The sequence below is a fragment of the Panthera pardus genome, unplaced genomic scaffold (assembly GCF_024362965.1).
Source record: "Panthera pardus isolate Hobbes unplaced genomic scaffold, ASM2436296v1 HiC_scaffold_24, whole genome shotgun sequence".
NCBI classification, from domain to species: Eukaryota; Metazoa; Chordata; class Mammalia; order Carnivora; family Felidae; genus Panthera; species Panthera pardus.
Genome location: NW_026526810.1, coordinates 92,666,465 through 92,784,489, shown reverse-complemented (window position 1 = coordinate 92,784,489; position 118,025 = coordinate 92,666,465). Strand labels below are relative to the sequence as shown.

General features: G+C 37.6%; 1 protein-coding gene and 1 pseudogene across 6 annotated transcripts; one reads left to right on the top strand and one right to left on the bottom strand.

The window, feature by feature from the left end:
* Nucleotides 1-1,104: 1,104 nt before the first annotated feature.
* On the top strand, nt 1,105-85,462 carry FERMT2 (FERM domain containing kindlin 2). Of its 6 annotated transcripts, XM_053889422.1 has the most exons (18): nt 1,105-1,228; nt 1,648-1,813; nt 34,268-34,501; nt 54,618-54,752; nt 62,826-62,858; nt 63,199-63,424; nt 63,535-63,637; nt 65,111-65,218; nt 69,323-69,457; nt 70,317-70,366; nt 71,492-71,616; nt 77,609-77,715; nt 77,850-78,071; nt 80,212-80,235; nt 80,767-80,787; nt 81,417-81,541; nt 82,189-82,330; nt 84,188-85,462. In XM_053889422.1, exons 2-18 carry the CDS (start codon nt 1,657-1,659, stop codon nt 84,359-84,361), a joined length of 2,121 nt encoding a protein of 706 aa, XP_053745397.1. In that variant the 5' UTR covers nt 1,105-1,228; nt 1,648-1,656; the 3' UTR covers nt 84,362-85,462. The 6 variants fall into 6 exon arrangements, with proteins under 6 accessions (XP_053745397.1, XP_053745398.1, XP_053745399.1 ...); XM_053889423.1 differs by lacking the exon at nt 80,212-80,235 and having other exon boundaries at nt 1,106-1,228; XM_053889424.1 differs by lacking the exon at nt 62,826-62,858 and having other exon boundaries at nt 1,107-1,228.
* Nucleotides 57,839-58,992, bottom strand: LOC109268465 (homeobox expressed in ES cells 1-like; annotated as a pseudogene).
* Nucleotides 85,463-118,025: the final 32,563 nt, after the last annotated feature.

Genomic DNA, 118,025 nt, shown 5'->3' with positions numbered 1-118,025 from the left:
GTCAGTCTCAACAGGTAAAGTTCTCTAGTTCTTCCCTGAACCTGCTGGCACCGTTCCTGAGCCATTAAAATTCTTTCAAGGTGTGGCCGAGGGTGGGGTAGAAGATGTTTAGCCATCTAAAAGACTTAGACTGTTACTTCTAAGCTGCGTATAAAGATTCAGAAATACAAAAAGCTGGAGCAGCTGGGGAAAGTTTCTGAAAGTACTGCATCCCCCCCGCCCCCCAATGACCATCGTAAGGGTATTTGACTCGCTTCTGGCTGGAGCTTGCGAACGGGTTAACAGCGCAAACTCTTGGGAGTCCAGTAGGAGTTGCTGATTGTGCCGGACATTGCTTGCAAAGCAGTTTTTGTGGTTCGCCTCCCTCCGGGTTTTCTCATTCTTTTGTGGGATGTTCATGCAGCTAGCTTGGCCATTTACTTCCTAAAGTTTTCACTTCCCAAACCCCTCTCTCCAGCTCCCGGAGGGTGGCACCTCTTCCCGCCCCGAGACTTCGGGACCGGCTCCAGGCGTGGGGAGGGGGCGGGGGACTTTGTTCCCTCCACACGACCTTGCCCTGGGAATTTCCTGTGGCCGTTTCTCACGGACAAGCCCACTTCTCCCGCTGGACGCGCAGACACCCACCGCCACGGGCCCCGGCCAAGCCCGAGGCCCGAGCGCGGAACGCAGCGCCCTGCCGCCCACCGCGCCCCCGCGGGAGGCCGCCCGCGCTCCCCTCGCTCCCCCTCCTCAGGTCCCGCCGCCGAGAGCCCGGATGTTGGATTCAATCCCTACTCCCGGTCCTTCATTTCCATAAAAGGGCAGCGGCACGGCGGGGCTGAGATTGCTGCGCCGCGGGCGCCCCCCGCCTCCCCCGCTCGGCTCCCCCCACCACCGCGCGCGCCGCCCCGCCCTCACCCCGCCCCAGCCCGGGAGTCCGCGCGGCCCCTAGCCCGCGGCGCGGCCGCGGGGGACAGTGGGGGAGGGGGCGAGGCGGTCCGGCCCGCTCGCGACTGCTCGTCCGGGCGGAGGAGGAGGGAGCAGGCGCGCCCAGCCCGAGCCGTCTGACTGAGGGGGCGGGGAGAGGGGTGGAGCGCTGGGAGGGAGGCTAGGGGCCGCGACGACAGGACTCCATTAGTCGCTCCAGCCGGGAGGCAGCGCTTCGCCGGCTGAGGAGGGGGTCCGGGCGCCGCCGCCCCCCGCGCCTGTTGCCGCGCGAGCCCCGGGCCGGGAGCGCGAGGAGCGCGCGGTGAGAGGGGCCGGGACCCCGGCGGGGACCCGAGGGGGAGAGCGGGCGGGGAGGAGGGACGTGGGGCCGGCGGGCGGCGTCGCCCCGCGCCGTGGCGCGGCCGGCAGTACGGCAGGTGAAGCCCGCCGCGGTCCGCTAGGCGAGGGCCGCTAGGCTGGGGCCGCGCGGGGCGGGCGGGCGGGCGGCGCCGAGTCCGGCCGGGGGCCGCCGCCGGGCGGGAGCGCGGGCGGCCGCCGGGAAGGGCGCGGGGCGCACTATCCCGCCCGCGCTCCCGCCCCGCCGCCGCGCTCCCGAGGCCGTGCGGAAACCCTCGGGGCCTCCGCCTTCTCCCGCTCCGCGGCGGACCCTGCGAATTCGGTGGGACTTGCCTTCCTTTGGGGGAGTGACGCTTACGAGAGCCATTTCCTCCGTGCTCGCAGGAAGGAGCCATGGCTCTGGACGGGATAAGGATGCCAGATGGCTGCTACGCCGATGGGACGTGGGAACTGAGCGTCCATGTGACGGACCTGAACCGCGATGTCACCCTAAGAGTGACCGGGGAAGTGCACATTGGAGGGGTGATGCTCAAGTTGGTGGAAAAACTCGGTGAGTAGCATCCCAGCCGCGTCAGGATAACGACCTCCAGACTGAGGCTGCGGGGAGGGGGAGGCGGCTGGGGGAGGGGTGGATTTTGGAAATCCTGCTTGGAATCCCGCAAATACTTTGCAAAACTCAAAGGTCTTTCAGTGTTTAAGGAAACAGACTTTTTCACCTTTGTATCTTGTTTTACGTCGTTACTGTTTGAAAATTTCATAATGTAGTGATTCCAGCCTTCCAATTAATAAACTTAATTGCGTAAACAGTTAAAATTGCGAAAACACTCTGTTTCTTTGCATTCAGCGACTTCACGTTGAAAGAAATGAGAGAAGTGCGCAAGTTTATGTTGAAAGGGGGACGTTAACAGGGTTATCAAGTTATGGTTATCAATAACTTGCCTTCAGTGTACCTGAATGTTGGCGACATCTGGTATTGAGGATGATGTAGAAATTCTTTGAAGTATAAACTGTACTGGAAAATGTGTAACTTCTGGTGCCAGTATGAAGGTTCTTATAGCTGTGCTGCTACGTGATGGAGTGTATTAAAATGTTCCAGTCATCCACTCTTACGAGGGGTGGGGCAGTGTTTGACTATCTGTAGTCCTGCTTTAAATAAGCTATTTCGAGTGTCCAGTTGTATATTAACAAGCTCATAAAATAATTTTGTGCTTAAAAAACAGGCATAATTAAACTAATTCGGGACTCAGTATTTGCTTGGGTACAAATGTATATACCACATTGATTTACAACTGACAAGGTTGAAATAATAGGGTATCCAACAATATGGACTGTAAGAAAATTCTGCTGTGCATATTTTGCTTCTGATGGAATTTTCAGTTTTAAAAATCAACTGAAATGTTTGTATAGATGATTTTATCACAAGAGAAATGCTCAGAGGTCCGACTTCCTGAGTTTAACATGCCTTTTGTATGTCTTGCAGTTCTGATAAGGTGAGGTGTGGCACTGCCTTTCGGGGGGGGGGGGGGGGTCTTTATTTAAACACAGCATTTATTCTTCAAGCCACTCTGGAAAATTAGAGAAGTGGTTATTTATCAGGAAACATATTTCTTAACTCAGGGATTGTTGTATACCTACCCTGTAAATTTAGGGAAATAGTGCCCCAATGGAATTTGCAAAATAAGGCCAAAATTCATTTAAGTGGACGTTCTTTGTATATCTGCAGGAAGTTTAATTACTGAAGGACCCAAAAGAAGCTCCTTACCAGGTAGACTCTTCCTTAGGACTGTGCATTGTTGGGCTGAGACAGAGCCCAGGAAAGCGAGCCCCCCTGGGTAGTCCTTTGAAAGTGAGATTTTTGCCCTAGTGTTAATCCAATTAACTGTTGGTTAACATTTTCCTATCTGATTGACTGCACCAATCACTGTTTGTAAAATACTTGTGAATCTTTTTTGTCCAGCACTAGTGTGGGATAATTTAAGGAAGAAAATAACAAATATAATTATTAGTGTTTCCTTTGTTTTCAAAGGAAACAAGCATTTGTATCAGATTGCTTATATATGATCAGTGGACCTTATTAATACACTGGTTTCAATAAGAGATGTTTCTTATTATGAAAAAGGAGCTGTTGAAGGTGACTGAGACAGCTTACAGTTCTTGAAAGCCAGTCTTTTTCTGATGAATAAATAATGACTTCTATATTTATATTGCATTGATTAGAACTGTTTATTGCAGAATCACAGACGTAAATAGAAATATAGAGAATAAACTATTTGCAGACAGAACTGATGTTAATATTGACTATAATCTGAATCTTTTCATGTTGATACTTTTTAATTTTTTACCCAGTGAAAGAAGCCCAGCAAAGTAGGAAATGCTGTGTCCGTGGAAACCTTTCATTTTTCTTGAACTGAACCAGTACTGATCTGTTACATTTTGACTTCCAAATAGAAAGTGCTTTTCATCATTATTCTGACTTATCTGTTTGGTAAAAGTAGAGCTAAATGATTTTTTGCTCCTGGTTTTAGGATTAGATTCTTTGAATGGTAAACTATTTTGTTACCTACTGGTACTGAGAAGAGGAGAAATTCAGTAGGGCAGGATCTAAAATTTGCAAACCAGGTTAGTCAAATTAAAAAGGAACTTTCTTCAGAGTTGCTTAAAACTGCTGTGGCTTGCCTTTTGAAACATTGTGTCCCTGAAGGTTTTAAAGGGTGGACTGGGTGGACTTGTCAGCAGCTACAGTAGATGAAAGCAGCTTGCAGAATCTAGATGATAAGAGGTGGATATGGCACAGGGTCATGAGTCTTGGCATTGCTGAGCAGAGATGGACATTTACCAGAATCCGACTTCTATGGCTTTGGAAGTTATGGTACCATAGAACAGAATGTATTGCAGCTTTCACCAACGTCTTCAGATCCCAGATGCCTGTCTGGTGTTCTTCTTACTCTCATCAGAATCTGTATGAATACCAGAAGGATTAAGTTTTAAGGATTTCTTCCTGTGTAACCAGTGATAACAATTATTTCTATGGATTGATACATTGTATGATGACTCCTCCCTTCAAAATTGTATTAAAATTCTGTATGTGGGGCTCCTGTCTGGTTCAGTCTGAAGAGCGTGTGACTCTTGATCTTGGGGTCGTGGGTTCAAGCCCCATGCTGGGTGTAGAGATTATTTAAATAAATAAATATTTTTTAAAAAAATAATAAAAATTTGTATGTATGTGCACATGGAGTATTTTGAGAAGAGGCTTTTTATTTTTTTTATATTTTTTTAATGTTTATTTATTTTTGGAAGAGAGAGAGAGACAAAGCACGAGTAGGTGAGGGGCAGACAGAGAGGGAGACACAGAATTTGAAGCAGGCTCCAGGCTCTGAGCTGTCAGCACAGAGCCCGATGCGGGGCTTGAACTCACGGACCGCAAGATCATGACCTGAGCGGAAGTCAGATGCTTAACGAACTGAGCCACTCAGGCACCCCTAGAAGAGGCTTTTTAACTTTCATTAGATTCTCAAAGAGGTCTGTGATCAGAAACAGATCATGACACAACAAGGTCAGCCTTATTGTGAAGGTATAGTGTTCAGCCCAAACTTAGGTACTTCAATTAAGCAAGCTAAAAAAACTAAATAATGCTTCCTTAGTAGTATCGGCAACATTATTTTATTTACTTATTTATTTAAGTTTATTTATTTTGAGAGAGACTGGGGGAGAGGCAGAGAGAATCCCAAACAGGCCCCACATTGTCACTGTAGAGCCTGACATGGGGCTTGAACACATGAACCCCGAGATCATGACCTGAACTAAAACCAAGAGTCGCTGCTTAACCGACGGAGCCACCCAGGTGCCCCGACATGGTTGGAATTTTATAAAGAACTTTCGCACTTAAGGTCATTAAACTATGATTTTTTGATGTCTGACTTTGATTCAAAGATCTGAAAAGCTTCTTTAAATCTTCGTGTAAAACTTATTCTGCACTGACCTTTTAAAAGAAAATAAAGAGTGTATGCTATGAAGAAGCGGGCTTTAGAGAATTATATCCTGATGTCACAGAAAACTTTTTCTATCTATGACTTAGTTTAGGCTGATTTAGAGACATAATCTCCACAGTGGTCCCCTCAATGTTTATACCTTATTCTGAAAATGAAAAATTGTTATTTTTACCTTATTATTTTTTAAAAATCCAGGTTGAAAGCTTCAAATAGAATTTTAAAAATTTATTGTACTTTTTGTTAAAAATAGTTTTCAAACCTGTAGAGTGTTTTTTATTTTAAAGTCAAGAGTTAATAAGGGGTCCCTGACTGGCTCAGTCAGAAGAGCATGTGATGTTGATCTCAAGGTTGTGAATTTGAGCCCCATGTTGGGTGTAGACATTACTTAAGTAAATACAACTTACAAAACAAAAAAGTAGAGTTAATATAAAGAACATCAGGGATAAGAATTATAAAAATAAGACATCAGAATAAAATGATAAGCTAATTGTATTCAAAACTAAGTTTTGTAAGGAAGAGGCCCAATTTTATGGGATTCCCTTATGTTCCTCTGCAGATCAAGAAATACTAAAACTGTTCTACTCAGTAGTACTCAGAACTTAGTATTGAGGATTCTAAATGCCAAAGAGCTGCTTTGTTTCACTGTGTTTCAGCATCACTTTATAAATGTCTTTTCTGAACTTTTTTTTTTCTTTTCTGAATTTCTGTCTACAAGTTTGTGAGTTCACGGGGCTCGAACTCACGAACTGAAAGAGCATGACCTGAGCTGAGGTCAAGATCAAGAGTCCGATGCTAAACCGACTGAGCCACCCAGACACCCCTAGATTGTGATTTCTGAGTTTCTTTTTGCTGTGAGTCTATGAGTAGGAAGAATGTAGAAGTGCAGTTAGATCAGGTTAAAAATCTAGAGAAAGAAAGTACAAATTGGTGGACTCAGGAATAACTAAAAAGAAATATATGGAGTTGACCTAGAAAGTTTAAGGAATGTTTCTGAATGTAGCCTTTAGAAAGAAGTCCTCCTTGCATTGAAGTGTGTTATGTTCTTGGTGTGAATAATAGTGTACATTTATGTTGGAGTTGCATGTTCAGATGGAGTTAAGTTGTGAAGTTAGTACATGTGACAAAAAAATAGATTTTATTTAAAATAACCTTTGAAAATCTCTTAAAGTGGTTGTGAATTATGTCATACGTTTATTGTCTCCTAGAAGTACAAAGTAGCTAGTTTTTCCTTCAGAAACTTTAAAAATAAATTTCTTTAGTTGAGCACCAGGTGAAGAGTTGGCTTACATTGTGGGATCTGTTGCACAAGAATCCTTTAAATACTAGGAGTGAAGCTTGGCAAGATGCACACAGGGAGAAAGGCATGTGTTAACTGGACAGCTCCATTCTCATACTTGTGCTTAGTGCTCCTTGGGGAAGGCATGTTTATTAGTGAAATGGTGTCTATGCTATTGAAATCCACAGTGTTTTTCCCTGAGGGCTTATGGTTGAATTCATGGAAATAAAATAATGTACATGGTGCAACTTCACTGCATTTATTGTGAAATATATTAAGATTACAAAAAATTGTTAAAAAAATCTTTTGGAATGGGATGGGAGAAACACTCAATGGTAAAATCATATATATTGAAATGGATTGAATTTTGGCTAAGTATGTACTATCTGACAGCATGTCTGCTCTTTTTGGAATACTGTTAATGATCCATAAGAATTGGACATTGGGTTTTATCTGTTTTTAGCAGATGTTAGGCTTCTTAAAATTAAGGACAGTATGTAAATTTTACTAAAAATTGCCATAGCATTAAAAAAGGATGAGCTGTTCCTCAGAAATATTATGTGTTGTTTGCTGCCATGTTTTGTACCCTGTTGTTTTTTAAATGAACCAATACTGTTTGATTCAACTAGAGTTAACTTACAGAGGCACTAAAAATAATGTGTATTTTAAATTCAGTTTCTTAACAAAAGATCTCATTGGAGATGACTAATAGCTATTTAAGAAAACTTAGAGAATATTAATGTTTTACTTTTTATCTTCAACACCTTTTGAAATTTCAATCTTATAAATTCAGTAGAAATAACTGAGTACGGTATAATCTTCACCTAGGCCACCGGTTAGCATCTTGCCATTTGATTTCTCTATACACACATACATTTTTTTGAATCACTTTCAGTAAGTTGCAGATGTCAGAACCCTTCATTCCTGAATATTTAAAATATGTATCACCTAAGAACAAGGACTTTCTCCACGTATTATGTTACAGTTATCGAATTCAGGGAATTAAACATTGATTCAGTCATATTGTCTAATATGCATCTCTATTCAAATTTGCCTCTTGTTGCTGTAATGGCCTTTGGTTTTTTCCATCCAGGATTTCATTCCACGTTTAGTAGTCACTAAACTGTTCTTTACTCACTCTCCTTTAATATACATTGTGGCTATCAAGTGTTGCTAATATTACTAGACATTGTTAGGTATAGCTTTCCCATAATGTTGGCTGTCTTCAGACTGTAGCAGATGCTAATGGATACCAGAGTAATAAAAAACAGCATTCTGGGGGCGCCTGGGTGGCTCAGTCGGTTAGGCGGCCGACTTCGGCTCAGGTCATGATCTTGCGGTCTGTGAGTTCGAGCCCCGCATCGGGCTCTGTGCTGACAGCTCAGAGCCTGGAGCCTGTTTCAGGTTCTGTGTCTCCCTCTCTCTGACCCTCCCCTGTTCATGCTCTGTCTCTCTCTGTCTCAAAAATAAATAAACGTTAAAAAAAAAAAATTAAAAAAAAAACCAAAATAGCATTCTGCCCCTGCCACTTAACCTGGTGTGTGTGATTTTTGAACAACTAATCTGACCTTCCAAGGGGGTTTTGATGTCTACAAAATGGAAATTAAAAAACAAAAAACAAAAAAACAAAACACTTTCTCATAGGCCTTGGTGAGAATTAAAAGAGATAATATGTGCGAAAATGCGTTTATAAACTATTAGTGTTATACAAATGAGAGGGGCTGTTTTCTCTGGCATTGAGAGCCCCTGAATATACAGAATGGGGCGGGGGGGGGGGGCAGTGGGGGGAGGAAGGGAACTGCTTTTAAAAGGAGTTAAATGTAATCTGGACTATTTAATAGGTTACAGCTTTGAAAACAGAGAATTGTACTCCTCAGAGTTTAGTTTGGGGCTGCTTTGTGTTCTCACCCCCTAAACGAGAAAAACAGCTATCATTCCAGACACACACCTACCTCTTTAAAATGTAATAAAAGCTATTTAACTGCTGTTTTCTTAAGATTTCTGAAGTCAAATGGACCAATAAGTGGATGATGGTATTACAGAGATTTGAAAAATCTATAACCATGAGGTCTTCAGTAGTAAATTAATTCTTTTTATAAGAGCAATGTTTTTTTATTCAGTTATAACAAAGGAACGATATAAAATTGTTTCTTGGCACATGAAAGCATTCAGCCCGTTTAGAAACTAATGAAATTGGTTTTGGAAAAAAGTGAATGTATGCAGTATTTTTATTTAAATAATTATTTTACTGAAATAAAAACCAATAATGCTAATGCTATGGTATGTTACAAAATGGTATATATGCCCTGTGTAAGTGAATATTCTAAAGGAATATTTTTAAATGATTTTTTAAAATGGAGATATGATGTTCTACACTGGATTTGTGGTTACAAATTCATATCCATTATAATTCATTTGTAATGAATTATTTGCATAATTGCATTTATATTAGTTTTTTGTTGATGTTTATCTTACTGAGGTACAATTTACATTACCTTAACATTCATCCTTCTTAGTACAATGTGCTGAGCTTTAACAAATCTATGTAGTCATGTAAAACTACTGTAGTCAAGATACAGGATTTATCTGGCACTCCAAGAAGTTTCCTTGTATTCCTTTACAATCAGTCCATCCCCTTAACCCCAACTCCTGAAAACCCCTGATAGTTTGCCTTTACTAGAATGTCCTATAAATGGAGCCACAGAGCATGTAGCTTTGAGTCTGGTTTCTGTCACTTAGCATAATATAAAATTTTTCTAAGTAAAAATTTTTTTTAGCATAGTACATTTAGATTCATCTATGTGTCATGAGTGTAAAAGCAGTTTTTTCTATTTCTGTGTAGTTTATTGTAGGGATGTTTACCAAGTTTATCCATTCACCAGTTGAAGGGCATTTGTGTTATTTCCAGTTTGGAGAGATTATGAATAGGGCTGCTGTAAACATTAGCATGAACATATATTTTCATTTCTCTTGGATACCTACTGAGGAGTGGGATTGCTGGGTAGTATGCTAAGCATATACTTAAATTTATAAGAAACTGCCATCTTTTCGAAAGTGACCACATTATTTTGCATGCCTGTCAGTATTGTATGAGAACTGGAAGAAAACAGTTTGAGAGTTCAGTTGCTCTGAGTCTTTCCCCAGCATTGGTGTTGTCAGGTCTTTTGTTTATATTTTTCTTAATTTTAGTCAGTCTAATAAGTATGTAGGGGTATCTCTTTATGATTTTAAATCACATTTCCTTAATGATGGGGAGCTTTTCACATGCGTTTATGCCATCTGTATATCTTTGTAGTGAAATGTCTTCATACCTTTTGCCTGTTTTAAAACAAAATATTATTTTGAGTTTTGAATAATTCAAATGTTATTGAGTTTTATGAGTTCTTTATGTATTTTAGATACAAGTCCTTTTTCAGATCTGTGTTTTGCAGTATTTCCTCCCAGTCTACCAGTAGTCATTTCCTTTTCTTAACAGTGTCTTTCAAGGAGCAGAAGTTCTTAATTTTGATGAAGTCCATTTTATCAATTTTTTTCTTCTCCGGGTTGAGCCTTTTATTTTATTTTTTTTTATTATTTTTTTTTTTAACGTTTATTTATTTTTGAGACAGAGAGAGACACAGCATGAACGGGGGAGGGGCAGAGAGAGAGACACAGAATCGGAAGCAGGCTCCAGGCTCTGAGCCATCAGCCCAGAGCCTGATGCGGGGCTCGAACTCTCCGACTGCGAGATCGTGACCTGAGCTGAAGTCGGACGCTTAACCGACTGAGCCACCCAGGCGCCCCTGGGTTGAGCCTTTTAAAGTTGTCATATGTAAGAAATCTGCCTAACCTGTGGTATCCAGTGGAAACCAATTTGTTACTAATCTACTAGAAAACTTAGTTTTAGTCACAAATACTATCATGAAGCATCTTTGAATAATCAAAGTTTCAGAATTTAATGTTCTAGGAATGTTACAGAGGAATTCAGTCTGGGTTCTAATCTTTAATCCCACCACTTAATAGCTGTGTGATTTTTTTTTTTTAAATCAGAGATTTCAGAGTCTCAATTTCCTTATCTATACAGTATAGGTAAACACAGAACAAGCCTTCATTTAAATTTGTTTCCTTCTCTTTGTAATTTTATTAGAGTTCTTTGATCATTGTTTTTCAAATGTGGTAACTCCTTCAACTAGATGATACACCATTCTAAAATAATCCTGTTGAGGGGCGCCTGGGTGGCTCAGCCAGTTGGGTGGCCGACTTCGGCTCAGGTCACGATCTTGCGGTCCGTGAGTTCGAGCCCCGCGTCGGGCTCTGTGCTGACAGCTCAGAGCCTGGAGCCTGTTTCAGATTCTGTGTCTCCCTCTCTCTGACCCTCCCCTGTTCATGCTCTGTCTCTCCCTGTCTCAAAAATAAATAAAACGTTAAAAAAAATATTTAAAATAAATAAATAAATAAAATAATCCTGTTGTGGATAAAAGGATCCTTATTCAGGGGCGCCTGGGTGGCTCAGGCATCTGATTTTGGCTCAGGTCATGATCTCAAGGTTTGTGAGTTCGAGCCCCACATCAGGCTCTCTGCTGAAGCTCAGAGCCTAGATACAGCCTGCTTTGGATTCTGTGTCTCCCTCTCTCTCTGCTCCTCCCCAGCTCACGTCTGTGTCTCAGAAATAAATAAACATTAAAAATAAAATATTAAAAAAAAAAAAAAAGGATCCTCATTCAAATCCTGGTCCACTCTCCTTCACTGAGAATATTATACTATTTATTCATAGTGACTTACCTAGAGTTACCTGGAAAAATGTTTTGAAAATTTTATCTTGTATTTTTTCTCAGTTTCAATATTTCTGCTCTTAAGTGAATTATTCTGTATAAGAGAAGAAGATAAGTAGTAAATGATTAAAATGTGACGTTACATTTGGATTTTCTTTCATGATTCATGTTTTTGGACTTGATTATCTACTATCTAATTGTATGAGGACCAGCCACCTTCAGTGTTTCCTTGGGCAACTTTAAATAATTCCAAAATTAGGAAGCTGATCATCTCTAGCTCAGAGGAGATGAAATCTGTTTTATAATCTGTAGTGAATCTTTTCTCAAGTATTTAACTATCTTAGTTTTATATTATGCTGTAACTAAAATCTATATCAAGTATTTCAAAGATGGTAATTTCAAAGCAAGTGTAATGATGATTTAGATATCTTTTTCTTTTTAATTTTTTTTTTTAATGTTTATTTTTGGGAGAGAGAAACACAGAGTGCAAGCAGGGAGGGTCAGAGAGAGGGAGACACAGAACCTGAAGCAGGCTCCAGGCTCTGAGTTGTCAGCCCAGAGCCCAACCGTGGGGCTCAAGGCCCACGAACAGTGAGATCGGATCTGAGCTGAAGTCAGACGCTCAACCGAGTGAGCCACCCAGGCGCCCCTAGATATCTTTTTCTTAATGGAACACTCAGGTTTATGAATAAAACACCAACAAAGTGCCAGCTTTATTGATGATAGATGAAGATGTCTATTGGATAAGTGCTTCCCAGCTTAATATTCTTTAATGTATTGTGAAATTTCCTAATCTTTGAATTTAGAAATAACTTGGAAAAAGAGCAAATGATTGCTGTTATCAATTTACAGTTTTATGCAAGGTGTTGAGTTCTGTTGCTGTGATAGAATGCTCTTGTTGTGGAGCATAGATTGGGGTGTGGGGACAGCCTGCTGCTGTGATGGTCCTGACTTTACTATATTGTAGCTGTACAACTTTGTGCTGTGTGACCTGTCTGTGCCTCTGGCTGCTCAGCTGTAAAATGGAGTGAATAGTAACTTTATCATAGGATTATTAAAGGATTAAGTTAGTTAATGAATATGAAGTGTTTCAGAATAGACTTTGTAAATGCAGTGATGATAATAATGATGATTGTAGTCCAGGCTCTTTTAGTGGTATGTAAATTTTTCCCTTTTACTGAACTAGATAAATAGTGATATTTTATAAATGATTGAGAATGTGTCTTTTATAAAGGTAAGCCAAACAGTACTTGTTCTCTACCATATTAAGAATTTATTTATTTATTTATTTATTTAATGTTTATTTTTGAGAGAGACACAGACAGAGCACAAGCAGGGGAGGGCCAGAGACAGAGGGAGACACAGAATCTGAAGCAGGCTCCAGGCTCTGAGCTGTCAGCACAGTGCCTAACGAGGGGCTTAAACCCACATACCGCAAGATTATGACCTGAGCTGAGGTTGGTCACTCACTGACTGAGCCCACCCAGGCGCCCCAGGAATGTATTTTAACTTTATTTTGCTACCTTGCATCACTGTTGGTAGTATTATAAAGAAAATATGACAAGAATGTTTTAGAAGCAGTAGATTTTATGTACCAGTGTATGTAAAATTATAGATTAATTATGCTGAATTAGAAGGTATTTACAGTAAATTTAAATTCTGGTTTAGGCAAATGCTGTCATTAAAGGTAAACTTTGTTAGTTTAAGAACTTAGTCTAAGACATGGCTACTTATATGTGACCTTGGCATGTTATTTAACTTCTGATTATTTAATCTTACTTAACCTTAGTTTACTTACCTGTTTCTTGGAGTTAGTATAAGAACTAAGGATGGTATTAAAAGGATTCACAGAATCCCTGGTAGTTAGTAAGAGCTCAATAAAATGTTATCACCAGTTATATTTTAAATGCTATGTAAACCTAAAACGTAAACTTGAATTGTAGATTGAATTAGTCTGTCTGCTTTGTTTTCACTGTATTTATGTGGTATTTGACCAGAAACACCTTATTTTCTTGCTCTTGTGAATTTTGTTGAATGATTCCGAACTTTCTGAATACGTTACCTGAAGCCAGATTGCCTAGGTTTGAATACTGGTTTCACTGTCTATCAGCTTTATGACCTTGGGCCAAGTTATTTAACAGTGCTGTGTCTTGATTTCCTTACAAGTAAAATGGGGGTAATTATATACTTCCTTATAGGTTTCTTGTGAGGATTAAATGAATATATATGTGAAAAGTTCATAGAACGGTTCTTGGGAACCTGGTAAGTACTAGTTTGTAATAATTGTTATTTTATTGAGGATCCTGATGGACCTTTGGAATATCTCACTATTAAGTACCTTACCTTATGGGTTTAAGGAATAAATAAATGCTTTAAAGATCTCAGACAGGGAATGAAAGACTTTAGAGTGAGATGGGACATTTGTGTATAAACGTTCCTGCATGAATATACTTCTGTACACTCACACTCTATTTTTGATAGGTTATAACAGTATATAGCAGGAGACTTTGTGGGGATAGAAGAGGTACATAAACTTGACCTCATCAGTAGTAGCAGCAGCAAACATTTATGGAGGGCCAAGCATTATATTCGGTAATGGGGCATAGTCTCTGCTTAAAATGTGAGCAGCTTTCTAGTACCAAAATGAAAACAGAAGATTGCTTTGACAGTCTGGTTGTGAAATGCCAAAAAAGTAGTACAGGAAGATGATGGAGATTTAGAACGATGAGCAATGACTGGTCTTATTTGAAGGGGGCCAGAGTGAAAAGTTAGTTAGGAAGGAAGAAAGGCATTCCAGATTGTGACTGCACTATTTATGGTGTATTGAATAATAGCTTGGAGAAGTAGGAGATAAGATTATAGAGAGGACACCTGAAAGTTCGGTAAGAAGATGATACTCTTTCCTATTATTCCTTCACTCACCCACTTAAATATTTTAAATGAGAACCTACTGAATGCTAGACATTGTACTACAAATGGGAGAGACAGGAAGTGACCAAAATTAACTCATTCTTTATTTTCACTCATTTTGTAGTCGTAGGGGAAAGACAATCTTTAAATAAGTGATTGCTATAATTTGATGAGTGTTGATAATTGAAATAGTTATGGGAGTATCTACTTGGTTACCTGACCTCTGGTATATAGGGAAGGATTTTTGGAGGCAATTACTTTTAAGCTGAGAGTTGAAGGTGGAGTGGGAATTAGCCAGAAGAATGGCAGAGGATGTTAGCATAAGGGCATGGATTGGAGGAAGAACAGGTTGGGAGAAGATGAGAAGTACCAGCATGAGAGGTGGAGTGAGAGAGGGTGGCCATTTGAGGAACTGAAAGAAGTCTATTGATGAGGGAAGAGCAGTCCTGGGGAACTAGTGGCTTGACAGGCATAAGAAATAAGTGCTTAAAGTGCTTCATAAACCAGGCTTAAAAGATTTAGTGTTAGATATACTAAGAGCTGTGAGATACCAGTCAAGACTTTAAACAGGGAGAGACCTCAGATTTTTTCCAATTTGAAGCTCATTCAAGTATGAATGTCAGTAACATAAGATGTAAGCAGTAAAGACCTCTTGGATTCCAAGAAATATTTATTTCAGTAGTCTAGACTCCTGTATGAGGATTTGTTAGTATTTTCTGAGATAAATTTAAAATGTCAAAGCCAATAAAATATTCTCACTAAATTACTTCTTTTTTGAACTGTAGAATGGTTAGCACCTTTGATCACCTTTAAAAGACATACAGTTAGCACATTTGTGAGTCAAATACTAACTGGTAAATTCAACCCTGATGTTACTGTCTTAGAATTTGTCAGATGTTGATAATTCATGAACTCCCCAGTCCAGTCTTCTAGGAATTAAGCCAAGTTGAACCAAATTAGTAGTAAGCCTTTAGGATTGGATAGAAAGTTATCCACCCACTGGAAATGAATAATTGGCATACTTTCCTCTATTTGTGGGCACTGTGTAGTTGCATGCACGGTTTATGTGATCTGATAAAGCTTCTCAACTACTTTGGGTTAGTATATTTTGTAGTATTAAGTAACAAATTGAAATTGATAGACATTATTTTGAGTTGGTGAATAACTTCAGAAGGCAATTTGTAAGCTTAGTTGATTCTGTTTTCTTTTGATGACCCAATTCCTAAATTTTCAGTCAGTGAGCTATATCAAAGAAATACCAATTTGTGACTTTTTAGTTTCTAAGTGTGTTCTGTAATTGATCAATCCATCAGCTTTAGTCAGTCATTGAAGCTTTAATGAAAAATAATCATTTTTTAAATTTAAAGTTGGATAGGGTACTTTATTTTTTAATTCATATTTTAAAAAAGTCTATTTGAGTGCGTACGAGCAGGGGAGGGGCACAGAGAGGAAAGAATCCTACACAGGCTCCACGCTGCCAGCACAGAGCCCTATGTGGGGCTCTATCTTACAGACTGTGAGATCGTGACCTGAGCTGAAGTCAAGAGTCAGACTTTTCACCACCTTAGCTACTCACATGCCCCTTGAATGGGGTACTTTAACTGAAATATGTTAGCAGTTGGGGGTGCTGAGTGACCCAGTCGGTGAAGCATCTGTTGATTTCAGCTCAGGTCTTGATCTCAGGGTTGTGTGCTCAAGCCCTGTGTTGGGCATGAAGCCTACTTAAAAAAAAAAAGGAGTATGTTGGCAATTTGAATGATGTGTAAACTTTGAAGCAGTTTACAGCATCTGCTAACAGATTAAAACCATTTTAAAAAGAAAATGACATATCAGATAGATTTTTGGAAACCATCAGTGCTTTGTATACTTTCAGTATACACATTTCAGTTATCAGGGTTTAGGTCAGTAGCACCAGCCATCCAACAACAGGGTTCCCATTTTAGTTACCACCATACTTTAAGAATGAATAATTGCTTGAAGTAAGAACTCCTTGTTCTTCATTATGTAAATAACAGGTGTGCATTGTGACCCAGTGACTGCTCATGTCACTTATTGCAGAGTCTGCCCATGGTTGGTCACTGTATATTTGTTACACAGTTCATGCATAGGCACAGTGTGTAGCGGTGTTGCCTTTTTGTCTTCCACTAATAAACTCATGACATATTTTACAAAAATGGATCATTGACAGTGGGAATTGTACAGCAAAGAAACAAAGAGTGATAATACTGGGAGTGAAATTGGAATCACACATGGATGGGGAATTGTAGAAGAAATAGCTCACCATGGACTGTGGATGCTGTCACCATTGAGAGACTAGACACGCAGCCAAAGGGATTTAGTGAAGGCAGATAAGTTGACATAAATGAGGAATGTGGTATGACAAGAAGGATGAAAATGTCTCAAAGTGACACAAGCAAAAAAAATTGTTATGAAAGGAACTCTCAGAGATATTTCATGACATTGAAAGTGCAAAGGATAGAATGTTGGAAGTTGACCCAAACTTAGAAGGAGTACAACGATTTGCCAAGGCATAGGTGGGCACTGGTTAAACAACTCTTGATAAATTTTTACAAAGAAATGTAGCAGTTCTCAATGTTTCTAATATTTTAAATTACACTGCACTTAATACCAGTTTTTCTATTTTTTCATTTTCCTATTTTACCTAAAACTGACAGAGTTTTTAATCTTTGACAAAAACTTTTGTCATGGAGTAATAACAATTTTCCATATTAAGGTTTTTTAACATGTTGCCTCTATATTACATTTATTTATTTATTTGTTTGTTTAAAGTGTATTTTGAGAGAGAGACAGAGAGAGCGAGCTGGGAAGGGGCAGAGAGAGAGGGAGAGAATGAGAACCCCAAGCAGGCTCCATGCTGCTAGCACGGAGTCCGATGTAGGCTTGAATTCACAAACCATGAGACCATGACCCAAGCTGCAACCAACAGTCAGATGCCAACTGAACTACTTAGGCACCCCTGTTACACATGTTTATTGGTTTAATTCTGTGTGCCATACCCTGGGTTCTGTCTTTGAGATACAAGATGAATAAGCTCAAAGACCCTCAATTGAAGTTGTTTGTTTAAAATATAATGAAGTGTAATGTCTTATTCAGAGTGCTAATATGTACCTTAACTGTTTTGACAGGAGGGTCAGTGAAGACTCAGATGGTAATATTTGAGCTGATTCTACTGTGGGACTTTATCACCTGAGTGGGCAAAGAAAAAAGTATCCAGGCAAGGAGCTCTGAAACACTTAGTTATGCCACAGACTTGGCCAAAGCAGGAGTTGTAGCTGGGGATAGCTAGAGGGATGTGGGGCACAGATGGTTAAGATTTGTATAACCTATTAAGATCCTATAAAACACTAGCAAGAGAGGAACTTGGAAAGTTAAGTAGAGAAGTAAAATTACCAAATTTGCATTTTTAATTTTTTTTAATTTTGTAATGTTTATTTTATTTTTGAGAGAGAGAGAGACGGAGCATGAGCAGGGGAGGGGCAGAGAGAGTAGGAGACAGAATCTGAAGCAGGCTTCAGGCTCTGAGCTGTCAGCACAGAGCCCGACGCGGGGCTTGAACTCACGAACCACGAGATCATGACCTGAGCTGAAATCGGACATTTAACCGAGTGAGCCACCCAGGCGCCCCCCAAATTTACATTTTATAAGATAACTTAGTTTTGCAAAAAAATGGGATTATAGTAGTCAGGCAAGAAATGTTGAGGACTTCAACTAAGGCAATGTAAAAGGAGAGAAAGGGACAAATTCAACAGCTGTTTAAGAGGTAAGTTCCAAGAAAAACTGAGAGGAAGAAACAGAATAGGATTCAAGGAGATATATCCAATTTCAAAGATTTAAAGGTTAGGTTAATATAATTACTATTTGCATGATCTTGGTGTAGTCTTCCCTTAATTTGTTGGATGGAGTGGAGTGGAATGGGGGACAATTATGGAGTTATGAAATATTTGCATGCTTCATTGCCAGGTTTTTGTGGGTTTTTTTGTACCTTATTGATTAACAAAATATGTCAGCTAAGGTAGTGTTGGGACTTTATGCAGTCTGTTTCTGTTTTTAATAGCTATGGAAAATCAGCAATATACTTCTTTGTAGAATATTAATGATCATATTATAGAAACTTAAGTCTTAGATGATGGTGTTGTGTTGGAGTGTAGAATGCACTACTGAGAATTATGTTGTTAAAGAGTAGTTCTGGAAGAGGGGAGGGTCATCCTCTAAAATAAGATTAATTTAGACTTTTGGAGAGTCAAACCAGGAAGAGAGGAAATGACTTGGAAGATATTCCAATTATTTTTAGATGGTAGAGTATTAATTTTATAATAACATAAATCTCAAATATAAAACCAAAAGTGATTACATAGTTTTTCTAGATTGCTTATTTGCTATTGACACCTGTTTGCGGTTTTCACTTGTTTTAAAGTTCAGCTTAATTTTGCATATTAGTATATGCATTCTTAGAATATTTAAATAGTTGCTAACAGTAACCGTTTTGAGTTTTACAGGCATACCTCAGAGATAATTGCTGGTTTGGTTCCAGACCACTGCAATAAAGTGAATATTGCAATAAAGCAAGTCAGAAGAATTGTTTTGTTTCTCAGTGCATATACAAGTTATGTTTGCATTATGCTGTTGTCTATTAAGTATGCAATAACAACATTATGTCTAAAAAAGCAATGTGCATACCTTAATTAAAAAAAAAAATACTTTTATTACTAAAAATGCTAACCACTGTCTGAGCTTTCGGTAAGTCATGGTCTTTTTGCTGGTAGAGGCTCTTGCCTTGATGTTGATGGCTGCTGACTGATCAGGGTGATAGTTGCTGAAATGGTGGGGTGGGTGTGGCCCCAGTTAATTTCTTAAAGAAATAATTTAAGACAACAATGAAGTTTGCCTCATTGATTGACTCTTCCTTTCATGAACGATTTCTCTGCAGCATGTGATGCTGTTTGATAGCATTTTATTCACAGTAGAACTTCTTTCAAAATTGGGAGTCCATGGTCTCAAACCCTCCTGCTGCTTTATCAACTAAGCTTATGTCCTATTCTAAATACTTTGTTGTCCTTTTGTGTTCATCTTTAGGAGCAGATTGCACCTCAAGAAACCACTTTATTTGCTCATGCATAAGAAACAACTTTATCCATTCAAGTTTTATTACAAGATTGCAGCAATTTAGTCCTTCAGGCTCCTCTTCTAATTCTAGCTCTCTTGCTGTTTCCACGACACTTACAGTTACTTCCTCCACTGAAGTCTTGAACTCCTCAAAGTCCTCCATGTGGGTTGGAATCCACTTCTTCCAAACTCCTGTTCCTGTTAATATTTTGATCTCTTCCCATGAATCAGGAGTGTTCTTAATGGCATCCAGAATGGTGAATCCTCTCTGGAAGATTTTCAACTTACTTAGCCCAGGTCCATCAAAGGACTCACTATCCATGGCAGCATTAGCCTTATGAAATATATTTGTTAAATAATTAGACTTGATAAATGAAATGACACTTTGATCTATGGGCTGCAGAATGGATGGTGTGTTAGGAGGCTTGAAAACAACATTAATCTCATTGTACATCTTCATCAGAGCTCTTGGGGGACCAGGTGCATTTTCAATTAGCAGTAGTATGTTGAAAGGAATCTTTCTTTCTGAGCAGTAGGTCTCAACGTTGGGCTTAAAATATTCAGTAAATCATATTGTAAAAAGGTGTGCTGTCATCCAGGCTTTGTTCCATTTATAGAGCATAGGCAGAGTAGATTCAGCGTAAATCTTAAGGGCCCTAGGGATTTTTGGAATAGTCAATGAGCATTGACTTCAACTTAAAGTCATCAGCTACATAAGCCCCTAACAAGAGAGTAAGCTTGTCCTTTGAAGCTTTGAAGCCAGGCATTGACTTCTCTCTAGCTATAGCTATGAAAGTTGCAGAAGACATCTTCCAATATAAGTCTCTTTTGTTTATATTGAAAATTTGTTTAGCGTAGCCATCTTCATTAATCTTAGCTACTAAATCTTCTTCTGGATAACTTGCATCTTCTAGGTGTTTCACCTTGCATTTTTATATTCTGAAGTTGGCTTCTTAAACCTCACGAGTCACCTCTGCCAGTTTCAAACTTTTGTCAGCTTTCTCACCTCTCTCAGTCTTCATAGAATAGAAGAATTAGGGCCTTGCTCTGGATTAGGCTTTGGCTTAAGGGAATGTTGTGGGTGGTTTGATCTTATATCCAGACCACTAAAATCTTCTTCATACCGGCAATAAGGCTGTTTTGCTTTCTCTGGAATAGCACTTTTCTTTGAAGATTTTTTCCTTTGCATTTGCAAATTGGCTAACTGTGTTGCACAAGAGACCTAGCTTTCAGCCTCTAAGTTTAATCAGTTATAGCTTTTGATTTAAAGTGGGAGATGTGCAACACTTCCTTTTACTTGAACGTTTAGAGGCCATAACCGGGCTGTTAATTGGCCTAATTTCAGTATTGTTATTGTCAGGGAATAGGGAGGCCTGAGGAGGGGGAAAGAGATGGTGGAAAGCTGGCCCATGGAGCAGTCCGAACACATGTAACATTTATCGATTAAGTTTGCCATCATATGAGCATGGTTTGTGGTACCCCAAAATAATTACACAATGGTAGCATCAGAGGTCGCAGATCACCATAACAAATACAGTAAAAATGAGAAAGTTTGAAATATTGTGAAATTTACCAAAATGTGACAGACATGAAGTGAGCAAATGCTGTTGGAAAAATGATTGCAGATAGACTTGCTTGACACCCGGTTGCCACAAATGTACAATCTCTAAGAACCACAGTTATCTGTGAAGTGCAGTAAAGTGAAGCACAATAAAATGAGGTATGCTTATATTTGCTGTTATTAAATCAGTTTGAAACATTCATAATTTAAATATACATTCACATTTGGTGTTTAGAGACTGACCTGATGAGAGACTTGTGTAGTTTTGGCTGATTCTAGGCAGGACCTCCTCTATGACCAGCCCCTCCCTCTCTTGAATTACAATTTTCATGGTCTAGTTCATAATTCTCTGGTGTAATTTCTTATTTTTCTTAGTATATATCTTGAATTGATTAGCTTCTTGGTAATTGTGTGGTGGGTGATGGGGTCCATTATATATCAATAAATTGGTATTCCAATACATATGGATAGTATTAGAACAAGGAAATGGAATGGTTTGAATGACTATTTCCACATACCTCTTGGAGACCCTAATAGAGTGGCAGTCTCTCTGGTGATAAGGTTTCTCTGTGCCAGGGAGGCAGTGTTTACTTTGGGCAGAACTGGATCAACATAAATTTTGTCCCTGAACCCATTTTTTCATGCTGACTATTCGGTTGACATATCAGTTAGATATCTGTGATAACTGAATTCTGATCTCATCTCTGCTACTAAGGAACTGTGGGAGCTCAAGCAAGTCACTAATTCCACTGGAGCTGGTTTCCTTATCTACAGGAAGAATTTAGATTAGGTTGAGTTTTTCTTTCTTTTCTCTCTCTCTCTCTCTCTCTCTCCAGGGGGATGGGGCAGAAGGAGAGAATCTTAGGTATGCTTCATGCTGGGCCTTGACATGGGACTCGATCTCATGACTGAGATCATGACCTCAGCTGAAATCAACAGTTGGACACTTAACCGACTGAGCCACCCAGGGGCCCTGGATTGGATTGATTTCTGAGGACATTTTCAGTTCCCAGTTTACATGAGCCTCATAGCAGCTCTGTGATAACTGCTGGGGGAAAGGCACAAGCTAAACAAGTTGCGGTAAGGTCTGGTGAGGTTAGACTTCGTGGAAAGTTTGTTGAACCTCTCACCAGAATTTTACTGTCTGCTGTAGCCATTTGCCTTCAAGATTTTTTTAAATCTATCCCAAAATAGTATTCTTACCAGTGCAGGTCACTTAGCTCTGGGAGAGGAAAAGCGGGTGCTAAGGAAGGGAAGGGAGGAAATACATTCCCCGTATGAAGCCTGTCTCACTTCTCATTGCTCCCTCTGGGAAGACCTGGTGTTTCCACTGTATTTAATAATTTTTACCTTCCTGCAGATGTCCAGTCTACCTTCTTTCTCACTCCTGAATACATATTTCCTATACAAAATGTGCAGGATAATCATCAGGATTTCACTGTGAAATGTAAATCAATCTTAACATTAGTCCTTTGACCTCAGTTTAACAGGTCCAAATCTGTTTCTCTTCTGAATAATTTTATCTTGGTTAATGGAGTGTTGTTTAAGATTGCCACTCTTTACCCGAAGAATACAAAAACACTAACTCATAGGGATACATGCACCCTTGAGTTTATGGCAACATTATTTACAATAGCCAGGATATGGAAGCAGCCCAGGTATCTACCAATTGATGATTCGATAAAGAAGATGCGTATATATATACAGTGAAATATTATTCAACTATAAAGAAGAGTGAAATCTTGTCACTTGCAATGACATGGATGGAGCTAAAGAGTATAATGCTGAGTGAAATAAGTGAGTTAGAGAAAGACAAATATTATATGATTTCACTCAAGTGAAACAAAGTTTAAGAAACAAATGAGCAGGGGGGGAAAAGAAAAACAAACCAAGAAACAGACTCTTAACTATAGAGAACAAACTGATGGTTACCAGAGGGTGGAGGGATGGGTAAAATGGATGATGGGGATTAAGGAGGCACTTGTGATGGGCACCAGGTGATTAAAATGAAAACTTAAAAAGAAAGAATGCCACTTCTGAAGTCACATTGATCTGGATTCAGAGTCTTGCTTCTGTATATACTAGCTTTATGATCTTTGGCCAAGTTATATAACTCCTATCCTTTGGTTTTCTCATTTCTAAAACAGGGATTTTAGTAGTATTTAATGCTTAGCATTGTGTGAGAATTAAATGAGAATGTGTTAAGTTTTATCCATATATATTAAATGTTCAATGAACAAATCTTAGTGCTTTTGTTACTGTCCACTTAATTCTCAAGCTAGGAGCTTTCTAGATTTCCTCTCCACTTTACAACTGTCCTCTCTGATCTATAGTCATTATCATTAAGACCTGTGATTCTAACTTATATATGTTCATCATATTTGGCTCCTTCTCTTCAGCTTCTGCCTTAAATCAGATCCTGCTTCCAGAACATTGCAGTAAATTTCTTGCTGCCAGGCTCTTCCTTTTTCTGATTCATTCTCCATAATCCCATCATAGTTACTTTCATAAAATAATCTGATTTAGAGCCTCCATGGTCTGTAGTATAGTTCCTCTTAGCACGTGTTGGAACTCCCATGTCTCTTAAGTTCCAGGTAATATGTCACCTCTTCTTCAGAGCCCAATTCATCTGTTTCCTTATAGTTGGTTGCTTCTGTGGCATTTTGTTCTTTTACCTTTTTAGCTCATTTTACTGGTCTGTGTCCCTTACTTGGGATGGTAAGTGCCTTAGGATGGGAGGTCTTACTAATTTTATATTCCTGTGGCCTAGCTTAGTGTGGCAAATGGTAAATACTTGGAAAATGTTTATTAATTCATTTATTGATTGTGCACCTGAAGAATAATATTTTTCATCCATTTTGCTTCCTCTTTGCCTTTTAAAGGTCTGAATACTTAAAGAGACAAGAACAAGAAGGAACATCCTAAAATCAAGGGAGGGGATCCTCAGCATCCTCACCTCTGAAAGGTGAGGAGGAAGGAGAGCTGAGGACAAAAGAATACGTGATTGAATAGTGAAATTAATATCTGATGTCCTTACATTTCAGTAGATATTAGGGATAACATCATAGAGAGAATTTTAAAACTTACTGAAGCATTAATTTTACTTTTAGACCCTGTCTTTATACATTATTGGCATTTCATTAGAAACATTAGAAGAGTTTGTATATTTATTTCAGCAGTTAGAGAGGAAAGCAGAAACTAAAACTCTTCTGTCAGTAGCTTAGTAAATGTAAGAAACCTTGGCTTAAGATAACAAATTACAGCTGGAAAAGAGGAAGGAGGCAGGTTAATTCCTGGAGTTGTGCAAAGAGGACAGGGAGAAGCCAAGGACCCTAGGTTAACAGGAAGCCCTTATCTCCCCCACAGCTTACCAGCAGTCTTGTCTTCCCTCTCTAACCCAGTTTCTGTAGATGCCACTGGTGACAGTTTTCCTTACAACATCTCAAGTTGAACCATTGTCTACATATTTCCCCCAAAAAACTTGTGATACATGTTATTTGTGTAACAGTCTGATTTGGAATGTAGCTATTGTTTGTAATGTTTCTTTGTGGTAAATGAACTTTTGGAACATAATCATTTCATACAGTAGGGTTTGTCTTGGACAAAGTAATTCATTCTTTTTAGAAGATGTGAGAAAGAAGAGGAAGTCAGTTCAGTTTGGTTTCCCCATGTCTAAGGAAATCTCCCTTGTGTTTCTGGTTGGTATAGAAGCATGTTTCCGTTCTAAAGTTGAAGACAAAATGGGTTTTTTCTTGGTGGTGTCCTCGGGGTTAATGTTTTCTTGGGGTAGTAATGAAGGGTCTTTAAAATTTTCAATATGAAGATTTATTCATTTATCAGGGATTGTGTGCCAGGCAGTGTTCTAGGTGCTAGCAATATAATGGCGGTTGAAATAGACATTGTTTTCATTTTAGTGATTATAATCTAGTAGGGAAGAAAACACTTATCCCTCCCATGAACAACAAACAAAACAAATGCAAATTTTGATCATCAGTATCACAGTGTACTGACATAGAGGATAATGGAGGGACATAGGATATTGGAAGGTTTATCTTAGGGTGGTGAAAAAGCCTTCTCTGGGAACATGAAATTTAAACTAAAATTTGAAAGATGAGAGGTATTTAGACATTCAGAGTGGAATAGCATGTGCACAGCAACTGAGGCAGGAAAGAGGTTATTAGTTCTTGGAATAGAAGGAGGAAAGTGTGGTTGAAGCAGAGGAAGGGTAATAGCACAAGGTAAACTCAGAGAAGTAAATAACCCATAGTGTGTGGGGCTTTGTAGACTGTGATAAGGCATTTGGATTTTATTTTGAGTGCATTTGGAAGCTGTTAAAGTCTTTTCAGCAGGGGAATGACATGAGTGTTGAGTAGATCACCTTGGATATTATGTGGGAAGTGCTGAAAGGAATGAGGAGACTGGTTAGGAGGCTGTTCCAGTGGTCAGTGGAAGAGGTGATAGTGACCTGAACAAAATAAGTTCATGCCAGTGGAAACTGGAGAGTTTGGGAAGTTGAACTGAAAGGACTGCTGATAAATGTGGGGGATGGTGGGGAAAGAATCCATTACCTCTAGATTCTGGCTTGAGCAACTGGGTTGGCAGTTAGTGCTATTTAGTGATAGTAGGAATTGGAGAAAATTGGGTTGTTTTGGATATACTAAGTTTGAGATGCTTGCGAGACATCCAGATGCAGATATGGGATAGACAGTAGGTTGTATAAGCTAGTGCTCTATGCAGAAGGTTGGGCTGGAGATAAAAAATTAGAAATGTTAAGTGTATAGATGCCATTTAATGCCATGGGAATGGATGAGATACCTTAGGGGGCCAGTATAAGAAGTGTGGTTCCTAGAAGGTGGGAAGAGCAGCAGAGCATAGTTAATAGGATGGGTTTGAGATAAATAGACATTTAGACACTTCTTTTATCATAACACAAAGGCAGAAGATCTGTACGGATTCAAATGCAAGAGGGTTTTAGATTTGGTTGGCATGTAAGTGAAATAGTTCCAGTCTGATAGTTTCTGTATTTTCTGAAGTAGAATCCATGATTATCTACCTAGAAGGAGGGAGGATAGTCATGAATTTGAGGAAGGTTGTGAAGGTTGAAATATAGCAGTGGATGAAAGAAACCTAGGATTGCCCAGTGGTGTCTTAGACCCTGATGATAATAAAATTTATAATAGAGGCATACTTCGGAGATACTTTGGATTCGGTTCTCAACCACCACAATAAAATGAATATCCCAATAATATAGTCTAATGAAATTTTTGGTTTCCCAGTGCATATAAAGTTATGTTTACACTATAGTCTGTTAAGTGTGCAGTAGCGTTATGTCTAAAAAACAGTATACATACCTTAATTTAAAAAGTTTACTACTAAAAAATGCTATCATCTGAGCCTTCAGCAAGTCATAATCACTGATCACAGATCACTATAACAAAAATTAAAAGTTTGAAATATTGCAAGAATTACCAAACTGTAACAGAAGCACAGAGTGAGCAAATGCTTTTGGAAAAATGGTGCCAGTAGATTCGCTCAAAGCTGGGTTGCCGCAAAGCAAGTACAATAAAACAAGTTGTGCCTGTAATTGTTTCAGTCAGTCTGGTTGTGAAGTAAAGGAGGGAAGATCCTCTAAGTTTGGTAGAGGAGTGGTTAGGCACTATAAGTAAATGGTGCAATGGAAGGGTTTGAAAGTCTTATTTTGGAGGTCAAGAGGACCCTGGCCTGTGATGTGGACTGGCCTGGTCGGTTTGCATGGCTTGCTTGCAGTGGTGTCAGAACCAGTTGTTTATTAGTAGCTTTGTTAATAGCTTACTAGGATCGAAGAGTTTTTTGCCATCAGTAAAGACGGTAAATTCTTGACATGCAGTAGTTATTACCACCTAATTTGGGGTTTTAAGAGGATCCCAAAACAAAAGGAAACAGCAGAAAGTGTATATAATATTTGCGCAGTAGAAAAATATCTGTTTACAAAAAATAAGGCATGTGCCCAGCAAGTGTCTGTGTACTTATAATTTAAAATAAAATGTTGACTTAGCAAAGATAATCTAATGTAAACTTTGCTTCTGGTTTATGGAAGTTATGAGAATGCTAAACAAATTTTGTATTTCCTTCCTGAATGAATATTATTTCTTAAATATGCAACTAGAAATCTAAGCTACTTAAAAGTAACATCTTGTTTCCTGTTTATTTCAAACTTACTAATTAGTTACTTATTTTTAAAATGTGAGTACTTGAATAAGTTAATTCAGTTAACTTTCTATTTGGCTTTTTTTACTTTTAAACAATTAAAATTTTTAATTTTTTATTTCATTTATTATTTTTTTATACATAGTTTATTTTGAGAGAGAGAGAGAGTGCACGAGAGCAGGAGAGGCAGGAGAGGCGCAGGGAGTGAAAGAAAATCCCAAGGAGGCTCCCTGCTGTCAGCGTGGAACCTGATGCAGGGCTCAAACCCACGAACCATGAGAGCATGACCTGAGCCAAAATCAAGAGTCAGACACTTAACTGACTGAGCCACCTAGGTGCCCCTAAAATTTTTTTAAAATGAAAGTAAATAGTTGCGTTTTAGAATTGCATATCAAAATGGTCAAGAAGGAATTGTGGCCCTATTAGGACAAGATTAAATAGTGTGTTAATAGTGTATCCCCTTTCTCTGTTCATATTTTCTAGAGTGTAAGATAGCTGTCATTGCATAAAGAGGGACATATTTTCTGTAGCAGAAAGCATTTGAAATATTTGCTTTTCTTTTGTGACTCATGGAGCTGGTGAATGCCTCAAAGCCATTTGGTGTAGAATAAGCAATATTTGTATACTTAGCACCCCAATAATGAAACCCTAAGCCTTCTGTTCCTTAGAATATACATGTGGTGTCTTTGTAGGATACTCAACTACATGAATTTGAGCATTCTGTTACGGTCAAGGAGGAAGATTTATATTGATTCAGTTAGTGTTTTAGCCATTTGCTATTTTAATGATATGAATTTGCATGCCTAGCAAATAGTGTTATTTTTATGTGGAACAGAGCACAACATGATTGGATCTTTTAAATAAGGAAGGAATAGGGGCGCCCGGGGGCTCAGTCGGTTGAGCGTCTGACTTCCACTCAGGTCATGATCTCACAGGTCATGAGTTTTAGCCCCTTATCGGGTTCTGTGCTGACAGCTCAGAGCCTGAAGCCTGCTTCAGATTCTGTGTCTCCCTCTCTCTCTCTGCCCCATCCCCACTCATGCTCTGTCTCTCTCTCTGTCTTAAAAATAAATAAAACATTTTAAAAAATTAAATAAGGAATACAGGAGTAATTCTTTCCAGAATCCTGGCAAAGTGTGGTTTTTTTTAATTAATTAATTAATTTAAATAAAAAACTTATTTTTAAATTCCAGTATAATTAATGTGCACTATTATATTAGTTTCAGGTGTACAACATAGTGATTCAACAATTCTATACATTATTCACTGTTGGCAAAATATTTTGAAAAATCAGCACATACTAATAAAATTTATTATAGAAGACCTTTATTGGGTATACGAAATTAAAAATAGTTCTTGAATTCTAAAAAATTACTAAAAAGGCAAAATTGATGAATAATGTTTTGTCCCCTAAAAAAGGAAAACAAACATTGACTTTATTGTATATTTTCCCTTAGGTTTTCTTTCTGAGAAGGTTTGTATTTGTGGTATGTTGCTTCTGACTATCTAGATAAAAAATTTTAAATCACAGTATACCATATGTGCTAACTAACTTGGATGTAAATTTAAAAATAAAATTTTAAAAATTAATTAAAAAAAAAAAGAATATGTTAAATAGGGGTGCCTGGCAGGTCAGTTTGAAGAGCATGTGACTCTTGACCTTGGGATCATGAGTTTGAGCCCCTGTACATCTATACATTGAGTGTAGACATTAAATAAATAAACTTTTCTAAAAGGGTAAGATGAATGAATGAATGAATGAATGAATGAATGGTTCGGGGGGGGGAAGGTCTTTGTACCATATTTGTAACTGATATGAAAGTTTGAATTATGTAAAAATTTTATGAGTTGTAAAAAGTTTTCTTATAATTTTTCTCAATTTAAAAAATATTTAATTTTTTAAGTCATACAAAAATAAATAAAATCACAATATACCAAATAAAAGGAGGTGGTTACACTATACCTAGAATATAACTGAAAATTGTAACATTGGAAAAATTGACCATTAGAACGTGGTTGAGCGTGATCTACCCCTTGAATGGTTTTATAATGCTGATAAAACAAGTCCCTTTATGGTGATGCTTGCTAACTCCTCCCATGCGTGGCAAGTACTAGGCTGATTATTCCTGTGTGTGTGTGTGTGTGTGTGTGTGTGTGTGTGTGTGTGTGTGTGTGTGTTACATTCAGTTGTCTGATGCTGTGTTTGAAACACCAAGGCTGCCATTCTGAAGAATCAGAAATGTTTGTTTTGAACTTGGTGCAGGGCCTAGATTTTGATGTAGAAGGGAGTTACATACATGGAAAGTTGTTCTAAAGTTTTAGATTATGCAAACGTTTCTTTATAAATCTAATACCACACAAAACAATAAACCATTATTTTACTAATCAATAGCATTTTCATTTGCTTTTCATTATTTATTCAGAATTATTTATAGATGTCCATTTTACTTTTACATCAGCATGGGAGCACCTGGGTGGCTCAGTCAGTTTAAGTGTCTGACTCTTAATTTCAGCTCATGTCATGATCTCACAGTCTTGGGATTAACCCCCGAGTCAGTCCATGCTGGGCATAGAGTCTGCTTAAGATTTTCTCTGTCTCCCTCTACCCCTCCCCTGAGTTTTCGTTCATTCTCTCTCTCTCTCTCTCTCTCTCTCAAATAAATAAATAGATAAATAAATAAATAAATAAATAAATAAATAAATAAAATCAACATAAAGTTTTTATGCTTCTACTCAGTCTTTAATTGGAGGAATATATAAACATATGTGTTGTGTGAAATCTACCCTTGCGCACATAGTGTTTATGGCAGTTACAGTTGCATATGTTATGGTTTAACTTGTCACTGTAGAGACAAGCTGTACTGTAATGTACTAGATAACTTAAGTACTTTCAAGAGCTGTTGCACCAAGATACACTGCTTTACACACAAACACACGAAATTTGTTCAGTTTTACAGTTGGCTCTTATGCTTGCCTTGGTGAATGTTTCTCAATTGGTATAATATCATTTTTCTCAGGATTCTGATCAGTGTATAAAATTTGTCTTTGCTGCTTCTGAATAGAATAGCTATATTCTTGTGATATCCTAGGGGATATCACAAGCCAGTTGTGGGACTTGACGTGTAGATCTTAGTTTCAAAGTAGGATACATAGTATAATACGAAGCCAACACCAAAGGAAGATTTTCTAGAAGGTGAGAAAACATTGTTTTGCGTATTTAAGAGAGCTCAGTCAAGTCTCTAAAAAGTTTTGAAGTCAAACTGTGACACAGTGACTGTTGAAGAACAAATTAAGGAATGATGGTCATTATTAATGTATTTTGAGCTTCACAGGATTATTCCAGTCTCTGTTTAAATGATATGTAACAGCTTTCCCTTCTTAAAAACAAAACTAAAAATACTCCTTGGACTTGCCATCCCTTTCTGTCCATCTGCCATCCATTATTGTGCTCCTTACTGTAACAAAATACTCAGGAAAAGCTCTCTGTATTCCTTAATACTGTTTCCTCACTGCCCAGCCATTGCACTCAGACTTTCATCATTTCCACTCCCACATTAATTTCTTACCCAGTCTCTCAGTGTCACTCTCAATTTGCACACCTGTACCTCTGCATTTCTTCAAAATTATTAGTAAAGATTTTGAAACTTAACACTCCCCTGCTTAAAACCAGTTTCTAGACACACACCAAGAATGCTTTGGGCTGGGTCCAGGCATTAGTATATTTGAATAGTTGCTCAGATAATTCTAATATCAGGCTGAAAGCCCCTGCCCTAGTGGCTTCTCTCATCCTCATAATAAAAGTTACACCACTTTATAACCTACAAGGCTCCTGACTAGTTCTCTGATGTCATCTCCTACCTATTTTCTTCACTGCCTCCCTCTACTATATTGGCCTTCTTCAAAGATGCCAGGACTTTGTTCTTAGCATCACTGTGTCTGTAGTACTAGAAAGTACCTCTGGCACACTGTATTTGTTTAGTGGATATTTGTTCAAGTAATATTTTATGGATGCTGTTTGTTCTTATTCTGTAGTAGCAATTACCCTATAATTAAAGCCAATTAGGTTCCTGGTGTTTAAGAATGCTACCAAAAATCCTGTTTGAACATTATGTCACAGTCTCCCAGGGTCCAGCCATCCCATCTTCCAACATGTCTACTATTTTTGCTGTCAGAATGCCTGCTTTTCTCGGTTTTTGTCTCTTGGCATGTGCACTGTTGACACTTCTGATCTTTTTTGGTGTCCTGTTTCTGCTTTTATTTTGTGTAATTTTTCTTTATTGTTAATCACATTTTCTGTGGATAAAAAAAAGAGTGCTCTTACCAGTCAATAAGATTTTCTTCTATAGGTGAACAGTCTACTCATAGGATGTCTAGTACATAATCTTTGGATCTTATCTACGTTTATTCTTGATGGATGCAGGTGGGCTGCTCCTTTGTTGTGAGAAAGGGAGGTGGAATAGATGGGGAGGGTCAGATTCTTAAAAGAGGAAGATCAGGGGATGTACCTGTTTCTGGGGTTAGAGTTTGAAGACTACTTAATGCAAAGTTGAGATTTTCATCTCATCAGGGGCCTACAAAGTTTTTCTGTAGAAGTCCTGATACAAATATTTGGGGCTTTGTGAGTTTGCTCTGCCTGAGTGAATGGTGGCCAGCATGACAGCCGGAAAGTACTAGGAATTTAATGGCTCTGGGAGTAGTCTTTAACCAAGAAAGTGGTTAGATACCCCAGCTTCTCTTTTCTTAGTGGGGACAATTCTTAGGCATGTTCTACATAATTCCTCGGAGGGTCTCTAGCATGACTGAACTCCAGTTATCCACAGCAGTCAATGAACCCTTAATAGACTTTTCTCCATCCGTCTACTGTTCTTAATCCCCTCAAGTGTGCTTCCTCCCAAAGTACTCATCTCAGGTTTGCCTTTTGGGGGAACCCAAATGATAGAAGTCTGTGTTTGCAGACTATTGCTGTAATTAGTAGGGTACGGCTTTTTCTTCCCTTCTCTCCCCAGTGGGAGATAAGGCTTCCTTAATGGTTGACATTGGCACCAGAGTACAATATAGCGAATGGACTGAGATATGGGGAAGAAAGTATTGTATGCCTACCTATCATTAATTCAGGTCAGTTCAGCCTTACTCAACTCGGTTCATTCTTTGCTGGTTATCTTTTTCTGCCTTAGGTTCTCTATTCAGGAAGAGAAAAGTAAACTGTCTATAACGTGTGACAATTTATCTCACAGTAAATGAAAAGGTCCCAACCTTGGTGATTTTCTGTGAGCTGGATCAGATTTGCGGTTTCTGAAAGTTAACTGACAAATCCTGTGCTGGAAAATAATTTAAGATACAAGTGAGTGCTTATAAGACAGGAGTTACATATATTTCCACAGCCAAACTTCAAATAACATGATTGGGTTTTCCCAAATTTCCCAAAATTTCAAAATGGCAATATAATCTTGCAAATAACTATAGTTCTCCCATTAAAGTACTTACTAATGGATTTTTTTTTAACACCTAGAGAATTGAAAGTCTTTTTCCACTTGTGACGTGTTTTCTTTCACAATGAGTAGTTCAATCATGTAATGTAAGTTTTACCATTAGAGAAGGTGTTTCTAGGCACATATTCAATGTGGAAATTTTATTTTTTACTACATGAGGCTTTCAGGTATACAAGTTGTGTTTTTAAAAAGTTCCATATTTGGGGTGCCTGGGTGGCCCAGTTAAGTGTCTGACCCTTGATTTTGACTCAGGTCATGATCTCACTGTTTGTGCATTTGTTCGTGGGTTTGAGCCCCGTGTCTGTGCTGTCAGCACAGAGCCTGCTTGGGATTCTCTGTCTCCCTTTCTCTCTCTGCCCCTTTCCCGCTTGTGCTCTCTCTTTAAAAATAAATAAATAAGCCTTTTTTTAAAAAGTTTCATACTAGTATATGCTTTTAAGCTCATGTTTTTAAAGTTGACCAATGCTTTTTAAAATCTGTATTAAAATGAGCTTTTTATAATAATAGCTTTTGTTTTTACTTGCAAGAAGGTTATTTTCTAGGTTTTTTTCTTCCCCTGGAAGGCTTTGTTTGGCTGCTCTTTTTTTGAAATATCCTGTCCCCATTTTTAGTTCCTACTTCAATGCATAAGTGATCTAAAAAGTCTCTACTTTCATTGCTATTTAAAAACTAGCTGAAGGGGTGCCTGGGTGGCTCAGTTGGTTAAGCGTCCGACTTCAGTTCAGGTCATGATCTCACGGTCCGTGAGTTCGAGCCCCGCGTCGGGCTCTGTGCTGACAGCTCAGAGCCTGGAGCCTGCTTCATATTCTGTGTCTCCCTCTCTCTCTGCGCCTCCCCTGTTCATGCTCTGTTTCTCTGTCTCAAAAATAAATAAACGTTAAAAAAAAGTATAAAAAAAATAAAAACTAGCTGAGGTTGGATTTTATTTTGCAGGTTTTTTGTTATGATCTGCTTTATTGAGGGAAGCCAGATCTTGTGTTTATTCCTTAATTTGATTTCATCTACTATAATTGCAGAAGGCTGTAAAATAGTTCAATAGGTATTAATGTTTTCTGTTATGCTTGTATCAAAATATGGTGCAGGGAGTTGGGTCAGTGTAACTTGTACGTTACTTGGAATGTATTTGGGACAGCCTTTATGGTTGGGATATAGTTTCTTGGGTTTTATTGTTGTTTTCTCTTACTCATGGGTTTTGTTTCGCATGCTCTTCTTCACCTAGGATATTCGTTTTTGTTCACTTTGATTCCGCATCTTACTCTTCAGTACTCCTTACGCACCTCAGCACACATCTGCAGCCTCATAAACAAACCTCAGCCTTCTCACCTGCCCTATCAGAATAGTGTCCATTCCTCAAAGCTGGGCTCAGAACCTACCAACTCAACCTCATTAATTTTTCCGAGTCTAGTCCCCAGGGTTCTCCTTGTTCTCTGAGTGACTCTAGTGTCACTCTTCATGCTGTGTGTCCCATATTGCACCTGATGTAAGCATTATTAGTTATCCTGTATATGGCCTCAGCTACCTTGTTTATGGCCTTTCACAGGCAGAGGGTGTTTTCTCAGCTATTTAGTATTTCTTTTGTACCTATCACATAAAGACACTTAGTATTTAATTAGTTGCTTGTATTAAACACCCAATTTAGTTTTCCTCTTGTAATTTCTCTTAAGGTAATCTTAGTGATTTTTTTTTAAGTGTTTTATTTATTGCTTGTTTTTTTATAGACGTAAAAAAAGATTGGTCTGACCATGCTCTCTGGTGGGAAAAGAAGAAAACTTGGCTTCTTAAAACACATTGGACCTTGGATAAGTACGGCATTCAGGCAGATGCCAAGCTTCAGTTCACCCCCCAGCACAAACTTCTCCGCCTACAACTTCCCAACATGAAGTATGTGAAGGTGAAAGTGAATTTCTCTGATAGAGTCTTCAAAGCTGTTTCTGACATCTGTAAGACTTTTAGTAAGTATTAAATTCTTCTTGAAATTATGAGTTGTGTGACATATATATGACTGATATTGACCCTTAGCTTATTTCATGGAATAGGGATTGGGGTGAGCTATCTATGTTTGTATATGTGTGTTCATTTTTCACTTCATTCTTTAAAGTTTTGTATTCCTTTAAGATAAATTGTTGAGGTAAGATGGATCAGGAGGAGTCTAACATAGGCTCTTGACTTACTAGAAGTGTATCAGGTATGTATTATTATGTAATACTTCATTCTGATGACTTAATTTATTTCTTGGGAAGGAGAAGAAAAAAGGCATTATTTTCAGAGTGTAGCTTTTGCATTGTTTTCTTTCATGTAAGTCTCCCTTTGATTTTAGTGATTCAGGCAGATTGTGTCACTTCTTTCACTGAAGGTCCTGACACAGCTCTTAAGGAAATGACTATGAGTATTGTCTTCCTTAAGTGGTCTACAACTTGAACTGTCTTATAGTAATTCTCTTTATGCCTTCTGAAATGAAATGTGGGTTATTTTTGGCTGACCCAGTTATGTCATGACAGAAGGTATTCAACGATCAGAGAAAATGTGAACTATTGTCATTATCACTGGTACATAATTCTGATGTAGCATAGATTTAGGGGAGCTTTAGGACATTACTATTTTGATCTAATGACTGAAATTACAGTGTTTTTTTATGTTTAATGGAATTTTTTGGAAAAAATAAAATACAGAAAAGTATAAGGAATTATATAAAAATTACCTAATTCCTGTTATCTTAGAATTAATACCTGAAATTTTTGCCATTTGGCAAAACTTTCTTTTAAAAAGTGATAATAATATAGGTAAACTTCTTGAGTCACATTCTCATAATTTCCCTTCACAAAGCTCAGTATCATAAGTTACTGTGTATTCCTCTAGTACTTTTAAAAAAACATTAACACACACATGCACATGAATTTATCCATATTTGTGTGTGTACATATATCCATAAACAAGACGTTACTGCCATTGCTCTGTGGGTGTTTTTGTTTTGTTTTGTTTTGTTTTTTTGCAGTTTTGTATTTGTATGCACGAGTTTCTCAAGTGGTTGGTTATACAGTAGTCCCCCAATTTTGTGCCCCGGTAGAAGAATGAAACCACAGGTAGTAGTACCTCTATATATACTGTGCTTTTTCCTGTACATACATACCTTTGATAAAGTTTAATTTATAAATCAGGCACAATAAGAGATTAATAATAGATAGGAAGGTAGAACAGTTATAAAGATATACTGCAATAAATGTCCTATGAATTGGTTTCTCTCTCAAGATATCTTATTGTCCTGTATTTTCACTTCTTGTGATGAGAAAATGCCTACATGATGAGATGAAGTGCGGCAAATGATGTAGGCATTGTGACATAGAGTTAGGCTACTACTGACCTTCTGATGATACGTCAGAAGGATCATCTGCTTCAGACCACAGTTAACTGAAAGCATGGAAAATAAAATCATGAATAAGGGGCAGACTGCTGTACCAGTTTACATTCCAACCATCAACATATGAAAATCCATTGTCCCAAAATGTCACTAACACTTGAATATTGTTGGGTTTTAGTGTTTGGTTCTTTGAGTGAAAAAATAACAGTATTTCATTTTAATTTATAAAGCTAAGTATGTTTTCGTATCTGTATTAGCCATCTAAAGTTCTTGTGTTTTAAAAAACTAGAGGAGGGGAACCTGGGTGGCTCAGTCAGTTGAGTGTCCGACTCTTGACATGCTTAGGTCATGATCCTGGGGTTGTGGGATCAAGCCCCATGTAGGGGGCTCTGTGTTGAGTGTGGAGCCTGCTTAGTATTCTTTCTCTCCTCCTCTGCCCCTTGCTCGCGTGCTCTCTCTCTGAAATAAAAATTTTTAAAAAAGGGAAAAACCTTTATTTTTTAGAGAAGTTTTTAGAGCAGTTTTAGGTTCATAGCAAAATTGAACAGAAAGTACAGAGGGTTCCCATTTACCCTGTGTCCCCACACATGTACAACCTCCCGCTGTCAACATCCCACACCAGAGTGGCACGGTTGATAAGCCTACACTGCACACATCATTATCATCTAGAGTTCAGGGCTTACACTAGGATTCACTCTTGGTATTATACAGTCTGTGGGTTTGGACAAATGCATAATGCCATTTGTCTATCATAGTATCATGCAGAGCAGTTTCACTGCCCTAAAAATCCTCTGTGCTCTGTCTATTCATCCTTCCCTCTCTCCCAACCCCTAGCAGCCACTAATCTCTTTACAGTTATTCCATAGTTTTGCCTTTTCTAGAATATCCTACAATTGGAGTCATTCATTATGTAGTCTCTTCAGATTGCTTCCTTTGTATAGTAATATGCATTTAAGTTTCCTCCGTATCTTTTCATGGCTTGATAGCTTATTTCTCTTTAGCAGTGAGTAATATCCCATTATCTGGATGTACCACACTTTATTTCTCCACTTATCTACTGAAGAGTATCTTAGATATTTTCCAAGTTTTGTAGTTAGTAAGTAAAGCTGCTATAAACATTCGTGTGGAGGCTTTTGTATGGACCTATGTTTTCAACTCCTTTGGGTAAATCCTAAGGAGTGTGATTGTTGGATCACATGGTAAAAATAGGTTTAGTTGTTTAAGAAGCCACCAAACTGTCTTCCAGAGTAGCTGTACCATTTTGCATTCGTGCCAGCAATGAGTAAGAGTTCTTATTGTTCTGAATCCTTACCAGCATTTGGTGGTATCAGTGTTCTGGATTGTGGCCATTTTGATAAATGTGCAGTGACATTTTATTGTTTTAATTTTTATTTCCCTGATGACATAAGATGTGGAGCATCTTTTCATATGCTCATTTGCCATATGTACATCTTCTTTGGTGACGTGTCTGTTAAGGTCTTTGGCCTTTTTTTTTTTTTTTTTTTTTTTTTTTTGAGGGAGAGACAGAGCATGAGCAGGGGAGGGACAGAGAGAGAGAAAAGGAGACACAGAATCCGAAGCAGGCTACAGGCTCTGAGCTGTCAGCACAGAGCCCAACAACATGGGGCTCAAACTCATGAACTGAGAGATCATGACCTGAGCCAAAGCCGGACACTCAACCAACTGAGCCACCCAGGCACCCCCTTTGGCCTATTTTTTAATCAGGTTGTTTTCTTATTGTTGAATTTTAAGAGTTGGCGTATTTTGGATAACAGTACTTTATTAGATATTCCACTGTCTGGTTTGTCTTTCTATTCTCTGACAGTTTCTTTCAGAGAACAGAAAAGTTTAATTTTAATGAAGTCTAGCTTATCAGTTATTTCTTTCATGGATCATGCCTTTGTCATCATATCTAAAAAGTCATCAGTAAACCAAAGGTCATCTAGATTTTTTTCTATGTTACTTAGGGGTTTTACAGTTTTTCATTGTACACTTAGGACTGTGATCCATTTTGAGTTAATTTTTGTGAAGGGTGTAAGGTCTGGTTCTAAATTATTTTTTACTCGTGGATGTCCAATTGTTCTAGCATCATATATTGAAAAATTATCTTTCCTCCATTGTATTGCCTTTGCTCTTTTGTCAAAGAACAGTTGATTGTATTTATATAGGTCTATTTCTGGGCACTATATTTCTGTTCCACTGATCTATTTGCTTTTTTTTTTTCCCCAGTAGCACCCTATCTTGATTATGTTACTTTTATAGTATGTCTCGAGGTCCTGTAGCATCAGTCTTCCAACTTTGTTCTTCTCTCTTGATATGGTGTTGACTATTCTGGGTCTTTCGCCTTTCCACATAAACCTTAGAATTAGTTTGTTGGTATTCATAAAATAACTTCCTGGGATTTTGATTGCATTGAATCTGTAGATCAAGTTGAGAAGAGCTGACATCTTAACAATATTGTGTGTTCATATCCATGAAAATGGAACATCTCTCCATTTATTTATTTCTTGATTTCTTTCATCACAGTTTTGTAGTTTTCCTCATTTAGATCTTATACATATTTTGTTTGATTTATACACAAGTACTTCTTTTTGTGTATGTTAATGTAAATAGTATCATGTTTTAGGGGCAACTGGGTGGCTCAGTTGCTTGAGCATCCGACTTTGGCTCAGGTCATGATCTCACGGTTCATGAGTTCGAGGCCTCACATTGGGTTCTGTGCTGACAGCTCAGAGCCTGGAGCCTGCTTTGGTTTCTGTGTCTCCCTCTCTCTCTCTGCCCCTCTGCTGCATGCTCTCTGTCTCTCTGTCTCTGTCTCAACAATGAGTAAATATTTAAAAAATTTTTAAAAATACTTAAGAAAATAGTATCATGTTTTATATTTCAAATTCCACTTGTTCATTGCTGGTATATAGGAAGGCAATTTACTTTTGTACCTTTACTATGTGTCCTGCAACCTTGCTATAATTATTTGAGGAGTTTTTGTTGATGCATTCAGATTTTCTATAGGGATGATGATCATACCTGTGAATAAAGACAGTCTTCTCCGTCCCAGTCTGTATACCTTTTATTCGCTGTTCTTACTGCATTAGCTAGTACTTCAAGTAAGATATTGAAAGGTGGTGGTAAGAGAGGATATCATTGCCTTGCTCTTGATCTTAGTGGGAAAACTTCCAACTTTATCACCATTAAGTGTGTCCTTAGCTAAAAGGTTTTTGTAGGTATTCTTTATCAGGTTGAGAAATGTGCCTCTATGCTCATTTACTGAGATTTTAATCATGAATGGGTATTAGACCTTGTCTTTTTTTTTTTTTTTTTTTTTACATCTTTTGGTATAATCATGTGATTTTTTTTAAAATTTAGTCTTTTGATGAGATGAATTATGTTGATTTTTGGATGTTGAACCACCCTTGTATGGTTGGCATAAATCCCACTGGGTCACAACGTATAATTCTTTTTATGCATTGTTGGAATCTACTTGCTAATATTTTGTTGAAGATTTTTGCATAGATATTAGCCTATTATAGTTTACTTATAATGCCTTTAGTTTTTGGTATTAGAGTAATGCTGGCCTCATAGAATGATTAATCCGTCTGCATACATGAAACTAGAGTCCCACAAAGAATGGGAGTTGGGGAAAGGGACACAAATTATTTGAAGAACTGATGGTTTAAACCATAACCCACCATAAATCCACAGATCTAAGAAATGCAATGATCCTAGAACAGAATAAACCTAAAGAAAACTATGCCAGGATACATCAGAATTAAATTGCCGAAAACCAGAATAAGGATAAATTCCTCAAAGGCTAACAGAGAAAACATACAGAAGAACAAATAAAAGAATAGTGACGGACTTCTCTGAAATTACATGAACCAGAAGACAATAGGAAGACATCTGAAAATTATTGCAGGAAAAAACCTAGGATTCTTTACCCAACTGCAAAATCTTTTTAAAATGAAGACAAAAATTGAGACTTCTGTAGACAAAAGGTGAAAGACATCACCAGCAGACCTGAACCATGAAAAGGTTATAGGAAGTTTTTCAGATAGAAGAAAAAGGATACCAAATGAAAAGTATTTTTATAAATTAGACTGTTCCTGCTTCTGTTAGTTTCTTTTTTCCCCTTTAATAGCTAGTAAGGGGTTGTATTTTCCTGCTTCTTTTATATTGAGTTAAAGTCAAAAAGGACTTACAGGGTTGGGGGGGTGGGGAATGGGTTAAATAGGTGATGGATATTAAGGAGGGCACTTGTGATGAGTACCAGGTATATATGTAACTGATGAATCACTAAATTCTGTTCCTGAAACTAATACTACACTTTATGTTAAACACTAATTTTAAAACGTGAAAAAGAAAAAATGGCTTATAAAATCACTTTTCTGCCCTCTTTCTCCCCAGCTCCTATTCACATTAGTGCCACTTTCTACTCGTTGTTTCTGACTTTTGGTTCCATAATTCTTTTTTTAATTTTTTAATTTTTTTAATGTTTATTTTTGAGAGACAGACAGAATGTGAGTGGAGGAAGGGCAGAGAGAGAGGGAGACACAGAATCTGAATCCAGCTGCAGGCTCTGAGCTGTCAGCACATAGCCAGCCCAGCGTGGGACTCGATCTCACAGACCACAAGAGCATGATCTGAGCTGAAGTTGGATGCTTAACCTACTTAGCCACCCAGGTGCCCCTGATTCCATAATTCTAAATAATATACCATTATTTCTTGATTTTATCAGCTTTAGATATCTGTTCACTTCTTTTTGCTGAAATGTTTCTTTTCCCCCTTATCATAACTATTATAATTTTTGACTAAATAATTACTACTTACATTATTTCAACAAGGGGTATATTTTTACTTGGTGAACCAAAGTGTGTACTTTATCCTCTCATATGCCTTCTTGTTTATCATTTGCTTAGTTTTCAACCTGTATCAGTTGCTGATTCTTCTGTATTCTACATTCTCTATGATATCATCTACTCCTTCCTTCCTCCCCCCCCCCCCCTTTTTTTTCCCTAGACAAACTCTGAAGCCGCTCAGTACTCCTGCTCCAATCTGAAGTGGATGCTTTCTAGTCTCAAGTATGTAGTCATGGCTCCAGGACTTCCCTTTACCATCGTCCAGGCACAATGTCTTCTCCTCTCTCATATTTAATCCTTGCATTTTCCCCAGTATTGATTTGTTCACTTATTTTGGTGGACTGTATCATCTGCACAGTAAGAAAAAAGTGAATGGGATGTAAATTTTTGAGATGTTAACATTATTTTGTCCTTTGATAGAATTGTTGGTTTGAAAATTATTTTTCCTCAAAATTGGGAAGTGTTATTAAGTTGTGTGTTGGCTTTCAGTGTTGGTAGTAATAGTCCTGATGGTGTTCTTAATTTTTATTTTCATCCTTTTGTAAACTGTTTTTCCCCTTCTGGAAACTAATTTCAGGATCTGTTCTTTTCTCTGCCATGTTGAAATTTCATGGTAATATGCCCTAATTCTTTTTTATTTTCTCTGTTCTCTCTGTTACTAGTAATTGATTAGGCATTGTTGTTGGATTGATTCTTTTACCTGACTTAACATGTCTTCTATTGGATTTTTTATTGTGACTATCAAATTAAAATTTCCAATGTTTTCTCTTTTATCTGGATGTTTGTTACTCAGGTATTCATGAATACACTTAAGATTTGTGGATTTTATGTAAGTTAAACCTCAAAAAGAAAAAAAGAATTAAAACAAAAAGGACTCCTTCTCCCACTGTTAATACCCAAGATCTTTCTTTTCTTTTTTTTTTTTTTTAAAGTTTTTGAGTATAGTTGACACAGTGTTAACTTCAGGTGTACAACATAGTGATTCATCACGTTTATACATGATGCTATTGTATCCCCCGCTGCTGTTCACATATTTTACCCATCCCTCCCAACCCCCTGCCCTCTGGCGACCATCAGTTTGTTCTCTGTATTTATTAGGTCTGATTCTGATTTTTGTTTGTTTATTGATTTGTTTTTTTTAGATTCCACATATGTGTGAAATCGTATGGTATTTGTACTTTCTCAGACCTATTTCACTTAGCATAATGTTGTTGCAAATGGATGATCTCATCCTTTTTATGGCTGCATAATATTCTGTTTGTGTGTGTGTACATAGATATATAATGTGGAATATATATGCATACACCACATCTTCCTTATCTGTTTATCTATCAGTGGATGTAGGTTGCTTCCATATCTTGGCTATTGTAGGTAATGCTGCAGATAAACATAGGGGTGTATATATCTTCTAAAGTTAGTGTTTTCATTTTTCTTGGGTAAATACCCTGTAGTGGAATTATTGGATCATATGGTAGTTCTATTTTTTATTTTTTGAGGAAACTCCATACTGATTTCCACAGTGAGTATACTAATTTACATTCCCACCAACAGTGCATGAGGGTTCCTTGTTCTCCATATCCTTGCTAACACTTGTTGTTTGTCTTTTTTATTTTAGCCATTCTGACCAGGTGTTCTGTGATATCTCATTCTGGTTTTGATTTGTGTTTCCCTGGAGATTAGTGACATTGAGCATCTTTCCATGCATCTGTAGGCCATTTGTATGTCTTTGGAAACGGTCTATTCAAATGGTTTTCTGCCCTTTTTTTAATTGGATTGTTTTTTGGTGTTGAGTTATATGAGTTCTTTATATATTTTGGATGTTAACTCCTCATTGGATAAATCATTTGCAAATATCTTCTCCCTTTCGGTAGGTTGCCTTCTTGTTTTGTTGATGGTTTCTTTTGCTGTGGAAAGCTTTTTATTTTGGTGTAGTCTCATTTTTGCTTTTGTTTCTCTTGCTTCACGTTGCTGTGGTAATTGTCAGAGAATGCCTGCATTGTCTTCTAGGATTTTTATGGTTTCAGATCTCACGTTTAGGTCTTTAATTCATTTTGAGTTTATTTTTGTGTTAGAAAGTAGTCCAGTTTTATTATTTTTACATGTAGCTATCCAGTTTTCCCAGCACCATTTATTGAAGAGGCTGCCCCCCCCCCCCTTTGGCTTCCTTTTTCACAGATTAATTGACCATATGAGCATGGGTTTATTTCTGGGTTCTCTATTCCATTGATCAGTGCATCTGTTTTTATGCCAGTACCATAGTGTGTTGATTACTACAGCTTTGTAGTGTATCTTGAAATCTGGAATTGTGATACCTTCAGCTTTGTTTTTCTTTCTCAAGATTGTTTTGGCCATTTAGGGTCTTCTGTGGTTACATACAAATTTTAGTACTATTTGTTCTAATTTTGTGAAAATGATGTTGGCATTTTGATAGAGGTTATATTGACTCTTTAGATTGTTTTGGGTAGTATGGACATTTTAGCAATATTAATTCTTCCAGTCTGTGAGCATGGAGTATCTTCCCATTTGTTTGTGTCATCTTCAGTTTCTTTCATCAGTACTGTATAGTTTTCAGAGTATAGGTCTTTCACCTCTTTGGTTTATTCCTAGGTATTTTATTTTTTGTGGTGCAGTTATTAGGTAGAGTTGTTTTCTTAATTTCTCTTTCTGTTATTTCATTATTGAGATATATATAGAAACACTACTGATTTCTGGGTATTAATTTTGTATCCTACAGTTTTACTGATTACCTCTAGTAGTTATGTGTCAAAGTCATTATGATTTTCTGTGTATAGTATCATGCCATCTGCAAATAGTGACAGTTTAACCTCTTCTGTACCCAGTATGGATGCCTCTTATTTTTGATTGCTGTTTCTAGAACTTCTAGTACTCTGTTGAATAAAAGTGGTGAGAGTAGACATCCTTGTCTTGTTCCTGATCTTAGAGGAAAAGCTGTCAGTTTTTGCCACTGAGTATAATATTAGTTATAGGTTTTTCATAGATGGCCTTTATTATGTTGAGGTATGTTCTCTCTACACTCACTTTGTTGAGAGTTGTATCATGAATGGATGTTGAATTTTGTCAAATGCTTTTTCCACATCAGTTGAGATGATTATATGATTTTTATCCTTTGCTTTGTTGATGTGGTGTATCATGTTGATTGATTTGTGAATATTGAACCATCCTTGCATCCCCATAATAAATCCCACTTGATCATGGGGAATGATCCTTTTAATGTATTGTTGAAAGTAGTTTTTGTTGAGGAGTTTTGCATCTGTTCATCAGTGATAGTGGTCTGTAGTTTTCTTTTTTTTGTGGTGTCTTTGTTTTTGGTATCTGTGTAATGTGGCTTCATAGAACATATTTGGAACCTTTCTCTCTTTCTATTTTTGGAATACTCTGAGTAGAATAGGTATTAACTCTTTTTTAAATATTTCATAGATTTCATTCACAAATCCATCTGGTCCTGACTTATTTTTTGGTAGGTTTTTGGTAGGTTTTATTTTTTGTTACTGGTAGTCTGTTCAGATTTTCTGTTTCTTCCTGATTCAGTTTTAGAAGATAGTATTTTCCTGGGAATTATCTATTTCTTCTAGGTTGTTTGTTGGCCTATAATTTTAGTATTCTCTCATAATTCTTTGCATTTCTACTGTATTGGTTGTTACCTCTCCTCTTTTATTTCTGCTTTTATTTGGGTCCTTTCTCTTTCTTGATGAGTCTAAGGGTTTATCAATTTTGTTTACCTTTTCAGAGAACCACCTCTTTGTTTCATTGATTTTTGTTTTGTTTTCTTTTGTTTTAGGCTCTATGTCATTTATATCTGCTCTCATTCTTATTTCCTTCCTTCTACTCACCTTGTGCTTTGTTCTTCTTTTTCTAGTTCCTTTATCTGTAAGATTAGATTGTTTGACTTTTTTTATTTCTTGAGGTATATATTAGTATATATTTCCCTCTTTGAACTGCTTTCACTGCATCTCCTAAGATCTTTCTTAATCTTTAGCTGTTCTTTATAACATCCTATTCATCTGTCATAGATGTCATTGTCTTACTAAGAACTGTATTTAAGAAGGTTTTGTTTTGTTTTTCTATTTTCTGCATTATCTCTGGTTTCACAAGTTGTTTTTCTTTTCATTAGGTCTTTTTCATGTTAGAAGCTCTGTGAGTTCATTCCATTGCTGCCATAACAAATTTTACCATAACCTTAGCAGCTTAAAACAACACAAATTTATTAGCTCATGGTTCCCATAGGTTAAGAGTCTGGGCACAGTGTGGCTCAGCTGGCTCTTCTAGTTAGTCTTATAAAGCTGAAAGTAAGGTGTTAGCAGGGCTGTGTTCCTTCCTGAAGTCTCTGAGAAAGAATTCTTCATGGTGGAATTTGGTTCCATGTGACTGTAGAGACCAGGGTTTCCCCTAGTTGTCTGTGAGAGGTCATTCTCAGCTTCTAGAGTCCTCCCAAATTCCTTAACAACAGGTGGCTTCCTTCCTCCATTTTCAGAGCCAGCAATAGCAAGTCTAGTCCTTACTCTTCACATCTGTCTGGCCCTCCCTTCTGTCTCCTCTTTCCTGTGCTTCACTCTACTGCCTTCCTCTTCTGTTTGGCTGGCCTCGTATGATTACATTGGACTCACAGAAAGAATCAAGATAATCTCCCTTAAATCAGATGATTAGTAGTCTTAATTCCTTTTGCAGTCTCTTCTCAGTAGTCTCTAGATTAGTGTATGATTGTGTATAAGCAGGGACAGAAATTTTAAGGAGTTATCTCTAGAATTGTAACCCTCCACAGACTCCTTTATCAAATGTCTATCAATCATTGATTGTCCATTCATATACTTAATAATGGGGCACTACAAATACCAATAGGTTCAGCTTGTCACCCCTCTGTAGGATATTTAGCTACTGAGTAAGCTTTATCAAATGTCACTATCTAGAAGATTTTTCCCTAGGTCTGTTTAGATTCTCTTCTAAGAAATCCTAAAGGGCATGTATCTAGGAGGTAAGTTTAATCCATTATGGGACCGGATTCATTTTTCATGTCTGTTTTCAGTGCTTGATATTTGGTACTGTGAGTCAGCGTATTTCCCATTGGTATCTCCTTTTGCAAACCCCTTAATTTTATTTTTCTTCACTTTGTTACATCATTGACTACTCTCCCAATCTGGCTTATGTCTCCCCAAGTTTTTCTGACTTTTTTATGTGCTGTTTTCTCCCATTCTTTTGTCCTTATAAGTACATATTTTATATGTGTGTGTGTGTGTATATATATATATATATATACACACACACATATAAAACATATATTTTTTATATTTTATATTTTATATTTTATATATTTTATATATATATATTTTATATATTTTATATTTATATTTTATATTTTATATATATATATATTTTTTTTTTTTGGTATGATTTTGGAGAGGAGTGAGAATTAATGCACCAGCTCAATACAGATGTGTAATATATATTTTATATTTTATATTTTATATTTTTAAATATAAATATAAATATATTTATATTTATATAAATATATAATTTATATATTTATATAATTATATTATATAATTACATATATTTTATATATATAAAATATATATATTATATATAATTATATAATTATATATATTTATATATATTATATATATATTATATAAATATATAATTTATATATTTATATAAATATATATAAATATAAATATAAATAATTTAATATAAAATATATTAATATATATTTTATATTTTATATTTATATTTTATATTATATATATATATAATATATATTTTTTTTTTTTTGGTATGATTTTGGAGAGGAGTGAGAATTAATGCACCAGCTCAATACAGATGTGTAAACAAGAAAGTCTCAAGACAAAATACCTCCTAGTCCTACAGGTATATTTTAGTTAAGTATAAACTTTAATTAGTTATGCTCTTCACCTGGCCCACTTTTACATGTGATTCAGATTTCAAAATTCACCAGTTTAGTCTTTCTTGATACAAGACACAGTAAGTAAATCAGTCCTAAATTCCTGTATAAATGAAATCATTAGTATCTTATGTGGAGGGTGTAGGTTTACTTTGCTTTTTCATTATAATGAAATGAAAAAACCACCTTCACGTATAGCCAGTGGCTACCCTGTTTTAATGTTTTTTGAGATATAATTGACATATAACATTAGTTTCAGATATATAAAATAATGATATTTGAATACATTGTAAAATGATCACCTCAGTAAGTCTAGTTAACAATCCATCACTAGAGTTTTTATAAAACAAGCTGCTGGAAGCCCTGAGTCACTGAGAGTGTATGGGGTATGACCAAAGCATGTATTATGAGTATTATTTTTAACTTCACAAGCAATTGTCCTGGACACATATGGTTATGATTTTCTTATATGCTTATGACCTTTTTATATGCTTATGACTGAGCAGGAAAGCTAGTTACACTTAACAGGATTCATTCTTCTAATAACATTAATAGCTGGTTTGTGAACTGGACAGGAAATGACCTAGGAACAAAAATCTCAAAGGATGACTCATGTAGTATAGTGATTCTCAAGCAGAAGGGACATGCCAGAAACATTTGGGATGCCTTTTCAAATTAAACATGCTTGCCTTCCCCTCTTCCACTAAACCTGACTATGGTGAATTTTGACAGCGGCATGTCCTATCTCTCAGGTGTGACTCATTGTATGTTCTTCTAGACTTTTCTAGATTTTTCACCCTGTACCAGCACATGATTTACTTTGAGGGAACCAATGGGTGTAGAGATAGATTACCATCACCACCCTGCCCCCACTTGATACTGAAGTAGTGTAGTCAACTGATTATTTAGAAGCTTGGGATTGTCTAATGTCTTTGTTTTCCTCCCACAATGTCAGTGACGGCATTTAGAGCTGAGGGTATACTGAGAACTGAAAATGCAACTCATAAGTGATTTGGTCCCTTAGCATGTTAAATCTTGTTTCTTTTAAAAGTACTCTAGAAAATGGTGATTCAGTTCTGTTAGTAAGATAACTATGGCTCAAAAGATACACTTGAAATATCTTAAGAATTTCTGAATCTACATAATCATAGCAATTAGTGCTAATCCATTAAACTTCAAAAACAGCATTGGAAGATAAGTTGATAAACTTTATACCTTGAATATACAAGAATGAAGAGAATCTGATTTTTAACTGGGTAACTTTAGCTAAACAATATGCTGCAATATTTCTAACTTTAAAAAGAAATCAGCTATGCCTGGAAGCTTCTAAGAAAGTGGCAAGAGTTTGGGGCACCTAGGTGGTTCAGTTAGTTAAGCATCCGACTCTTAGATTTTGGCTCAAGTCATGTTCTCACGGCTCCTGAGTTTGAGCCCCACCCATGGCCCCAGTTGACAACATGGAGCCTGCCTGGGATTTTCTCCCTCTCTCTGTTTCTCCCCTGCTTGTACTCACTCTCTCCCTCTCTAGATAAAGAGAGAACTTAAGGAACAAGCATTTATTTTTAACATGGTTTCTGCTGCTTAGTACTTAAAATGTACTTCCCCCAAATTTAGTAATAATTAAAGAACAGTTGTGTTCACCTATTCTCTGGTAACATGTCTGTTCAGGACAGTTTTTCTGGTAATTCTGTTTTTGTATTTCAGAAAAACATTCCCCAGAAAATAGCCTGTTAATACAGAATAAAACAAAAACATGACTTGGACCAGAGTGTTCCTAAGAGTAAAATTCAAATAACCAACAGAGTAACCAAAAAACCATATAGTTACTAAAAGATTTTTTTGGACTTATTTTTTAAACATGGGATACGGTATATATAAAATACATCTTTCAAAAAAAAAGAAAGTCCAGTGTGGTTTGCAGTGATTGTTACCATGCAGTTTACATACAGATTCACTTTGATTTGAAGACTCCTAATAGAAACGTGAGCAAAGGAAATATAAATGGCTAAAAACTCTTGATGTTCAACATGACTAGTAAATAAATAAATGTCAATTAAAACAAGGAAATACACTGTTTTTCCAGTTTGCATATAAACTGGAATGCCCAGTTTATTTATTTATTTATTTATTTTTAATTTTTTTTTTTTTAACATTTATTTATTTTTGAGACAGAGAGAGACAGAGCATGAACAGGGGAGGGGCAGAGAGAGAGGGAGACACAGAATCTGAAACAGGCTCCAGGCTCTGAGCGGTCAGCACAGAGCCCGACGCGGGGCTAGAACTCACAGACCGCGAGATCATGACCTGAGCCGAAGTCGGACGCTTAACCGACCGAGCCACCCAGGCGCCCCTGGAATGCCCAGTTTAAAATAACTCATATGCCCATCTTGTTCCACTTTTGCCTTAAAATTATTATAACCTTTGATCTGGTAATTCCACTCTAGTGAATTCTTGAAGTAATAAAATGTGGAAAAATATGTACACAGATATTTGTAAAGTCATTATTTATCATGGGTTCAGTATTAGAAGAATCATTAAATTATACTGCATTTACACAGTGGAGTTTTATACATCTATTAAAATAATCACTTATATACATAGTCATACTCCATTTTTCAAGAATAGGTTTTAAGTGACTCAACCACTTTTATAATTTTCAAATTTCTACCATAATTGTATATTTTTTAATAGAGAAAATTAGAGAAAAACATTAATACCTAATAGGAAGTACTTGTTATGTGCCAGGCCCCGTATCAGTCATTTAATTTTCACAACCACCTCCTGAGGTACTGTTATTTCACAGGTGAGAAAACTCAGACGGTGGCAGGCTGAGTAGCTTGTCCACAGTCACAGTTAGTAAGTAGTAGAACTGAGATCAGGATTCGGTTAGCTGGGCTGTGCGCTTGTGCCTCAGATTGTGTCTCACCAGCTCTACACCCGTCTGCCTCGTTCCTAGTTTTGGGTCCCCTACAAACAAAAAGCTTCCTGACTTTGTAATACTGGATTGAATCTAATGGATATTGTGAGCTCCTGAAGTTACAAACTGCCACGTATAAAACTCTGATCCAGTAACTTAGCAATCTGTAACATCACAGGTTATGCGGTCCTTTTGTATTTTGTCGTCTGTTCTACTCAGACCCTGACATACAGTGAGCATAGTGCTGCCAGATACATAGACTGGTCCTCCTCCTTTCTGCTCCATTTTTCATTTTCGTTTGTTCTTGGCTCTCCTCTTTACACTCTTTATTTTTTAATTAATCTAATTTTGGTATAATTGGTGTACAATAAACTGTACCCGCTTAAAGTATACAATTTGAGGACACCATAGTCAGGATAGAGAATATTTGCATTAGCTCTCAAACTTTAGTCAAACAACCATTTATTTGCTCCGTCACTAGAGATTTGTTGTCATTTTTTGCAATTTTATGTATGGAATTATGTAGGATATATGCTTTTCTAGTTGGCTTCTTCCACTTAGTGTAATGATTTTGAGATACATTCATGTTATTGTAGGTATCAGTTTTCCCTTTTTACTCACGAGTTGTGCTCCAAAGTGTGAGTAGTATTCCACTGATCTGAAAATACCACATTTTGTTTATCAATTTGGGTTATTTCCAGTTTTGGCTTTTATGAGTAAAGCTGTTACATATGTGCTTTTAATTTCTTCAGTTAGTAACTCGAAGTGGAATGGTTGAGTTGTGTGTTTAACTTTATAAGAAACTGCCAAACAGTTTTCAGAAATGTTTCCCATTCCCTCCATCTGAGTATGAGAGTTTCAGTTCCTTCCCCACATCTTCACCAACACTGGGTATTATCAATCTTATTAATGTTGGCTACTCTGTGGGTACATAATGTCTCACAGTTTTGACTTGCATTTCACTGACCGATAATGTTGAGTATTTCTGTGCTTCTTGACCATTATATATTCTTTGGTGAAGTGCTCATCCGAATCTTTGGCCCATTAGTCTGCTTATTATTGAGCTGTATAAATTTTAAATACAACTCCTTTGTCAAATATATGTAATATGTTTTGTGAATATTTTCTCTCAATATACAGCTTGCCTTTTTTTAACAGTATTCTTCAAAGAGCAGATTTTTTAATGTTTTTATTTTATTTTTGAGAGAGAGACAGAATGTGATCAGGGGAGGAACAGAGAGAGAGGGAGACAGAATCTGAAGCAGGCCCCAGGCTCTGAGCTGTCAGCGCAGAGCCTGAGGCGCGAATTCACAGACTACAAAATCATGACCTGAGCCGAAGTCGGACACTCAAACGACTGAGCCACCCAGGCACCCCTATTTGTTTTTTAATAAAGGACAATTTCTTGTGGAATGTGTGTGTTCTATGTAAGAAATCTTTGTCTACTTTTTTAAAGTTTATGATCCATTTAATGTATGAATCTCTCATTCAGCACTGTTTATTGAAAAAAGATTTTCCTTTACTCTTGAATTGCCATGGCACCTTTGTCCAAGATAATTGACTACTTATATGTGGGTCTGCTTCTGGTTCCTCTTCATATATACATGTTATCATGTAGCTAATAATTGCACTGTCTTAACTGCAGTAGCTATATGATATTGGGTAGTGTAAGTTCTCCAACTTTAGTCTTTTAAAAATTGCTCGGACTATCCTAGGATTGTTTTCATATCCATACGAATTTTACAATCAACTTGTCATCTTGTATAAAAGATCAAGTTGGAATTTTGGCAAAGATTCCATTGAATCTTTAGCTCAATTTAGGTAAAACTGACTTCTTAACAATTCTTGCAACAATTTATGGACAGGGTATGTAACATAATATTCTATATCTATTTATATGGGCTGTTAATTCTTTTGTTACTGTCATTTAGCCATTTTTTTCTCTTACCAGATTCTTCACATGAAAATGAGTAAGATAAACACAGAAATTTATAGCCATTTGATACAAGGCAGAAAAGTTTGAATCGATTAAAACTTTCAGATTTGGTAATGATACGAAAGTACTTAAATTTACTTCATGTGTCATGTGTAACTTACAACATACAGAATGAATGATGGCTACCATGTAATAGAAAGGTTTTTTTTTTATTGAAGTATAGTTGACATAAAATATTGTATTTGTATCAAGTATGCAACATACTGAATCAACACATGTATACACTGCAAAATGATCACCACAGGGCACTTACTATCTGTCACCATACAAAATTAATATAATATTATGGACTATATTCCCCATGCTGCATATTATGTCCCCATGACTTACTTATTTTATAACTGGAAGTTTTTACTTCTTGATCCTCCTTCACCCATTGCACCCCCCTAACTCCCCTCTCTGCTGGCAAACACCAGTTTGTTTTCTGTATCACTGCATCTTGGTTTTGTTTTGTTTTGTTTTTTACATTCCACTGGTATTTGTCTTTCTATGACTTAATTGCACTTAGCATAATATCCTCTAGGTCCATCCATGTTGTTGCAAATGGCAAGATTTCATTCTTTTTTTGTGGTTGAGTAATATTCCAGAGTGTGGGGTGTGTGTGTGTGTGTGTGTGTGTGTGTGTGTGTGTGTGTGTGTGTTTATACACACACCACATCTTCTTTATCCATTTATCTATCAGTGGACATTTAGCTTGCTTCCATATCTTGGCTATGGTAAATAATGCTGCAGTGAACAGCTACCTTTTTGAATTAGTGTTTTCGTTATCCTTGGATAGATAGCCAGTAGTGGAACTGCCAGATCATGTCATAGTTCTAAGTTTTTAAGGGACCTCTGTACTGTTTTCCATAGTGGCTGCACCAGTTTGCGTTCCTAAACAGTGCATAAGGTTTCCCTTTTCTCCCTATTCTCTCCAACACGTATTATTTGTCTTTTTGATAATAACCATTCTGACAGGTGTAAGGTGATATCTCATTGTGGTTTAGAGTTGCATTTCCCTGATGATTAGTGGTGTTGAGCATCTTTTCATGTGCCTTTTGGCCATCTGTGTATCTTTGGGAAGCTGTCTGTTCAGATCCTCTAATTGGATTTTTTTTTGTTATTGAGTTGTATGAGTTATTTACTTATTTTGGATATTAACCCCTTATCGGACATATGATGTACAAATATCTTCTCCTATTCAGTAGTTGCCTTCTGGTTCTATTGGTTTCCTTTGCTGTGCAGAAGCTTTTTAGTTTGATGCAGTCTCATTTGTTTATTTGTCCTTCTGTTTTTCTTGCCTTTGGTGTCAGGTCCAAAAAAATATTTCTAAGACTGATGCCAAAGAGCTTATTACCATATATTTTCTTCTAGGAATTTTATGGTTTTAGTTCTTACATTCAAGTCTTCAAGCACTTTTAAGTTAATTTTCATATATGATCCAGTTTCATTCTTTTCAATATAGCTGACCAGTTTTCCCAGCATCATTTATTGAGGAGACTATTCTTTCCCATTGTATATTATTAGTTCCTTTGTCATAAATTAATTGACCGTATATATATATATGTGTGTGTGTGTGTGTGTGTGTGTGTGTGTGCGCGTGCGTGTGTGTAGTTCTGGGCTCTTTATTTTGTTCCATTGATTTATATATCTGTTTTTGTGCTAACAGTATACTGTTTTGATTACTACAGCTTTGTGGTACAGTTTTTGAGACCACATGTGCATGAGTCGGGGAGGGGCCGGGGAGAGAGAGAAAGAAAGAGGGAGGGAGGGAGGGAGAATCCCAAGCAGGCTCCATGCTCAGTGTGGAGCCCAGCGTCAGGCTCCCGTCTCACAACCATGAAGTCATGACCTGATCTGAAATCAAGCGTTGGATGCTTAACCAATTGAGCCATCCAGGTACTCCTGTAGTATAGTTTAAAATCGAGCAGCATGCACCTGCAGGTTTGTTTTTCTTTCTATCGATTGTTTTGGCTGTTCAAGGTCTTCTTTGGTTCCATACAGATTTTGGAATTATTTGTTCTAGTTCTGTGAAAAGTATCATTAGACTTTCTATAGGGATTGCATTAAACCTGCAGATTGCTTTGAGTAATATAGCCATTTTAATAATACCTATTCTTCCGATCCACAAACACAATATCTTTCCATTTGTTTGTGTCTTTATTTTTTTCATCAACTCCTCGTTTTCAGTGTACAGGTCTTTCACTTTCTTGGTATAGTTTATTCCATAGTATTTTACTTAAATGGGATTGGTTTTCTTGATGTCTCTTTCTCAGTTTGTTATTTATGTATAAAAACACAATAGGCTTTTATACCCTGAAACTTCACTCAGTTTTATTAGCTCCAACAGGTTTTTTTTTTTTTATTATTAATGTTTGTTTATTTTTGAAGAAGAGAGAGAGTGTGAGCAGGGGAGGGGCAGAGAGAGAGGAAAACACAGAATCCAAAGCAGGCTCCAGGCTCTGAGCTGTCAGCACAGAGCCCAACACGGGGCTCGAACTCACAAACCGTGAGATCATGACCTGAGCTGAAGTTGGATGCTTAACTGACTGAGCCACCCAGGCACCCCAGTTCCAACAGCTTTTTGATGGAGTAGTTAAGGCTTTCTATATATACTAACATGTCATCTGCAAATAGTGACAATTTTACTTCTTTCCAATTGGTATGTTTTTATTTCTTTTTCTTGCCTAATTGCTATGGCTAGGATATAAATTGTAATTTTTTATGGTTCTAAAATGTTTAAAAAATAAATATGTAAGTAAGAGTTCTAATATTTTCTTTCTGTACTCTAGCAGATTGTTTTCTCTCCAATTCAAGGTTACTATTTTATTACATAGCTATGAATTGAATGCTTTGGTAGATTATTTTTAGAAGTGCCACACTTTAGTGTTTTGCGTGGCAGTAATGTCTGGCCCAACACAAACACATATGTACACAGAAGCAAATTATGAATTCTTACATTGGAATGGATTAATAGATGAATTTATCAGATATAAAGTGTTTAAATTTTACACTATGCTAGTAAAATAATCTTTTTTCTTATTTTAACAGATATCAGACACCCTGAAGAACTTTCTCTCTTGAAAAAACCCAGAGATCCAACAAAGAAAAAAAAGAAAAAGCTAGATGACCAGTCTGAAGATGAGGCACTTGAATTAGAGGGGCCTCTTATCACTCCTGGATCAGGTGAGACTTTGACTAAGCAAAGGCTCAGTGTGAGAACCATAGATGTGTCTGTATACTTATGTCTTTCTGACAAATGGATTACAAAGGTCAGGAGAGTAGTCAAGTTTAAAAAACTCACCTTCAGCATTTTTTTCTCTCAATCATGAAATCACCACCAGGGAGGGTCTATCATGTGTAGATCATGTCAGGTGTTAGTAGTTGCATCAATAAAAAGGAAGGCTGGTTCTCTGCTCAGGAATAGTCAAAAAGGGGCAGTGCCTTAAGTGGGCTCAGTTCTTTGCACTGCAGAAACCAGCAGTTTTGTAGTATTTAGCTCTTTTTTTCCTGTATTCTTTGAAAACCACGATTACTTAGTTAAGATATTACTTTTGCCAGGTTACTTAAAACTTCTGTGCTTTGCATATGCTGATCCCTTTGCCTTTCCACCTTTTTCCTTTATTAAGGTTTTGTTCCTTTAAGAAGTTTTCACAAATTTCCTTCCATTACCTCCCCAACCTGAGTTAGGCATCCTTCTATCTTAAGTCACTGGACTTTTCTGTGTTTGGTATTGCATTGGTATTGCATGGTATTGCAAAAAAAAAAAAAAAAAATTGCATATTTTTACCTAGTAATTGTGAGTTCCTTGCATGATGGAACTGTCTCTCACGTTTTTGTTACCAGAACCTAACTCAGTTATGTGGCATCTAGCAGGAGCATAGGCAGTGTCTTTTGGGTAGCTAGATGACCAATTAAATTACATGGTTCTTCAGTTCTGGGCATATGCAGAGACTGGACATTATAGTTACCATAATGAACTGAATTAGTTAAATCAGTTTATTCTTGGTTTTTAAAAATTCTGGGGTGATAACAGTAATGAAAACAAACAATTTAGTGCTTAGTGTATGCCCGTTTTATACATTATGCTCATGGAAATTTACTTTAGCATATTTTATTTGAGGAAACTCACTTAATTCTCACTACAGCTCATTGCAGATTATATTATTACTCATTTTAAGGTTGAAGAAATGGCACAATAAGGTTAGGAATGTCTAAGGTTATGTAACTTGTAACTTTTATGTCTTTATACATGTACTGATTGGCACTTAGGAGATACCAAAAAATAAGACCGTTCTTATAAGTTTATAGGCTAATTGAAAAACATGGTTACTGTACTTTAGGAGGTAATATATAAATGTTGTAGCAAATAGTGTTATAGGAATTCGGAAGGCAAAACAATTCCAAATAGGGTATATTTAGTTATAGGTTGGGAAACTGAGTTTGTGACTTCAGCTTTTAAAAAGTTCCACTGACTAGGATTTTGATGGTGAGAAACAGCAATCCAAGCAGAATGATATTGACAAGGAACACTTTGGCAAAAGAATAGTACACGATGTGAGTAATCCAGCTGAGCCAATTCATGGGGAAAGACCTCCAAGGAACTTCAGGATCACACTGGAGGGTATTTAATGTCAGGCTGAGGAATTTAGACAGTGTATTATAGAGTCATGTTACAAAATAAATAATTTTAGAATATCAAATTTATATCCAGTCATATGTGGAGGAGGGAATGAAGGGAATAGAGTTGTGACTAGTGGCAAGAAGCCTACAAATTGAGGAGGTAGTGTGTCTTTCATTAGAGTAAGGTTAATTCTAAAATTTGATTTATGCATGGTGATTTATATTGCTGAAGGCATCTGATAGTAGACATCATCCCTGCTTTCAGTTTATAGTGAATGTAAGTGGGACTAGGTAATGTGGGTTCATTTTTGGTTTTTTGTTTTGTTTTGTTTGAGGTGTTACATACAGTAAACTGGAGAGATTTTAAATTACAGATGAGTATTTACAGATGTATACTCCATCTAGTTTGTATGCTTTTTTGATTTGTCAGCACCTTAGTTGATTATTGGACCAAATACTGAAAAATATGGTCACTTGCATACTGTGTCTATAATAAATAGCAACAGGTCGATGTATCTCAATACATGACATCTTCAGGGTGTCAGACACTATGCTTCACAAGAATTTCTCTACGGCAGGTATGGTAAGGATTAGATAGACTCTTCAGGCTCGGTTTAATACTGCATACTTTTTGAATTATGAGCATCTCAGTGTGAGCATGGTCAATAATTATATATATACTCGATAAATGATAACTGTTATTTAATACATGCTTTATCTTTCATTTGATCCTCAAAGATCCCTGTGATTTTGGTGGTATTATCCTCATTTTACTTAAAAGGAAAGAACCCGACAAGAGTTACATGATTTGCCCAAGTTTATAATAAGAGGCAGAGCTAGAATTCAAATCCAGACTTGCTGGCTCCCAACATTCATGTTTCTAAGCATTACATAATATCATCTCTCCACTTACAATATTTGAAATAAATATTGTGAATAGTAATAGGAATGTTTGGTAAAATATTAACACGTAAATTATACTTCAGCAAGGCTAAATTTTTAAAAAAAATAATGTTCCAAGATTTAAGTATCATGAGTGAATTGATTCTCAGACTTTAGTCAGATTCTTACACAGAATTATAAAATTTTATGAGTTTTTAAATGCCTTGCTCATACAGCTATGCTCAGATGGCATGTTCTTGAGTGCTTCACCACTTCCTAGCCGTAAGAAGGAAAATAGCAGATCTCTAATTTCCTATGAGGGAGGGAACACACTGAGCTAGCCTGATCCCGGGTCTGGGGAAGAGTTTTTCCAAGTAAGAATTAACTTTACAGTGTAGTACTGACTTAACAGATTACTAATTTAAGATTTACTATGTAAATAGAAATAGAAAATTATCTCATTAGAAACTTTTCTTAAAAATTTTAAAGGCAGCTTAGAGAAAGGAACATTCTGGGTCCTAAAATATACAGAAATTAATCAATACTTCACTTGTTTGGCACTGTTAGGAAAATCACTTAAGCAAGATGCCATTTTTCCTATTTGGAGCTTGCCATTTTAAGCACTAAGATACTTAACTTTTTTTAATTTTTATTTTTTTAGCAAACTAAATTATTAAATTTTCTGACTTAAACAATAGCTGCCTTTTTCTGAAAATATTTATTAAAATATGTAGGAAAGGCCTTTATTGTAACTAAAAGTGCCCAAATATAATAGGTCCCATGCTATAATAGTAATATTTACAGTATATTTTCAGAAAAAAATGACAACAGACTAAATGCAGAAAACATCACATTTTTAATACTTGATATTTCCATTGATTCTTCATGTTCTGCAATTGTAAGATAATTTCACATGTTTAGTTTTCTTCCTATTCCAGGAGATTTGTGTTGAAATTTTTTTTCACTATTGAAAACAAGTGATTGTCTGTGGGACCTTTTCAGCTTTGTATGCCGGTTTTGGAACCAGATCTGGATTCTCTTGTTCTAGGTTCAGTTTTTGAGCTTAGTCTTCTCCAATATCAATGCCAGGATAGCAGTTTACTCTGAAGACATTTTCCAACACTTCAATCTGGTTTTGAGTTAACAGCCTCTATACCAACTCAGCTTTTTTTTCAAAGAGTCTTTTTGAGGCTGAAAAGTAATTTTCATATTTCAAAAATCTTTCTTCTGGCACTGGGTGATCCACAGTACAAGGGAAATGAGCTCTCATTAGGAAGGCTGAGATGTGTAGACACAGGTGAACATCTTTTGTTGAGGAGCCACAGGTGTCTCTGCCCAAGCCTGTGGGGTTTCATTGATGGAACACAGTCTTTCTTCTGGTCCAATCCTAAAATGTTTCCAATTAAAAAGGAGTAGTGTGAGGGTTTGCTTTCCCCAAGCCAAGCACCTTCTTTAAGGCTGGGAGACATCCTCGCATGGGCTGCACAGGACAGCTCTGGCTTTTGCTTGCCTCTTGGCTGACTCTGCCCCATGTGTACAGGGCTGAAGTCTTCATGTAGTTCACTTTATGGTTCCCCAAGGTATTTTTTTAAACTGTTCTTTAATTATAAAAATAATGCATGCTGAGTGTAAAAATTCAAATATTATAGAATTATGTATTCATTTTTGTTTTTAATGAAAGTGGGACTGTGTTATACATTTGTTTGTTTTTTTTTCATACTAGCAAAATACATTTATTATTTTATAATGATAAAAGAAGGAGAGTAAAGCTTTCTTTTTGGTGTATACCAGAGTTAAGGGCAGGAGGAGGATAAGGGGATTAATAGGATTTTTATGTACTTTGATGACAATAGAAAGCTAACAATACCAACTGGTTGCCATAAAACTTATCATAGCTCCCCCAAAACACATATATAAAGGATCATAGTTTTAAAATCTGTTAAAGTAAAAAATACACACTCAGAAATAACGCTTATTTCCCCTTTAATATAAAATTGTAAACATTTACACAAAGCAAACATGTATAACAAAATCCGAGCACCCTTTTCTGGTGAGTCATGGCTCCTGAAAGAGGGATTTGCACTGAAGTGGAGTCTCCTGCTCTGACTACCCAAAAACCAGATTCATAAATAAAGCCACGGGCAGCTCCCGAGGGGGTGGGGGTGGGGTGTTATACATTTGTAACTTGTGTTTTCTCACGTGGTAGTAATGTACTCATGGATCTTATCTTCCTTTAATTACAGAATTCATACAGTCTCATTATAAAAAAATTCCAATAGTACAGAAAATGAACTGAAGGTGAAAATTCTGCTTCAGCTTATTCCCTTGCTGCTCCCTCTTAAGAAGTAGCCATTTCTTGATTGCTGTGTGACTGTGTTGTAGACAGTTGGAGCGCAACTCGCCAGTACCTTTTCTCTGTGATATACTTGCATGTCTCATTTTGTTTTTATAACGTGAATGGTAGCCTAGTATGTATTATGTATTGTTCTTCCGTTGGAGTTTTTCCATTAAACAGCGTTTTGGTGATCTTTCTGTGTTGGAGTAAAAGGTCTCCCCAGTTTAGTATAAATAGTGCCAAAACTTTCCATGTAGAAAATGTATACTGAACTGTTTCTCTACTCCAAAAAGTTTCCCAGAAATTCAAATATATTCCAAAAAAGAGTGTAAAAGTAACAGTTTTATATTCCCATCAACAGTACATGAAAATGCCCCTTTTCCTACCTTCTGCCTTATATTAAATGTTGTAAATCTTTACTGAATTTTGCTAATATGACAATAAATAGTATCTCAGAATTACATTTTTAATTTCCCTGATAAACACTGGTATGAATAATAGTTGAATAATGTACATTAGACATTACATTTTTTTCTATTAGTTTCAAATCACGGACTTTATCCATTTTATTTATATTTTTGTTTTAGTGATACACTAATCTTTTGGTATCTTAGATATTTTCCCTATACTGGCATTTTTTAAATCTTCTTTGTGGTCTTTTTTACTATGCCAAAGTTTTACATTTTTACGTAGTCAAATTTGTTGTTTATAGTTCGGGGTTTTTCACTCTTGGTTAAGAAAATCTTCACAAGTATTATAACAATTCTTCTACATTTCCTTTTTATGCTTTTATGTAATTGTTTCATATTTATATATTTTAACTCCTGTAATGTCAACATTTTTATTTTTAATTTACCTGAAATTTGTTTTCTAAGTATGGTATGAGATTGATATTTTGATGAGAAATTATCTAAAATGTATTAAATTCTTTAGTACTCTCTTTTAAAAAAGAATGTATGAGAATATAATTTATAGTAACCAAGTTATGAGACAGATTCTAAAGTTACATAAGGTTTTTAATGTTTATAGTAAGTGGCCCTAAAATGTAGTGCTTGTTGAACTCTCTCCTCCTTACTGTTTTTGTTATCATACCACAAAATTCAGCAAACTCCCATTTTATTGCTGACTAAATATGTTGCTTCATCTTGCCCTGTAATAGCTTTCTGCTTCAAGTAAGTTTTATTTATTTATTTTTTTCAAATATGTTTAAATCGGGCAATCAGGAATTACAGGGTAGTTGGGATTGTCACTGAACTGAGACTTAGAAGGAGTGTAAAATGCACATACATCCTCTGTCCCAGCAGTGTTGATAGAATTAGAAAATAGGTACAAACACAACTGTTGCAAGGCATTTGTTTGCAGTAGCAGTGGTGAAGTCAAAATTCTAAATAAATAAATGCACACCAATTAGAAATGGCTTAAATAAGTTATGGTGCCCAGGAGGCAGTGTGTATAGCTTCAATCAGACTGGCGGATTTATAGCTTGGCTCTGAAACTTAATAGCTTTTGACATTGGACAAGTTACCTAATCTCTCTGTGACTCCATTTGCTCCTCTAAAATGAGAATAATAGGATTGTTGGAAACACTAAATGAGTTATGACTGTGGAGTGCCTAACAGAATAAGAATAGGAACAACGAAGTGATCAAATATGAAGTGTAGAATATACAAAGTATAGGAAATTGAGCAGGAAGAGAATCGATTGGGTGGCTGATTCCATTAAATGTTGTGTGACTTAGGGGAATATATTTCGTTTTAGAAACTTCATGAAGAAAATTGTCAATTCTAACTTTAATTCTGAATCGTAATTACAGTCCATCATACTAGGAATGAATTTTCAATATTCTGACATTCCTAGTAAAGGGTTTATTTTGCTAGATCTTTGAAATACACAATGAGAAGATTTTGCCTAGAAGGTAATGTTTTTCTATCCCTTATACATATATGCTCTAGCAGGATTATTCTTTGCCAAGCTGAGCTGGAATAATGTTTTCAGCCCCCCCCCCGCCTTTTTTTTTAATGTTTTTTAATGTTTATTTATTTTTGATAGAGGGAGAGTGCAAGCAGGGGAGGGCAGAGAGAAAGGGGGACACAGAATCTGAAGTAGGCTCTAGGCTCTGAGCTGTCAGCACAGAGCCCGATGTGGGGCTTGAGCTCACGAACCGTGAGATCATGACCTGAGCCGAAGTCGGACGCTCAACCGACTGAGCCACCCAGGCACCCCTGTTTTCAGCCCTTTTAATAAGTATGGGTGCCCAAGTAGTAACCCTTTCGCAAAATGCCGTTGTAGTTTTAAAGTTCTAGCTTTTAAGGATATCACTCACTATTCCAGTGTTCTTTAAAGCTAAAAAGGAGAGTTGACAGCTTTCTTTGTTGCTTGTTTAACAACATTTAGATTCTGCAAGTTGCTTTCGTCACTAACATTGAAGAATACTTACTGGGGACATCAAATCAGATACCCTGTGGCTAGCAAGATTTTTTTTTTTTCCCCTTTGTGTTCTTTTCCTAGACTAGGTCATGACAACTACAAAAATCTCTAGCATGGTCACCAATTTTTCATAGGTAATTTTTTCTATCATTGTATTGGGGTGAGGTGGTAGGGAGGGATTGTTAGAGTGGAAAGGAAATTCCTAAACATATTCCTAAATTAGGTAAGGGAAACAGCCATTCTCTTTCCATCATCCATTAACAGTGTGATACTCATTTACACATTTTTTAATTATGAAGACAAAATATAATGAACAGAGTTAGGACTTCAAGGGGAGATGCTTTTACTTAATGCCATTCTGAACTTTTTGTTTTTTAAGTCTTAATTTTATCTCCTAATTTTTATAATTTAGATGATAGAGGATATATTGTCAGTTGATTTAATTCAAGTTTTTATTTATGTAGCCTCTACTTTGTGTCTGGCCTACTGAACACTGAGGAATTAGAAGATACAATATCCCTGCCTTCAGGGGCTTAATTATAAAATGTATCTTTGTTAGCAAAATTTTATCTACCCCTTTGCTTTAATACTTTATTTGTAAATCTGTTGGAACCAGTTTAGCTGTTCAATAAGAAAACATTAACATAAAATTGTTCTCTTAATTTATGTGCATTTATTCAATTACATTGAGTTCTTAGAACAAGGTACGGATTTCAAAGGGTGATAAATGTGGATATGTTTGTCCCTGGACACTTGAGCACAATTTCATTCTTTTGATTGGACAAAAACATTTATTTTACAGTTAGGTTACAGTTTCTAAGATTCTTTACTCTTAAATTCATTTGAAATACTTAACTTTAGTTTATGATTCATATTAGGAAAAAATCTGTTGTTTTCTTTTTCCCATTTCCTTTTCCTTTTCATTCTTTGTTTCTGTCTTCTATTGTTGCCTTTCCTTTATCTTCTGAATTCCTTTCTTTCCTTTCCTATAGGCACTGATGTTCTTTACATTGGCCCTCTGAAAGGTGAGCCTTGCCACAATTAAAAACAAAAACTTGGTCTGTCTGCTTCAGCTATATCCTTAACTTGTCTTCCTTCTAATTCTCTTGAACTGATTTTTTCCCCCAGATTTTCTGCCAACTTAATTATATTCTTTTGACCTTGTTATTACATGTTCGAATGTTATACAAGTAGAGTTAAAGTTAATTTTACATGTTTTCAAGACAGGTAAAATAATGCACTAAGCTTTCCTTCCAGAACGAAGCTTTTGTTTCACAATTTGCTTTAAATCATCGTAGTATGTATTACTGAAAACTAAGATTCTGCGCTTCATACTTACTACCTGTTTTTCATGTTATTTATTAGGAAGTATATATTCAAGCCCAGGACTTTATAGTAAAACAATGACCCCCACTTACGACGCTCATGATGGAAGCCCCTTGTCACCAACTTCTGCTTGGTTCGGTGACAGTGCTTTGTCAGAAGGCAACCCTGGTATACTTGCTGTCAGTCAGCCAATCACATCACCGGAAATCTTGGCAAAAATGTTCAAGCCCCAGGCTCTTCTAGACAAAGCAAAAATCAACCAAGGGTAAGTTTTAAAATGCAGATATGTTGAAGAATTTCTTTCTCCAGTGAGAGGTAGAGATACTTTATTAATCTTGTCTTGCTTTGTTCTAATGCCCTTGTTAATCTGTCCAGGTGGCTTGATTCCTCAAGATCTCTCATGGAACAGGATGTGAAGGAAAATGAGGCCTTGCTTCTCCGATTCAAGTATTACAGCTTTTTTGATTTGAATCCAAAGGTACCGAGGGTTTTAGAGGGATCTCTTCTTTTTTTTCTTTTTGTTTTGTTCATTTGGATGTTTGGTTTTTGCAGTTGATGGGGTTAAGAATCATTCATATATAGCAAGTCTGAATAATATTAAAAGCCTAAGCTTTAGACAAAGGCATCTATATTTGAAATAATTCTATTGTGTTAGTAAGTCGGAAGCATAATTAAACCTTTTTCTTTTTTGTTAAAATAATTGAACTTTTGGTTGATTTGTATTTTTAAAAGCACTAGCTTGGTACTACAGAATTGGTAAAGTTAGTTTTAGGGTTGTTTTTGTTTTGTTTTGTTTTTTTAACACTTCTCTTCAGCTGTGCTTTTTGTAAAACAAGATTTTTCTGAAATAGTACCTTTTAAATGACTTTCAGATTTCTAATTATAAATCAAAAGATGTTGCTTAAAAATTCTTTAAGCCTACATTTCTTCCCATTTAATAGCCAAACTTTGTAATATGTTTTTAGTATCAAATGATTGTATCACTTTGCTTTTCCTAGAAGAGTTAAATTTGCTATGAAATCTCAAGTATTTTTCCCTAGAATACATATGGCACAGAGATTTGGATCTTTTGCTTCCTTATTTATCATCCTTGGGAGGAAAGGAACCTCTCTTGACTACCTCTCATCCTTTTCATGTCTAGATTAGTGTCTAGATTTTCATGTATATAGTTTTCATTTTTTATTATGTGCTTAAGTAATTCTTTATTGTAACTGTAAAATGTATATATTGGAACTATAAAAATAATTTTAGTCCCTTTTGGGTCATATCATGTCTCATTTTAGTAAAACCAAAGTTGTTTTAGGAACATAGTTACATTTGCTGGGGAAGGGGATGCTATGTATTGTTAAGACATTACTATTAATTTTTCTTAATGTAACTAAATGGATAATTCAGCAATATATAAATAAATCTTCTCCACAAGTACAAATATGTACTGTCTTATTTCAGATTCTTAAAATAATTGCTCTTTACAAGGACCTGACACTTTGTCTAAGCATGCTTTTCCCTAGTGAATAAGATGTTCCCTAAAATAATTTACTCTCTGATTATAACATTTTAGTGTGGCAGGTTGCAGTACCAACACTGAAAAGCAGTCACTTTTACCCTTTAAATGTCTTTCAAATCAGATTCATTTTCTTAAGAACTCTGGAATATCTGATGATTGTTTCCCTGTAAAATAACACAGAATCTATTTCTAATATTGGATAATAATGTTTTGGACATCTCAGTGTTATTTTTAATGGAAAATTAGATGTGGGTATATATAGACATACTTAACCCTGTAAGTATCGTTCTCATTATTGAGTATTTGATACTAAATAAAAATCCCAGGGAAAAAATGTATATTAAAACTTTTTTTTTCCAAGCGTTGGACGTGAATATTCAGTTTTCAAGTTATTTTATGTTAAAGGTGATGTATTACAAAAGGATTATGTCTCTTTTGCTGCAGTATGATGCAATCAGAATCAATCAGCTTTATGAGCAGGCCAAATGGGCTATTCTCCTAGAAGAAATTGAATGCACAGAAGAAGAAATGATGATGTTTGCAGCCCTGCAGGTAGTGGAGAGTATTGGTAAATGGGACTTTTCAATGGAAAGGATAGGGGATTATTTTTAAATAGTAAAGTTGCATTGTAATTCCAGTAGCATTTTGATAGTGTTTGCTTTTTGCTGTGTTGAAAATGAATATACACTTAGAAGGCAAAGTAAATACATGAATTTAACTTTTTGTTTTTTCAGAGTTTAGTGGTATATACTTCAGCTATTTTTTTTGTATCCTATAGAAGAAAACTATTCTCCCACCCCACATATATATTAGTTTAAAACTACCCCATTTTGCCTTAGAAATAAGATCTACGTTGAAAATCCCATTTCTAAAATGAAGCTTATTACTTGCATAATTTCCTAAGTAGCTGGGGCTGATAATATTTTTTAAGTGGCTATAGCAAAAATAATACATTTTAAAGGTGATAAATTTTAATGGACTACTGAAACAAAACATAAATTAGTTTTCAGAATGATAATCTTTAAGGTGTAGTTAGGGGCACCTGGGTGGCTCAGTCGGTTAAGTGTCTGACTCTTGATTTCAGCTCAGGTCATGATCTCACAGTTCATGAGATCGAGCTCCACTTCAGGCTCTGTGCTGAGGGTGCGAGCCTCCTTGGGATTCTCTGTCTCTCCTTCTCTCTCTGCACTTCCCTTGCTCACAGGCACACGGCGCTCCCTCTCTCTCTCCAAATACATTAAAAAAAAATTTTTTTTAAGTAGGTAATGTTTTCCTTAGATTAAACCAGTGTTTTCTCAACTGTAGTTCTTGCATACCAACTTTTTAAGAATACAGTAGTGCTTATATTTTCGAAACTTTCCCCCTTTAGTAAAATAACATTAGGGTGGCATCCACAGATCTGCCTTCTTAGAAACACTGGGATCCAGCTGACCACAGATTAGTCATTCTTACAGTTCACATAGTTGAATGAGGCTTTGGTGAATGTTCTCAGATTATGGTAGAATTCTGGTTTTGCCAGAAGTCCTGACAAAATTAGTGTTCTTTAAGTACAGGAAGCAAAGTTGACATTTACTTATTAAAAGCTTTCACTGTAAAAAGGATTTTATTTTCTTCTCTTTAGAACACAAATAAAAATGCTCCCAGTCTTCCAAATGTTTGTATGCATCCAGGAAGGTTTTCTGGTTAAGACTTAAAAAATTGTCCTATTTACAGTAGAAGAAAAGCTCATTTCTCCTTAGTTTATATGATAAAAGAAGGGAGTCGAAACAAAGCTTAAACAAGGAAAATCTTTGATGGCAGATAAATTAGTTTAGGTAGAGACTTGTTTAATCAGCTAGTTAAGAATCTTCTATTGTGTTTTTGGATAATTCAGACTATCTGAAGAATTTCGTGAATTAAATTCTGGAGTAATTTTGTTCAAAGTATCTCACTTGGTTTATAGTTTTCTACCTACATCTTTCTCACTTAGAATATAGGCTTGTAATTTTCTAGTGACGGTTTTGCCAATGACAGAAGAGTAGTACATATAAAATGTATGTGGGGGAAAATCACAGACTTTTATTATATAGTATTTATCTTTTTATTATAAAAATAATGCACTTTTTAAAAAACCAACAGATACAGACGTACCTATGAGCACATAGTAGGTGCTGAAAAAAATTTGCTGAGTGAGAATATAGTTGACCCTTGAACAACACAGGCTTGAACTGCATGGGTCCACTTATGTGCAGATTTTCTTCACTAAATAAATACATTACAGTAAATGTATTTTCCTTACATTTTTTTCTCTAACTTTATTGTAAGAATAAGTCTATACATATATAACATACAAAATATATGTTAATTGTTTCTTATTGATAAAGTTCTGGTCAAGAGCAGACTTTTATTAGTAAGGTTTTGGGAGAGTCAGTGCCCCTAGCCTCCATGTTGTCCAAGGGTCAGATAGACACACACAGTTGTATTTTCACAGAAATAGGACCATTTCATAGCTTTCCCTCACCCAGTGTACAGTAGACAGTCCATTTTAGTGCAGTAGAAAACACTTCAAGACATGAATTTTAATTTGTGGACACAATGTCCCAAAGCATAGCTCTCCTGAACCATTTGAGAATCTAGATTTATTATTTTTTTTTTAAGTTTATTTTTGAGAGAGGGAGGGGGAGAGCAAGAGGGAGACACAGAATCTGAAGCAGGCTCCAAGCTGTCAGCACAGAGCCCAGCCTGGGGCTCGAACCTACAAACCGTGAGATTATGACATGAGTCAAAGTCGGACACTTAACTGACTAAGCCACCGAGGTGCCCCTAGAATCTAGATTCTATAAGAGAATTTTGGACTACAAATCCTGAGTTCTTAGAAGCCTTCCCAGAAACTGAACCAAAGGCTCTAAGAATCCATCCAGTACAGAAGGGGGAAACTTTGAGAAGATGGGAAAGAAATGCCTATTCTTTTTATTTTAGTCTGCACTCTGAACTTGGGGCTTCTGGTTCCCTGTGTAACGTAAATCTACAATAGTAAAAAGAAACAAAGTAAGGAGGAGTGGATCAAAAACAGAAAGGTTAATAACACTGTTTTTAAAGTATTTAGGTCCAAGTCTGTATTGTAACATTTAAAAGATAACCGATGCACCTCTGAAAGCAAAGCTGGGGTTTTATGACCATTCCCATTCATAGCCAGGGTTTCTACAGTATAACTTAAAAGGACTTTCTGCATCAGAATCACCTAAGTCACTTAATAAAAATGCAGATTCTGGGCTGGACTCCAGATTTGCTACATTAAAATCTCTGTGGGGTGAACCTAAGAATATGTATTTTTAACCAACTCTCTTGACGATTCTTAATGTTACTGACATTTGAGGCAACTTCCTGAGGGCCTCAACCTACCACATTCTCCATGATTTGTGAACATGGAAGTTTCTATCACTGGAGGGATCTCATTTCAGCACAGTTGAAGGTATAGCCAAAGACTATTCATTATCAATTCACTAATCTTAAAATACAGAGGAACACTGACAGTTGGTCTCAGATTAGTTCATTCAGTGTTCCCATGAATAGATCCTATTCAATGAATGAATACTTTAGAAATTTGGAGTGCTACTTAATGCTTTGAAAGGAAACTGATTAGGGGCACCTAGGTGGCTCAGTCGGTTAAATGTCACCTCTTGATTTCAGCTCAGGTCTTGATCTCATGATTCATGGTTCAAGCCCCAGTTCGTGGGTTCGAGCCCCACATCGGGTTCTGTGTTGACATCGTGCGGCCTGCTGGAGATTCTGTCTTCCTCTCTCTGCTCCTCCCCTGCTCGTGCTCACACATGCACGTTCTCTCTCTCTCAAAATAAATAAACTTAAAAAAAAAAAGAGAGGTTTTTTTTTTAGATTAAGTGATTCAAAAGTTCTACTTACCTTTGTGTGAAACCTCTGTAAGGTTTAGCATCAGAATCTAATAGATTATTAATATTTGTTCTAAGTGACCTAAATATATTTAAAATCATTACTAGTTTTTCTTTATGCAAAGATTTTTCTAGCTGCATAAGGAGTATTTACCACTACTCTGGTATATATACACAAATATGCACGTGTGTGTGTTCACATATAAATGTAATCCATCTTATCATTGTTACGTAACTGAGATATAAACATCATCTTCCTCTGATCATGTTTTCAGCACTGAATTGAGGCTGGGGGGCCAGGGGAAGAAGGGCTTTAGCTTTCAACTAATTTTCTTCTGCAGGGTAGTAATAGTAACACAAGGTAATCAATGTTAATATATTTTTACAAAAGACCTGATGCATATTCTGTTAATTCATTCAGTATTCATTGGTTCTAGGACCTGTTCTAGACACACGGAATACTGCAGTGGGGAGAAAAGAGTAAAAAAATCTCTGCTCATGTGGAGCTTAGTGGACAACCTGTTAACTCTAAGTCCTAGGGCTTCCCAAACTAAATCATTTTCATATATCCTGGATAAATATTTATTGGGATGTTTAGGACACTGATTTTAGATGCATTGCCATTTATTTTCCTATTCTAGTTCTTGGACACTATATCTTTTCAAGTTAGGTGATGAAAAGCTTTCAATATAGATGCGAATAGTGATCTCATTTTAAAGTTTTACTAGTTAGAACAGACATTTAAATAAAATATCATTTCTTTTTTCAGTATCACATCAATAAGCTGTCAATCATGACATCAGAGAATCATTTGAACAACAGTGACAAAGAAGTAGACGAAGTTGATGCTGCTCTTTCAGACCTGGAGATCACTTTGGAAGGAGGGAAAACATCAACAATTTTGGTATGGTGAATCTTTTTCCCTACTAGTTTAGTTTGAATTCTTACCTTTTTGTGGATTTAATGCTTTAGAGAACACAGGTGTTGACTTATCAGAAACTTTCAGGGAAAAATTTTAAATTAATATTCTAGTCTCTAGGATACAGTAAAGATAGATCTCGAGATATCTGCACATTCTCTCACAAGCAGTGGAAGAACATTTCTGCAGAGTAAAAGGTAGAGTGAAGTCATGGTAACATCCATTCAGTGAGCTTCACATTTAAAATGTTACAAAAAGAGAAAAGCAGATCTTGGGAAAAATTTTAAATGCTAAGTTTAGTTTTAAAGCTTAGGAATTAGTTGTTACAGAAGAAACACTGACCTAAGGGCTGTTAGGATTTTATAAAATTTTCATGTGCAGATGTAAACAATTTTAGCTGAATTAGAATAATATGTTCTTATAGGTTATATGAACTGCCATTTTGATCACATTTTTTATTAGCTTTGTATGCCACTTAAAAATGACTTTGTGGAGTGCCTGGGTGGCTCAGTTGGTTAGACTTTTGGTTTCAGCTCTGTCAGGATCTCATGGTTCGTAGGATCGAGCCTCACATTGGGGTCTGCGCTGACAGCGTGGAGCCTGCTTGGGATCCCCTCTCTCTCTCTCTCTCTCTCTCTCTCTCTCTCTCTCACAAAACAAACTTTAAAAAAAATGGCTTTGTACATATGACCATACATTATGATTGTACTTTTAAAACCTTAATAATCTGTATGTTATGTAATTTTGTTTATTGAATACACTGATACTTGATGACAGATACTAAATATTAGAGTTTCAAATTTTAAGAAAAATCAGAAAAAAAATGATTTAATTCTTTCCCTAGGGTGACATCACTTCTATTCCTGAACTTGCTGACTATATTAAAGTTTTTAAGTAAGTACAAAAGGGGAGGAATTCCAAATATTAATGAATGACAAGTATCAATTTTGTAGTCACATTCATGTTGGAATTTACTTTAGCATATGCATTATGAATTATGAGAGAAAATAACCATCTTCACCAAATTAAAATTGCAGTACTCGTGAGTTGTTTCATCTGATAAACATTTTTCTTAAAGGGGAAAAGCAAACATTATGTAACCTAGATTGCATCATGTAGACTGAAACATACAGTGGCATTTTAGCATAAAACATCCCCTCCGGGTGAAAGCAAGACATAATTAACTATTATTGCCAGCAGTTATTTCCTTGTTCAGAGCCCCAGATTCTATTGAATTTTATTCATTTGTTCAAGGCATATTTTATAATAAGGTTTTTGTGTATCTTATCTAGACTTTCATCAATCTGGGCACAGTCCACAGAATCTAGGCATTAAAGCAGAAAAGGGAGAAAGGAGAGGAGATGATATGGAATAGAAGGTGTGAAGCCATTATGGAATAAACCATTTACTGTAGCTAAACATATAATAGCTTACCGTATGGAAAGTTTCTAAGATAAGGGCATGATTTCAGATGCCGCTCCCTACCCCCTTTCTTCTCACATTTCACACCTTTACTTACCCACTCTCTGTCATGATTACTGTCATCTTCGTGTTGGCCTTGGGTGGCAAGTTGAAGCACCATTCAGTTACACCCTGAGAGAGACCAGTACCCTCGTTCAGAGAGGCTCCAAAGGCAGCCTTGCACACACTCAGGAATCTGCTGGTGATTATAGGACCTAGGAGCTTTCCGATTGGTGACATTTACTTCACCTTTTGTTTCTTGTCCTTTCCATGTGACCTGCTAGTGTTAGAGATGGCTACCACTGACAGAAATACTAGATTGTTGGCCCTCCTTTCTCCTCTACCCATTCACTGTTTGAGATCTTCCTGAGTAGATTGAGAGGGGACAAATCCAATAACAGCAACATTGAATATAACATGCTGGCCCAAGGGAACTTAGTTGAATATATGTAAAACTTGGCCTCAGACTTTTAATGTTTTGAAACTTTGCTGCTGAAACATACTGTTGATAAAGTTATTTCAAAAGTGGTTTTTCTCTTAATTCTGTTTGACATGTAGGCCGAAAAAACTGACTCTAAAAGGTTACAAGCAATATTGGTGCACCTTTAAAGATACATCTATTTCTTGCTATAAGAGCAAAGAAGAATCCAGTGGCACACCAGCTCATCAGATGAACCTAAGAGGTAAGGAAAGCCTTGGAGTGACCAGTGTTGATGGAGAAACTTTCTGTTGGCTAACAGTCAATAAACTTCACTTTGCTGGGTGGCGCAGGGGTGTGTTCCTCAGCAGATACATTACTCCTTTATGGTACTTTTTTAGGTCTAGATTCTTTTTTTTGGTACATAGTTTTTGTCACAATTTTAAGCATTCCATTTCCCACAAATATTTCGTTGTAATCTCTTTGTACAGTCTTCATTTGAAGTGATTCCACTTTTCTTCTCGTCAAGTAAATCTGTGGTGCCTCTTTTCTCATCCTCAGCATTAGGTCATTCAGGTTTTCTTCATTCTCATCTGTGTTGTAGTCCTCTCCGTTTTTGCTGGCTTTTCCCTTCCTCATCAGCATCCTACTCTTCTTCCTGACTTTCACTGATGATAAGCTGGTCCCCCTCACGACCCCCAGTCTCTTTTTGGCTCCGCAATGGGGCAGCAGGCACCTATGGGGTTTGGCCAACTTCTTAACCCTCCCACAACACCTTCCTGAACATTTTCGTTCGACACTCTGCTCTCAGTTTGGCTCCTGGGGTAGCCCCAGGATACACCTCTGAGGCTCCTCCTCGTCAACAACCTGAATCTCTTTGGTTTCCTCTTGTCTCTTCAAATCCAAAGCTGTCACTAAGGGGCTGGTATTTGAGGCACATGTTATTGGACATGTTTCTACTCCCTTGTGGCAACCTTGTTTGCTGTGGCCTGAGTTGCTCCTGGCTGAGGACTTAGAGCTACTGGCTTTGGTCTTTTTTTTTTCCATTTCACTCCCCACTTGGGTGACTTCTTTGGTTCTTCACACTGCTCCTTCACTTCTTTTATCTGACTGATGCAGTGGTTCAGGCAGAAGGAGAATTTCCTGTCCAGGTTGGTCTGGTTCTTCTACGGCTAGAGGACATCTTGCTGCCTCCTGCCGTGATTTATCTGCAGGGTGTTGCAGATTGTTGATCACCACTTCACTTATGGGGATATTCACTAAAACCATTTGGCTCACTTCCAGCGAGAACTGCTCTCCTATGTGCCCACACCACACTCCCTGCACCCTTGGCACCAGCATGCTTGGTGGATTGTCATCTCACTGTTCCACACTCTTACAGCAAAGGCTAGAAAACTAAAATACATTTTCTGGACTTGTTTGTTTGCAGTGAGATTTTTATTCCAATCAGATGCATTCATGTAAGACTTCAATTCCCAACTAAGTTATGGGGTTGGAGAGGCAGAATTGAGAAAGGAGCATGGTGTTTCCAGGCTATGGAGCTGCGGGGTAGCCTCCTGGTTTCACGGCCTGTTGGTTGCAGTTCCTTTGGCAGGCTAGTTGTCCAAGAAGCTCATTCGTATTGGCCCAACCCGTTTCTCCTCTGGGTTATGTTTTGCATGTACATTTATCATTATATGTAAAGCAATATGCCTTTCTAACTAAAAATGTCCATATTTGGACAAAAGTACCCAAGAAGGGGGCCCCTGACTCATTCACAGAAATTATTCTCAAAATATTGTATTTATTGCTTAAAATATAAAGGTGCTTTCCCTGATCTATAGTCTTCATTTTCTTTTCTACGTAGTACATTAGGATATTTTTAGTATATTTCAACGAAATGTCCAAATCTCTGCTCTGTGTTCTGCTCACTAGTTATCTGAACTGTTGTTTTAAAAAAAGGAAACCCCTGGCCTGGGTAGAAGATTGCTCTGCCCATGTGTTGGAATACTGTAATTTTCCTAAAACTTTGAATTAGGCTAACTGCCTTTCTTTCCAAGACCCATGAGTTAACTTTTGGGTCTCTTTTGTTATTTGTTACTTTTAGAATCTGTTGCAGCTCTTGTTCTTGCTTCTGTCCTCAGCTGCCCAGGACCAGCCCAGATTATCTGCTCTTGATTTAGAGACTAGATCTGTCTTCTGACCCCTGCTTTCTCTAACCGTGTTACATCCCTAACCTTCCCCCCTGCATGACTGAGAAGTCAAGTCCTAGTATGGAAAATGGCTTACAGTGTGCTGTCATCCTACCTTTTCCATGTCCTCCCAAAAGAGCATTTTCCCACACATCACACTAATGAAGATATCACTAGCCTAAAAATCAAGTGGCTTACTTCCTGTTCTGCTACTAAATAAGCCCTGTGATTTTAGAAAAATAGCCCATTTGGACCTCAGTACCTTCCTCTAAGAAATGAGAGTGTTCTCCATGCCTTTGGACTTTGGACTAGATGTTCTCTAAGGCCTTTGGAGATCTAAAATGAAAAGTTCTAAAAACAACTTCAGTTCCAATACTGATTGAATTCCTGTGCCCCAGCTGTGCTAGATCCTGGAGACATGAGCAGGAACAGGTTACAGACCCACCCCTCTGGGTGTTTAGAGCATTTGGGAGATAAACAGTGACAATTTGGGCAATGAATAGTACTTTAAAAAGTAACAGGTCCAAGGAGGAGCAGAGATAAGGGTGTGTGCTGTCTCAGTGTTCAGCGATGGTGGGGAATATCCTGGCAGAAATAATGCCAGAGTTAGATCCAGTGTCTAACTCAAGGCCCATGGAAGGAAGGAGAATTGGTAAAAACCTTGTGGCAGAGACTGGTATGCAGAAATTCCTGGAGAAAAGCATCAGCAACCACAGGGGGTTTTGTGCTGTTGGAATGTAGAGTTCAATCAAGTCAGAGGATGAATGCTTCCTAGTGGCTATTGAATCTGATTTCTACATAGATGAGGGACAACAGCTGAAGAAATTGGCATGTTTTGGAGGATAAAAATGTTAGGGATTGTTTTTTAAACTGGCAGCAATGAAGTGTCACTGAGAAAGTATTAACATGAAAATAACAGGATCCATCCTATTTATATTGGCTACAGTATAGAGGAATAATTTTAGAACAGTGACAGTGATCCAGATTAAGGTGATCAATATGGATGGAGAAAAGGGTTCAAATTCAGAAGATCCTGAGAAAGCCCAGTCAGCAAGCATCCTGAGTGATTGATTTGGGAGAGGCTCATGGGGAGGGACTTATTTCTGGCTTGTACAAGTTGGATGGATAGAGTTGAGAATATAGAGGAGCTTATTTCGGGGAGAAGGACAGTGAGTTTAGTTTTGGGTTATTTTAAATTTGAGGTGCCTGTGGGATAGCTGTTGGAGGTAACTTGTAGGCCACTGGATCACGGGAGATCCGCACTGCAGATACTTATGGTATCAGTTTTAGCGTTAATGATAAATGGCAGCCATTAGAATGGTTGTCTATAATATGAAAAGGCTAAGAACAGAACCCTGTAGAACACCTGTGTTTGAGATACAGGGCAGATTAGAGGAAGGGAAACAAAAAATGCTTACGGAGACCATGGAAATGAGACATGGTGGGAACTAAGATAAAAGTTGTTTCAAAAAGGACAGCGTAATCACTGGCATCAAATACTACAGAAAAGTAAGATAAAGACTGTGAAGCCGACATAGCATTTAGCCACATTGGAGGTGGTTGGTGGCCTTGATGCAGAACAGATTGGAGCGGATTTCAGTGGCCTTTTGAGTATGGGAGCCAAAGTACAGTCATTGAGAAGTAAATAGGAAACAAAGATAGTTTTTTGATGAACCTTACCTGTAATAAGGAGGGAGGAAAGAGGGCAGTAACAGCAGAGAGAGGTATAAGGTGGAGGAGAAAGGCATTTTGTTTCAAGATTGGAGAGACTCAAGGAAGTGAAATGCTGATGGAAACATCACACTAGAAATAGAGAAGTAGTGTCTGGGAGAGGAAGAGGATCTCTGTGATGGAGCAAGGTTCCTGGGATGGCAGAAAACAGCCCACTTGGGATCAGAGAGATGCCATCCCACTGTGGGAGTGAGGGCAGCAAGCTTTATCGGCTGTGGTGGTAGGAAGCTGTGTGACTACTTCTCATGGCTTTCTTGGAGAAAAGATGTGAAGTTGTCCCCTGAGAGTGAGCGGCATCGGAGGCCTGAGAAGATTTGAGGTAAACATTGTTGAGAGTGTCTGAAAACACAGGATGCAAGTGTTGAGGGCCAGGTAGAGTTTGGGAATCCATGAATTTCTGGTGAAACCTATCTGCTTGGTTTTGTGGTTTTTCTCCCCCTCCCCTCCTTAGAGTGCTCAGCAGCCTATTATAGGCAAGTAAAAGCGAGGTGGTTGGATGGAGCCAGGGTTAAGGTCTTGGTTAATGTGTATTAATGGAAATACGGTGAGTCTAGGGAGTTGGATGTGATAGCTGGTGAATGGTGTCCAGGCTGGACTCAGGAAAAGGAAGAAGTGAAAACATGATGGGGAGAAGGTGTCAGGGCTGCAGGACTCAAAGAGTTTGAAGACTGCGGTTAGAACGTGTCAGAGGAGCAGCAATTGGGCTACAGTGAAGCGTGGCACATTGCCATGGTCGTAAGTACCCGAGGTGGCACGGAGTGAATATTGTCTGAGATGTGTGGCCTGACAGGTGCCTTTGCACCTACAGTAGCACCTGAGTTACCACTCACTATGCCTCGCCAAGCTTTTTAGGTTTTTTTGGTGTTTTACTTTTAAAAGAGACATGATTATGGGATTGTGTACTTTTAAGTCTGCTTCAGTGAGTAATGAAATCTGCAAAAGAACTATCTTCAAACGTCTCCTCTTCGTGTTACCTTTGCAGATTAAATGCAAACTTCCTGATAGTTTGTAATCCTTGTACAGAAAGAGGTAAATGCTGTAGCTAATATTTTTTAAAAGAAAGCAAACAGGGAGAAAGTCCACTAAATTCATGATAGGTGTTTCTGGAAAGGAGAAGAGGATCTTCCATTTATCTAAAATGTTCTGTTTCTTGGGGAGCCTGGGTGACTCAGTCGTTTTAGCGTCTGACTCTGGATTTCAGGTCATGATCTCACGGTTCACGGGATCGAGCCACCGTCCGGCTCGACAGTTGGTCTCTGCGCTAACAGTGTGGAGCCCGCTTGAGATTCTCTCTGCCCCTCCCCTGCATGCGTGTGCAGTGCCCACTCCCTCTTATCAGAGTGCATAAACATTAAAAAAAGTACAATATTCTGTTGTTTTCAATACAGTGCTTTGTATTTGTCCTTTCTTTGTGGTAGATGTAGAGAGCTTTATTATCTTGTTCCTTATACTCTCTGTACAGAGAGATGTTGCTCCGGTACACAGAGCAAAGTGACCACAGGCCCTGCTAACAGTCTAGGAGCCTACTTGCTGGTCTTAAGACACATTGAGGGTGATAACTGGAATACCGTTTAGAAAGCTCTGACATGTCTGTTATCTTCTTTATCCTTACGGCATTCCTGTGAGGTAGAGTTTTAAGGTTGGGAAATTTGGGCTTAGAGATGTTCCACAAATGGGCAGTAATTAAGTGACAGAGAAGCGTGGAACAAGGTCAGATTGCAGGGTGCCTCTCCACTGTTACACTGTTACTACTTGTTTATGCCAGCCATTATCCCGCCATCTAACTGAGTGTATGTTCAGCCCACCTGTGTGCCCTTCTGTAAAGCTGCTAGCTAATGCTTCACAGAAAAGGCATCATAAAAGTCCTTTATTCTTGGGGCTTCTGGCCAGTAGAGCAGGCAGCTCTTGATCTCAGGGCCATGAGTTCAAGCCCCACAGTGGGCAGAGAGGTTACTTTTGAACAGTCGCTTATTCTTACCAAAATGTTATCCCTATACATTTAGCAACTTAAAAGTCCCAAATACCTTGAGATTTAAGGAACTGAATGATATTAAAACAGCACAATATCAAACTTGTGGGGTCGTGTTTTTTGGTAATATCCTTTTAACAGGACCCTTTCCTTCTCTTCAATGAAGTTTTATGAGGACCACAAACTGCATTATACCCCTTTTCTACACTAGATCTCTTTTGCTCCACCTCAAACAATTATTGGGCGATAAAACCTTGCTTCCCAGTTTAAAGATTCCAAAACAGCAAAATTCAGCATGTTAAGATACCATAAAATGAGAGCTACCTATAGTGGCTTGTGATTTCTTAAAGGTAAATTTGACCATTTTAATAATTTTTTTATTACAGGATGTGAAGTTACCCCAGATGTAAACATTTCAGGCCAAAAATTTAACATTAAACTCCTGATTCCAGTTGCAGAGGGCATGAATGAAATCTGGCTTCGTTGTGACAATGTAAGTTTTCCAATTAAAAGTGTGAACTTCAGTTTTCTTCAGTTCCCTAGTGAGTTGACCAGTCGTCCTTACATTTTATACTTAAAGGACCCATCATGTGATACATTTCATATTTCAGTATTTCTTTTCAACAGGAAAAACAGTATGCACACTGGATGGCAGCCTGCAGATTAGCCTCCAAAGGCAAGACCATGGCAGACAGTTCTTACAACTTAGAAGTCCAAAATATTCTTTCCTTCCTGAAGATGCAGCATTTAAACCCAGATCCTCAGTTAATACCAGAGCAGATCACAACTGATATAAATCCTGAATGTTTGGTGTCCCCTCGCTATCTAAAAAAGTACAAGAACAAGCAGGTATTTGATTCATTTCATCTCTTTTCTTCTCGCATGATTTTGTACATGTACTGTAAATTTAGTTTCCCCTGTTAAAACTTTGTGGCTTTAATGATGGTCTGAATTTCATATCAGGTGGCTGGAATATAAAATGGGATGTGGATGGCCTTCAGTCAGTTAAGTCATTTTAAAAAATGTTTATCATTTTAATAGGACAGATCATAAGGTAAAATAGTTGGAAGCATATTTATTCTAAACAACCTAAGGAAACCGCTCTGTTAACAGGGTGTTCTTTCAGGGAATTGAAATGGTGTGTATGCTTTGAATTCCTTAATTCATGCAGTTTTATTCCTTATATGTGTGTGGTACAAAGCACAGCCAGCATTTCCCGGCAAAGTCTAGAACAACTTCGCACTGTCAAAATGGACTTTTCCAGCTTTGGAGATAAACTTTACAATGGTAGAAATAGTCTACATTTTAACATCGTCTTTTCTTAACAGTCAAAAACCTAAACCAAGATTTGCGTGATGTGACAGAGTTTGGTAAATTTTGATTGACATTCACTGCTTTTGTTCACTTTGTTTAGAATTCCTTTCCTGGAAATTAATACCATAAAAGGATTGCTATTTAGGAAAATGGTTCTTCAGTACAACATAAAAGGTTCTTTGCTGGGGAATTTCATTTGGGATAGCCCCCAGTATTCTCTACACCAAACATCATGCCATAAAAGGCAAAGGCTTCAGTGTGAGGTGGGGTGAAGAAGGCCTTTAAAATAAATATTTCATTTCTATCTAGTTTGATTTTTACCGTTCAAGAATAATTTTAAAACATTACTGGGAGGGCCCAATAAAATACCCAGAACACTTACTAATTCTTAACTTTAAATATAATGTTTATCATACGTGTTTGAAATTACTTAGCTGGAAATGTTCAGAAGGTTAATTACCAAGTATTTGTCTTTAAGTTTCAGAGGTTGTGTAAGCTACATGGAAATTGTTTATCCCACAGTCCCTACAATGTGGGAGTAGTGAGGAATGGAGGAAATGCTGCCCTGGGGAGATTTGTGGAATGTAGATTGTAAGTTAAAAAGGGAAAGTGAATCAAGTACTAATTTTATTTTTTTATTCTTCGTTATTTCATTTAAAAATTACTTGTAAAAAAAAATCCTTGTTTCTGAAAGTGGATTCATTTGCCTTCAAAGGCAAGGAACAGTTTCAAATCTTAGCAAGCTTCTTTCACTGTGAGGTACCAGGAAAAAAAGATCTTCAAGTCTAACTGTGAAGACTGCCAAATGTTGGCTTAGGTGTCAGAGATGGGTACTGAATTGTTTTCTCAGAAGCCTCTCAAATGATTGTTTTCACTTTTAAAATATAGTTTTCCAACCCTGATTTCTCAACTACATTGTCAAGTGAAAATTCTCTGGGGGACAGAAACAGTGACTATTTGTCTTCAACTGGTGGGGTGGCAGTATGTGTGGTCCGTGGTTAAGGATTCTTCCAGCCTTGTCTTCCACGTTGGCATTTTATCAAACACATATTCTTTTGTAATCCTTCTTTCCCTGACTAAATTTATGGGTTGTTCCCAGAAGGTAGAGACCATGTATTGCCCTGACACCTAGAAAGTGCTGATTGGCAGAAGTTTAGTTGCTTATTGTGTGTCACATGCTGTACTCGTCGTTGGACATAGGGCTTAATAGTTAAACTATATAGTACAGTGGTGTTCAGGAGTCCAGTAGGATGAGGTCCAGGCCATGGGGTCCTTTATTCCTATCAGGGCATAAGATTTTCCTTTGGGCCCACCAATACAGAGAATTTGTTATATTTAATCTACTTTAAATCCCTAAAACTGTATATTATTTAAACTTGCTATATATATATATATGTGTGTGTATATATATATATATATATATATATATATATGTGTGTGTGTGTGTATATATATATATATGTGTGTGTGTGTGTGTGTGTATATATATATATATATATATATACATATATATATATATCTTCATATGACTGTGACTCCCAAACTGCATTTTTACATTTTAAAGAAAAGAGTTGTTGGGTATTTTATCCATGTTAATACAAATGGAAATAGACGACTGTGTGTATAGCCACCATTTCTAGTGTAGTATATAGCATCTCTTCATTTTCCCTTCCAGGAAAAAGGATGCAAAAAACAGATGGTAATTGAGGGGGGTTGCTTTTCTTGTGTAAATAAAGAAACAGTATGGTCACTGCACTTATTTTATGCCTTCAACTTATTTCTGAAAAGTGGTGCATGGGTCATATTATCTGACTCAATCTGAAAACATTAAAGGTTTTTGAATGTTAATTTTGATCTCCTACTAAAATCATTAGCTCTGCCCTAACCAGTAAGAACTGGTAAATGAGCAGGGAAAGGGTATTTGCTCTTTTTTATTTTTTTCCCTACAAATTTCTACCCATAATTTTAGTAACACTTAACAATCTGAAATAATATGGAAGTGTTTCTCAGTATTCAAAGTGGAAAGTAATCGCTGCTTTCTCGTTTTCATTTTCATGCTTGCATTTACTTTGCTTGGTTTCTACCTGAAGTAATTTTTTTTGCATGGTTTTTGGCTGGAATTTTGGTTTGCAGGTTACCGCAACTTTTTCTTTGCTTCATTGCCATTTTTTCTGATTGCCTTTTTTTTTCTTTCTGCTTCCTTTTTCTTTCCTCGCATTGCCATCTACAGCCAGGCTATATAAGAGATTTGGTAAGTTCTCCATATTTAAAAAAGAAAAGGAAAGAAAATAAATACATAAAATATTTAAAGCCCTAGCTACAGTTCCCCCCCCCCCACCCCCCCCCCCACTCCATCGCCTTCATGGATTTCCACTCTGGGAGTAGTCATCCCAATGTGAGTATAATTTAAAAGTTAACTTTCCTAATGATACCTTTAGAAATTAAAAAAAATCTTTATGGTGGTTTCAAGTATTAAAGGTGCTAATAAATAGTCCACTACGAATTTATATTGCAGGTACTCATTCTGATATTGTGTTTTGGTGCTAAATTTAAAACCTGTCATGTACAGGATTAGAACATATCGTTTTATAAAAGCAAAATATGTGTGTCTCCTTGGAATATGTTTTGGGAGTGGCAGTTATTACTCCTGAAAGTACTTTTTGTTTCTGGATATATGGAAACTGAAATCAAAAAGAAATACATCAAGGTTTATTTTGAAGAGTCATTATTTAACTAAAATTCCTAAATGTGGCTTCAGAAATTTCCTAATTCCAACTCTTAGAGGTAATTGTGGGGTGGGGCACAGTTGGTTACTTTTGTTTTGCTCCTGCAATGAAAGAATATTGTCTGATGGTAAAGGTGATGTTTAATCATGTTTAGATAACAGCAAGAATCTTGGAGGCCCACCAGAATGTAGCTCAGATGAGTCTAATTGAAGCCAAGATGAGATTTATTCAAGCATGGCAGTCATTACCAGAATTTGGCATCACACACTTTATTGCAAGGTCAGTGGTTCTGCTACTAAACATCTATGTATAAATCTTAATGTGTATGTTTTTACTTAATCTATTTCAATTAAACATTTAAAGTACCTGCTGAGATCCATTAAGCAATTTTACAGTAAAGAATATTGAAATGTATTTTCTATTCTTGTAATTTTTACTTTAAAAATTCAAAATGATTGGGCTGCCTGGGTGGCTCAGTCAGTTGAGTGTCTAGCTCTTAATTTCGGCTCAGGTCATGGTCCCAGGATTATGGGATCGAGCCCGGCATCGGGCTCCACGCTCAGCATGAAGCCTGCTTAAGATTTTCTCTCCCTCTGCCCCTTGCCCCCACTTGTGCATTCTCTCTCTCCCCCCAAAAAACTCAAAATGATAGCATTTCTATTTTTACTTATATAAGAATATCACTTTTTTGAGAGTTAAAGAGCACATCTTAAAAACAGGGACTCAGTTGGTTAAGCATTCAACTTTGACTCGGGTCATGATCTCACAGTTTGTGAGTTTGAGTCCTGCATCGGGTGAGCCCCACTTCTCTTTTTCTGCCCCTCGCTTCACTTGCACCCTCTATTAAAAAAAAAAAAGAAAAACAGAGCAACATTCCTCCCACCCCCAACGTGTTTTTAAACATTTATTATGTTTTAATACTATAGGTTCCAAGGAGGAAAAAAAGAAGAACTTATTGGAATTGCATATAACAGACTGATTAGGATGGATGCCAGCACAGGAGATGCAATCAAAACATGGCGTTTCAGTAACATGAAACAGTGGAATGTGAACTGGGAAATAAAAATGGTAAGCTAGGGGTGGGCACCTGGGTGGTTCAGTCAGTTAAAGCATCCGACTCATGGTTTTGGCCCAGGTCATGATCTCAAGGTTTGTGAGACGAAGGTCCTGCATTGGGCTGTGCAGTGTTAGCACACAGTCTGCTTGGGATTCACTCTCTCCCTTCCTGCCCCTACCCTGCTCATGCGCACACTCACTCACTCAATAAATAAATAAATAAAATAAAATAAAATAAAATAAAATAAAATAAAATAAATAGTAAGCTATAACAATGTTACTTGAATTAATATATAGCCCTTCTGGGGCACCTGGGTGGCTTAGTCGGTTAAGTGTCCGACTTCGGCTTAGGTCATGATCTCACAGTTCACCAGTTCAAGCCCCACGTTGGGCTCTGTGCTGACAGCTCAGAGCCTGGAGCCTGCTTCAGATTCTGTGACCCCTTCTCTCTCTGCCCCTTGCTCTCAAAAATGAATAAACTTCAAGAAAGAAAATTTTTAAATATATATATAGCCCTTCTAAAACTTAAGAATTAAAAGACTTACAAATTCTATAGATTGTACCATTACCTCTTAAAGTAAAGTATAAAACATGGTTGGTTATTCATTTCCCACTTAAACTTGCCTAGTTCATAACTAGCCCAGTTATTAGAACTCTAAGAATATAATGATCTGCTTAGAAGATTGTTTTCCTGTAATGCTAAATCCCTTTCACTCCTAGTAGCAGCTGCTGTTTATTGAATGCCTACTCTGTGCCAGTCATGATGCTAGATGTTTTTGTATTTGTCCCCTATTTCTAAATCTCACCACAGCCTTGTGCGGGATAGTTGGATTGTCCCTACTTTACAAATGAGGACACTCACATGTAGAGGCCTGTGGGCCATGATTGCTATGACCACACACTTAGTCACAGAATCAGGATCCAAAGTCAGATGCTCAGGGGCTCTAAAACCTGGCACAGCTACTACTGTATATCATGCTGCCCCCAGACTTGAAGTACATAAGTATCATTTAAACAATCTTTTACTGATAAACTGTGTGTTTTAGGGACATTGGGTTTATTGTAGCACTTCCTATTACTGCATCGAATAATAGGTTACTTTTCTGTGGTTAACCTTGATCCAGAAGCAGATAACCCATCCTCCTCCTGATATATTGTAGGAGCCTAACACTATGTCACAGCACCTATGTCATTTACCTTCCTCGCGTCATATAGGCATTTTGTCATTTCTCATTATCACAGGGGTGAGTACAGTACAATAAGGTATGTTGAGAGAGAGACCATGTTCCCATAACTTGGTTATAGTATATTGTTATAATTCTGTTATTGTTAATCTCTTACAGTATCTAACTTACAAATTAAACTTTATCATAGGTATATCTGTAAAGGAAAGAAAAGCATAGTGTATGTAGGGTTCAGTACTATCCATGGTTTCAGGCATCCACTTAGGGTCCTGAAATATATTCCCCATGGATAAGAGGGGTTGTTACTGTATTCAGACATGATACCTAAAGGTTAAGTATCTGAAGCAAATATTAAATTAAATGCAGGAAGTAGGTTTTCTCTCAGGCCTTGAAGAGAGACATTCTCATTAATTGAATCACCAGAGACCATTTGGGAACATAATGACCTAAACCCTTTGCATTCAGTCTTCCTTTTCAGAACATGAAAACTAAAAAGGAGTCGGGGAGGGGCTAGTCAACTTGTATTCTTTTGGAACTGAAGGCATTATTAGTTTAGGATTAAAAAAAAATTGAGGGTCGACAAATAGTCTTGTGATAGGGCAGACATTAAATAGCACAGTAGCGTCACTTGTGCCTAACCATGTGGAGTTTTACCGAGACTGACAGTTCTTTGTCTTTGTTCCAGGTCACGGTAGAGTTTGCAGATGAAGTACGATTGTCCTTCATATGTACCGAAGTAGATTGCAAAGTGGTTCACGAATTCATTGGTGGCTACATATTTCTCTCAACGCGTGCGAAAGACCAAAATGAGAGTTTAGATGAAGAGATGTTCTACAAACTTACCAGTGGCTGGGTGTGAATAGAAATGTTGTGTAATGAAACTCCATGGCCATAACAATATTTAACTTTGAAAGCTGTTGTTTGTTATATGCTGCTTAATAAAGTAAGCTTGAAATTTATCATTTTATCATGAAAACTTTTTTGCCTTACCAGACCAGTTAATATGTGCACTAACAAGCACGACTATTAATCTGCTATCATGATACAATATATGGACATGAATATGGCACACATTCCTTAGGGCCAGGAATTGAAAAGGAAAGTAGTGGGCAAGTCAGGAACAAAACATCACTGATTTAAGCTAGCCAAACTAAGAAACTCAAGCCATCTACTTTAAAGCTATCCAGGGCTTAAACTATATGAAGTCTATTTATCATGTTTAATGCATGTGTTTTAATGTATGTTTAATTTGATCATGTGTTTTAAAAATGCCTACTTTCTGGTAGCTATTGATTCCCCATCCCTCACTCCCATCCCCAAATAAATCAGGCCTGTGGAAGATGCCTGATATTCAATAATGTTATTGTTTGACCTTGAAGGAAAATGCTATCGGTCCCTTATGCTTGGTTTGTTTTTGTCCTTGAATAAGCATGTATGTATATTGTCTTGTGTTTTGACTTTCACACCCTGTTGTATTACAACACTTTTAGTATTCACCAGCATATTCACTGTCTGCCTAAAATAATGCAACTTTTGCATTACAATATGAAGTAAAGGTCTATGAAGTATGCATTTTGTGTAACTAATGTACAAACACAAATTTTATAAATTGTACAGTTTTTTAAAAAAACTCACAACTAGCAAATGTCTTAGATGTAGCATCTTTGCATTAATTAAATGCTTTTAAAAATATAATTAATGTGCAGTTTTCATATCTGCTAAATTAAGAATGACTTCATTATAGTCATGATTTGCCACAATGTCCTTAACTCTAATGCCTGGACTGGCCATGTTCTTGTCTTTTGCGCTGTTACAGTCGGCATTGGTGCTATAGTCAAAATTCCTAGGTCACATAACCCAAGAGGGGGCTGGGAGGGGTGGATTACCAGTATTGTCCAATAATCCATGGTTTAAAGACTGTATAAATGCATTTTATTTTAAATAAAAGCAAAATCTTTTATTTATGTTTCTTTTTGTACTTTGTGTTTTTACTGTTTCCATAGCATTAACCGTAGAAATGAACTCTTGCCTTTGGGAAGAACTTTGCCTACATCTTGTGTTAGGAGAACAACTTGCTGGTATCCAGAGTATCACCAGATAGTTGATACTTAATCTCTAGGATAGATTCTTCCACCCCATTTTTTGTTCTACTACTTAAAAATGAACCACATAATATTTAAATATTAGATTGTATAAACAGAAATATGACAAATGAACAGACATTGTTGCCTCGGGCAGAATTTGTTTTAAACGGCAAAATAACTCCTGGTCTAAAAGACCACAACTCACATGTATGAATCTGCTCCCTGGTGTTAATGCTAATTATATCATTCAGGTGCAAAACTTCAGTCCTGGACTTTTTCCCTTTATCTGTTGCATTTAATCAGGCCAAGTCTGGTTGGTTTTTCCCTCAGGCAATCTTTTGTCACTGCTATCATGGAACCTGAATTCAGGTCTTTGTCCTGGGCCTGCCAGGATGCCATGGCCTCTAGAAGCAAAGCTCCTATCACCTTCTCCATGGCTTTTCTTTGTACTCTAAGGCCAGGTCATAACAATCCTTGTTCCAAATATAAGGGCTTCTTCCCATTAAAACAACATTTAAATAATGTATCTCCTTTTCTCATCTTAAATACAGGTCACCAACTTGTATAGTCACTTGGTAAAAGCCCTGAAGTAGATTTAGACGAAGGCATACTCAAGTCCCTCAGAGTCTTAAGGCCTCTGTGCAAGTGAGAATAGCCTCTCTCCTGATGGCTGATTTTTCTGTCTCGGTTTTGCCCCACTTGCCATACTGGCAATTTTGACATTAATTCAGTCCCAGCACAGCACTGGCTACATGCTACCCTGATGACCTTGGTTGATTACAGTATAACAGCCAAAGTCCCCAGGCAGGTGCTAAGAGGTCTCCTATGGTCTGTATCCCAGCCCGCATTTTTCTCATCTTCCAACAGCCTTCATCCCAAATTGGGTGGCCCACGTTCTCTGGACACACTTTACACTCGCCCATCTCCATGACGTTCCACAGACTTTCTTCCAGTCTCCCACCTGTTGAGATCCCATCTTTCTGGGGTTTTAGAAATTTTAGAGCTCCAGGGTTCTCTCTTCAATAAACACTTCTAAGTTTCCTTGCAGCCAAAAATTTTCTTACTCGTGAACAGCCACTAAATTTGGTCCTTTTTGGAACTTAAGAGCAATCATCATTATTATTGCCCATAATAATAAGCTACTCCCTTAAGGACTGGGTCTGAGCCTCATCGTTTCTACCTAGGATCAGTTAACACATATTTGTTCATTGAATATAATGATGGCTATTTTGGAAATCAAGGAATTAATACAACTTAGAATTCTTAACAGCATCAGCATGAGTCAGTATGAAGGAAACAAACATAGTTCTTGCACACCAGTTACACGTGAGGAGACATGCTAAATACTTCCATATACAAGTCTCTTCTAAAGAATCACACAACCCATCCTCATTTTCTAGATGAGAGGCCAAGGGACCTGTTCACAGTCTCCCAGCTATAATTAATTAGTGTGAAGGCAGAGCTAGAAGTGGGACCCAGATTTCCTTCCTACCCAGTAGGGTTAAACACTTCACAAATCTTGAGGAACTCCATTGGTAGTAGTCCCACTACAGAAATGACATCAGTCCGTGAAAACAACAGTGGCCAGGGTTTCCAGAGACACAGTTTTAGGTTTCTGCTGTGTGGCTTAGTTTCATGTAAACATGAAGGCACTGGGGACAGGAGAACTACCAAGCTCTCTTCCAACTCCATTTCTCCTAAATCAGCAAGTTAGAGACCTGCCGATGATGTAGTTAATCAGTAATTTTAACTTGGTACAGATTATTTTTTACATAACCTTGAACTAAAAAGGTCAGGGACCTAGAGACATGAACTTAGTTTTTTCAGCTTTACCAAGGTAAAGCTGACAGAGCTGTAAGGTATTTAAAGTGGACATGTGGTGATTTGAATATATATATATATATATATATATATACACACACACACACACACACACACATTATGAAAGGATGGTCATTAATTAACACATTACTAGAGACACAAACTTTGTAGAAGGAAAGTCTCTTGGCGGTTCTGCTCTTAGACAAAAAAGCAACCTTGTGGCAGATTGTACGTTTTTATGTTTAACATAGTTTTTGTTCTTTTTTTTATGTTAAAAGACTTTACAAATCAAAACCACAATGAGATACCACTTCACACCTGTCAGAATGGCTAGATTCAAAAATACAAGAAACAAGTGTTGGTGAGGATATGGAGAAAAAGGAACTCTCGCACACTATTGGTGGGAATGCAAACTAGCGCAGCTGCTGTGGAAAACAATATGGAGGTTCCTCCAAAATTTTAAAATAGAAATCCCATATGATCCAGTAATCCCACTACTGGGTACTTACCCAAAGAAAATAAAAACAATATTCTAAAACAATTTTGACCTTTATGTTTATTGCATCATTACTTACAACAGCCAAGCTGTGGAAGCAACCGAAGTGTCCATCCATAGATGAATGGATGAAGAACATGCAGTAGACACACACACACACACACACACACACACACACACACAGGAGTATCACTGAGCCATAAAAAGGGATGACATCTTGGCTTTTGTGACAGCATGGACGGACCTACAGAGTATAATGCTAAATGAAGTCAGAGAAAGACAAATACCATATGATTTCACTCACATGTGGACTCTAAAAAACAAAGGAAATGAATAAACAAGCAGAAACAGACCCATAAATACAGAGAACAAACTGATGGCTGCCAGAGGGGAGGCGGGTGAGGGATGGGCAAAATGGGTGAAGGAGAGTAGGAGAGACAGGCTTCCGGTTATGCAGTGAGACACGAGGATAAAGGGTGTGGCATAGGGACCACAGTCGGTGGTACCGAAACAGCACTGCATGGTGACAGCAGCTACACTGTGGTGAGCACAGCATAATGTATAGACTTGCCAAGTCACCGTGTTGTACACCTGAAGCTAAGACAGCATCGTGTGTCAACCACGCTTCAAAAAAAAAAAAAAAAGCCTTATTAAGGTGCTTTTAATTCATTACCAGTTGCTGATGTGATGGGATCAGACCAACCTGGGTTTCTGACCTTTAATTTATCTGGAAGAAATCCCACACACAGTTAAAGACAAATGTTTAAAGTACTCAACACTATACCTACACTGATTATAGTACTTTCCCAGTGAAATGTTAGGTTTTGTAACGCAAAATTGGTTCTGATCCTCTAAGACGCAGTCCTATCCCATACCTTTCATAACCGTTTCTACCCTATAGACTTTTGACAAGGTCTGCTGCTGGTTTTAGATAATCACTTAAAACATGGTAACATCTTCACTGCTTTGAGAATTCCTAAGAGAACAGGGCTTTCTGAATTCAGCCCTTTGTGACAGCATCATCACTAATCCTTACTGAAGCCTTTCCTGCACGGATAACGCTGCTAACTGCCATCCGTGCTCTGCTTTGTTCCAAAAAAAAAAAAATCCTGTCACACCCACCTCCCCAAACGTTTGTGCAGCTATTGCAGCCATTCCCTCTTTTTGCGGCTCTCCGGCACTGCAGTGGCAAGGACGAGCTGTGCCGTGTGGGCACAGACCTAAGAGACGTGGTACGATAATAATTCGGTCAATTCTTAATCTGCTGATAAAGGTCCAGTCATCTCTACACAGTAATATCCAGGAAGAAGTTGTTTACCGAAAGCCCCGGGCTCTTCAACAAATTAACTGCGTCTTCATCTCTTTGAACGGCTTCGGTTTGGCAGCTCAAGAATGGGGGAGGTGGTAGAGAGTGACAGGAAATGGGAAATTTTCAATCTGAGTAAAAGGAATGAAATTCTCAGAGTGGACTGCAGAGCCACCCAGAACAGGAAACAGAGTAGCAAAAAAAGCCTTATCTGGTGACCTTATTTCCCACTGTGCTGATTCTTCTCTGGCTTTCTCTGCTTTATTTAATAAACAATACAAAGTTTCCCAGGCTGAATGTGTACATGAAAATCCTCTATTCCTTTATTAAACAGTTACCAGTACGCATCCGCTCAACTCCTAGTTGAGTTTCCCTTTTGATATTTGGGCACAGGCCTACATATTGCTAAAAAATATAAGCACTTAAAATAATTTGAGACCATTATCTCACGGAATCTAATTATAGTCTCATGTGGCTTCATTGGCCAGGCATTATCTGTATTACTGCTCAGGGAAGTGGTCCAAGTCCAATGTTAATTAAATTTATGATAAAAACAGCACAACCAACCAAACAAGTTTAACATACCTGTATTAATATGGTTTGTAGATACTGAATGATAAAGAAAACACTTTTTATGAGCACAAATTCTCATGTCAAATCTAAATTTTGTGAATTTTATTTTTATGACCAGAATAAAATTCAGGTAAACACATTTACTCTCAGGTTTACTGAGCAGACCATTTAAACCTTATTTCTGTCTGCCTTGCCTAATTATAAATTCAGTTAGCTCTTCGAAGGAACATTCGGAAAACACATTTCTTCTAATCCAGAAGAGCAAAGGGCCAATAGCCAAAACACTCCTAACAACCAACAGGCGAAGAGGGGACAAACCTCACTGGATGGCAAGAGGTCACATCACACTGGACTCGCAGTGTAGTGTTGGCTCCGGGGTGAGTGAAATAACCAGAGTGCAAACAGAGACTCTAGGAACAAACTTGCACACGTATGGAAACTGGCTTTCTGAGAGCCAGTCTTGCAGATCAGCATGAAATAGGATTTCCCCATGAATGGTGCTGCTGATTATCTCTATGAAACAAAGGAATTTGGAGCACTACCTCATACGTGTACAGAGTGTCCAAATCCATTCCAAATGAATTGCAGACTTAAATGTCAAAGAAAAACTGTAAAACTTTTAAAAGATGACAGTAGAGAGCATACTTATGTGACACTGAGAAAAGAGTTTGTGTATGAACAAGGCACCAAGAAGTACAAGCTAACTGTATCAAAATGAGAACTATAAAGATATAAAATGTAAAAAGGCAAATCAAATTGGGAGAAGGTATTTGTAACACATCATGGACAGAGGGTTACCATCTAAAACAGAAATACACACGGCTGCTCAGTGATGAAGCCAAAAGAAAAACGGACAAAACACTGGAATGGGTACTTCTTGAAAGAGGAAAACTGAATGCCAAGTCTACAAAAACTGCTCAATTTCACTAGTATTCTAGAAAATGGGAGAAAAATACAACTTTTAAATACATTTAAAATGTAGTTTCATATGTACCAGATTAGCAAAATTTTCAAAGTCTGACAATGGTTGGTATTGGCTGGGACGTGGAACCACTAGAATACTTATTGTTGATTTGAGTATAAATCGGAACCAAACACTTCAGAAATACTTTGACATCATCTGATAAAATTAAACGTATATCCTATGACCTTGCAATCCCATCCTAGGTATGTACATACCCTGGAGAGAAAGTCTTGCGTGTACATATCAGGAGACACGCACAGGAATTAGTGCATAGCAGAACTACTTATGATAACAAAACCCTAGAAACAACCAAATGTCCATCAGAGTAGAATAAATTCTAAGACAGCTGTAAAATGGAATCAAAATAGCAGTGAATAAGTTCCAATACACAAACAACGTGGATGAATCTCAACCCAGTGCTGAACCAAAAGTTTCGCTGCAGAACACACAGTATGATTTAAGTTGAAAAAATGTGCAAGATTACTGAAACACACACACACACACACACAAAAGGAAGTGGCAAATATTTTCCTCTTGTATTGGAGAGTAAAAGCTGCATTTTTAAAAGATAGATTGTTGGTGGGTTCTAAAGTTCAGCGTGACACGAAAAATCACTGTGACCTAATGGGAATACGGGGGTCTTGCTCTTAACCACTGAAAAGCTGCCACTGCTTTTGGTGTACTTTCCTGCGTCTGGACTAGATCAGCACATGAGTCTGGCCCCTGCTGCCAAGTGAATCGCTAATTGGCTATTTGGCTGCCCTAGTTTAAGAATGGAGCTAATGAGCCCAGGGTCAGAGGTTCAGTCCCCTTGTGGTCCAGCTGGCTTTGCTCTGTTTCATGCTCACAGGCCACACCATTATTCTGTAAATGTGCGGGGTTAGTCACAAGAGGGCCTGGGTAAGAAGAGAAGAACAGATCTATCAGCTCAACTAGATAATCAACTTTAAGCTCAAGGCTCTGGTCAGTATAGGCATGACAGTGTCATTACTCATAAGCAGTTGTGAAGATGTCAACCCAAATCGTATTAAACCATCTGGGTCATAGCAGAGGAGCCAAGGAACTTACGGATACCTTCTCTCACTGCCTGGATTAGTATAGAAGAAGTCCCTGTACTTGAGAAAGCGCTTCTATAGAGGCTGACTCTATGAGAGAGGAATTCTGAATGAGATGTTGATTCTCCAGAAATTAGGCTTTCATGATTTGAGAGTGCCTTATAAATGTATGAACATGAAGTCAACGGGATGGGAAATGTAGATAAGAACCATTGCTACAGAGCAGAACAATCTCGAAAATGCCTGGAGTCTATTTTGATTTGTTTGTTTTGAAAATGCCCCTCGTTCATACAGAAAGTACCAGATAAGGAGTGATTACAGGTAGGTAAAACGGTCAGAAGGCTTTTCTGAAAAAATCAGGAAAGCTATTTCAGGGCAGCTTCAGTGAGAAAGGGAAAGGCATTTGGTATCACGGACTAAGCGAGACCTACATATATGTTTTCCTACAAGGGGACATTTTGAAAAGCCACCATTTGTTCTGGGGTGGACAGGACCAGTTGATCTGTAGCAAAGATGGGGAAAAGGAAGCTAGCTCTTCAAAAATAGCCTCAACAGGAAAGAAACCCACTTAACAAGAGCACAGAATAGACAGCAAACAGCCTGTTTTGAGGTCATCTCAGGTTTGACTTTTATTCCTAAATCTCCAACTCAAGAAATAATTTTCTATAATCAGCCTATGTCTTCACATAAATTTTGCAAAAGCTTCAGTTTCAGGTATTCTCAAAAGAGGCCCTGCTGTCTTGTCCTAAATGTGTTATCTTTCTTTTTTGATTGGGCGTTAGTCTCATTTCAGTGCTCCAAGTATTTGGCATCTGGTGGGAGCTTAGAAACTTCCTTTTGCTTTCTCATAAATTTTGTTGAAAGCAACCACATAACGAAGAGCAAATACTTTCTACTTACTCTTAGCGGGAAGCTGGAACTGAGTTCCGTGTGATGCCCTGTCCAGACCTTGCTGTACCGTAGATGGAGGTCTACAGTGTCAACTTGACTCGACACATGCCCAGAATTCCTCCTATGAAGATCTTTAAAGAGGGAACTGGACAGATGTTTTCTTTAATTGTCACTGGTCAAGACAAATCTGTGGAATGAAGATCTTCTAGTTTTGTTTGCTTTTTTTTTTTTTTAAGGCAAACAACATGAATTAACATTGTTTCCTCTAGTCCCAAGAACTGCTTGAGATCAAACCATGTTGATCTCTAAACAAAAAATGACTTCTAAACCTACGAGATTTGATTATAAACCTTGCCCTTGATTTATATTCTAAGAAATTATGCTAAGAGCTGTGCTCCATAAAAGCCCAGGGCATAGTCTTTTGCAATCTGTTAGGCAACTATTTTTAAAAGGGGGTGGGAGGGAGAGATGTGTATAATAACTGTTTGGCACATAATTCATTGAGTTCTGTCTCTAAGTAAGAGGTCAAAAATCCCGGGAGGCCAGTCAGTTCATTTTGTTCTGAGATCTGCACATTCAGATGTGCTCCTCAGTGAGGCAGGTAAAGCTGATTCATGGTTGGCTATTCTTTTGAGAAAAAGGAAGACACGTTTCTGGAGAGGTGAAAAACAAAGTGCGTTGCCAAAGCTGAAGATGGAGAAGTAGAAGGCAAGGAGCTATTACCTGTTTAATAAATCTAATATCTTGAGCACTCAGAAGAAGAATCGTATATTAAGGACCCAGAGATGAAAAGACTCTGATAATCATGCAAGATGGCACATTTACATGAGAAGTCTGGTATGTGCCACATGGCCATTTATGACTAACTGCCAAGGGAGCAATGGAGGTGATAAGTGCTCACGGGTCACAGAACGCTGGGGGCCAGAGCAGCCCCAGAAAACTGCCTGACGGGGACCACAGCGGATGGGGCTTGAAGGATGTGGAAAGAAGTACAGGGGGAGGGCAAGAAGGCAGGAGGGTTGGAAGGGCAGTGAGAAAATGCCAATCCTAACATGAGGAAGCAGTAGGTGCTCAATAAATATGTGTGAAAATACTTAATCGCTAAACTTTTTTAAAATATTTAATCCCTGAATATTTTGTCCCTCAAAGAGTGATTTTTTTTTTTTTTTTTAGAAAAAGCAACTGATTAAAATACTTAAACAGACAGATCCTGTGAAGTAATTTAGTATGTGTTTGAATTATTCAAGTGAAGCTAAATTAAGCCAACCGTTTCAAAAGTACAGACAGGGAAGCCAGAATGTGACGGAGACAAGCAAGCTACTGAAAATCATCTAGAGGAAAGACAGAAGTGTGAAGGGTCAGCTATAACTTTAATTAGCATCAATTCTTATATTATTGAAAAGCAGTGGAGGAACAAAGATGAGAAAGCAACAAAAAAAGTTTTACAAAAGTATAAGATAAAGGAGTTTAACATATTGAAGCTTCCAAGAACAAGATGTCATGGAACACCCATGGGAAGGCCAATTTCCATTTTAAAAGATGCTCCTTACATTTGGGGATGAGGAACGGGGAGGGCCAGAAACAGACATGAGCACGTGAGCACGTCCTCAGGGGAGGTCTGAAGGGAAGGAGAGAAGTCACCCCCATCCGGCAAGACTGCTGAAGCGTGGGAATCTCGGCAACACGGTGAGGGGTGTGCGGAGAACTTCGACCCTGAGCAGATGTGCCTAAATCTGCTTTTCTGAAACAAAATATATTGCGGTGCTCAGAGAAACTTCCGTAAGGGATTTGGAAACATTCTCACCACAACTAAGTCTTTAAAGCCAGCTCCTTCTGGCGAATTCCATTTAGGTCCTCTAAAGAAAAATGACACCAACAAGCAAACACTATAACCAACACTATTTAAAGCAAGAAAGAGAGACCAGTGGAGCCCTTCCCATCAGACAAGGCCCATACTCATGACCTCCAGGGGAGGTCCCTGGGTCCCCACAAGCTACTTATTATTTTCCAAGTATCTCCCAGCCCTAGAACTACAAGGGCAGTGCTCAGTCTTACCTCCCAGGGCCTATGAAATATTCCTCTAATGAATGAGGGAGAGAATTCCAGCTACACAGAAAAGGATTAGCCTTTAGCAATGTGAAAACATGGAGGTGAAAGTTGCTAAGGGAAGAAACTCAGAGGGAAACTTACGTACCTCAGGCCTGAGATTGAATATGGTTATATGCTTGCTTTTTGTATTAGCCAGCTGGGGATTATTTATTTTGCTATTTTTAGGTCCAAAAAACTTAGACTTCTCTCCCTACCACTAGCTGTTTTGAAGTAGAAAACGGAGCCAATTTAAATACTAGCCCAAGCAAAACATCCCAGAGACAGGTGTCCTCAAAAGAAACAAAGAATACAAATTCAAAAAACAAACAAACAAGAAAACAAGATTTCAGGATCATCTGTGTTATTGTTCTTTCAGTTTTATGTTAGGGATTTGTAGTGGGTCTCATGGAGATAAAGTTTTTTAAACCTGAAGCAGAAGAGTTCACTGCAAGGGCAAGAACCCTTTTGTAATTTCTTCTCAGACACACCTTCCCCAGCCTGACTTCATTGTGTTGATTCCCCAAATAGCAGGCACAGTCCCATTCAAATTAAATAGAAAACAAATTAAATAAGAATAAATTTTGTTAGAGTGATCTCTGCCACATTTTCCTTCCTCTAGTAATAGTAACCAACATTTATTGTGCAAGAACTTGGCAAAATACTTTACACATATTTCATCTCCTTGAAGCCTCACAAAGGGACTTGGGCTATGGAGAAATCAAGGAATTTTCTCAAAGGCACACAGCTAATAAATGGTTCCAAACGCTTGTGATCTTAAGCCACTGTTGTTCTGCTCCATTAATATGGATAATCGAATATTACCCAAGTACAGCAGCAAGAACAATCCATGATCCACCCATCCAATTAACTTTTTATATTAAAAAAAAACGTTTTTTTTAACGTTTATTTATTTTTGAGAGAGAGAGACAGAGAGCGAGTGCAGGAGGGCAGAGAGAGAAGGAGACACAGAATCCGAAGTAGGCTCCAGGCTCTGATCTGTCAGCACAGAGCCGGACACGGGCTCAAACCCACAAACTGAGAGATCATAACCTGAGCTGAAGTCAGAATGCTTAACCGACTGAGCCACCCAGGCACCCCGACTTTTTATATTTTACAAACATGTTTTAAAACTTTCATTATTAAAAATTTCAAACATCAATAAAAGTAAATGAAATAGAACTCCCATGTACCCATCACACAATTTTAACAATCACCAATATCCTCCTGTTCCTGCACCATTTTTACCTCTACCAACTCCTCACTCAATTATTATTGTTCTACAGCTTTTTGAGGTAAAAATATACATATGCTGAAATGCACAAATAGCTGTACCATTTGACAAATGGATACCTATATGTAAACCACACTACCCTTATGATTCAGAACATTTCCATCCCCCCAGAAAGTGCCCCCATGTCCCTTCTCATCAAATCCCACCCTCAGAGGAAACCACTGCGTTTGCTTTTTTTTTTTTTCTACCTTATTTTTTGCCTCTTCTAGAATTTCTATAAGTGGAATCACACTAAATGTTCTCTTATATCTGGTTTCTTTTGCTCAGCATATTTTTGAGATCTATCCAATGTTGTTGAAAATATCACTAGTTCATTCCTAGTATGAATACAACACAATTTGTCTATCCATTCTCTATTGATCCACTTTGGGGGTGTTTCCATTCTGGAATTATTATAAATACAGCTACTAGGAACATCCTTGTACAAGCCTTCTTGTGAACATGTAGTTCATTTCTCTGAGGAGTGGAATTTCTGAGTCAAAAGGTAGGTAAAATTGCTAATCTGAGAAACACAAGAAATGAACATAGGGGAAGGGAAGAAAAAATAAGATAAAACACAGAGGGAAGCAAACCAGAAGAGGCTCTTCAATACAGAGGACAAACTGAGGGTTGCTGGAGGGGAGGTGGGTGAGGGGATGGGTTAAATGGGTGATGGGCATGAAATAGACCACAGTAATGAAAAGTTTAAAAATGTAACATGATGACCTCTCAGTTACCTACCTCTAGCTAAAAGAATTTATAACACATTATTCCAGATTCATTCGTACTGCACTTTGGACCGCAGGAGAAGACAATACAGCGCAGCAGATTTACTTTCTTACATTCTGCTTAGGTTTGTTAAGCCTGTGGATGAGAAGTAAATACACTAGAAGCCTTTATTTCATTCCTTTAAAAGAAAAAAAAAAAGAAGGGAATTTTTTAAGATGAGCACTGGGGGTCATATGTAAGAGATGAATCACTGGGTTCTACTCCTGAAGCCAAGACTATACTATATGCTAACTAACTTGAATTTAAATTAAAAAAAAAAAAAAAAGGATAGGTAAAACTGCTAAACTTTTTCCCAAAGTGGATGTACTACTTTATATTTCCACTGGTAATATATAAGAGTTGCTTACAGCTTCACCAGCATTTGCTGTTGTCAGTCTTTTCAATTTTAGCTATTTTAATGGGTGTATGGCATGAGCTCATTGTGGTTTTAATTTGCATTTCTCTGATGACTAATGCCGTTGAACATCTTTTCATGTGCTTACTGACCATTCATATATTCTCCTTTGTGAAACGTTGGTTTGAGGCTTTTTTCCATCTTTTAAAAAGTGGATTGTTTTTATTACTGAGTTACACAGTTATATATATATTCAGGATCTAAGGATATAAGTCCTTTATTAGATTAGATAACATTTTGCCACTCCTTCCAGGCTATATATTGCTTATTTATTTTTAATAGTGTTTTTGATAAAAATATTTAATTTTGAAGAAGTATAATTTATAAATTTTTCTTTTATGGTTATTGCTTTCTGAGTCCTATCTAAAAATAGCTGCCTACCCCTAGTTTTTGAATGTATTCTCTTATGTTTTCTTTCTAGAGCATTATAATTTTAACTTTTAGATTTAGGTCTAGGATCTATCTTAAATGAAGTTTTGTATATGATGTGAGGTATTAGTCAAAGTTCATTTCCTTAATGTGGTTATCCAGTTATTCCGGCACCATTTGTTGAAAACACTATTGTTTCCTCATTGAATTATCTTGCTTGCCCCTTTGACAAAAATCAGTTGCCCAGTAAGTGACCGTCTATTTCTGTCCTCATACCACACTTTTCTCTCCTCTGACAGCACCACACTGCTTTGACTATTGTAGCATTATACTGTAAATCTTGACTCAGATAACTTAAGTTCTCTAGATTTATTCTTCTCAAAAACTGTTCTGCAAGTCTAGATCCTTTGCATTTCCGTAGAGAGTTTAGAATCACATCCTGTCAATTTCTACCTTAAAATCCCTGCTGGAATTAAGATTGAGATTGTATTCAATCTCTACACTACTTTGGGGAGAACTGACATTTTGACAATATTGAGCCCTCCAATCCATGATTATGGTATCTCTTTCTGTTTATTAGAATGTTTTTTGTGGGTTTTTTTTGGCAAGACCGGGCCTCTTTCACAGAAACAAAATTATTATTTTTTTAAATAAACAGCTTAGTTGAGACATAGTTAATAACAAAAAAACTGCACATATTTAATGTGCAGAATTTGATGAGTTGGGACGTATGATATACCCCTGCTGCCACACTGGAATCTTACAAGAAAAATGTTATCAAAAATATCACAAGGTTAAAGATGCTTTCTATTCCATTCTACTCTACTCAAAAACTTATTAGCTACTGTATTATTTTAGTCATAGATTACCTCAAATAACAGTAATAATTCCAAACAGGGAAAACCATATTCCTCAAAACGCAAAGGAACTATATGAGCTAATCAAGCAAGATGACCATTATTGTGTTAAAGTACGTTTTTCTTTGTTGTATACATTTTTTTCAGGGAAGGTCATATAGGCTATCTAAGAGTAGGGGATATTAGTCACTAGATTTGTGGTCCTGAAGTTGGACAACATAAGTTAAAAACAAAAACAAACAAAGAAACAAACAATAAAGAAAGTAGATGGCAGCTAAAAGATAATGGAAAGTGGAAACCCCAGCTTCCTCATAATAGCACAAGACAGCCTGTCATTAGCTTCTGAAACACAGTCAAGTGTGATTTGTTAGAGGAAAAGTATTGGCTAGGGTGATATGTGGTATCTTATACTCTGTTGTCACAAGTCCACTCCCGTATAACAGTACAAAGACCAAGAAGTGACAGAGAAGTAGTTCCATAATAGAAGAGGGGAAAACCTTAGTAGCAAACTAAGAAAGAGTGTGTTTGGCCTTCGTGGTACTTTTTCTGAGACTTACATCCAGCAGTGGTGAAGTCTTCGGCCACATTAGTGAGACTAAGGTGTTAATGACATACAAACTTTGAATGTGATCTGGATACACCTTTTCCCTTGTGAATAAAAGGTATTTTAGAGATAACTGAACCAAGTTTTAAAACTGCTTTTCTCTAGTGTGTAGTAGAGATGATTTTGGCTAGAAACAGAAGCTTAAAGGACAGAATGCCACTCTTTAAAAATTTTAAAAACATTCTAATTCTTTAAATGTAGGAATGTAACTATTAAAATATCCAGGGACACCTGAGTGGTTCAGTCGTTAAGCATCTGACTTTGGCTCAGGTCACGATCTCACTGTCCATGAGTTCGAGTCCCATGTCAGGTGAGCTTGAGCCATGCTTTGGGTGAGACCTGCTTCTCTTTCTCTCTCTCTCTCCCCCCCTCCTCTCTCCCCCTCTCCCCCTCTCCCCCTCTCCCCCTTTCCCTCTCTTCCCCTCCTGGGATTCTCTCTCTCTCTGTACCTCTCTCACTTGCAACTTCCCTCTCTCAAAAAATAAAATAAAATAAAATATCCAGTACTCACCACCTTCAGTATATCTACTATTTAAATATGCATAATCAACTCAAATTAGAATCATTACAAAATCATAACAAATCCTAAAGAGAGAAATGTGTGTGAGTGTGTGTGTGTTGGAGCTAGAGGCGAGGGTCACAGAAAGAAAATCCTCTGTTAGTTATTTGCAGGCTAATAACTAAAAGAAATAACTAATAACTAAAAGAAATGCTGCCAGGCCTGGAGAAACATGAGCTATTGCTTTAAAATAAACATAAAAGAGACGGGTCTAGGTCATGCACATGCACATCAATGGATTACTCATGCTCACTTCCAGAACCTCTCCCTGACATAGCTGTGAAGTAGGCAAAATTTATCTTTAGATTCTGCCACTTCCCCTTCTGCGCTACGGTTTTCTCTTGGCTCAATGCCTCATGCTGCCCAGGGTAGCACGAAACCCAGGCCTGCCCTCCTTGGAATGTGGCCTTTTCCTTAAAGTAGTGTTTTTCCTTCTCCCCAAACCTCCAATAAAGTTTAAGTTAAAATTCCCTTCTTCTCAGTTAATCAACTGTGAGGAATGTAATGTTGTAAATGAATTCACACTGGTGTGTAAATGACTAATGTTTTTTATTCCTCCCACATGTACTGGCATTCTAAAGGTTTGTTAGACTAAAGGAATATATTCCTTAGGAGGAAAGCCCAATCTGTAGGACACCCAACGAAGAAAATTTGGAGAGGTCTGCGTTTCCTCAAACCATACAAGTACATCAGACTGGCAGAATCCTTCATAGGGCCAGGCCTTGTCATACATAATAAAGGTAAAGTCACTGCCTCCCACTGACTTTCTAACAAAAGGCTGGTGAAAAACTGTGGTGGATACATAGATTTTGAAAACCTATTGAAAAGTGAAATGCACATCTAAAAGTGATACAATTCTAGCAGTTTCCTCTCCTCAACATGAGATAAAACTGAATGATCAATCACAAGGGCGCCAAGACCATTCAATGGGGAAAAGACAGCCTTCAACACGTGGTGCTGGGACAAATGAATATCCACATGCAAAAAAAATGAAATTGTACTCATACCTTACACTATATACAAAAACTAACTCAAATGGATCAAACACCCGGGGCGCCTGAGAGGCTCAGTCAGTAAAGCGTCCAACTTCTGTTCAGGTCATGATCTCACAGTTCGTGAGTTTGAGCCCCACATCAGGCTCTCTGCTGTCAGCACAGAGCCCTCTTCGGATCCTCTGTCTGCTCCGCCCCCAACCGGCCCTGCCCCTCCCTTCTCCTCTCTCAAAAATAAATAAACATTTTAAAAAATGGATGAAAAACCTAAACATGAGACCTAAAACTATAAAACTCTTAGCAGAAAATACAAGGCAAAATCTTCATGACATTGAATTTGGCAGTGAATTCTTTGATATGACACCAAAACACAGACAACAAAAAATAGATAAATTGGACTTCGTCAAAATTTAAAACCTTTATATATCAAAAGATACTATCAACAGAGTGAAAAGGAAACCTACAGAATGAGAAAATATTCGCAAATCATATGTCTGATAAGGAATTAATATCCAGAATATATAAAAAATTCCTACAGTCACCACCACCAACAACAAAAAAAAACAACTTAAAAATAGGCAAAGGGCTTGAGCAGACATTTCTCCAAAACAGATCTATAAATGGCAAATATAATCACATGAAAAGATGCTCAACATCATTGATCATCAGGGAAACGCGAATCAAAACCACCAGGACATACCACTTTACACCCATCAGGAGGGCTACTAGAAAAAAAAAACAAAAGAGAGAAAGAAAGAAAAGAACAAATATTGATGAGGATACAGAGAAACTGGAACTCTTGTGTATTGTTAGTGGGAATGTAAAATGGTGCAGACACTGTGGAAAACAGTACGATGGTTCCTCAAGAAATTTAAAAAAATTACCAAACGATCCAGCAATTCCACTTCTAGTATATACCCCCCCAAAATTAAAAGGACTGAAACAGATATTTTTACATCTATGTTTGCAGCAGCATTATTCACAATAGCCAAAAGCTGGAAGCAATTCAAGTGTCCTTTGACAGATGAATGTATAAACAAAATATGGTGTGTATGTGTATGATAAAGGTATATATATATATATGTGTGTGTGTGTGTGTGTGTGTGTATATATATAAAGGTAAAGTGTATATATGTATAGGTGTATATATATGTGTGTGTGTGTATATATATATATATATATATATATATGTAATATATATATATATTACATACACACACACACATATACATACAATGGAATATTACTCAGCCCTAAAAAGGAAGGAAATTTTGACACATGCTACAACATGAATGAATCTTGAAGACATTATGCTAAGTGAAATAAGCCAGTCACAACCTAGAGTAGTCAAATTCATAGACACAGAAAGTAGAATGAGAGTTTCCAGGGACTAAGGGGAAGGGGGAATTAGGAGTTTAGTGTTAAATACTTTAGGGTGATGGAAAAGTTCTGGAAATGGATAGTGGTGAATGCGAATGTACTTTCATGCCACTGAACTGCGTACTCAAAATGAAAAAAAAATTTTTAAGTTAAAATGATAAATTTTATGCCATGTATGCCTTACCACACACACAGAAATTGAACAAGCCTTTGAAGTGATTACAAACAAGATCAAGTTTATAATCTAAAAATGTTTGTCCAATTCAAAAAAATACATTAGCCTAGTAAAAGGTGATCTGATTCTTCTCTTTTGACTCTGGGACATGCAACAATAAAGACTTCCAAGACTCCCTGGACCTAGTTGGCTTTTTTTTTTTTTTTTTAATGTTTGTTTATTTTTGAGAGAGAGAGACACACACACAGAGTGTGAGCAGGGAAGAGGCAGAGAGAGAGGGAGACAGAATCCGAAGCAGGCTTCAGGCTCTGAGCTGGAGGCACAGAGCCTGTTGTGAGGCTCAAACCCATGGACCTCGAGATCATGACTTGAGCCAAAGTGAGAAGCTTAATCGACTGAGCCACCCAGGCACCCTTGGCTTTTTTGTTTGTTTGTTTAAGTATAATTAACATACAGTGTTATATTAGTTTCAGGTGTACAATATAATTATTCAACATTTCTACACATTAGGGTGCCTGGCTGGCTCCATCGGTAAAGCATGTGGTTCTCAATTATGGGGTCATAAGTTTGAGTCCCACGTTGGGTGGAGAATTTACTTTAAAAAATAAATAAATAAAATCTAAAAACAAAACAAACGAAAACCCACTTCTACACATTACTCAGTCCTCATCTTGATCCCCTTTATTTCACCCATCCCTCTACCCACCTCCCCTCCGGTAACCACCAGTTTTTTCTCTGCATTTAAGAGGTTTTGTTGTTTTTGTTTTTGTTTTTAATGATTGTTTATTTTTGAGGGAGAGACAGAGGGAGAGGATGAGTGGGGGAAAGGCAGAGAGAGACGGAGACACAGAATCCAAAGCAGGCTCCAGGCTCTGAGCTGTCAGCACAGAGCCCAATGGGGGACTCAAACCCATGAGCCATGAGATCATGATCTGAGCCGAAGTCGGATACTTAACCAACTGAGCCACCCAGGTGCCCCTAAGAGTCTGTTTTTTTGTCTTTGTTTTGTTTCTTACATTCCACATATGAGTGAAATCATATGGTATTTGTCTTGCTCTAGCATTATAACCTCTAGGTATGTGCACATTATTAGCAAGATCTCATTATTTTTTATGGCAAGATCTCATTATTTTTTATGTTTGAGTAATTTTCTCTCTCTCCTTCTCTATATATGTATATATATACACACACATATACATACATCTTCTTTACCCATTCATCAATTGATGGACAAAGGTTGTTTCCGTATATTGGCTATTGTAAATAAAACAACAATTAACATATGGGTGCATATATCTTTTCTAATTAGTGTTTTTGTTTTCTTTGGGCAAATACTCTGGAATGGGATTACTGGATGATATGGCAATTCTATTTTTAATTTATTGAGAACCTCCATACTGTTTTCCACAGTGGCTGCACCAATTTACATTCCCACCAAAGGTGCATGAGGGTTCCATTTTCTCCACATCCTCATCAACACTTGTTATTTCTTGTCTTTTTTATTCTAGCCATTCTGACAGGTGTAAGGTGATATTTCATTGTGGTTTTTGCATTTCCCTGATGATTAGTGATATTAAATATCTTTTCATGTGTCTGTTGGCCATCCTTACAACTTTTTCTGAAAAATATCTATTCAGGGCCACTGCCTACTTTTAATTCAGACTATTCGGTTTTTTGGTGTTGAGTTGTACAACTTCTTTATAAATTTAAAACATTAACTTCTTTTGCATATACGATTTGCAAATATTTTCTCCCGTTCAGTACACTGCCTTTTTGTTGATGGTTTCCTTTGCTGTGCAAAAGCTTTTTATTTTGGTGCAGTCCCAATAGTTTAATTTTGCTTTTGCTTCCCTTGCTTGAGGAGCTGTATCCAGAAAAAGGTGTCTATGGCCAATGACAAATAAATTATTGCCTATGTTTTCTTCTAGGAATTTTATGGTTTCAGGTTTCACATTTAGGTCTTCAATCCACTTTGAGTTTATTTCTGTGTATAGTGTAAGAGTGGTCCAACTACTGGACAGCTACATGCAAAAGAATGAAACTAAATTACTTTCTTACAGCATATACAAAAATAATCTCTCGATCTAGTTTAACAGCAAATTGTTTGGCTGGACTAGATGGGGTGGGCCATAGTGAGCAGAAGGTCTGTAAGGTCTGGCTGGCCCAGCTGTTGACCCTGCTCCCCACTGCGGCATTTGTGGCCACCCTTCAAAAGAGAAGAACTGGGCCCTCTCATAGCAACCCTGTGTGAATTAGCTCCCAACTACAAGTCTGAGAGGGCTTTTCTCCGCTCCCAGATTAACTTTACCAGAGCCCTTCCTTGAACGCTTTCTGTAGTGGACAACCAAATTTAGTACGCATGACAAAGACTCTCTTTGACCAAACTTTAGTCAGGCTCCTCTAAGACCTTTTCTCAACAAAACCTCAGCCTCCAGTCTCCACCCTTATCCTTGCTGGGCTGGTGTTCCTTATCCCCCCACTTTTTATGTGTCTGTCCTTGTCCTACCTTTGGCAAGAATCCTGTTAAGGTGGTTTGGCAAGTTCCCCCATCCTCAATGTCTCCTCTTGGTAATTTTCCATCCACTGACCTCTTCTCTCTGCTCGCTGGCTATTAATCTCCAGCTGTCTTTATTGTATTTGGAGCACTCTCTCTCTCTAACCCCTACAGCAATGCTTTTACCACAAGAGTCCTGAATGAAGTCTTCTTTACTATTTGAACAAAAATAAATCTTAAAATAATTTTTAAAGTATTTAAGTTAAATTTTAAAATTTAGAATAATTTTTCAGAATAATTTTTTAACACAGGAGACTTAAAAGTTTTAAAAAATTAGCATTTCATAATAATCCCACAGGAATCACAGTTATTGGCAAAGTTACCAATAATTTATCCAATCATCTAATTGCATTCTGGTAAATAAAAGCCAATAGTGGTGAGTCCTAGGTTCATAATCTTCTAAAAGCTAGAAAATTTAATGATCATATTTGAACTCTCTTGGGAGAACGGAAAAGAAATTATTCATGGTGATTTAAAAAGCAATACCTAACGCTTGAAATACTGTTGCAGGCAATCCAAACCCTACACCCATTTACTAGCTCCACCAGTCTACCCCACCCCAGATCCAACACACTTTTACCCACTCACCCACCCTATACCCCCAGCCTGGGCAAAGCACAAACACCTGCTGCTCTTGTTCTGAAATGGGCATCGATTACCAGCTTTTCCCTCCCACTCTGTAGGATCCCTAGACACATGCCCTGGTTCTCCAGGGCTGTGGCACTAGGCCATGGCACTCTGAGAAAGTGGAGGAGGCTGCTGAAGCTGTAGGTGACATGGGATGCTGGTGCAATGCGATCCTGTCTGTACTTAGACAAGAAAATGCCTGAGACATTCGAGTGTGCGTCTACATGACTCATTGGAGGAGTTGTCTCTTTGGGAGGAAGTAGGGAGCAGCCTCCCCAAATTCCATGTAGATACATTAAGGGGTGGAAAGCCACTTGGAAGAAGCAGGAAGCCAAAGGCCAGAACTTATCCCTGGCACATGACTGCTTCTGCATTCAGCTGGTACAGACTCATTCAGAAGGAAACAATTTATTCTCTTTACCCAGTGAGAAAGAAGTCTGTCTTTGTCCTTTATCAAGGTGTCCCAGGGAAGACTGAGTGGCTGTCACTAACTGAAAATAATCACCTTTCGTTTGCACCACATCTAACCTCCTGTATGGTAAATAATGGAAAATAGTTTAGAGATGTGTCTAGAAATGTTTGTTTCATCAGAGATGTTTTACACTTAGTATTAGGAGATCTTCCTTTGAGCCAAGGCCATTTGGGTTTCCCAAGTAAGGGGTGTTGGATAAGTGAGCCACCTGTCTTAATAAACTTTATTATTGAACTTTCTGACCCTGGTTATAGGCCCCACAATTAGGTGGTTTCTAAATGAGAATGGTATTAAGTTTTTTTAAATGGCAATCATTTGATTCATCAAGTTTTCTAAGTAAAACAACAAAAAAGTTTTTATATTCACAGAAGTAACATCTACTACTTTGGGGATTCCTGACTGGTAAATCAGCTAATTTTAATCACCTAAACATTTACAACCCTCCCTACACCCCAACAAATTCTAATTTAATTTTCTTCATGTTTTAAAAAAAGTAAGTTATGTTCATTGCTCACAGATTATGCCTTTAAATAAATTTTTTTTAAAAAATCTAATAATTCGGAAGTCTCCTTAACTGTGTTCTTTCTGCTCTGTTGTCCAAAGACATTTTTCCAAAGTATGACATGAGCCATCTCTATATATATCTGCAGTAAAAACAATGCCAAGACAGTGAGTCAGCCAAAGTAAAGATGTTACATGATATACTATATGACTTCCATTTTTGGACCAAAAGGTACCATGACAGTGATTTTAACTAGACCATATGACATTGCATAAAAATGCATTTCAAAATGAAGAATTCTTTTCTTAGTTATCTGTATTACATCATGTGATCTTTTGTTCCCAATGAACTATTTTAATGTTATCTGTCTTTATATATCTTATGGGTTTTTCCCCATCGAATAGTATTTTCAACTAATAGTAATTTAATCAAATGTTCCCCTCTGTGAAAGAAAGAAAGAAAGAAAGAAAGAAAGAAAGAAAGAAAGAAAGAAAGAAAAGCCAGAGGTTACTATGGGCTAAATCTAGCTTAATTATATTAGTTTTTTAGGAAATATATTAAATAATACCGAAGAGAACATACTTTAGAAAAGCCTGTTCCCAGTGACTTCAATGTCTTCTCATTAATTTTTTAAAAAACTCAAGCTCTTAGTTTTCTTTTATGTTATGAATTAATTAACTGAAAAGTATATCTGGTTTTAATTCCCAAGCCCAGCTCAATTCAGAAAAGCTCTTTAGTCATAGAACTTCAGACACAGGGTCTGTCTTATGCACTGACTGTGCCCAGGGCAAACACGAAAACTTAGATTAGCAAAGTATATTAGAGAAGAGAGGACCATCAAGCTGATTAGTCAGGCATTATTATGGTATGTGTTTTCTAGTCAGAATTTTGTGTGATCCTAATGAAGTCCTAGAAAGAAAATTACATTGTATATTGATTTATCTCTGACTCCGAGTTCTGTTAAAACCAGCATTAGCTGAACAACTTTGCATCAAATTCATAGAAATTTGATGGCACCTATGTCATACAAGACAAAGAAAGGCTAAGGAAATGTTCCAGAATAGAGAAACACGGTAACTTGATCCTTTACTAAAGAAAAAATGCTTGGGGCACCTGGATGGCTCAGTTGGTTTAACGTCTGGTTCTTTGTTTCAGCTGAGGTTATGATCTTGCATTTTGTGGGTTCTAGCTCCGTGTCAGGCTCTGTGCTGGTGGTGCTGAGCCTGCTTGGGATTCTCTCTCTCCCCCTCCCTTGTTTGCTCTATCTCTCTCGAAATAAATAAATAAACTTTAAAAAAATGCTTTAAAAGACAATATTAGACCAAAGAATACAATTGAAATACAGATCATGGAATACTTATAAGTACTTATAATACTTATATCAATATTAAATTTACTTGTGTTGATAACTGTATTATATTAGTAAGAGAATATCCCTATTCTTAGGAAATACACTGAAGCATTTAGAAGTGAAGAGTTATGGTATACACAGGTATATACTCTCAAATGATTCAGAAAAAGAAATTGTGTGTGTGTGTTTGCAGGGAGAGAGACAATGCATGCACAACGATAAAATTAAATGGATAAAGTAGATGAAGCCAAGTAGAGGGTATCTGGGTTTTCCCAGTATTATTCTTACTCTTGTAACATTTCTGTAAGTTTGAAATTATTTCCAAATAAAATTATTTTTAAAAATCAATGAGGCATGGGGTGCCTGGATGGCAAGAGCATCTGACTCTTGATTTTGGCTAAGGGCATGATCTCAGGGTCATGGGATTGAGCCCTGCATCGGGCTCTGTGCTGAGCGTGAAGCCTGCTTTAGATTCTCCCGCTCGCCCTGTCTTTCTCCCCACTCTCATGTTCTCTCTCTTTAAAAAAAAATTTAGGGACGCCTGAGTGGCTCAGTCAGTTGAGCATCCAACTTCGGCTCAGGTCATGATCTCCCAGCTCGTGAGTTTGAGCCCTGCATCGGGCTCTGTGCTGACGGCTCAGAGCCTGGAGCCTGTTTTGGATTCTGTGTCTCCCTCTCTCTCTGACCCTCCCCCGTTCATGCTCTGTCTCTCTGTCTCAAAAACAAATAAACGTTAAAAAAATTTTTTTTTCTTTAATTCAATGAGGCATGAGTTTAATACAGTTTGGAGACAGGAACAATGGCTGACTGGTTAAGTTCTTTAAGGCTCCTGAAGGCATTATCACTATCAGGCAAACTGATAGCTAGATATTTTCTTCAAAGGATTACTATAAAAATAATACAGCCCACTGAAATCTCTTACAATCATATCTATCCTTTAATGTAGATTTTTCATGCTTGTATTAGTCACAGTTTTCCGGAAAAACAGAACCAGTAGGAGAGAATGAGATTTTACAGAATTGACTCATGTGATACTGGGGGCTGACAAATCCAAAATCCGAGGGCAGGCAGGCAGGCAGGCAGGCAACAGGCTAGAGATTCAGGGGAGAGTTGATACTGCAGTCTGGAGTCTGATCCACAGAGCAGCAGGGTGGAAATTCAGGCAGGGTTTCTATGTTCCAGTCTTGAGAACTTCAGTCTTTGCTCTTCTAGCCTTCAACTAACTGGATGAGGCCCACTCACATAATCTGCTTTACTCAATGTCTACTGATTTAAGTGTTAATCACATCTATAAAATACCTTCACAGAAACATCTGGACTGGTATTTGACCAAACAACTGGGTGTCACAGCCTAGCCCAACTGACACATAAATTAACTGTCACAGTACTCAAAACAGGAAGTTCAGTGATCATCATTGTTTAATCCACTATGGGAAAATGGAGATAAAGCCGAGAATGTTGTCTTCAAGAAAAGTAAATTGTAGAATCCAACCTGTCCTAAGTACCTATGAAATAACTATAGAATAATTTTAAATGACAGAATGAAGCCTCACCACTCAGCTACAGAGCATAAGATTCAAGGCAGGTGAGAAGGACCTGGGCAGGGGTTGGGCTCAGAGACAAAGTAGGGCAGGATTTAAGGGTAAGAAGGTTTACAGTGGGGGATTAGATGGGAGTTTCTTCCAGATGAACTCAATTAACTCTCTTCTTTTCCCAGCCTTTTTACTTTTGGAGAGTTTTAAAATAAACAAAACAAGCCTTCAGTAAGTAGCATTATGTTATAGGGCTTAATAACCCTACTAAATGAGCATCCTCGGTTAAAATACCCAGCAGATTTATAGCAATTTTCATACTATAAAGAGCTATAGCATTGAAACTTGGTTTAAAGTTTTCTAACTGTCTTAATTAGTTAAATATGTAGGAAACTTTTGCTTACCTTTAATATGAAAGCCATGGAACTCAATTTTTCTAATTCAGTATTTTTTAGTCTGTAAAAGTTTTGAGCTTTTGAAACTATATTATGGACCAATTATTTCAAGACTGTGTGGTTTTCTTAATTGAAAATCCAAGCATAATTTTTAAAAAGAAGCTAATCACTATATCTAATTACTAAAAAAGTTTAAGCACTGACATTATTTCATTTAAATACAACTTTTAAAAATAATGACTACCAGATGGACAGGAAGTTACCATTAGAACAGCTGGCAGTGAAAGAAGCTTATGTTATTAAAGAAGCCCTCTTTAGAATCTCAGTTTAATCTTTTTTATTTTTTTATTTATTATTTTTTAATACATTTTTAAATGTTTATTATATTTTGAGAGAGAGAGAGAGAGAGCACGCAGGGGAGGGGCAGAGAGAGGGAGACAGAGGATCCAAAGCAGGCTCTGCACTGACAACGAGAGCCTGATGTCAGGCTCAAACTCATGAAGAATTTTGAGATCATGACTTAAGCTGAAGTGGGACGCTTAACCAACTGAGCCATCCAGGTGCCCCTAATCTTTTTTTTTTTTTTAACGTATATTTTGAGGAAAGGAGGGGGAGAGAGAGAGTAAGAGGAGAGAGGGAGAGAGAGAATCCCAGGCAGGATCCGCATAGTCAGCACAGAGCCCAATGTGGAGCTCGAACTCAACAAACCGTGAGATCATAACCTGAGCTAAAATCAAGAGATGCTTAACCGACTGAGCCACCCAGGCGCCCCTCAGCTTAGTCTATGTTAACTTTCCCCAAACTACATCTGCAAACTCAATCTTAAAAATATCAGGAAAAATTTTGTAATCCCAGGCCTGGGACTCCTTTTTATATTGTTGTTAACACTAATGAGACAGAAATAAAGAGAAATAAAATTTTGTGTCTCTATGGGAAACATCAAACCCTCATTAAAATCTGCAGCTATTTAATGAGTCAATGGGACTCTTCAAGAGGTCTTCTTCCATTACTTGTGCATGTGCAAATAGAGTCAAGCCTTGCCCTACCCACTGCCTTGCATGTATTATTAATAAGCATTTAGTGTCTTCCAAAACTCATTTATTACATGCTTTCTGGATGCTAAACTTCACATAAATGTTGAGCCTAAATGAGTTAAGTAGATGAGCTATAAGACCAGGCGCACACAGGAAGTTCACAGGGAGCTTTCAGAGATGCCTCAGAACGCAGTGCAGAAGCTTCTCCACAGGCGCTCTTCCACGTGGCAGGCCTAGAAGTCACAGTGGCCTGGTTTTCATGGACTCAGAAAGTGGCATGTGTCAGAAAATAAGGCTGTATTTGACACTCTAACTGTACTCCCTTTCCCCTCTTCTGATGCCATTTTTGCTCTGGTTCTCCCTTCTCTGGCTTCTCTCTCCTTGGAGAGGGCTCTCTTCCCCTCATTGCACACACTCTCCCAGGGTTCAGTCATCCATGCTGTCACTTCAACATCCTCTAAAAGGCTGGCTGGTGACCTCCAAATCTCCAGTTCAGCTCAGACCACTCCTCTACAGTGCCAGTCCAGCACAGATACCACTTGAGTGTCTCTTAAATGTTTCAAAGACATCTCAAATGCACCATGTCCAGGGCAGAACTCATTATGATCCTCTCCCACTGTCCCCCCAGCTGCCAATATCCTCTACTAACCCATCCACTGCGGCACCATGATGGACTCAGTTCTGAAAGTCCTCCCACTGCCCCTCCTGCCCTCTCACAGGCCAGCACAGATACCTAGTCAGTCACCTAGGGGTCCCTCAAGTCTACCCCACAAATACTTGTTGAACCTGTCTAATCCTTTCTCTCTCATGCCTTAGTCTAAGACCTCACCATTCTCTGTCTGGATTACTTTGATTACCTGACAATGTTCTTCTAAGTCCAGTTGTGGCCCTAGCAATCAGGCCTCTACACCAAAAGGTCTTTCTAAAATGCAGTTGCTTTTAGTGGTTCCCTATTACTGCCAAGATAAAGTCCTGAAAAGAAAAGAAAAGAAAAGAAAAGAAAAGAAAAGAAAAGAAAAGAAAAGAAAAGAAAAGAAAAAAACACAGAAAGCGTGTGTATGTGTACATGTGTGTATATATAGGTGCGTGTGTATGTAAATGTAATGTAAGCACTGGATCTCTAAAGACAGGCCCCCGTCTACTTCTCAAGGCAAAGAGTACAGCTTAGGTGCACAGACTCTGGAGTTTGAATGTCTAGGTGCAAATTTGAATTTTGTAATTTATGAGTTATGTGAACTTGGGAAAGTTGTTCAACATGTTGATGCCTCCTTACCTATATTACTTATCCAGTGCTGCCTAACAAATCACCTCATAACTTAGTAGTTTAAAACAACACACACTTATGCCAGAGTTGTATGGAGATCAGGAATTAGGGAGGGGGCTTAGCTAGGTAATTTGGGCTCAGGATTTCTCATAAGGTTGCAGTCAAGGCTTGGGGCCGCAGTCATTTGAAGGCTTGGCTGGGGATAGAGGATCTTTCTGAATGGCTCCCACACATGGCAGATGGCAGGAGGCTGCAGTTCCATAATGGCCACTGGCAGGAGGGCTCATTTTCTTGCCATGTGGGCCTCTCCATAGGGTTGCTTATGTATCCTCAACATATGGCAGCTGGCTTCCTCCAGAGTGAATGATAGAGAGCAAGGAGGTCATAATGCCTTTTATGACTTAGTGTCAGAAGTCACACATCGTCAGGGGTGTCTGGGTGGGTCAGTCAGTTAAGCGACTGACTTTGATTTCAGCTCAGTCATTATTTCACGGTTCGTGAGTTCGAGCATTGCATCAGGCTCTGTGCTGAAAGTGCTCTCTGCCCCTCCCCTGCTTGTGTTCTGTCTCTCTCAAAACAAATAAATAAACTTAAAAAAAAAAAGTCACAAATCGTCACCTCTGCCATATTTTATTAAGTAGAAGGAAGCCATTAACTAGCCCACAATCAAGGGAAGAGGAATTAGGGTCTACATCTTCAAAGGAAGTGTATCAAAGAATTTGTGGGCATATTTTAATGCTACCACAATGTCGTCCTCTGTAAAATGGAGATAATAATACTATTTCATGGAATTATATGAGGATTAAATAAGCTAATACATGCTAAGTGTTCAGCATGGTGCACTGCACATGGCAAAAACTCAGTAAGTATTAGCTATTGCTATCATTCCCAAGTTTATTTCTCCTCATCCCTCCCTCATCAACTCCCTCACAGATCCTGTCTCCTGGCCTTTCTGAATACTTGCTATCCCCTAAATAAGTGAAGCCAATACCTCTGCTCTGCCTTTCTCGAAGACCCTCCTATCCCATATCTTTCTTCAACCCTTAGTGGGTCCTTCTCAGAGCAGCTTCCTAGAACCTCTCAGGCTGGCTAGGTGCTCTGCAGCTCAGCCAGGCACTTCCTACATACACCTTTCTCTCTCACTCAACCTTGATGGCAAGTGTATCTTTCCCTGGTAATCATCCCCTCCTCAGGCAGGTCTTCCTTGACATTCCCAGGCAGAGCCACGAGCTCCCTCCCATGAGACCTCTTCAAACTTCAAACATAGTTGTTTGTGCATCTTTACATTGCAATTGTCTTTGTCTCCCACTAACACTGAGAGCTTTCATTCATCTTTGTAGTTTTGGGCATAAGCATAACGCCCAGGAAACAGTGAGTGCCCAACAGATAATTTGTTGAACACATGGATAAGTATCTAAAACTTGAGAGAATACTTTTCTCATGTGCAGAGGAAGAGGAATCACAAAAATATCAACAAAATGGGTCAAGTATACTGTAAATCTCACTAGGCAAGCTGTGGCCAAACATGATCATGCTATACTACCTATCTGGGATGCTCAGAATTCTGTTTTCTCAGAGTCTTACTTTTGTCTTCAGCACTAATTAATATAAAGTAAGTTTAAGATGATAGATTTATGTTATAAGCTAATACCATGACTATGTTTATAAACTATGAATAGTTCAAAGAACTGAGAGAACATAAAGCCTGTTCATTTTTTACAGTTTACAATGCAAGGCATAGAAATATCCCCTATACTTAATATATTTTCGTTATCTCTTATTTAAAAGTTTAATTATTGCCTTTAAATGTAGTTGTTTAAGAAGGCACCCAGAAAGAAATATGTTTCCCTGTAAACACACTGATGGCCAAAAACTATAGTATGATTCAGATCAAAAAAATACTTTAAAAATAGGCACAAAGTAAATCTTGACCTGAAATCTATTTTTCAACAGCAACTCAAACACAAATAGGCAAACTGAGAGACATCACAAATTGTCTTACCATTAAAGCGTGGTACATTTGCTAACCTAGGAGTGAATAAAGAAAATGTGAAATGTGAAGATGCTAATGTATCATTCAAGGTGTTAGGATGTGGATGCCCTGGACTCCTGTCAGAGGAAATGTACAGAAGTACCTTTCTTACAGTTTCACTGGCAGCCGCACCAAAGTTTTAGTTTGAACTTGACTTACTATACACTATGAGTGCTCCTTGTTCTCCTAAAGTTAGTTTTCTTCCCATTCTTGAAAAGTGTGCTTTTAAAGCATCTGTGGTGGTTTTTAAGGGCCAAAGTTAAGCTCAATAACGTTGGATTAACTGGCAGTGGAAAAGGTATTTTTGGATGAAGCACCTTGTCTGGTATCCCCTCAAATCATGCCTTGTGGTAGGTAGCCAACTATGTATTCCCGCCCATGTTAAGGCAGGCCCTGGATGGGGAGGATTACACACTAGTTTCTGCCAACATTTCCCTGGGCAAAACAAATGAATATCTGCACATATGGCTGTTGTACTCTTCCAGATGTCTTCATGGCTGTGGCTGACACGAGGCATTATTTTAGGAGCTCAGTAGCAGCTTCTATGCCCCTTGATCAAACACTTAAGCACTGTCTTTATCTGAGTAACTAAGAAAATGGAAGCCAACAGTACCTTTAAATTATGGGATCTGGGATCAAATTTGAGAGACAAGGGTCCAGGAGGTTCCTTACTGTAGATGCTGTTATGAAGGGATGCTGTGAGCAGCAAAACATTTCAAAATCAGAAGGTATCTTAAGTGGATGGGAGCTACATGCCCCAGACTTTCTAATGTAAGCACAATTTCAAATATTCTCCTCCTCTGTCAGTTCATCAGGCCACCACTGTAATTTTATAGGCAAAGAAGCTGAGGATAAATAATTTGCCAAAGATTACACATGTAATTAATGCCAGATGGAAATGCTAAAGCATTCATTCCTCACTGTCCTGCAAACCAATCCCCAGGACAAAAGTCAAGGTCTCTTGCAGTTTAATTCTAGACTCTTTTCACTACATAACACTGAATATGTTTTTTATGAGTTGCATCATTACAAGACAATTTTAATTACAAAGAGAAGTTTCAGATGAACCAACATTTTTTTTTTCCTAGAACAAGAATGAATGGTTTTAAGTTGGGGATTGGGAGCTAGCAGGTGGCTTCTTCAATTAAACTGAGCAGCTTTCAGTAACCAATTTAAGAATGAACTAAGGAGCAGCTAGCAAGACTGCTCCTTATTATGAATGTATTAACACTGTTAGAAAAGTTTCTTAGTTAGAAAACTTAATATGAATTATAATGCACAAAAATAGATTTTAAAATCGAGTCAACAAAAACCATAGGCTAAAACAAAGAAGAGAGAAATAAAATCTTGAAGAAGAAAAGTGGACAACATATATTAAGGGAGGTGTGTTTAGACATGATGATCATTTAAAATGACCTTTAGGGGGCACCTGGGTGGCTTAGTCAGTTAAGTGTCCAACTTCGGCTTAGGTCATGATCTCGGGGTTCCTGAGTTCAAGCCCCACATCGGGCTCTGTGCTGACAGTTCAGAGCCTGGAACATGCTTCAGATTCTTTGTCTCCCTCTCTGTCTGTTCCTCCCCTGCTCATGCTCTGTCTCTCTCTCAAAAATAAGTAAACATAAAAAAATAATAGTAAAATGAACTTTAGACTTTGGGGTTTAGAAACTTTCTCAATTTATTTTATTTCATTTTTTTTTTTTTTAGAGAGAGAGAGAGAGAGAGCACGCATGAGCAGAGAAAGGGGCAGAGGGACAGAGAGAGAGAGAGAGAGAGAGAGAGAGAGAGAGAGAGAGAATCTTAAGTAGTCTCCATGTTCAGTCCAGACCCTGGGATCACAACCTGAGCACAAACAGTCAGACGCTCAACTGACTTTTCTCAGTCTTATTCAAAGAGTTAAAAGGGAGAGTGAGTCAGCCATAATTATTCTGCCTCTGGGAAATAACACTGTAGGGTTTCCTCATTCTGACTACCAGTAAAAGGGAGCAAACCAGGAAGACAGAGAATCTCCCAGCCTCAGATGATCTACAGAGTGACAAGTTTCAAAATCTTTTAAAATGCTACTTAACTGGGAGGCCTGGCTGGCTCAGTCAGTAGAGTATGCAACTCTTGATCTTGGGGTTGTGAGTTCAAGCCCCATGCTGGGCCTAGAGCTTACTTTCAATGAATGAATGAATGCTACTTATTTCTTAAAAAAAAAAAAATCTGTCTATAAATATACTTAGTATACTTTTGTAAAAAGTATAATTAACTTGAAAAGTAGGGAGAAAAGTACTAATTTATCTCACATCAGGAAAAACCTCTGTTAGTGTTTTTCATTCTTTTTCTCCAAGTATGGTTAATGTTTTTATATAACTGAGGAAACACCAGATTTGTAGATTTTAACCTCCTATTTAATTCAGTAAAATATTATGTATATATTCTTATGTTAGTTAAAATTATTTGCAAGCAGTCTGTAAATGGCTGCCTAAAATCATAACAACACCCTAATTTAGAAAATGATTTTCTTATTTATATATACCATTAATAATGCTGTGATCAATATCTTTGTATATAACTCATTGTCCACATTTCTTATTATCCCTCCAGGCAAGAGCCCAGAGGCTGAACTACTAAACGTCAGAGTTTGAACAATTTAAGGTTCCTGATAACATATGTCAAATTAACTTTCAGAAAAGTGGTACCAATTTATACTCCCACTGACAAGGGGGCGAGGTGTCTATTTTACCATTGCCTCAATATCTCTGAGGATAATCACAGAATTTTTGCTGATCTAGAAGAAATAAGGAGTGCCACACTGCTGTTTTAGTTTTGTTTTGATTGTTAGTGAGTTGTGGGTTTTTTGTTTTGTTTGTGTTTTTTGTTGTTTGTTTGTTTGTTTGTTTGTTTGTTTGTTTGTTTTGAGAGACAGAGAGAAAGACAGGGAGAGCAGGGAGGGGCAAAAAGAGAGGGAGAGGGAATCCCAAGCAGGTTCCATGCCCAGCATGGAGCCTGAGGCTGGTCTTGATCCCAGGACCCATGACCCTGAGATCATGACCTGACCCAAAATGAAGAGTCAGAGACTTAAAGGACTGAGCCACCCAGGCACCCCAGTGAGTTTTATTATTATTATTATTATTAAGAATTTGTGTTTCCTTTTAAATGAATTACTTCTTTAAACATGTTCTTTCACCACTGGGCGTTCCTCTTTGGTAAAATAATTTAGATGTATGCATAATGATAGCCTATCATCTTTTTTTATAATCTGTTTTCATTTAAGTTAGGCAAATTTTCTTTTAGAACTTTTTAAAGAAGACTTCGTGAATCAGTAAAATAAACTCTTAAACCTGTCACAACAGTAGAATACTGTTTGAATTAATTATGGAATGACTAATTTTTTCTCTAATAAATCATACATTAAAAATTTTACAAAAGAGGCTATAGTCTTGCATCTGCCTCTAACCAGAATTTTTACTTTATCTTCTTTAAATTTTTTTCGTAACGTTTTATTTATTTTTGAGACAGGGAGAGACAGAGCACGAAGAGGGGAGGGTCAGAGAGAGGGAGACACAGAATCCGAAACAGGCTCCAGGCTCCAAGCTGTCAGCACAGAGTCTGACGCGGGGCTCAAACTCACAGACCGTGAGATCATGACCTGAGCCGAAGTCGGCTGCTTAACCGACTGAGCCACCCAGGCGCCCCCAGAATTTTTACTTTAAACAGGACAAAATTTCAATGAGTCTCAGTTTGTTTATCTGTAAAATAAGATGCATAATCTTTAGCAAGCTTTCCAACTTCAAAACTAGGCAGCCTTGTGCTTACATAATACAATACATAGCACCACCTACAGGTAAAAAGAAACAGTTTTCTACATTTTCCCTTAGTTAAAAATGAATCTTCAGTCTTCAGCAAAATATCAGGTTGATGAATTTTGTATTAGCAGAAGCTGCCTGAGCAAATATATCATAATTTTAATAGTCTTGGTCAGACAGGATAAACATTTTTAATGAATCTGTCACAGACTCTACAGAAGTTTTTAGTGCCTGTTATAAACTGAGCTCATTTTTTCCTACCATCACTTTTTTAGGGGATCAATCATTTTTTCGGGCATTGCTTG

Bases quoted from the DNA above. Each gene is read 5' to 3' on its own strand.
- FERMT2 (XM_053889422.1), top strand. From the start codon at position 1,657: ATGGCTCTGGACGGGATAAGGATGCCAGATGGCTGCTACGCCGATGGG. The intron at 62,859-63,198 runs GTGAGCCTTGCC...GTTATTTATTAG, and splicing joins TTACATTGGCCCTCTGAAAG to GAAGTATATATTCAAGCCCA. The intron at 65,219-69,322 runs GTAGTGGAGAGT...TTCTTTTTTCAG, and splicing joins TGATGTTTGCAGCCCTGCAG to TATCACATCAATAAGCTGTC.